The 144,179-nt window shown below is 35.1% G+C and overlaps 1 protein-coding gene across 7 annotated transcripts; it reads left to right on the top strand.

Moving 5' to 3' along the window:
- Positions 1 to 77,899: 77,899 nt before the first annotated feature.
- Positions 77,900 to 129,114, top strand: LOC113570350 (threonine aspartase 1). Of its 7 annotated transcripts, XR_004776463.2 has the most exons (16): positions 77,900 to 78,056; positions 80,989 to 81,185; positions 84,835 to 84,902; positions 87,742 to 87,810; positions 89,881 to 90,001; positions 90,985 to 91,069; positions 93,698 to 93,777; positions 100,152 to 100,258; positions 109,292 to 109,438; positions 109,572 to 109,650; positions 115,728 to 115,838; positions 116,218 to 116,325; positions 121,497 to 121,570; positions 122,656 to 122,691; positions 126,614 to 126,687; positions 127,640 to 127,683. XR_004776463.2 is itself a non-coding variant. In XM_035529646.2 (14 exons), the coding sequence occupies exons 2-14, from the start codon at positions 81,062 to 81,064 to the stop codon at positions 127,727 to 127,729; spliced, it is 1,164 nt and encodes a 387-aa protein (XP_035385539.2). In that variant the 5' UTR covers positions 77,900 to 78,056; positions 80,989 to 81,061; the 3' UTR covers positions 127,730 to 129,114. The 7 variants fall into 7 exon arrangements, 6 of the variants coding, with proteins under 6 accessions (XP_035385539.2, XP_035385537.2, XP_035385540.2 ...); XM_035529646.2 differs by lacking the exons at positions 121,497 to 121,570; positions 122,656 to 122,691 and having other exon boundaries at positions 80,989 to 81,086; positions 127,640 to 129,114; XM_035529644.2 differs by lacking the exons at positions 121,497 to 121,570; positions 122,656 to 122,691 and having other exon boundaries at positions 127,640 to 129,114.
- Positions 129,115 to 144,179: the final 15,065 nt, after the last annotated feature.

The following is a 144,179-nucleotide window of genomic DNA, read 5'->3' as shown; positions in this document are numbered from 1 at the left end:
TTCAACACTATGTAATGCATTAAAACAATGTTTAATGCGATTTGAAGACTTGGAAAAGCTGTTTCATTGTATACAGAAGTGAAAAAACAGATTTGCAGATACAATGTGCACATTGCAATCATGGTACAACAGCTTGTTTTCACTTGAAATACAACTTAGTACTTGGTTTCTTTTTTCATTTTAGATTGCTATAAAACATGGTTTAAGTTGAATAGAAAGCTTGGAAACGCTGTTTCATAGTATGTAGAAGGGAAAGAACAGAGCTGCAGTTAAAAGGAGCAGATTACAACCATGTTAGAACAGTTTTTCACTTGTACAAAATATCTGGTATTTAGTTCATCTTACTCTTCAACAATGTAATGCATTAAAACACTTTTTAATGCGATTTGAAGACTTGGAAAAGCTGTTTCATTGTATACAGAAGTGAAAAAACAGATTTGCAGATAAAATGTGCACATTGCAATCATGCTACAACAGCTTGTTTTCACTTGAAATACAACTTAGTACTTGGTTTCTTTTTTCATTTTAGATTGCTATAAAACAAGGTTTAAGCTGAATAGAAAGCTTGGAAACGTGGTTTCATAGTATGTAGAAGGGAAAGAACAGAGCTGCAGTTAAAAGGAGCAGATTGCAAACATGTTAGAACAGTTTTTCACTTGTACAAAATGTCTGGTATTTAGTTCATCTTACTCTTCAACACTATGTAATGCATTAAAACACTGTTTAATGCGATTTGAAGACTTGGAAAAGCTGTTTCACTGTATACAGAAGTGAAAAAACAGATTTGCAGACAAAATGTGCACATTGCAATCATGCTACAACAGATTGTTTTCACTTGAAATACAACTTAGTACTTGGTTTCTTTTTTCATTTTAGATTGCTATAAAACATGGTTTAAGCTGAATAGAAAGCTTGGAAACGCTGTTTCATAGTATGTAGAAAGGAAAGAACAGAGCTGCAGTTAAAAGGAGCAGATTGCAAACATGTTAGAACAGTTATTCACTTGTACAAAATATCTGGTATTTAGTTCATCTTACTCTTCAACAATGTAATGCATTAAAACACTTTTTAATGCAATTTGAAGACTTGGAAAAGCTGTTTCATTGTATACAGAAGTGAAAAAACAGATTTGCAGACAAAATGTGCACATTGCAATCATGCTACAACAGCTTGTTTTCACTTGAAATACAACTTAGTACTTGGTTTCTTTTTTCATTTTAGATTGCTATAAAACATGGTTTAAGCTGAATAGAAAGCTTGGAAACGCTGTTTCATTGTATGTAGAAGGGAAAGAACAGAGCTGCAGTTAAAAGGAGCAGATTGCAAACATGTTAGAACAGTTTTTCACTTGTACAAAATGTCTGGTATTTAGTTCATCTTACTCTACAACACTATGTAATGCATTAACACACTTTTTAATGCGATTTGAAGATTTGGAAAAGCTGTTTCATTGTATACAGAAGTGAAAAAACAGATTTGCAGACAAAATGTGCACATTGCAATCATGCTACAACAGCTTGTTTTCACTTGAAATACAACTTAGTACTTGGTTTCTTTTTTCATTTTAGATTGCTATAAAACATGGTTTAAGCTGAATAGAAAGCTTGGAAACGCTGTTTCATAGTATGTAGAAGGGAAAGAACAGAGCTGCAGTTAAATGGAGCAGATTGCAAACATGTTAGAACAGTTTTTCACTTGTACAAAATGTCTGGTATTTAGTTCATCTTACTCTTCAACACTATGTAATGCATTAAAACACTGTTTAATGCGATTAGAAGACTTGGGAAAGCTGTTTCATTGTATACAGAAGTGAAAAAACAGATTTGCAGATACTATGTGCACATTGCAATCATAGTACAACAGCTTGTTTTCACTTGAAATACAACTTAGTACTTGGTTTCTTTTTTCATTTTAGATTGCTATAAAACATGGTATAAGCTGAATAGAAAGCTTGGAAACGTGGTTTCATAGTATGTAGAAGGGAAAGAACAGAGCTGCAGTTAAAAGGAGCAGATTGCAAACATGTTAGAACAGTTTTTCACTTGTACAAAATGTCTGGTATTTAGTTCATCTTACTCTACAACACTATGTAATGCATTAACACACTTTTTAATGCGATTTGAAGATTTGGAAAAGCTGTTTCATTGTATACAGAAGTGAAAAAACAGATTTGCAGACAAAATGTGCACATTGCAATCATGCTACAACAGCTTGTTTTCACTTGAAATACAACTTAGTACTTGGTTTCTTTTTTCATTTTAGATTGCTATAAAACATGGTTTAAGCTGAATAGAAAGCTTGGAAACGCTGTTTCATAGTATGTAGAAGGGAAAGAACAGAGCTGCAGTTAAATGGAGCAGATTGCAAACATGTTAGAACAGTTTTTCACTTGTACAAAATGTCTGGTATTTAGTTCATCTTACTCTTCAACACTATGTAATGCATTAAAACACTGTTTAATGCGATTAGAAGACTTGGGAAAGCTGTTTCATTGTATACAGAAGTGAAAAAACAGATTTGCAGATACTATGTGCACATTGCAATCATAGTACAACAGCTTGTTTTCACTTGAAATACAACTTAGTACTTGGTTTCTTTTTTCATTTTAGATTGCTATAAAACATGGTATAAGCTGAATAGAAAGCTTGGAAACGTGGTTTCATAGTATGTAGAAGGGAAAGAACAGAGCTGCAGTTAAAAGGAGCAGATTGCAAACATGTTAGAACAGTTTTTCACTTGTACAAAATGTCTGGTATTTAGTTCATCTTACTCTACAACACTATGTAATGCATTAACACACTTTTTAATGCGATTTGAAGATTTGGAAAAGCTGTTTCATTGTATACAGAAGTGAAAAAACAGATTTGCAGACAAAATGTGCACATTGCAATCATGCTACAACAGCTTGTTTTCACTTGAAATACAACTTAGTACTTGGTTTCTTTTTTCATTTTAGATTGCTATAAAACATGGTTTAAGCTGAATAGAAAGCTTGGAAACGCTGCTTCATAGTATGTAGAAAGGAAAGAACAGAGCTGCAGTTAAAAGGAGCAGATTGCAAACATGTTAGAACAGTTATTCACTTGTACAAAATATCTGGTATTTAGTTCATCTTACTCTTCAACAATGTAATGCATTAAAACACTTTTTAATGCGATTTGAAGACTTGGAAAAGCTGTTTCATTGTATACAGAAGTGAAAAAACAGATTTGCAGACAAAATGTGCACATTGCAATCATGCTACAACAGCTTGTTTTCACTTGAAATACAACTTAGTACTTGGTTTCTTTTTTCATTTTAGATTGCTATAAAACATGGTTTAAGCTGAATAGAAAGCTTGGAAACACTGTTTCATTGTATGTAGAAGGGAAAGAACAGAGCTGCAGTTAAAAGGAGCAGATTGCAAACATGTTAGAACAGTTTTTCACTTGTACAAAATGTCTGGTATTTAGTTCATCTTACTCTACAACACTATGTAATGCATTAACACACTTTTTAATGCGATTTGAAGATTTGGAAAAGCTGTTTCATTGTATACAGAAGTGAAAAAACAGATTTGCAGACAAAATGTGCACATTGCAATCATGCTACAACAGCTTGTTTTCACTTGAAATACAACTTAGTACTTGGTTTCTTTTTTCATTTTAGATTGCTATAAAACATGGTTTAAGCTGAATAGAAAGCTTGGAAACGCTGTTTCATAGTATGTAGAAGGGAAAGAACAGAGCTGCAGTTAAATGGAGCAGATTGCAAACATGTTAGAACAGTTTTTCACTTGTACAAAATGTCTGGTATTTAGTTCATCTTACTCTTCAACACTATGTAATGCATTAAAACACTGTTTAATGCGATTAGAAGACTTGGGAAAGCTGTTTCATTGTATACAGAAGTGAAAAAACAGATTTGCAGATACTATGTGCACATTGCAATCATAGTACAACAGCTTGTTTTCACTTGAAATACAACTTAGTACTTGGTTTCTTTTTTCATTTTAGATTGCTATAAAACATGGTATAAGCTGAATAGAAAGCTTGGAAACGTGGTTTCATAGTATGTAGAAGGGAAAGAACAGAGCTGCAGTTAAAAGGAGCAGATTGCAAACATGTTAGAACAGTTTTTCACTTGTATAAAATGTCTGGTATTTAGTTCATCTTACTCTACAACACTATGTAATGCATTAACACACTTTTTAATGCGATTTGAAGATTTGGAAAAGCTGTTTCATTGTATACAGAAGTGAAAAAACAGATTTGCAGACAAAATGTGCACATTGCAATCATGCTACAACAGCTTGTTTTCACTTGAAATACAACTTAGTACTTGGTTTCTTTTTTCATTTTAGATTGCTATAAAACATGGTTTAAGCTGAATAGAAAGCTTGGAAACGCTGTTTCATAGTATGTAGAAGGGAAAGAACAGAGCTGCAGTTAAATGGAGCAGATTGCAAACATGTTAGAACAGTTTTTCACTTGTACAAAATGTCTGGTATTTAGTTCATCTTACTCTTCAACACTATGTAATGCATTAAAACACTGTTTAATGCGATTAGAAGACTTGGGAAAGCTGTTTCATTGTATACAGAAGTGAAAAAACAGATTTGCAGATACTATGTGCACATTGCAATCATAGTACAACAGCTTGTTTTCACTTGAAATACAACTTATTACTTGGTTTCTTTTTTCATTTTAGATTGCTATAAAACATGGTATAAGCTGAATAGAAAGCTTGGAAACGCTGTTTCATAGTATGTAGAAAGGAAAGAACAGAGCTGCAGTTAAAAGGAGCAGATTGCAAACATGTTAGAACAGTTATTCACTTGTACAAAATATCTGGTATTTAGTTCATCTTACTCTTCAACAATGTAATGCATTAAAACACTTTTTAATGCGATTTGAAGACTTGGAAAAGCTGTTTCATTGTATACAGAAGTGAAAAAACAGATTTGCAGACAAAATGTGCACATTGCAATCATGCTACAACAGCTTGTTTTCACTTGAAATACAACTTAGTACTTGGTTTCTTTTTTCATTTTAGATTGCTATAAAACATGGTTTAAGCTGAATAGAAAGCTTGGAAACGCTGTTTCATTGTATGTAGAAGGGAAAGAACAGAGCTGCAGTTAAAAGGAGCAGATTGCAAACATGTTAGAACAGTTTTTCACTTGTACAAATTGTCTGGTATTTAGTTCATCTTACTCTACAACACTATGTAATGCATTAACACACTTTTTAATGCGATTTGAAGATTTGGAAAAGCTGTTTCATTGTATACAGAAGTGAAAAAACAGATTTGCAGACAAAATGTGCACATTGCAATCATGCTACAACAGCTTGTTTTCACTTGAAATACAACTTAGTACTTGGTTTCTTTTTTCATTTTAGATTGCTATAAAACATGGTTTAAGCTGAATAGAAAGCTTGGAAACGCTGTTTCATAGTATGTAGAAGGGAAAGAACAGAGCTGCAGTTAAATGGAGCAGATTGCAAACATGTTAGAACAGTTTTTCACTTGTACAAAATGTCTGGTATTTAGTTCATCTTACTCTTCAACACTATGTAATGCATTAAAACACTGTTTAATGCGATTAGAAGACTTGGGAAAGCTGTTTCATTGTATACAGAAGTGAAAAAACAGATTTGCAGATACTATGTGCACATTGCAATCATAGTACAACAGCTTGTTTTCACTTGAAATACAACTTAGTACTTGGTTTCTTTTTTCATTTTAGATTGCTATAAAACATGGTATAAGCTGAATAGAAAGCTTGGAAACGTGGTTTCATAGTATGTAGAAGGGAAAGAACAGAGCTGCAGTTAAAAGGAGCAGATTGCAAACATGTTAGAACAGTTTTTCACTTGTACAAAATGTCTGGTATTTAGTTCATCTTACTCTACAACACTATGTAATGCATTAACACACTTTTTAATGCGATTTGAAGATTTGGAAAAGCTGTTTCATTGTATACAGAAGTGAAAAAACAGATTTGCAGACAAAATGTGCACATTGCAATCATGCTACAACAGCTTGTTTTCACTTGAAATACAACTTAGTACTTGGTTTCTTTTTTCATTTTAGATTGCTATAAAACATGGTTTAAGCTGAATAGAAAGCTTGGAAACGCTGTTTCATAGTATGTAGAAGGGAAAGAACAGAGCTGCAGTTAAATGGAGCAGATTGCAAACATGTTAGAACAGTTTTTCACTTGTACAAAATGTCTGGTATTTAGTTCATCTTACTCTTCAACACTATGTAATGCATTAAAACACTGTTTAATGCGATTAGAAGACTTGGGAAAGCTGTTTCATTGTATACAGAAGTGAAAAAACAGATTTGCAGATACTATGTGCACATTGCAATCATAGTACAACAGCTTGTTTTCACTTGAAATACAACTTATTACTTGGTTTCTTTTTTCATTTTAGATTGCTATAAAACATGGTATAAGCTGAATAGAAAGCTTGGAAACGCTGTTTCATAGTATGTAGAAAGGAAAGAACAGAGCTGCAGTTAAAAGGAGCAGATTGCAAACATGTTAGAACAGTTATTCACTTGTACAAAATATCTGGTATTTAGTTCATCTTACTCTTCAACAATGTAATGCATTAAAACACTTTTTAATGCGATTTGAAGACTTGGAAAAGCTGTTTCATTGTATACAGAAGTGAAAAAACAGATTTGCAGACAAAATGTGCACATTGCAATCATGCTACAACAGCTTGTTTTCACTTGAAATACAACTTAGTACTTGGTTTCTTTTTTCATTTTAGATTGCTATAAAACATGGTTTAAGCTGAATAGAAAGCTTGGAAACGCTGTTTCATTGTATGTAGAAGGGAAAGAACAGAGCTGCAGTTAAAAGGAGCAGATTGCAAACATGTTAGAACAGTTTTTCACTTGTACAAATTGTCTGGTATTTAGTTCATCTTACTCTACAACACTATGTAATGCATTAACACACTTTTTAATGCGATTTGAAGATTTGGAAAAGCTGTTTCATTGTATACAGAAGTGAAAAAACAGATTTGCAGACAAAATGTGCACATTGCAATCATGCTACAACAGCTTGTTTTCACTTGAAATACAACTTAGTACTTGGTTTCTTTTTTCATTTTAGATTGCTATAAAACATGGTTTAAGCTGAATAGAAAGCTTGGAAACGCTGTTTCATAGTATGTAGAAGGGAAAGAACAGAGCTGCAGTTAAATGGAGCAGATTGCAAACATGTTAGAACAGTTTTTCACTTGTACAAAATGTCTGGTATTTAGTTCATCTTACTCTTCAACACTATGTAATGCATTAAAACACTGTTTAATGCGATTAGAAGACTTGGGAAAGCTGTTTCATTGTATACAGAAGTGAAAAAACAGATTTGCAGATACTATGTGCACATTGCAATCATAGTACAACAGCTTGTTTTCACTTGAAATACAACTTAGTACTTGGTTTCTTTTTTCATTTTAGATTGCTATAAAACATGGTATAAGCTGAATAGAAAGCTTGGAAACGTGGTTTCATAGTATGTAGAAGGGAAAGAACAGAGCTGCAGTTAAAAGGAGCAGATTGCAAACATGTTAGAACAGTTTTTCACTTGTACAAAATGTCTGGTATTTAGTTCATCTTACTCTACAAAACTATGTAATGCATGAACACACTTTTTAATGCGATTTGAAGATTTGGAAAAGCTGTTTTATTGTATACAGAAGTGAAAAAACAGATTTGCAGACAAAATGTGCACATTGCAATCATGCTACAACAGCTTGTTTTCACTTGAAATACAAATTAGTACTTGGTTTCTTTTTTCATTTTAGATTGCTATAAAACATGGTTTAAGCTGAATAGAAAGCTTGGAAACGCTGTTTCATAGTATGTAGAAGGGAAAGAACAGAGCTGCAGTTAAAAGGAGCAGATTGCAAACATGTTAGAACAGTTTTTCACTTGTACAAAATATCTGGTATTTAGTTCATCTTACTCTTCAACAATGTAATGCATTAAAACACTTTTTAATGCGATTTGAAGACTTGGAAAAGCTGTTCCATTGTATACAGAAGTGAAAAAACAGATTTGCAGACAAAATGTGCACATTGCAATCATGCTACAACAGCTTGTTTTCACTTGAAATACAACTTAGTACTTGGTTTCTTTTTTCATTTTAGATTGCTATAAAACATGGTTTAAGCTGAATAGAAAGCTTGGAAACGTTGTTTCATAGTATGTAGAAGGGAAAGAACAGAGCTGCAGTTAAAAGGAGCAGATTGCAAACATGTTAGAACAGTTTTTCACTTGTACAAAATGTTTGGTATTTAGTTCATCTTACTCTTCAACACTATGTAATGCATTAAAACACTGTTTAATGCGATTAGAAGACTTGGAAAAGCTGTTTCATTGTATACAGAAGTGAAAAAACAGATTTGCAGATACAATGTGCACATTGCAATCATACTACAACAGCTTGTTTTCACTTGAAATACAACTTAGTACTTGGTTTCTTTTTTCATTTTAGATTGCTATAAAACATGGTTTAAGTTGAATAGAAAGCTTGGAAACGCTGTTTCATAGTATGTAGAAGGGAAAGAACAGAGCTGCAGTTAAAAGGAGCAGATTACAACCATGATAGAAGAGTTTTTCACTTGTACAAAATATCTGGTATTTAGTTCATCTTACTGTTCAACAATGTAATGCATTAAAACACTTTTTAATGCGATTTGAAGACTTGGAAAAGCTGTTTCATTGTATACAGAAGTGAAAAAACAGATTTGCAGATAAAATGTGCACATTGCAATCATGCTACAACAGCTTGTTTTCACTTGAAATACAACTTAGTACTTGGTTTCTTTTTTCATTTTAGATTGCTATAAAACATGGTATAAGCTGAATAGAAAGCTTGGAAACGTGGTTTCATAGTATGTAGAAGGGAAAGAACAGAGCTGCAGTTAAAAGGAGCAGATTGCAAACATGTTAGAACAGTTTTTCACTTGTACAAAATATCTGGTATTTAGTTCATCTTACTCTTCAACAATGTAATGCATTAAAACACTTTTTAATGCGATTTGAAGACTTGGAAAAGCTGTTTCATTGTATACAGAAGTGAAAAAACAGATTTGCAGATACAATGTGCACATTGCAATCATACTACAACAGCTTGTTTTCACTTGAAATACAACTTAGTACTTGGTTTCTTTTTTCATTTTAGATTGCTATAAAACATGGTTTAAGTTGAATAGAAAGCTTGGAAACGCTGTTTCATAGTATGTAGAAGGGAAAGAACAGAGCTGCAGTTAAAAGGAGCAGATTACAACCATGTTAGAAGAGTTTTTCACTTGTACAAAATATCTGGTATTTAGTTCATCTTACTCTTCAACAATGTAATGCATTAAAACACTTTTTAATGCGATTTGAAGACTTGGAAAAGCTGTTTCATTGTATACAGAAGTGAAAAAACAGATTTGCAGATAAAATGTGCACATTGCAATCATGCTACAACAGCTTGTTTTCACTTGAAATACAACTTAGTACTTGGTTTCTTTTTTCATTTTAGATTGCTATAAAACATGGTATAAGCTGAATAGAAAGCTTGGAAACGTGGTTTCATAGTATGTAGAAGGGAAAGAACAGAGCTGCAGTTAAAAGGAGCAGATTGCAAACATGTTAGAACAGTTTTTCACTTGTACAAAATGTCTGGTATTTAGTTCATCTTACTCTACAACACTATGTAATGCATTAACACACTTTTTAATGCGATTTGAAGATTTGGAAAAGCTGTTTCATTGTATACAGAAGAGAAAAAACAGATTTGCAGACAAAATGTGCACATTGCAGTCATGCTACAACAGCTTGTTTTCACTTGAAATACAACTTAGTACTTGGTTTCTTTTTTCATTTTAGATTGCTATAAAACATGGTTTAAGCTGAATAGAAAGCTTGGAAACGCTGTTTCATAGTATGTAGAAGGGAAAGAACAGAGCTGCAGTTAAATGGAGCAGATTGCAAACATGTTAGAACAGTTTTTCACTTGTACAAAATGTCTGGTATTTAGTTCATCTTACTCTTCAACACTATGTAATGCATTAAAACACTGTTTAATGCGATTAGAAGACTTGGGAAAGCTGTTTCATTGTATACAGAAGTGAAAAAACAGATTTGCAGATACTATGTGCACATTGCAATCATAGTACAACAGCTTGTTTTCACTTGAAGTACAACTTATTACTTGGTTTCTTTTTTCATTTTAGATTGCTATAAAATAAGGTTTAAGCTGAATAGAAAGCTTGGAAACGCTGTTTCATAGTATGTAGAAGGGAAAGAACAGAGCTGCAGTTAAAAGGAGCAGATTGCAAACATGTTAGAACAGTTTTTCACTTGTACAAAATGTCTGGTATTTAGTTCATCTTACTCTTCAACACTATGTAATGCATTAAAACACTGTTTAATGCGATTTGAAGACTTGGAAAAGCTGTTTCATTGTATACAGAAGTGCAAAAACAGATTTGCAGATACAATGTGCACATTGCAATCATGGTACAACAGCTTGTTTTCACTTGAAATACAACTTAGTACTTGGTTTCTTTTTTCATTTTAGATTGCTATAAAACATGGTTTAAGTTGAATAGAAAGCTTGGAAACGCTGTTTCATAGTATGTAGAAGGGAAAGAACAGAGCTGCAGTTAAAAGGAGCAGATTACAACCATGTTAGAACAGTTTTTCACTTGTACAAAATATCTGGTATTTAGTTCATCTTACTCTTCAACAATGTAATGCATTAAAACACTTTTTAATGCGATTTGAAGACTTGGAAAAGCTGTTTCATTGTATACAGAAGTGAAAAAACAGATTTGCAGATAAAATGTGCACATTGCAATCATGCTACAACAGCTTGTTTTCACTTGAAATACAACTTAGTACTTGGTTTCTTTTTTCATTTTAGATTGCTATAAAACATGGTTTAAGCTGAATAGAAAGCTTGGAAACGCTGTTTCATAGTATGTAGAAAGGAAAGAACAGAGCTGCAGTTAAAAGGAGCAGATTGCAAACATGTTAGAACAGTTATTCACTTGTACAAAATATCTGGTATTTAGTTCATCTTACTCTTCAACAATGTAATGCATTAAAACACTTTTTAATGCGATTTGAAGACTTGGAAAAGCTGTTTCATTGTATACAGAAGTGAAAAAACAGATTTGCAGACAAAATGTGCACATTGCAATCATGCTACAACAGCTTGTTTTCACTTGAAATACAACTTAGTACTTGGTTTCTTTTTTCATTTTAGATTGCTATAAAACATGGTTTAAGCTGAATAGAAAGCTTGGAAACGCTGTTTCATTGTATGTAGAAGGGAAAGAACAGAGCTGCAGTTAAAAGGAGCAGATTGCAAACATGTTAGAACAGTTTTTCACTTGTACAAAATGTCTGGTATTTAGTTCATCTTACTCTACAACACTATGTAATGCATTAACACACTTTTTAATGCGATTTGAAGACTTGGAAAAGCTGTTTCATTGTATACAGAAGTGAAAAAACAGATTTGCAGACAAAATGTGCACATTGCAATCATGCTACAACAGCTTGTTTTCACTTGAAATACAACTTAGTACTTGGTTTCTTTTTTCATTTTAGATTGCTATAAAACATGGTTTAAGCTGAATAGAAAGCTTGGAAACGCTGTTTCATAGTATGTAGAAGGGAAAGAACAGAGCTGCAGTTAAAAGGAGCAGATTGCAAACATGTTAGAACAGTTTTTCACTTGTACAAAATGTCTGGTATTTAGTTCATCTTACTCTTCAACACTATGTAATGCATTAAAACACTGTTTAATGCGATTTGAAGACTTGGAAAAGCTGTTTCACTGTATACAGAAGTGAAAAAACAGATTTGCAGACAAAATGTGCACATTGCAATCATGCTACAAAAGTTTGTTTTCACTTGAAATACAACTTAGTACTTGGTTTCTTTTTTCATTTTAGATTGCTATAAAACATGGTTTAAGCTGAATAGAAAGCTTGGAAACGCTGTTTCATAGTATGTAGAAAGGAAAGAACAGAGCTGCAGTTAAAAGGAGCAGATTGCAAACATGTTAGAACAGTTTTTCACTTGTACAAAATGTCTGGTATTTAGTTCATCTTACTCTTCAACACTATGTAATGCATTAAAACACTGTTTAATGCGATTTGAAGACTTGGAAAAGCTGTTTCATTGTATACAGAAGTGAAAAAACAGATTTGCAGATACAATGTGCACATTGCAATCATGGTACAACAGCTTGTTTTCACTTGAAATACAACTTAGTACTTGGTTTCTTTTTTCATTTTAGATTGCTATAAAACATGGTTTAAGCTGAATAGAAAGCTTGGAAACGCTGTTTCATAGTATGTAGAAGGGAAAGAACAGAGCTGCAGTTAAAAGGAGCAGATTGCAAACATGTTAGAACAGTTTTTCACTTGTACAAAATGTCTGGTATTTAGTTCATCTTACTCTTCAACACTATGTAATGCATTAAAACAGCGTTTAATGCGATTTGAAGACTTGGAAAAGGTGTTTCATTGTATACAGAAGTGAAAAAACAGATTTGCAGACAAAATGTGCACATTGCAATCATGCTACAACAGCTTGTTTTCACTTGAAATACAACTTAGTACTTGGTTTCTTTTTTCATTTTAGATTGCTATAAAACATGGTTTAAGCTGAATAGAAAGCTTGGAAACGCTGTTTCATAGTATGTAGAAGGGAAAGAACAGAGCTGCAGTTAAATGGAGCAGATTGCAAACATGTTAGAACAATTTTTCACTTGTACAAAATGTCTGGTATTTAGTTCATCTTACTCTTCAACACTATGTAATGCATTAAAACACTGTTTAATGCGATTAGAAGACTTGGGAAAGCTGTTTCATTGTATACAGAAGTGAAAAAACAGATTTGCAGATACTATGTGCACATTGCAATCATAGTACAACAGCTTGTTTTCACTTGAAATACAACTTATTACTTGGTTTCTTTTTTCATTTTAGATTGCTATAAAATAAGGTTTAAGCTGAATAGAAAGCTTGGAAACGCTGTTTCATAGTATGTAGAAGGGAAAGAACAGAGCTGCAGTTAAAAGGAGCAGATTGCAAACATGTTAGAACAGTTTTTCACTTGTACAAAATATCTGGTATTTAGTTCATCTTACTCTTCAACAATGTAATGCATTAAAACACTGTTTAATGCGATTTGAAGACTTGGAAAAGCTGTTTCATTGTATACAGAAGTGAAAAAACAGATTTGCAGATACAATGTGCACATTGCAATCATGGTACAACAGCTTGTTTTCACTTGAAATACAACTTAGTACTTGGTTTCTTTTTTCATTTTAGATTGCTATAAAACATGGTTTAAGCTGAATAGAAAGCTTGGAAACGCTGTTTCATAGTATGTAGAAGGGAAAGAACAGAGCTGCAGTTAAAAGGAGCAGATTGCAAACATGTTAGAACAGTTTTTCACTTGTACAAAATGTCTGGTATTTAGTTCATCTTACTCTTCAACACTATGTAATGCATTAAAACAGCGTTTAATGCGATTTGAAGACTTGGAAAAGGTGTTTCATTGTATACAGAAGTGAAAAAACAGATTTGCAGACAAAATGTGCACATTGCAATCATGCTACAACAGCTTGTTTTCACTTGAAATACAACTTAGTACTTGGTTTCTTTTTTCATTTTAGATTGCTATAAAACATGGTTTAAGCTGAATAGAAAGCTTGGAAACGCTGTTTCATAGTATGTAGAAGGGAAAGAACAGAGCTGCAGTTAAATGGAGCAGATTGCAAACATGTTAGAACAATTTTTCACTTGTACAAAATGTCTGGTATTTAGTTCATCTTACTCTTCAACACTATGTAATGCATTAAAACACTGTTTAATGCGATTAGAAAACTTGGGAAAGCTGTTTCATTGTATACAGAAGTGAAAAAACAGATTTGCAGATACTATGTGCACATTGCAATCATAGTACAACAGCTTGTTTTCACTTGAAATACAACTTATTACTTGGTTTCTTTTTTCATTTTAGATTGCTATAAAATAAGGTTTAAGCTGAATAGAAAGCTTGGAAACGCTGTTTCATAGTATGTAGAAGGGAAAGAACAGAGCTGCAGTTAAAAGGAGCAGATTGCAAACATGTTAGAACAGTTTTTCACTTGTACAAAATATCTGGTATTTAGTTCATCTTACTCTTCAACAATGTAATGCATTAAAACACTTTTTAATGCGATTTGAAGACTTGGAAAAGCTGTTTCATTGTATACAGAAGTGAAAAAACAGATTTGCAGACAAAATGTGCACATTGCAATCATGCTACAACAGCTTGTTTTCACTTGAAATACAACTTAGTACTTGGTTTCTTTTTTCATTTTAGATTGCTATAAAATAAGGTTTAAGCTGAATAGAAAGCTTGGAAACGCTGTTTCATAGTATGTAGAAGGGAAATAACAGAGCTGCAGTTAAAAGGAGCAGATTGCAAACATATTAGAACAGTTTTTCACTTGTACAAAATATCTGGTATTTAGTTCATCTTACTCTTCAACAATGTAATGCATTAAAACACTTTTTAATGCGATTTGAAGTCTTGGAAAAGCTGTTTCATTGTATACAGAAGTGAAAAAACAGATTTGCAGACAAAATGTGCACATTGCAATCATGCTACAACAGCTTGTTTTCACTTGAAATACAACTTAGTACTTGGTTTCTTTTTTCATTTTAGATTGCTATAAAACATGGTTTAAGCTGAATAGAAAGCTTGGAAACGCTGTTTCATAGTATGTAGAAAGGAAAGAACAGAGCTGCAGTTAAAAGGAGCAGATTGCAAACATGTTAGAACAGTTATTCACTTGTACAAAATATCTGGTATTTAGTTCATCTTACTCTTCAACAATGTAATGCATTAAAACACTTTTTAATGCGATTTGAAGACTTGGAAAAGCTGTTTCATTGTATACAGAAGTGAAAAAACAGATTTGCAGACAAAATGTGCACATTGCAATCATGCTACAACAGCTTGTTTTCACTTGAAATACAACTTAGTACTTGGTTTCTTTTTTCATTTTAGATTGCTATAAAACATGGTTTAAGCTGAATAGAAAGCTTGGAAACGCTGTTTCATAGTATGTAGAAGGGAAAGAACAGAGCTGCAGTTAAAAGGAGCAGATTGCAAACATGTTAGAACAGTTTTTCACTTGTACAAAATATCTGGTATTTAGTTCATCTTACTCTTCAACAATGTAATGCATTAAAACACTTTTTAATGCGATTTGAAGACTTGGAAAAGCTGTTTCATTGTATACAGAAGTGAAAAAACAGATTTGCAGACAAAATGTGCACATTGCAATCATGCTACAACAGCTTGTTTTCACTTGAAATACAACTTAGTACTTGGTTTCTTTTTTCATTTTAGATTGCTATAAAACATGGTTTAAGCTGAATAGAAAGCTTGGAAACGCTGTTTCATAGTATGTAGAAGGGAAAGAACAGAGCTGCAGTTAAAAGGAGCAGATTGCAAACATGTTAGAACAGTTTTTCACTTGTACAAAATGTCTGGTATTTAGTTCATCTTACTCTTCAACACTATGTAATGCATTAAAACACTGTTTAATGCGATTTGAAGACTTGGAAAAGCTGTTTCATTGTATACAGAAGTGAAAAAACAGATTTGCAGATACAATGTGCACATTGCAATCATGGTACAACAGCTTGTTTTCACTTGAAATACAACTTAGTACTTGGTTTCTTTTTTCATTTTAGATTGCTATAAAACATGGTTTAAGTTGAATAGAAAGCTTGGAAACGCTGTTTCATAGTATGTAGAAGGGAAAGAACAGAGCTGCAGTTAAAAGGAGCAGATTGCAAACATGTTAGAACAGTTTTTCACTTGTACAAAATATCTGGTATTTAGTTCATCTTACTCTTCAACAATGTAATGCATTAAAACACTTTTTAATGCGATTTGAAGACTTGGAAAAGCTGTTTCATTGTATACAGAAGTGAAAAAACAGATTTGCAGACAAAATGTGCACATTGCAATCATGCTACAACAGCTTGTTTTCACTTGAAATACAACTTAGTACTTGGTTTCTTTTTTCATTTTAGATTGCTATAAAACATGGTTTAAGCTGAATAGAAAGCTTGGAAACGCTGTTTCATTGTATGTAGAAGGGAAAGAACAGAGCTGCAGTTAAAAGGAGCAGATTGCAAACATGTTAGAACAGTTTTTCACTTGTACAAAATGTCTGGTATTTAGTTCATCTTACTCTTCAACACTATGTAATGCATTAAAACACTGTTTAATGCGATTTGAAGACTTGGAAAAGCTGTTTCACTGTATACAGAAGTGAAAAAACAGATTTGCAGACAAAATGTGCACATTGCAATCATGCTACAAAAGTTTGTTTTCACTTGAAATACAACTTAGTACTTGGTTTCTTTTTTCATTTTAGATTGCTATAAAATATGGTTTAAGCTGAATAGAAAGCTTGGAAAGGCTGTTTCATAGTATGTAGAAGGGAAAGAACAGAGCTGCAGTTAAAAGGAGCAGATTGCAAACATGTTAGAACAGTTTTTCACTTGTACAAAATGTCTGGTATTTAGTTCATCTTACTCTTCAACACTATGTAATGCATTAAAACACTGTTTAATGCGATTTGAAGACTTGGAAAAGCTGTTTCATTGTATACAGAAGTGAAAAAACAGATTTGCAGATACAATGTGCACATTGCAATCATGGTACAACAGCTTGTTTTCACTTGAAATACAACTTAGTACTTGGTTTCTTTTTTCATTTTAGATTGCTATAAAACATGGTTTAAGCTGAATAGAAAGCTTGGAAACGCTGTTTCATAGTATGTAGAAGGGAAAGAACAGAGCTGCAGTTAAAAGGAGCAGATTGCAAACATGTTAGAACAGTTTTTCACTTGTACAAAATGTCTGGTATTTAGTTCATCTTACTCTTCAACACTATGTAATGCATTAAAACAGCGTTTAATGCGATTTGAAGACTTGGAAAAGGTGTTTCATTGTATACAGAAGTGAAAAAACAGATTTGCAGACAAAATGTGCACATTGCAATCATGCTACAACAGCTTGTTTTCACTTGAAATACAACTTAGTACTTGGTTTCTTTTTTCATTTTAGATTGCTATAAAACATGGTTTAAGCTGAATAGAAAGCTTGGAAACGCTGTTTCATAGTATGTAGAAAGGAAAGAACAGAGCTGCAGTTAAAAGGAGCAGATTGCAAACATGTTAGAACAGTTATTCACTTGTACAAAATATCTGGTATTTAGTTCATCTTACTCTTCAACAATGTAATGCATTAAAACACTTTTTAATGCGATTTGAAGACTTGGAAAAGCTGTTTCATTGTATACAGAAGTGAAAAAACAGATTTGCAGACAAAATGTGCACATTGCAATCATGCTACAACAGCTTGTTTTCACTTGAAATACAACTTAGTACTTGGTTTCTTTTTTCATTTTAGATTGCTATAAAACATGGTTTAAGCTGAATAGAAAGCTTGGAAACGCTGTTTCATAGTATGTAGAAGGGAAAGAACAGAGCTGCAGTTAAAAGGAGCAGATTGCAAACATGTTAGAACAGTTTTTCACTTGTACAAAATATCTGGTATTTAGTTCATCTTACTCTTCAACAATGTAATGCATTAAAACACTTTTTAATGCGATTTGAAGACTTGGAAAAGCTGTTTCATTGTATACAGAAGTGAAAAAACAGATTTGCAGACAAAATGTGCACATTGCAATCATGCTACAACAGCTTGTTTTCACTTGAAATACAACTTAGTACTTGGTTTCTTTTTTCATTTTAGATTGCTATAAAACATGGTTTAAGCTGAATAGAAAGCTTGGAAACGCTGTTTCATAGTATGTAGAAGGGAAAGAACAGAGCTGCAGTTAAAAGGAGCAGATTGCAAACATGTTAGAACAGTTTTTCACTTGTACAAAATGTCTGGTATTTAGTTCATCTTACTCTTCAACACTATGTAATGCATTAAAACACTGTTTAATGCGATTTGAAGACTTGGAAAAGCTGTTTCATTGTATACAGAAGTGAAAAAACAGATTTGCAGATACAATGTGCACATTGCAATCATGGTACAACAGCTTGTTTTCACTTGAAATACAACTTAGTACTTGGTTTCTTTTTTCATTTTAGATTGCTATAAAACATGGTTTAAGTTGAATAGAAAGCTTGGAAACGCTGTTTCATAGTATGTAGAAGGGAAAGAACAGAGCTGCAGTTAAAAGGAGCAGATTGCAAACATGTTAGAACAGTTTTTCACTTGTACAAAATATCTGGTATTTAGTTCATCTTACTCTTCAACAATGTAATGCATTAAAACACTTTTTAATGCGATTTGAAGACTTGGAAAAGCTGTTTCATTGTATACAGAAGTGAAAAAACAGATTTGCAGACAAAATGTGCACATTGCAATCATGCTACAACAGCTTGTTTTCACTTGAAATACAACTTAGTACTTGGTTTCTTTTTTCATTTTAGATTGCTATAAAACATGGTTTAAGCTGAATAGAAAGCTTGGAAACGCTGTTTCATTGTATGTAGAAGGGAAAGAACAGAGCTGCAGTTAAAAGGAGCAGATTACAACCATGTTAGAACAGTTTTTCGCTTGTACAAAATATCTGGTATTTAGTTCAACTTACTCTTCAACAATGTAATGCATTAAAACACTTTTTAATGCGATTTGAAGACTTGGAAAAGCTGTTTCATTGTATACAGAAGTGAAAAAACAGATTTGCAGATAAAATGTGCACATTGCAATCATGCTACAACAGCTTGTTTTCACTTGAAATACAACTTAGTACTTGGTTTCTTTTTTCATTTTAGATTGCTATAAAACATGGTTTAAGCTGAATAGAAAGCTTGGAAACGCTGTTTCATAGTATGTAGAAGGGAAAGAACAGAGCTGCAGTTAAATGGAGCAGATTGCAAACATGTTAGAACAGTTTTTCACTTGTACAAAATGTCTGGTATTTAGTTCATCTTACTCTTCAACACTATGTAATGCATTAAAACACTGTTTAATGCGATTTGAAGACTTGGAAAAGCTGTTTCACTGTATACAGAAGTGAAAAAACAGATTTGCAGACAAAATGTGCACATTGCAATCATGCTACAACAGCTTGTTTTCACTTGAAATACAACTTAGTACTTGGTTTCTTTTTTCATTTTAGATTGCTATAAAACATGGTTTAAGCTGAATAGAAAGCTTGGAAACGCTGTTTCATTGTATGTAGAAGGGAAAGAACAGAGCTGCAGTTAAAAGGAGCAAATTGCAAACATGTTAGAACAGTTTTTCACTTGTACAAAATGTCTGGTATTTAGTTCATCTTACTCTTCAACACTATGTAATGCATTAAAACACTGTTTAATGCGATTTGAAGACTTGGAAAAGCTGTTTCATTGTATACAGAAGTGAAAAAACAGATTTGCAGATACAATGTGCACATTGCAATAATGGTACAACAGCTTGTTTTCACTTGAAATACAACTTAGTACTTGGTTTCTTTTTTCATTTTAGATTGCTATAAAACATGGTTTAAGTTGAATAGAAAGCTTGGAAACGCTGTTTCATAGTATGTAGAAGGGAAAGAACAGAGCTGCAGTTAAAAGGAGCAGATTACAACCATGATAGAACAGTTTTTCGCTTGTACAAAATATCTGGTATTTAGTTCAACTTACTCTTCAACAATGTAATGCATTAAAACACTTTTTAATGCGATTTGAAGACTTGGAAAAGCTGTTTCATTGTATACAGAAGTGAAAAAACAGATTTGCAGATAAAATGTGCACATTGCAATCATGCTACAACAGCTTGTTTTCACTTGAAATACAACTTAGTACTTGGTTTCTTTTTTCATTTTAGATTGCTATAAAACATGGTTTAAGCTGAATAGAAAGCTTGGAAACGCTGTTTCATAGTATGTAGAAGGGAAAGAACAGAGCTGCAGTTAAATGGAGCAGATTGCAAACATGTTAGAACAGTTTTTCACTTGTACAAAATGTCTGGTATTTAGTTCATCTTACTCTTCAACACTATGTAATGCATTAAAACACTGTTTAATGCGATTTGAAGACTTGGAAAAGCTGTTTCACTGTATACAGAAGTGAAAAAACAGATTTGCAGACAAAATGTGCACATTGCAATCATGCTACAACAGCTTGTTTTCACTTGAAATACAACTTAGTACTTGGTTTCTTTTTTCATTTTAGATTGCTATAAAACATGGTTTAAGCTGAATAGAAAGCTTGGAAACGCTGTTTCATAGTATGTAGAAAGGAAAGAACAGAGCTGCAGTTAAAAGGAGCAGATTGCAAACATGTTAGAACAGTTATTCATTTGTACAAAATATCTGGTATTTAGTTCATCTTACTCTTCAACAATGTAATGCATTAAAACACTTTTTAATGCGATTTGAAGACTTGGAAAAGCTGTTTCATTGTATACAGAAGTGAAAAAACAGATTTGCAGACAAAATGTGCACATTGCAATCATGCTACAACAGCTTGTTTTCACTTGAAATACAACTTAGTACTTGGTTTATTTTTTCATTTTAGATTGCTATAAAACATGGTTTAAGCTGAATAGAAAGCTTGGAAACGCTGTTTCATAGTATGTAGAAGGGAAAGAACAGAGCTGCAGTTAAATGGAGCAGATTGCAAACATGTTAGAACAGTTTTTCACTTGTACAAAATGTCTGGTATTTAGTTCATCTTACTCTTCAACACTATGTAATGCATTAAAACACTGTTTAATGCGATTAGAAGACTTGGGAAAGCTGTTTCATTGTATACAGAAGTGAAAAAACAGATTTGCAGATACTATGTGCACATTGCAATCATAGTACAACAGCTTGTTTTCACTTGAAATACAACTTATTACTTGGTTTCTTTTTTCATTTTAGATTGCTATAAAATAAGGTTTAAGCTGAATAGAAAGCTTGGAAACGCTGTTTCATAGTATGTAGAAGGGAAAGAACAGAGCTGCAGTTAAAAGGAGCAGATTGCAAACATGTTAGAACAGTTTTTCACTTGTACAAAATGTCTGGTATTTAGTTCATCTTACTCTTCAACACTATGTAATGCATTAAAACACTGTTTAATGCGATTTGAAGACTTGGAAAAGCTGTTTCATTGTATACAGAAGTGAAAAAACAGATTTGCAGATACAATGTGCACATTGCAATCATGGTACAACAGCTTGTTTTCACTTGAAATACAACTTAGTACTTGGTTTCTTTTTTCATTTTAGATTGCTATAAAACATGGTTTAAGTTGAATAGAAAGCTTGGAAACGCTGTTTCATAGTATGTAGAAGGGAAAGAACAGAGCTGCAGTTAAAAGGAGCAGATTACAACCATGTTAGAACAGTTTTTCGCTTGTACAAAATATCTGGTATTTAGTTCAACTTACTCTTCAACAATGTAATGCATTAAAACACTTTTTAATGCGATTTGAAGACTTGGAAAAGCTGTTTCATTGTATACAGAAGTGAAAAAACAGATTTGCAGATAAAATGTGCACATTGCAATCATGCTACAACAGCTTGTTTTCACTTGAAATACAACTTAGTACTTGGTTTCTTTTTTCATTTTAGATTGCTATAAAACATGGTTTAAGCTGAATAGAAAGCTTGGAAACGCTGTTTCATAGTATGTAGAAGGGAAAGAACAGAGCTGCAGTTAAATGGAGCAGATTGCAAACATGTTAGAACAGTTTTTCACTTGTACAAAATGTCTGGTATTTAGTTCATCTTACTCTTCAACACTATGTAATGCATTAAAACACTGTTTAATGCGATTTGAAGACTTGGAAAAGCTGTTTCACTGTATACAGAAGTGAAAAAACAGATTTGCAGACAAAATGTGCACATTGCAATCATGCTACAACAGCTTGTTTTCACTTGAAATACAACTTAGTACTTGGTTTCTTTTTTCATTTTAGATTGCTATAAAACATGGTTTAAGCTGAATAGAAAGCTTGGAAACGCTGTTTCATAGTATGTAGAAAGGAAAGAACAGAGCTGCAGTTAAAAGGAGCAGATTGCAAACATGTTAGAACAGTTATTCACTTGTACAAAATATCTGGTATTTAGTTCATCTTACTCTTCAACAATGTAATGCATTAAAACACTTTTTAATGCGATTTGAAGACTTGGAAAAGCTGTTTCATTGTATACAGAAGTGAAAAAACAGATTTGCAGACAAAATGTGCACATTGCAATCATGCTACAACAGCTTGTTTTCACTTGAAATACAACTTAGTACTTGGTTTATTTTTTCATTTTAGATTGCTATAAAACATGGTTTAAGCTGAATAGAAAGCTTGGAAACGCTGTTTCATAGTATGTAGAAGGGAAAGAACAGAGCTGCAGTTAAATGGAGCAGATTGCAAACATGTTAGAACAGTTTTTCACTTTTACAAAATGTCTGGTATTTAGTTCATCTTACTCTTCAACACTATGTAATGCATTAAAACACTGTTTAATGCGATTAGAAGACTTGGGAAAGCTGTTTCATTGTATACAGAAGTGAAAAAACAGATTTGCAGATACTATGTGCACATCGCAATCATAGTACAACAGCTTGTTTTCACTTGAAATACAACTTATTACTTGGTTTCTTTTTTCATTTTAGATTGCTATAAAATAAGGTTTAGCTGAATAGAAAGCTTGGAAACGCTGTTTCATAGTATGTAGAAGGGAAAGAACAGAGCTGCAGTTAAAAGGAGCAGATTGCAAACATGTTAGAACAGTTTTTCACTTGTACAAAATATCTGGTATTTAGTTCATCTTACTCTTCAACAATGTAATGCATTAAAACACTTTTTAATGCGATTTGAAGACTTGGAAAAGCTGTTTCATTGTATACAGAAGTGAAAAAACAGATTTGCAGACAAAATGTGCACATTGCAATCATGCTACAACAGCTTGTTTTCACTTGAAATACAACTTAGTACTTGGTTTCTTTTTTCATTTTAGATTGCTATAAAACATGGTTTAAGCTGAATAGAAAGCTTGGAAACGCTGTTTCATAGTATGTAGAAGGGAAAGAACAGAGCTGCAGTTAAAAGGAGCAGATTGCAAACATGTTAGAACAGTTTTTCACTTGTACAAAATATCTGGTATTTAGTTCATCTTACTCTTCAACAATGTAATGCATTAAAACACTTTTTAATGCGATTTGAAGACTTGGAAAAGCTGTTTCATTGTATACAGAAGTGAAAAAACAGATTTGCAGACAAAATGTGCACATTGCAATCATGCTACAACAGCTTGTTTTCACTTGAAATACAACTTAGTACTTGGTTTCTTTTTTCATTTTAGATTGCTATAAAACATGGTTTAAGCTGAATAGAAAGCTTGGAAACGCTGTTTCATAGTATGTAGAAGGGAAAGAACAGAGCTGCAGTTAAAAGGAGCAGATTGCAAACATGTTAGAACAGTTTTTCACTTGTACAAAATGTCTGGTATTTAGTTCATCTTACTCTTCAACACTATGTAATGCATTAAAACACTGTTTAATGCGATTTGAAGACTTGGAAAAGCTTTTTCATTGTATACAGAAGTGAAAAAACAGATTTGCAGATACAATGTGCACATTGCAATCATGGTACAACAGCTTGTTTTCACTTGAAATACAACTTAGTACTTGGTTTCTTTTTTCATTTTAGATTGCTATAAAACATGGTTTAAGTTGAATAGAAAGCTTGGAAACGCTGTTTCATAGTATGTAGAAGGGAAAGAACAGAGCTGCAGTTAAAAGGAGCAGATTACAACCATGTTAGAACAGTTTTTCGCTTGTACAAAATATCTGGTATTTAGTTCAACTTACTCTTCAACAATGTAATGCATTAAAACACTTTTTAATGCGATTTGAAGACTTGGAAAAGCTGTTTCATTGTATACAGAAGTGAAAAAACAGATTTGCAGATAAAATGTGCACATTGCAATCATGCTACAACAGCTTGTTTTCACTTGAAATACAACTTAGTACTTGGTTTCTTTTTTCATTTTAGATTGCTATAAAACATGGTTTAAGCTGAATAGAAAGCTTGGAAACGCTGTTTCATAGTATGTAGAAGGGAAAGAACAGAGCTGCAGTTAAATGGAGCAGATTGCAAACATGTTAGAACAGTTTTTCACTTGTACAAAATGTCTGGTATTTAGTTCATCTTACTCTTCAACACTATGTAATGCATTAAAACACTGTTTAATGCGATTTGAAGACTTGGAAAAGCTGTTTCATTGTATACAGAAGTGAAAAAACAGATTTGCAGATACAATGTGCACATTGCAATCATGGTACAACAGCTTGTTTTCACTTGAAATACAACTTAGTACTTGGTTTCTTTTTTCATTTTAGATTGCTATAAAACATGGTTTAAGTTGAATAGAAAGCTTGGAAACGCTGTTTCATAGTATGTAGAAGGGAAAGAACAGAGCTGCAGTTAAAAGGAGCAGATTGCAAACATGTTAGAACAGTTTTTCACTTGTACAAAATATCTGGTATTTAGTTCATCTTACTCTTCAACAATGTAATGCATTAAAACACTTTTTAATGCGATTTGAAGACTTGGAAAAGCTGTTTCATTGTATACAGAAGTGAAAAAACAGATTTGCAGACAAAATGTGCACATTGCAATCATGCTACAACAGCTTGTTTTCACTTGAAATACAACTTAGTACTTGGTTTCTTTTTTCATTTTAGATTGCTATAAAACATGGTTTAAGCTGAATAGAAAGCTTGGAAATGCTGTTTCATAGTATGTAGAAGGGAAAGAACAGAGCTGCAGTTAAAAGGAGCAGATTGCAAACATGTTAGAACAGTTTTTCACTTGTACAAAATGTCTGGTATTTAGTTCATCTTACTCTTCAACACTATGTAATGCATTAAAACACTGTTTAATGCGATTTGAAGACTTGGAAAAGCTGTTTCATTGTATACAGAAGTGAAAAAACAGATTTGCAGATACAATGTGCACATTGCAATCATGGTACAACAGCTTGTTTTCACTTGAAATACAACTTAGTACTTGGTTTCTTTTTTCATTTTAGATTGCTATAAAACATGGTTTAAGTTGAATAGAAAGCTTGGAAACGCTGTTTCATAGTATGTAGAAGGGAAAGAACAGAGCTGCAGTTAAAAGGAGCAGATTACAACCATGTTAGAACAGTTTTTCGCTTGTACAAAATATCTGGTATTTAGTTCAACTTACTCTTCAACAATGTAATGCATTAAAACACTTTTTAATGCGATTTGAAGACTTGGAAAAGCTGTTTCATTGTATACAGAAGTGAAAAAACAGATTTGCAGATAAAATGTGCACATTGCAATCATGCTACAACAGCTTGTTTTCACTTGAAATACAACTTAGTACTTGGTTTCTTTTTTCATTTTAGATTGCTATAAAACATGGTTTAAGATGAATAGAAAGCTTGGAAACGCTGTTTCATAGTATGTAGAAGGGAAAGAACAGAGCTGCAGTTAAATGGAGCAGATTGCAAACATGTTAGAACAGTTTTTCACTTGTACAAAATGTCTGGTATTTAGTTCATCTTACTCTTCAACACTATGTAATGCATTAAAACACTGTTTAATGCGATTTGAAGACTTGGAAAAGCTGTTTCACTGTATACAAAAGTGAAAAAACAGATTTGCAGACAAAATGTGCACATTGCAATCATGCTACAACAGCTTGTTTTCACTTGAAATACAACTTAGTACTTGGTTTCTTTTTTCATTTTAGATTGCTATAAAACATGGTTTAAGCTGAATAGAAAGCTTGGAAACGCTGTTTCATAGTATGTAGAAAGGAAAGAACAGAGCTGCAGTTAAAAGGAGCAGATTGCAAACATGTTAGAACAGTTATTCACTTGTACAAAATATCTGGTATTTAGTTCATCTTACTCTTCAACAATGTAATGCATTAAAACACTTTTTAATGCGATTTGAAGACTTGGAAAAGCTGTTTCATTGTATACAGAAGTGAAAAAACAGATTTGCAGACAAAATGTGCACATTGCAATCATGCTACAACAGCTTGTTTTCACTTGAAATACAACTTAGTACTTGGTTTATTTTTTCATTTTAGATTGCTATAAAACATGGTTTAAGCTGAATAGAAAGCTTGGAAACGCTGTTTCATAGTATGTAGAAGGGAAAGAACAGAGCTGCAGTTAAATGGAGCAGATTGCAAACATGTTAGAACAGTTTTTCACTTGTACAAAATGTCTGGTATTTAGTTCATCTTACTCTTCAACACTATGTAATGCATTAAAACACTGTTTAATGCGATTTGAAGACTTGGAAAAGCTGTTTCATTGTATACAGAAGTGAAAAAACAGATTTGCAGATACAATGTGCACATTGCAATCATGGTACAACAGCTTGTTTTCACTTGAAATACAACTTAGTACTTGGTTTCTTTTTTCATTTTAGATTGCTATAAAACATGGTTTAAGTTGAATAGAAAGCTTGGAAACGCTGTTTCATAGTATGTAGAAGGGAAAGAACAGAGCTGCAGTTAAAAGGAGCAGATTACAACCATGTTAGAACAGTTTTTCACTTGTACAAAATATCTGGTATTTAGTTCATCTTACTCTTCAACAATGTAATGCATTAAAACACTTTTTAATGCGATTTGAAGACTTGGAAAAGCTGTTTCATTGTATACAGAAGTGAAAAAACAGATTTGCAGATAAAATGTGCACATTGCAATCATGCTACAACAGCTTGTTTTCACTTGAAATACAACTTAGTACTTGGTTTCTTTTTTCATTTTAGATTGCTATAAAACATGGTTTAAGCTGAATAGAAAGCTTGGAAACGCTGTTTCATAGTATGTAGAAGGGAAAGAACAGAGCTGCAGTTAAATGGAGCAGATTGCAAACATGTTAGAACAGTTTTTCACTTGTACAAAATGTCTGGTATTTAGTTCATCTTACTCTTCAACACTATGTAATGCATTAAAACACTGTTTAATGCGATTTGAAGACTTGGAAAAGCTGTTTCACTGTATACAGAAGTGAAAAAACAGATTTGCAGACAAAATGTGCACATTGCAATCATGCTACAACAGCTTGTTTTCACTTGAAATACAACTTAGTACTTGGTTTCTTTTTTCATTTTAGATTGCTATAAAACATGGTTTAAGCTGAATAGAAAGCTTGGAAACGCTGTTTCATAGTATGTAGAAAGGAAAGAACAGAGCTGCAGTTAAAAGGAGCAGATTGCAAACATGTTAGAACAGTTATTCACTTGTACAAAATATGTGGTATTTAGTTCATCTTACTCTTCAAAAATGTAATGCATTAAAACACTTTTTAATGCGATTTGAAGACTTGGAAAAGCTGTTTCATTGTATACAGAAGTGAAAAAACAGATTTGCAGACAAAATGTGCACATTGCAATCATGCTACAACAGCTTGTTTTCACTTGAAATACAACTTAGTACTTGGTTTCTTTTTTCATTTTAGATTGCTATAAAACATGGTTTAAGCTGAATAGAAAGCTTGGAAACGCTGTTTCATTGTATGTAGAAGGGAAAGAACAGAGCTGCAGTTAAAAGGAGCAGATTGCAAACATGTTAGAACAGTTTTTCACTTGTACAAAATGTCTGGTATTTAGTTCATCTTACTCTACAACACTATGTAATGCATTAACACACTTTTTAATGCGATTTGAAGATTTGGAAAAGCTGTTTCATTGTATACAGAAGTGAAAAAACAGATTTGCAGACAAAATGTGCACATTGCAATCATGCTACAACAGCTTGTTTTCACTTGAAATACAACTTAGTACTTGGTTTCTTTTTTCATTTTAGATTGCTATAAAACATGGTTTAAGCTGAATAGAAAGCTTGGAAACGCTGTTTCATAGTATGTAGAAGGGAAAGAACAGAGCTGCAGTTAAATGGAGCAGATTGCAAACATGTTAGAACAGTTTTTCACTTGTACAAAATGTCTGGTATTTAGTTCATCTTACTCTTCAACACTATGTAATGCATTAAAACACTGTTTAATGCGATTAGAAGACTTGGGAAAGCTGTTTCATTGTATACAGAAGTGAAAAAACAGATTTGCAGATACTATGTGCACATTGCAATCATGCTACAACAGCTTGTTTTCACTTGAAATACAACTTAGTACTTGGTTTCTTTTTTCATTTTAGATTGCTATAAAACATGGTTTAAGCTGAATAGAAAGCTTGGAAACGTGGTTTCATAGTATGTAGAAGGGAAAGAACAGAGCTGCAGTTAAAAGGAGCAGATTGCAAACATGTTAGAACAGTTTTTCACTTGTACAAAATGTCTGGTATTTAGTTCATCTTACTCTTCAACACTATGTAATGCATTAAAACACTGTTTAATGCGATTTGAAGACTTGGAAAAGCTGTTTCATTGTATACAGAAGTGAAAAAACAGATTTGCAGATACAATGTGCACATTGCAATCATGCTACAACAGCTTGTTTTCACTTGAAATACAACTTAGTACTTGGTTTCTTTTTTCATTTTAGATTGCTATAAAACATGGTTTAAGCTGAATAGAAAGCTTGGAAACGTGGTTTCATAGTATGTAGAAGGGAAAGAACAGAGCTGCAGTTAAAAGGAGCAGATTGCAAACATGTTAGAACAGTTTTTCACTTGTACAAAATGTCTGGTATTTAGTTCATCTTACTCTTCAACACTATGTAATGCATTAAAACACTGTTTAATGCGATTTGAAGACTTGGAAAAGCTGTTTCACTGTATACAGAAGTGAAAAAACAGATTTGCAGATACTATGTGCACATTGCAATCATGCTACAACAGCTTGTTTTCACTTGAAATACAACTTAGTACTTGGTTTCTTTTTTCATTTTAGATTGCTATAAAACATGGTTTAAGCTGAATAGAAAGCTTGGAAACGTGGTTTCATAGTATGTAGAAGGGAAAGAACAGAGCTGCGGTTAAAAGGAGCAGATTGCAAACATGTTAGAACAGTTTTTCACTTGTACAAAATGTCTGGTATTTAGTTCATCTTACTCTTCAACACTATGTAATGCATTAAAACACTGTTTAATGCGATTTGAAGACTTGGAAAAGCTGTTTCACTGTATACAGAAGTGAAAAAACAGATTTGCAGATACTATGTGCACATTGCAATCATGCTACAACAGCTTGTTTTCACTTGAAATACAACTTAGTACTTGGTTTATTTTTTCATTTTAGATTGCTATAAAACATGGTTTAAGCTGAATAGAAAGCTTGGAAACGTGGTTTCATAGTATGTAGAAGGGAAAGAACAGAGCTGCGGTTAAAAGGAGCAGATTGCAAACATGTTAGAACAGTTTTTCACTTGTACAAAATGTCTGGTATTTAGTTCATCTTACTCTTCAACACTATGTAATGCATTAAAACACTGTTTAATGCGATTTGAAGACTTGGAAAAGCTGTTTCACTGTATACAGAAGTGAAAAAACAGATTTGCAGACAAAATGTGCACATTGCAATCATGCTACAACAGCTTGTTTTCACTTGAAATACAACTTAGTACTTGGTTTCTTTTTTCATTTTAGATTGCTATAAAACATGGTTTAAGCTGAATAGAAAGCTTGGAAACGCTGTTTCATAGTATGTAGAAAGGAAAGAACAGAGCTGCAGTTAAAAGGAGCAGATTGCAAACATGTTAGAACAGTTATTCACTTGTACAAAATATGTGGTATTTAGTTCATCTTACTCTTCAACAATGTAATGCATTAAAACACTTTTTAATGCGATTTGAAGACTTGGAAAAGCTGTTTCATTGTATACAGAAGTGAAAAAACAGATTTGCAGACAAAATGTGCACATTGCAATCATGCTACAACAGCTTGTTTTCACTTGAAATACAACTTAGTACTTGGTTTCTTTTTTCATTTTAGATTGCTATAAAACATGGTTTAAGCTGAATAGAAAGCTTGGAAACGCTGTTTCATTGTATGTAGAAGGGAAAGAACAGAGCTGCAGTTAAAAGGAGCAGATTGCAAACATGTTAGAACAGTTTTTCACTTGTACAAAATGTCTGGTATTTAGTTCATCTTACTCTTCAACACTATGTAATGCATTAAAACACTGTTTAATGCGATTTGAAGACTTGGAAAAGCTGTTTCACTGTATACAGAAGTGAAAAAACAGATTTGCAGACAAAATGTGCACATTGCAATCATGCTACAACAGTTTGTTTTCACTTGAAATACAACTTAGTACTTGGTTTCTTTTTTCATTTTAGATTGCTATAAAATATGGTTTAAGCTGAATAGAAAGCTTGGAAACGCTGTTTCATAGTATGTAGAAGGGAAAGAACAGAGCTGCAGTTAAAAGGAGCAGATTGCAAACATGTTAGAACAGTTTTTCACTTGTACAAAATGTCTGGTATTTAGTTCATCTTACTCTTCAACACTATGTAATGCATTAAAACACTGTTTAATGCGATTAGAAGACTTGGGAAAGCTGTTTCATTGTATACAGAAGTGAAAAAACAGATTTGCAGATACTATGTGCACATTGCAATCATGCTACAACAGCTTGTTTTCACTTGAAATACAACTTAGTACTTGGTTTCTTTTTTCATTTTAGATTGCTATAAAACATGGTTTAAGCTGAATAGAAAGCTTGGAAACGTGGTTTCATAGTATGTAGAAGGGAAAGAACAGAGCTGCAGTTAAAAGGAGCAGATTGCAAACATGTTAGAACAGTTTTTCACTTGTACAAAATGTCTGGTATTTAGTTCATCTTACTCTTCAACACTATGTAATGCATTAAAACACTGTTTAATGCGATTTGAAGACTTGGAAAAGCTGTTTCACTGTATACAGAAGTGAAAAAACAGATTTGCAGATACTATGTGCACATTGCAATCATGCTACAACAGCTTGTTTTCACTTGAAATACAACTTAGTACTTGGTTTCTTTTTTCATTTTAGATTGCTATAAAACATGGTTTAAGCTGAATAGAAAGCTTGGAAACGTGGTTTCATAGTATGTAGAAGGGAAAGAACAGAGCTGCGGTTAAAAGGAGCAGATTGCAAACATGTTAGAACAGTTTTTCACTTGTACAAAATGTCTGGTATTTAGTTCATCTTACTCTTCAACACTATGTAATGCATTAAAACACTGTTTAATGCGATTTGAAGACTTGGAAAAGCTGTTTCACTGTATACAGAAGTGAAAAAACAGATTTGCAGATACTATGTGCACATTGCAATCATGCTACAACAGCTTGTTTTCACTTGAAATACAACTTAGTACTTGGTTTATTTTTTCATTTTAGATTGCTATAAAACATGGTTTAAGCTGAATAGAAAGCTTGGAAACGTGGTTTCATAGTATTTAGAAGGGAAAGAACAGAGCTGCGGTTAAAAGGAGCAGATTGCAAACATGTTAGAACAGTTTTTCACTTGTACAAAATGTCTGGTATTTAGTTCATCTTACTCTTCAACACTATGTAATGCATTAAAACACTGTTTAATGCGATTTGAAGACTTGGAAAAGCTGTTTCACTGTATACAGAAGTGAAAAAACAGATTTGCAGATACTATGTGCACATTGCAATCATGCTACAACAGCTTGTTTTCACTTGAAATACAACTTAGTACTTGGTTTCTTTTTTCATTTTAGATTGCTATAAAACATGGTTTAAGCTGAATAGAAAGCTTGGAAACGTGGTTTCATAGTATGTAGAAGGGAAAGAACAGAGCTGCAGTTAAAAGGAGCAGATTGCAAACATGTTAGAACAGTTTTTCACTTGTACAAAATGTCTGGTATTTAGTTCATCTTACTCTTCAACACTATGTAATGCATTAAAACACTGTTTAATGCGATTTGAAGACTTGGAAAAGCTGTTTCACTGTATACAGAAGTGAAAAAACAGATTTGCAGATACTATGTGCACATTGCAATCATGCTACAACAGCTTGTTTTCACTTGAAATACAACTTAGTACTTGGTTTCTTTTTTCATTTTAGATTGCTATAAAACATGGTTTAAGCTGAATAGAAAGCTTGGAAACGTGGTTTCATAGTATGTAGAAGGGAAAGAACAGAGCTGCGGTTAAAAGGAGCAGATTGCAAACATGTTAGAACAGTTTTTCACTTGTACAAAATGTCTGGTATTTAGTTCATCTTACTCTTCAACACTATGTAATGCATTAAAACACTGTTTAATGCGATTTGAAGACTTGGAAAAGCTGTTTCACTGTATACAGAAGTGAAAAAACAGATTTGCAGATACTATGTGCACATTGCAATCATGCTACAACAGCTTGTTTTCACTTGAAATACAACTTAGTACTTGGTTTATTTTTTCATTTTAGATTGCTATAAAACATGGTTTAAGCTGAATAGAAAGCTTGGAAACGTGGTTTCATAGTATGTAGAAGGGAAAGAACAGAGCTGCGGTTAAAAGGAGCAGATTGCAAACATGTTAGAACAGTTTTTCACTTGTACAAAATGTCTGGTATTTAGTTCATCTTACTCTTCAACACTATGTAATGCATTAAAACACTGTTTAATGCGATTTGAAGACTTGGAAAAGCTGTTTCACTGTATACAGAAGTGAAAAAACAGATTTGCAGACAAAATGTGCACATTGCAATCATGCTACAACAGCTTGTTTTCACTTGAAATACAACTTAGTACTTGGTTTCTTTTTTCATTTTAGATTGCTATAAAACATGGTTTAAGCTGAATAGAAAGCTTGGAAACGCTGTTTCATAGTATGTAGAAAGGAAAGAACAGAGCTGCAGTTAAAAGGAGCAGATTGCAAACATGTTAGAACAGTTATTCACTTGTACAAAATATGTGGTATTTAGTTCATCTTACTCTTCAACAATGTAATGCATTAAAACACTTTTTAATGCGATTTGAAGACTTGGAAAAGCTGTTTCATTGTATACAGAAGTGAAAAAACAGATTTGCAGACAAAATGTGCACATTGCAATCATGCTACAACAGCTTGTTTTCACTTGAAATACAACTTAGTACTTGGTTTCTTTTTTCATTTTAGATTGCTATAAAATATGGTTTAAGCTGAATAGAAAGCTTGGAAACGCTGTTTCATAGTATGTAGAAGGGAAAGAACAGAGCTGCAGTTAAAAGGAGCAGATTACAACCATGTTAGAACAGTTTTTCACTTGTACAAAATATCTGGTATTTAGTTCATCTTACTCTTCAACACTATGTAATGCATTAAAACACTGTTTAATGCGATTTGAAGACTTGGAAAAGCTGTTTCATTGTATACAGAAGTGAAAAAACAGATTTGCAGATACAATGTGCACATTGCAATCATGGTACAACAGCTTGTTTTCACTTGAAATACAACTTAGTACTTGGTTTCTTTTTTCATTTTAGATTGCTATAAAACATGGTTTAAGCTGAATAGAAAGCTTGGAAACGCTGTTTCATAGTATGTAGAAAGGAAAGAACAGAGCTGCAGTTAAAAGGAGCAGATTGCAAACATGTTAGAACAGTTATTCACTTGTACAAAATATCTGGTATTTAGTTCATCTTACTCTTCAACAATGTAATGCATTAAAACACTTTTTAATGCGATTTGAAGACTTGGAAAAGCTGTTTCATTGTATACAGAAGTGAAAAAACAGATTTGCAGACAAAATGTGCACATTGCAATCATGCTACAACAGCTTGTTTTCACTTGAAATACAACTTAGTACTTGGTTTCTTTTTTCATTTTAGATTGCTATAAAACATGGTTTAAGCTGAATAGAAAGCTTGGAAACGCTGTTTCATTGTATGTAGAAGGGAAAGAACAGAGCTGCAGTTAAAAGGAGCAGATTGCAAACATGTTAGAACAGTTTTTCACTTGTACAAAATGTCTGGTATTTAGTTCATCTTACTCTACAACACTATGTAATGCATTAACACACTTTTTAATGCGATTTGAAGATTTGGAAAAGCTGTTTCATTGTATACAGAAGTGAAAAAACAGATTTGCAGACAAAATGTGCACATTGCAATCATGCTACAACAGCTTGTTTTCACTTGAAATACAACTTAGTACTTGGTTTCTTTTTTCATTTTAGATTGCTATAAAACATGGTTTAAGCTGAATAGAAAGCTTGGAAACGCTGTTTCATAGTATGTAGAAGGGAAAGAACAGAGCTGCAGTTAAAAGGAGCAGATTGCAAACATGTTAGAACAGTTATTCACTTGTACAAAATATGTGGTATTTAGTTCATCTTACTCTTCAACAATGTAATGCATTAAAACACTTTTTAATGCGATTTGAAGACTTGGAAAAGCTGTTTCATTGTATACAGAAGTGAAAAAACAGATTTGCAGACAAAATGTGCACATTGCAATCATGCTACAACAGCTTGTTTTCACTTGAAATACAACTTAGTACTTGGTTTCTTTTTTCATTTTAGATTGCTATAAAACATGGTTTAAGCTGAATAGAAAGCTTGGAAACGCTGTTTCATTGTATGTAGAAGGGAAAGAACAGAGCTGCAGTTAAAAGGAGCAGATTGCAAACATGTTAGAACAGTTTTTCACTTGTACAAAATGTCTGGTATTTAGTTCATCTTACTCTTCAACACTATGTAATGCATTAAAACACTGTTTAATGCGATTTGAAGACTTGGAAAAGCTGTTTCACTGTATACAGAAGTGAAAAAACAGATTTGCAGACAAAATGTGCACATTGCAATCATGCTACAACAGTTTGTTTTCACTTGAAATACAACTTAGTACTTGGTTTCTTTTTTCATTTTAGATTGCTATAAAATATGGTTTAAGCTGAATAGAAAGCTTGGAAACGCTGTTTCATAGTATGTAGAAGGGAAAGAACAGAGCTGCAGTTAAAAGGAGCAGATTGCAAACATGTTAGAACAGTTTTTCACTTGTACAAAATGTCTGGTATTTAGTTCATCTTACTCTTCAACACTATGTAATGCATTAAAACACTGTTTAATGCGATTTGAAGACTTGGAAAAGCTGTTTCATTGTATACAGAAGTGAAAAAACAGATTTGCAGATACAATGTGCACATTGCAATCATGGTACAACAGCTTGTTTTCACTTGAAATACAACTTAGTACTTGGTTTCTTTTTTCATTTTAGATTGCTATAAAACATGGTTTAAGCTGAATAGAAAGCTTGGAAACGCTGCTTCATAGTATGTAGAAGGGAAAGAACAGAGCTGCAGTTAAAAGGAGCAGATTGCAAACATGTTTGAACAGTTTTTCACTTGTACAAAATGTCTGGTATTTAGTTCATCTTACTCTTCAACACTATGTAATGCTTTAAAACACTGTTTAATGCGATTTGAAGACTTGGAAAAGCTGTTTCATTGTATACAGAAGTGAAAAAACAGATTTGCAGATACAATGTGCACATTGCAATCATGGTACAACAGCTTGTTTTCACTTGAAATACAACTTAGTACTTGGTTTCTTTTTTCATTTTAGATTGCTATAAAACATGGTTTAAGTTGAATAGAAAGCTTGGAAACGCTGTTTCATAGTATGTAGAAGGGAAAGAACAGAGCTGCAGTTAAAAGGAGCAGATTGCAAACATGTTAGAACAGTTTTTCACTTGTACAAAATGTCTGGTATTTAGTTCATCTTACTCTTCAACACTATGTAATGCATTAAAACACTGTTTAATGCGATTTGAAGACTTGGAAAAGCTGTTTCACTGTATACAGAAGTGAAAAAACAGATTTGCAGATATTATGTGCACATTGCAATCATGCTACAACAGCTTGTTTTCACTTGAAATACAACTTAGTACTTGGTTTCTTTTTTCATTTTAGATTGCTATAAAACATGGTTTAAGCTGAATAGAAAGCTTGGAAACGTGGTTTCATAGTATGTAGAAGGGAAAGAACAGAGCTGCGGTTAAAAGGAGCAGATTGCAAACATGTTAGAACAGTTTTTCACTTGTACAAAATGTCTGGTATTTAGTTCATCTTACTCTTCAACACTATGTAATGCATTAAAACACTGTTTAATGCGATTTGAAGACTTGGAAAAGCTGTTTCACTGTATACAGAAGTGAAAAAACAGATTTGCAGACAAAATGTGCACATTGCAATCATGCTACAACAGCTTGTTTTCACTTGAAATACAACTTAGTACTTGGTTTCTTTTTTCATTTTAGATTGCTATAAAACATGGTTTAAGCTGAATAGAAAGCTTGGAAACGCTGTTTCATAGTATGTAGAAAGGAAAGAACAGAGCTGCAGTTAAAAGGAGCAGATTGCAAACATGTTAGAACAGTTATTCACTTGTACAAAATATCTGGTATTTAGTTCATCTTACTCTTCAACAATGTAATGCATTAAAACACTTTTTAATGCGATTTGAAGACTTGGAAAAGCTGTTTCATTGTATACAGAAGTGAAAAAACAGATTTGCAGACAAAATGTGCACATTGCAATCATGCTACAACAGCTTGTTTTCACTTGAAATACAACTTAGTACTTGGTTTCTTTTTTCATTTTAGATTGCTATAAAACATGGTTTAAGCTGAATAGAAAGCTTGGAAACGCTGTTTCATTGTATGTAGAAGGGAAAGAACAGAGCTGCAGTTAAAAGGAGCAGATTGCAAACATGTTAGAACAGTTTTTCACTTGTACAAAATGTCTGGTATTTAGTTCATCTTACTCTTCAACACTATGTAATGCATTAAAACACTGTTTAATGCGATTTGAAGACTTGGAAAAGCTGTTTCACTGTATACAGAAGTGAAAAAACAGATTTGCAGACAAAATGTGCACATTGCAATCATGCTACAACAGCTTGTTTTCACTTGAAATACAACTTAGTACTTGGTTTCTTTTTTCATTTTAGATTGCTATAAAACATGGTTTAAGCTGAATAGAAAGCTTGGAAACGCTGTTTCATAGTATGTAGAAGGGAAAGAACAGAGCTGCATTTAAATGGAGCAGATTGCAAATATGTTAGAATAGTTTTTCACTTGTACAAAATGTCTGGTATTTAGTTCATCTTACTCTTCAACACTATGTAATGCATTAACACACTTTTTAATGCGATTTGAATACTTGGAAAAGCTGTTTCATTGTATACAGAAGTGAAAAAACAGATTTGCAGATACAATGTGCACATTGCAATCATGGTACAACAGCTTGTTTTCACTTGAAATACAACTTAGTACTTGGTTTCTTTTTTCATTTTAGATTGCTATAAAACATGGTTTAAGCTGAATAGAAAGCTTGGAAACGCTGTTTCATAGTATGTAGAAGGGAAAGAACAGAGCTGCAGTTAAAAGGAGCAGATTGCAAACATGTTAGAACAGTTTTTCACTTTTACAAAATGTCTGGTATTTAGTTCATCTTACTCTTCAACACTATGTAATGCATTAACACACTGTTTAATGCGATTTGAAGACTTGGAAAAGCTGTTTCATTGTATACAGAAGTGAAAAAACAGATTTGCAGATACTATGTGCACATTGCAATCATTGTACAACAGCTTGTTTTCACTTGAAATACAACTTAGTACTTGGTTTCTTTTTTCATTTTAGATTGCTATAAAACATGGTATAAGCTGAATAGAAAGCTTGGAAACGTTGTTTCATAGTATGTAGAAGGGAAAGAACAGAGCTGCAGTTAAAAGGAGCAGATTGCAAACATGTTAGAACAGTTTTTCACTTGTACAAAATGTCTGGTATTTAGTTCATCTTACTCTTCAACACTGTGTAATGCATTAAAACACTGTTTAATGCGATTTGAAGACTTGGAAAAGCTGTTTCATTGTATACAGAAGTGAAAAAACAGATTTGCAGATACAATGTGCACATTGCAATCATGGTACAACAGCTTGTTTTCACTTGAAATACAACTTAGTACTTGGTTTCTTTTTTCATTTTAGATTGCTATAAAACATGGTTTAAGCTGAATAGAAAGCTTGGAAACGCTGTTTCATAGTATGTAGAAGGGAAAGAACAGAGCTGCAGTTAAAAGGAGCAGATTACAACCATGTTAGAACAGTTTTTCACTTGTACAAAATATCTGGTATTTAGTTCATCTTACTCTTCAACAATGTAATGCATTAAAACACTTTTTAATGCGATTTGAAGACTTGGAAAAGCCGTTTCATTGTATACAGTAGTGAAAAAACAGATTTGCAGATAAAATGTGCACATTGCAATCATGCTACAACAGCTTGTTTTCACTTGAAATACAACTTAGTACTTGGTTTCTTTTTTCATTTTAGATTGCTATAAAACATGGTTTAAGCTGAATAGAAAGCTTGGAAACGCTGTTTCATAGTATGTAGAAGGGAAAGAACAGAGCTGCAGTTAAAAGGAGCAGATTGCAAACATGTTAGAACAGTTTTTCACTTGTACAAAATGTCTGGTATTTAGTTCATCTTACTCTTCAACACTATGTAATGCATTAAAACACTGTTTAATGCGATTTGAAGACTTGGAAAAGCTGTTTCATTGTATACAGAAGTGAAAAAACAGATTTGCAGATACTATGTGCACATTGCAATCATTGTACAACAGCTTGTTTTCACTTGAAATACAACTTAGTACTTGGTTTCTTTTTTCATTTTAGATTGCTATAAAACATGGTTTAAGCTGAATAGAAAGCTTGGAAACGCTGTTTCATAGGATGTAGAAGGGAAAGAACAGAGCTGCAGTTAAAAGGAGCAGATTGCAAACATGTTAGAACAGTTTTTCACTTGTACAAAATATCTGGTATTTAGTTCATCTTACTCTTCAACAATGTAATGCATTAAAACACTTTTTAATGCGATTTGAAGACTTGGAAAAGCTGTTTCATTGTATACAGAAGTGAAAAAACAGATTTGCAGACAAAATGTGCACATTGCAATCATGCTACAACAGCTTGTTTTCACTTGAAATACAACTTAGTACTTGGTTTCTTTTTTCATTTTAGATTGCTATAAAACATGGTTTAAGCTGAATAGAAAGCTTGGAAACGTTGTTTCATAGTATGTAGAAGGGAAAGAACAGAGCTGCAGTTAAAAGGAGCAGATTGCAAACATGTTAGAACAGTTTTTCACTTGTACAAAATGTCTGGTATTTAGTTCATCTTACTCTTCAACACTATGTAATGCATTAAAACACTGTTTAATGCGATTTGAAGACTTGGAAAAGCTGTTTCATTGTATACAGAAGTGAAAAAACAGATTTGCATATACTATGTGCACATTGCAATCAATGTACAACAGCTTGTTTTCACTTGAAATACAACTTAGTACTTGGTTTCTTTTTTCATTTTAGATTGCTATAAAACATGGTTTAAGCTGAATAGAAAGCTTGGAAACGCTGTTTCATAGTATGTAGAAGGGAAAGAACAGAGCTGCAGTTAAAAGGAGCAGATTGCAAACATGTTAGAACAGTTTTTCACTTGTACAAAATGTCTGGTATTTAGTTCATCTTACTCTTCAACACCATGTAATGCATTAAAACACTGTTTAATGCGATTTGAAGACTTGGAAAAGCTGTTTCATTGTATACAGAAGTGAAAAAACAGATTTGCAGATACAATGTGCACATTGCAATCATGGTACAACAGCTTGTTTTCACTTGAAATACAACTTAGTACTTGGTTTCTTTTTTCATTTTAGATTGCTATAAAACATGGTTTAAGCTGAATAGAAAGCTTGGAAACGCTGTTTCATAGTATGTAGAAGGGAAAGAACAGAGCTGCAGTTAAAAGGAGCAGATTACAACCATGTTAGAACAGTTTTTCACTTGTACAAAATATCTGGTATTTAGTTCATCTTACTCTTCAACAATGTAATGCATTAAAACACTTTTTAATGCGATTTGAAGACTTGGAAAAGCCGTTTCATTGTATACAGTAGTGAAAAAACAGATTTGCAGATAAAATGTGCACATTGCAATCATGCTACAACAGCTTGTTTTCACTTGAAATACAACTTAGTACTTGGTTTCTTTTTTCATTTTAGATTGCTATAAAACATGGTTTAAGCTGAATAGAAAGCTTGGAAACGCTGTTTCATAGTATGTAGAAGGGAAAGAACAGAGCTGCAGTTAAAAGGAGCAGATTGCAAACATGTTAGAACAGTTTTTCACTTGTACAAAATGTCTGGTATTTAGTTCATCTTACTCTTCAACACTATGTAATGCATTAAAACACTGTTTAATGCGATTTGAAGACTTGGAAAAGCTGTTTCATTGTATACAGAAGTGAAAAAACAGATTTGCAGATACTATGTGCACATTGCAATCATTGTACAACAGCTTGTTTTCACTTGAAATACAACTTAGTACTTGGTTTCTTTTTTCATTTTAGATTGCTATAAAACATGGTTTAAGCTGAATAGAAAGCTTGGAAACGCTGTTTCATAGGATGTAGAAGGGAAAGAACAGAGCTGCAGTTAAAAGGAGCAGATTGCAAACATGTTAGAACAGTTTTTCACTTGTACAAAATATCTGGTATTTAGTTCATCTTACTCTTCAACAATGTAATGCATTAAAACACTTTTTAATGCGATTTGAAGACTTGGAAAAGCTGTTTCATTGTATACAGAAGTGAAAAAACAGATTTGCAGACAAAATGTGCACATTGCAATCATGCTACAACAGCTTGTTTTCACTTGAAATACAACTTAGTACTTGGTTTCTTTTTTCATTTTAGATTGCTATAAAACATGGTTTAAGCTGAATAGAAAGCTTGGAAACGTTGTTTCATAGTATGTAGAAGGGAAAGAACAGAGCTGCAGTTAAAAGGAGCAGATTGCAAACATGTTAGAACAGCTTTTCACTTGTACAAAATGTCTGGTATTTAGTTCATCTTACTCTTCAACACCATGTAATGCATTAAAACACTGTTTAATGCGATTTGAAGACTTGGAAAAGCTGTTTCATTGTATACAGAAGTGAAAAAACAGATTTGCAGATACAATGTGCACATTGCAATCATGGTACAACAGCTTGTTTTCACTTGAAATACAACTTAGTACTTGGTTTCTTTTTTCATTTTAGATTGCTATAAAACATGGTTTAAGCTGAATAGAAAGCTTGGAAACGCTGTTTCATAGTATGTAGAAGGGAAAGAACAGAGCTGCAGTTAAAAGGAGCAGATTACAACCATGTTAGAACAGTTTTTCACTTGTACAAAATATCTGGTATTTAGTTCATCTTACTCTTCAACAATGTAATGCATTAAAACACTTTTTAATGCGATTTGAAGACTTGGAAAAGCTGTTTCATTGTATACAGAAGTGAAAAAACAGATTTGCAGACAAAATGTGCACATTGCAATCATGCTACAACAGCTTGTTTTCACTTGAAATACAACTTAGTACTTGGTTTCTTTTTTCATTTTAGATTGCTATAAAACATGGTTTAAGCTGAATAGAAAGCTTGGAAACGCTGTTTCATAGGATGTAGAAGGGAAAGAACAGAGCTGCAGTTAAAAGGAGCAGATTGCAAACATGTTAGAACAGTTTTTCACTTGTACAAAATATCTGGTATTTAGTTCATCTTACTCTTCAACAATGTAATGCATTAAAACACTTTTTAATGCGATTTGAAGACTTGGAAAAGCTGTTTCATTGTATACAGAAGTGAAAAAACAGATTTGCAGACAAAATGTGCACATTGCAATCAATGTACAACAGCTTGTTTTCACTTGAAATACAACTTAGTACTTGGTTTCTTTTTTCATTTTAGATTGCTATAAAACATGGTTTAAGCTGAATAGAAAGCTTGGAAACGCTGTTTCATAGTATGTAGAAGGGAAAGAACAGAGCTGCAGTTAAAAGGAGCAGATTGCAAACATGTTAGAACAGCTTTTCACTTGTACAAAATGTCTGGTATTTAGTTCATCTTACTCTTCAACACCATGTAATGCATTAAAACACTGTTTAATGCGATTTGAAGACTTGGAAAAGCTGTTTCATTGTATACAGAAGTGAAAAAACAGATTTGCAGATACAATGTGCACATTGCAATCATGGTACAACAGCTTGTTTTCACTTGAAATACAACTTAGTACTTGGTTTCTTTTTTCATTTTAGATTGCTATAAAACATGGTTTAAGCTGAATAGAAAGCTTGGAAACGCTGTTTCATAGTATGTAGAAGGGAAAGAACAGAGCTGCAGTTAAAAGGAGCAGATTACAACCATGTTAGAACAGTTTTTCACTTGTACAAAATATCTGGTATTTAGTTCATCTTACTCTTCAACAATGTAATGCATTAAAACACTTTTTAATGCGATTTGAAGACTTGGAAAAGCTGTTTCATTGTATACAGAAGTGAAAAAACAGATTTGCAGACAAAATGTGCACATTGCAATCATGCTACAACAGCTTGTTTTCACTTGAAATACAACTTAGTACTTGGTTTCTTTTTTCATTTTAGATTGCTATAAAACATGGTTTAAGCTGAATAGAAAGCTTGGAAACGTTGTTTCATAGTATGTAGAAGGGAAAGAACAGAGCTGCAGTTAAAAGGAGCAGATTGCAACCATGTTAGAACAGTTTTTCACTTGTACAAAATGTCTGGTATTTAGTTCATCTTACTCTTCAACACTATGTAATGCATTAAAACACTGTTTAATGCGATTTGAAGACTTGGAAAAGCTGTTTCATTGTATACAGAAGTGAAAAAACAGATTTGCATATACTATGTGCACATTGCAATCAATGTACAACAGCTTGTTTTCACTTGAAATACAACTTAGTACTTGGTTTCTTTTTTCATTTTAGATTGCTATAAAACATGGTTTAAGCTGAATAGAAAGCTTGGAAACGCTGTTTCATAGTATGTAGAAGGGAAAGAACAGAGCTGCAGTTAAAAGGAGCAGATTGCAAACATGTTAGAACAGTTTTTCACTTGTACAAAATGTCTGGTATTTAGTTCATCTTACTCTTCAACACCATGTAATGCATTAAAACACTGTTTAATGCGATTTGAAGACTTGGAAAAGCTGTTTCATTGTATACAGAAGTGAAAAAACAGATTTGCAGATACAATGTGCACATTGCAATCATGGTACAACAGCTTGTTTTCACTTGAAATACAACTTAGTACTTGGTTTCTTTTTTCATTTTAGATTGCTATAAAACATGGTTTAAGCTGAATAGAAAGCTTGGAAACGCTGTTTCATAGTATGTAGAAGGGAAAGAACAGAGCTGCAGTTAAAAGGAGCAGATTACAACCATGTTAGAACAGTTTTTCACTTGTACAAAATATCTGGTATTTAGTTCATCTTACTCTTCAACAATGTAATGCATTAAAACACTTTTTAATGCGATTTGAAGACTTGGAAAAGCCGTTTCATTGTATACAGTAGTGAAAAAACAGATTTGCAGATAAAATGTGCACATTGCAATCATGCTACAACAGCTTGTTTTCACTTGAAATACAACTTAGTACTTGGTTTCTTTTTTCATTTTAGATTGCTATAAAACATGGTTTAAGCTGAATAGAAAGCTTGGAAACGCTGTTTCATAGTATGTAGAAGGGAAAGAACAGAGCTGCAGTTAAAAGGAGCAGATTGCAAACATGTTAGAACAGTTTTTCACTTGTACAAAATGTCTGGTATTTAGTTCATCTTACTCTTCAACACTATGTAATGCATTAAAACACTGTTTAATGCGATTTGAAGACTTGGAAAAGCTGTTTCATTGTATACAGAAGTGAAAAAACAGATTTGCAGATACTATGTGCACATTGCAATCATTGTACAACAGCTTGTTTTCACTTGAAATACAACTTAGTACTTGGTTTCTTTTTTCATTTTAGATTGCTATAAAACATGGTTTAAGCTGAATAGAAAGCTTGGAAACGCTGTTTCATAGGATGTAGAAGGGAAAGAACAGAGCTGCAGTTAAAAGGAGCAGATTGCAAACATGTTAGAACAGTTTTTCACTTGTACAAAATATCTGGTATTTAGTTCATCTTACTCTTCAACAATGTAATGCATTAAAACACTTTTTAATGCGATTTGAAGACTTGGAAAAGCTGTTTCATTGTATACAGAAGTGAAAAAACAGATTTGCAGACAAAATGTGCACATTGCAATCATGCTACAACAGCTTGTTTTCACTTGAAATACAACTTAGTACTTGGTTTCTTTTTTCATTTTAGATTGCTATAAAACATGGTTTAAGCTGAATAGAAAGCTTGGAAACGTTGTTTCATAGTATGTAGAAGGGAAAGAACAGAGCTGCAGTTAAAAGGAGCAGATTGCAAACATGTTAGAACAGTTTTTCACTTGTACAAAATGTCTGGTATTTAGTTCATCTTACTCTACAACACTATGTAATGCATTAAAACAGCGTTTAATGCGATTTGAAGACTTGCAAAAGCTATTTCATTGTATACAGAAGTGAAAAAACAGATTTGCAGATACAATGTGCACATTGCAATCATGGTACAACAGCTTGTTTTGACTTGAAATACAACTTAGTACTTGGTTTGTTTTTTCATTTTAGATTGCTATAAAACATGGTTTAAGCTGAATAGAAAGCTTGGAAACGCTGTTTCATAGTATGTAGAAGGGAAAGAACAGAGCTGCAGTTAAAAGGAGCAGATTGCAAACATGTTAGAACAGTTTTTCACTTGTACAAAATGTCTGGTATTTAGTTCATCTTACTCTTCAACACTATGTAATGCATTAAAACACTGTTTAATGCGATTTGAAGACTTGGAAAAGCTGTTTCATTGTATACAGAAGTGAAAAAACAGATTTGCATATACTATGTGCACATTGCAATCAATGTACAACAGCTTGTTTTCACTTGAAATACAACTTAGTACTTGGTTTCTTTTTTCATTTTAGATTGCTATAAAACATGGTTTAAGCTGAATAGAAAGCTTGGAAACGCTGTTTCATAGTATGTAGAAGGGAAAGAACAGAGCTGCAGTTAAAAGGAGCAGATTGCAAACATGTTAGAACAGTTTTTCACTTGTACAAAATGTCTGGTATTTAGTTCATCTTACTCTTCAACACCATGTAATGCATTAAAACACTGTTTAATGCGATTTGAAGACTTGGAAAAGCTGTTTCATTGTATACAGAAGTGAAAAAACAGATTTGCAGATACAATGTGCACATTGCAATCATGGTACAACAGCTTGTTTTCACTTGAAATACAACTTAGTACTTGGTTTCTTTTTTCATTTTAGATTGCTATAAAACATGGTTTAAGCTGAATAGAAAGCTTGGAAACGCTGTTTCATAGTATGTAGAAGGGAAAGAACAGAGCTGCAGTTAAAAGGAGCAGATTACAACCATGTTAGAACAGTTTTTCACTTGTACAAAATATCTGGTATTTAGTTCATCTTACTCTTCAACAATGTAATGCATTAAAACACTTTTTAATGCGATTTGAAGACTTGGAAAAGCCGTTTCATTGTATACAGTAGTGAAAAAACAGATTTGCAGATAAAATGTGCACATTGCAATCATGCTACAACAGCTTGTTTTCACTTGAAATACAACTTAGTACTTGGTTTCTTTTTTCATTTTAGATTGCTATAAAACATGGTTTAAGCTGAATAGAAAGCTTGGAAACGCTGTTTCATAGTATGTAGAAGGGAAAGAACAGAGCTGCAGTTAAAAGGAGCAGATTGCAAACATGTTAGAACAGTTTTTCACTTGTACAAAATGTCTGGTATTTAGTTCATCTTACTCTTCAACACTATGTAATGCATTAAAACACTGTTTAATGCGATTTGAAGACTTGGAAAAGCTGTTTCATTGTATACAGAAGTGAAAAAACAGATTTGCAGATACTATGTGCACATTGCAATCATTGTACAACAGCTTGTTTTCACTTGAAATACAACTTAGTACTTGGTTTCTTTTTTCATTTTAGATTGCTATAAAACATGGTTTAAGCTGAATAGAAAGCTTGGAAACGATGTTTCATAGGATGTAGAAGGGAAAGAACAGAGCTGCAGTTAAAAGGAGCAGATTGCAAACATGTTAGAACAGTTTTTCACTTGTACAAAATATCTGGTATTTAGTTCATCTTACTCTTCAACAATGTAATGCATTAAAACACTTTTTAATGCGATTTGAAGACTTGGAAAAGCTGTTTCATTGTATACAGAAGTGAAAAAACAGATTTGCAGACAAAATGTGCACATTGCAATCATGCTACAACAGCTTGTTTTCACTTGAAATACAACTTAGTACTTGGTTTCTTTTTTCATTTTAGATTGCTATAAAACATGGTTTAAGCTGAATAGAAAGCTTGGAAACGTTGTTTCATAGTATGTAGAAGGGAAAGAACAGAGCTGCAGTTAAAAGGAGCAGATTGCAAACATGTTAGAACAGTTTTTCACTTGTACAAAATGTCTGGTATTTAGTTCATCTTACTCTACAACACTATGTAATGCATTAAAACAGCGTTTAATGCGATTTGAAGACTTGCAAAAGCTATTTCATTGTATACAGAAGTGAAAAAACAGATTTGCAGATACAATGTGCACATTGCAATCATGGTACAACAGCTTGTTTTGACTTGAAATACAACTTAGTACTTGGTTTGTTTTTTCATTTTAGATTGCTATAAAACATGGTTTAAGCTGAATAGAAAGCTTGGAAACGCTGTTTCATAGTATGTAGAAGGGAAAGAACAGAGCTGCAGTTAAAAGGAGCAGATTACAACCATGTTAGAACAGTTTTTCACTTGTACAAAATATCTGGTATTTAGTTCATCTTACTCTTCAACAATGTAATGCATTAAAACACTTTTTAATGCGATTTGAAGACTTGGAAAAGCTGTTTCATTGTATACAGAAGTGAAAAAACAGATTTGCAGACAAAATGTGCACATTGCAATCATGCTACAACAGCTTGTTTTCACTTGAAATACAACTTAGTACTTGGTTTCTTTTTTCATTTTAGATTGCTATAAAACATGGTTTAAGCTGAATAGAAAGCTTGGAAACGCTGTTTCATAGGATGTAGAAGGGAAAGAACAGAGCTGCAGTTAAAAGGAGCAGATTGCAAACATGTTAGAACAGTTTTTCACTTGTACAAAATATCTGGTATTTAGTTCATCTTACTCTTCAACAATGTAATGCATTAAAACACTTTTTAATGCGATTTGAAGACTTGGAAAAGCTGTTTCATTGTATACAGAAGTGAAAAAACAGATTTGCAGACAAAATGTGCACATTGCAATCAATGTACAACAGCTTGTTTTCACTTGAAATACAACTTAGTACTTGGTTTCTTTTTTCATTTTAGATTGCTATAAAACATGGTTTAAGCTGAATAGAAAGCTTGGAAACGCTGTTTCATAGTATGTAGAAGGGAAAGAACAGAGCTGCAGTTAAAAGGAGCAGATTGCAAACATGTTAGAACAGCTTTTCACTTGTACAAAATGTCTGGTATTTAGTTCATCTTACTCTTCAACACCATGTAATGCATTAAAACACTGTTTAATGCGATTTGAAGACTTGGAAAAGCTGTTTCATTGTATACAGAAGTGAAAAAACAGATTTGCAGATACAATGTGCACATTGCAATCATGGTACAACAGCTTGTTTTCACTTGAAATACAACTTAGTACTTGGTTTCTTTTTTCATTTTAGATTGCTATAAAACATGGTTTAAGCTGAATAGAAAGCTTGGAAACGCTGTTTCATAGTATGTAGAAGGGAAAGAACAGAGCTGCAGTTAAAAGGAGCAGATTACAACCATGTTAGAACAGTTTTTCACTTGTACAAAATATCTGGTATTTAGTTCATCTTACTCTTCAACAATGTAATGCATTAAAACACTTTTTAATGCGATTTGAAGACTTGGAAAAGCTGTTTCATTGTATACAGAAGTGAAAAAACAGATTTGCAGACAAAATGTGCACATTGCAATCATGCTACAACAGCTTGTTTTCACTTGAAATACAACTTAGTACTTGGTTTCTTTTTTCATTTTAGATTGCTATAAAACATGGTTTAAGCTGAATAGAAAGCTTGGAAACGTTGTTTCATAGTATGTAGAAGGGAAAGAACAGAGCTGCAGTTAAAAGGAGCAGATTGCAACCATGTTAGAACAGTTTTTCACTTGTACAAAATGTCTGGTATTTAGTTCATCTTACTCTTCAACACTATGTAATGCATTAAAACACTGTTTAATGCGATTTGAAGACTTGGAAAAGCTGTTTCATTGTATACAGAAGTGAAAAAACAGATTTGCATATACTATGTGCACATTGCAATCAATGTACAACAGCTTGTTTTCACTTGAAATACAACTTAGTACTTGGTTTCTTTTTTCATTTTAGATTGCTATAAAACATGGTTTAAGCTGAATAGAAAGCTTGGAAACGCTGTTTCATAGTATGTAGAAGGGAAAGAACAGAGCTGCAGTTAAAAGGAGCAGATTGCAAACATGTTAGAACAGTTTTTCACTTGTACAAAATGTCTGGTATTTAGTTCATCTTACTCTTCAACACCATGTAATGCATTAAAACACTGTTTAATGCGATTTGAAGACTTGGAAAAGCTGTTTCATTGTATACAGAAGTGAAAAAACAGATTTGCAGATACAATGTGCACATTGCAATCATGGTACAACAGCTTGTTTTCACTTGAAATACAACTTAGTACTTGGTTTCTTTTTTCATTTTAGATTGCTATAAAACATGGTTTAAGCTGAATAGAAAGCTTGGAAACGCTGTTTCATAGTATGTAGAAGGGAAAGAACAGAGCTGCAGTTAAAAGGAGCAGATTACAACCATGTTAGAACAGTTTTTCACTTGTACAAAATATCTGGTATTTAGTTCATCTTACTCTTCAACAATGTAATGCATTAAAACACTTTTTAATGCGATTTGAAGACTTGGAAAAGCCGTTTCATTGTATACAGTAGTGAAAAAACAGATTTGCAGATAAAATGTGCACATTGCAATCATGCTACAACAGCTTGTTTTCACTTGAAATACAACTTAGTACTTGGTTTCTTTTTTCATTTTAGATTGCTATAAAACATGGTTTAAGCTGAATAGAAAGCTTGGAAACGCTGTTTCATAGTATGTAGAAGGGAAAGAACAGAGCTGCAGTTAAAAGGAGCAGATTGCAAACATGTTAGAACAGTTTTTCACTTGTACAAAATGTCTGGTATTTAGTTCATCTTACTCTTCAACACTATGTAATGCATTAAAACACTGTTTAATGCGATTTGAAGACTTGGAAAAGCTGTTTCATTGTATACAGAAGTGAAAAAACAGATTTGCAGATACTATGTGCACATTGCAATCATTGTACAACAGCTTGTTTTCACTTGAAATACAACTTAGTACTTGGTTTCTTTTTTCATTTTAGATTGCTATAAAACATGGTTTAAGCTGAATAGAAAGCTTGGAAACGCTGTTTCATAGGATGTAGAAGGGAAAGAACAGAGCTGCAGTTAAAAGGAGCAGATTGCAAACATGTTAGAACAGTTTTTCACTTGTACAAAATATCTGGTATTTAGTTCATCTTACTCTTCAACAATGTAATGCATTAAAACACTTTTTAATGCGATTTGAAGACTTGGAAAAGCTGTTTCATTGTATACAGAAGTGAAAAAACAGATTTGCAGACAAAATGTGCACATTGCAATCATGCTACAACAGCTTGTTTTCACTTGAAATACAACTTAGTACTTGGTTTCTTTTTTCATTTTAGATTGCTATAAAACATGGTTTAAGCTGAATAGAAAGCTTGGAAACGTTGTTTCATAGTATGTAGAAGGGAAAGAACAGAGCTGCAGTTAAAAGGAGCAGATTGCAAACATGTTAGAACAGTTTTTCACTTGTACAAAATGTCTGGTATTTAGTTCATCTTACTCTACAACACTATGTAATGCATTAAAACAGCGTTTAATGCGATTTGAAGACTTGCAAAAGCTATTTCATTGTATACAGAAGTGAAAAAACAGATTTGCAGATACAATGTGCACATTGCAATCATGGTACAACAGCTTGTTTTGACTTGAAATACAACTTAGTACTTGGTTTGTTTTTTCATTTTAGATTGCTATAAAACATGGTTTAAGCTGAATAGAAAGCTTGGAAACGCTGTTTCATAGTATGTAGAAGGGAAAGAACAGAGCTGCAGTTAAAAGGAGCAGATTGCAAACATGTTAGAACAGTTTTTCACTTGTACAAAATGTCTGGTATTTAGTTCATCTTACTCTTCAACACTATGTAATGCATTAAAACACTGTTTAATGCGATTTGAAGACTTGGAAAAGCTGTTTCATTGTATACAGAAGTGAAAAAACAGATTTGCATATACTATGTGCACATTGCAATCAATGTACAACAGCTTGTTTTCACTTGAAATACAACTTAGTACTTGGTTTCTTTTTTCATTTTAGATTGCTATAAAACATGGTTTAAGCTGAATAGAAAGCTTGGAAACGCTGTTTCATAGTATGTAGAAGGGAAAGAACAGAGCTGCAGTTAAAAGGAGCAGATTGCAAACATGTTAGAACAGTTTTTCACTTGTACAAAATGTCTGGTATTTAGTTCATCTTACTCTTCAACACCATGTAATGCATTAAAACACTGTTTAATGCGATTTGAAGACTTGGAAAAGCTGTTTCATTGTATACAGAAGTGAAAAAACAGATTTGCAGATACAATGTGCACATTGCAATCATGGTACAACAGCTTGTTTTCACTTGAAATACAACTTAGTACTTGGTTTCTTTTTTCATTTTAGATTGCTATAAAACATGGTTTAAGCTGAATAGAAAGCTTGGAAACGCTGTTTCATAGTATGTAGAAGGGAAAGAACAGAGCTGCAGTTAAAAGGAGCAGATTACAACCATGTTAGAACAGTTTTTCACTTGTACAAAATATCTGGTATTTAGTTCATCTTACTCTTCAACAATGTAATGCATTAAAACACTTTTTAATGCGATTTGAAGACTTGGAAAAGCCGTTTCATTGTATACAGTAGTGAAAAAACAGATTTGCAGATAAAATGTGCACATTGCAATCATGCTACAACAGCTTGTTTTCACTTGAAATACAACTTAGTACTTGGTTTCTTTTTTCATTTTAGATTGCTATAAAACATGGTTTAAGCTGAATAGAAAGCTTGGAAACGCTGTTTCATAGTATGTAGAAGGGAAAGAACAGAGCTGCAGTTAAAAGGAGCAGATTGCAAACATGTTAGAACAGTTTTTCACTTGTACAAAATGTCTGGTATTTAGTTCATCTTACTCTTCAACACTATGTAATGCATTAAAACACTGTTTAATGCGATTTGAAGACTTGGAAAAGCTGTTTCATTGTATACAGAAGTGAAAAAACAGATTTGCAGATACTATGTGCACATTGCAATCATTGTACAACAGCTTGTTTTCACTTGAAATACAACTTAGTACTTGGTTTCTTTTTTCATTTTAGATTGCTATAAAACATGGTTTAAGCTGAATAGAAAGCTTGGAAACGCTGTTTCATAGGATGTAGAAGGGAAAGAACAGAGCTGCAGTTAAAAGGAGCAGATTGCAAACATGTTAGAACAGTTTTTCACTTGTACAAAATATCTGGTATTTAGTTCATCTTACTCTTCAACAATGTAATGCATTAAAACACTTTTTAATGCGATTTGAAGACTTGGAAAAGCTGTTTCATTGTATACAGAAGTGAAAAAACAGATTTGCAGACAAAATGTGCACATTGCAATCATGCTACAACAGCTTGTTTTCACTTGAAATACAACTTAGTACTTGGTTTCTTTTTTCATTTTAGATTGCTATAAAACATGGTTTAAGCTGAATAGAAAGCTTGGAAACGTTGTTTCATAGTATGTAGAAGGGAAAGAACAGAGCTGCAGTTAAAAGGAGCAGATTGCAAACATGTTAGAACAGTTTTTCACTTGTACAAAATGTCTGGTATTTAGTTCATCTTACTCTACAACACTATGTAATGCATTAAAACAGCGTTTAATGCGATTTGAAGACTTGCAAAAGCTATTTCATTGTATACAGAAGTGAAAAAACAGATTTGCAGATACAATGTGCACATTGCAATCATGGTACAACAGCTTGTTTTGACTTGAAATACAACTTAGTACTTGGTTTGTTTTTTCATTTTAGATTGCTATAAAACATGGTTTAAGCTGAATAGAAAGCTTGGAAACGCTGTTTCATAGTATGTAGAAGGGAAAGAACAGAGCTGCAGTTAAAAGGAGCAGATTGCAAACATGTTAGAACAGTTTTTCACTTGTACAAAATATCTGGTATTTAGTTCATCTTACTCTTCAACAATGTAATGCATTAAAACACTTTTTAATGCGATTTGAAGACTTGGAAAAGCTGTTTCATTGTATACAGAAGTGAAAAAACAGATTTGCAGACAAAATGTGCACATTGCAATCATGCTACAACAGCTTGTTTTCACTTGAAATACAACTTAGTACTTGGTTTCTTTTTTCATTTTAGATTGCTATAAAACATGGTTTAAGCTGAATAGAAAGCTTGGAAACGCTGTTTCATAGTATGTAGAAGGGAAAGAACAGAGCTGCAGTTAAAAGGAGCAGATTGCAAACATGTTAGAACAGTTTTTCACTTGTACAAAATGTCTGGTATTTAGTTCATCTTACTCTTCAACACCATGTAATGCATTAAAACACTGTTTAATGCGATTTGAAGACTTGGAAAAGCTGTTTCATTGTATACAGAAGTGAAAAAACAGATTTGCAGATACAATGTGCACATTGCAATCATGGTACAACAGCTTGTTTTCACTTGAAATACAACTTAGTACTTGGTTTCTTTTTTCATTTTAGATTGCTATAAAACATGGTTTAAGCTGAATAGAAAGCTTGGAAACGCTGTTTCATAGTATGTAGAAGGGAAAGAACAGAGCTGCAGTTAAAAGGAGCAGATTACAACCATGTTAGAACAGTTTTTCACTTGTACAAAATATCTGGTATTTAGTTCATCTTACTCTTCAACAATGTAATGCATTAAAACACTTTTTAATGCGATTTGAAGACTTGGAAAAGCCGTTTCATTGTATACAGTAGTGAAAAAACAGATTTGCAGATAAAATGTGCACATTGCAATCATGCTACAACAGCTTGTTTTCACTTGAAATACAACTTAGTACTTGGTTTCTTTTTTCATTTTAGATTGCTATAAAACATGGTTTAAGCTGAATAGAAAGCTTGGAAACGCTGTTTCATAGGATGTAGAAGGGAAAGAACAGAGCTGCAGTTAAAAGGAGCAGATTGCAAACATGTTAGAACAGTTTTTCACTTGTACAAAATATCTGGTATTTAGTTCATCTTACTCTTCAACAATGTAATGCATTAAAACACTTTTTAATGCGATTTGAAGACTTGGAAAAGCTGTTTCATTGTATACAGAAGTGAAAAAACAGATTTGCAGACAAAATGTGCACATTGCAATCATGCTACAACAGCTTGTTTTCACTTGAAATACAACTTAGTACTTGGTTTCTTTTTTCATTTTAGATTGCTATAAAACATGGTTTAAGCTGAATAGAAAGCTTGGAAACGTTGTTTCATAGTATGTAGAAGGGAAAGAACAGAGCTGCAGTTAAAAGGAGCAGATTGCAAACATGTTAGAACAGTTTTTCACTTGTACAAAATGTCTGGTATTTAGTTCATCTTACTCTACAACACTATGTAATGCATTAAAACAGCGTTTAATGCGATTTGAAGACTTGCAAAAGCTATTTCATTGTATACAGAAGTGAAAAAACAGATTTGCAGATACAATGTGCACATTGCAATCATGGTACAACAGCTTGTTTTGACTTGAAATACAACTTAGTACTTGGTTTGTTTTTTCATTTTAGATTGCTATAAAACATGGTTTAAGCTGAATAGAAAGCTTGGAAACGCTGTTTCATAGTATGTAGAAGGGAAAGAACAGAGCTGCAGTTAAAAGGAGCAGATTGCAAACATGTTAGAACAGTTTTTCACTTGTACAAAATGTCTGGTATTTAGTTCATCTTACTCTTCAACACTATGTAATGCATTAAAACACTGTTTAATGCGATTTGAAGACTTGGAAAAGCTGTTTCATTGTATACAGAAGTGAAAAAACAGATTTGCAGATACTATGTGCACATTGCAATCATTGTACAACAGCTTGTTTTCACTTGAAATACAACTTAGTACTTGGTTTCTTTTTTCATTTTAGATTGCTATAAAACATGGTTTAAGCTGAATAGAAAGCTTGGAAACGCTGTTTCATAGGATGTAGAAGGGAAAGAACAGAGCTGCAGTTAAAAGGAGCAGATTGCAAACATGTTAGAACAGTTTTTCACTTGTACAAAATATCTGGTATTTAGTTCATCTTACTCTTCAACAATGTAATGCATTAAAACACTTTTTAATGCGATTTGAAGACTTGGAAAAGCTGTTTCATTGTATACAGAAGTGAAAAAACAGATTTGCAGACAAAATGTGCACATTGCAATCATGCTACAACAGCTTGTTTTCACTTGAAATACAACTTAGTACTTGGTTTCTTTTTTCATTTTAGATTGCTATAAAACATGGTTTAAGCTGAATAGAAAGCTTGGAAACGTTGTTTCATAGTATGTAGAAGGGAAAGAACAGAGCTGCAGTTAAAAGGAGCAGATTGCAAACATGTTAGAACAGTTTTTCACTTGTACAAAATGTCTGGTATTTAGTTCATCTTACTCTACAACACTATGTAATGCATTAAAACAGTGTTTAATGCGATTTGAAGACTTGGAAAAGCTATTTCATTGTATAGAGAAGTGAAAAAACAGATTTGCAGATACAATGTGCACATTGCAATCATGGTACAACAGCTTGTTTTGACTTGAAATACAACTTAGTACTTGGTTTGTTTTTTCATTTTAGATTGCTATAAAACATGGTTTAAGCTGAATAGAAAGCTTGGAAACGCTGTTTCATAGTATGTAGAAGGGAAAGAACAGAGCTGCAGTTAAAAGGAGCAGATTGCAAACATGTTAGAACAGTTTTTCACTTGTACAAAATGTCTGGTATTTAGTTCATCTTACTCTTCAACACTATGTAATGCATTAAAACACTGTTTAATGCGATTTGAAGACTTGGAAAAGCTGTTTCATTGTATACAGAAGTGAAAAAACAGATTTGCAGATACTATGTGCACATTGCAATCATTGTACAACAGCTTGTTTTCACTTGAAATACAACTTAGTACTTGGTTTCTTTTTTCATTTTAGATTGCTATAAAACATGGTTTAAGCTGAATAGAAAGCTTGGAAACGCTGTTTCATAGGATGTAGAAGGGAAAGAACAGAGCTGCAGTTAAAAGGAGCAGATTGCAAACATGTTAGAACAGTTTTTCACTTGTACAAAATATCTGGTATTTAGTTCATCTTACTCTTCAACAATGTAATGCATTAAAACACTTTTTAATGCGATTTGAAGACTTGGAAAAGCTGTTTCATTGTATACAGAAGTGAAAAAACAGATTTGCAGACAAAATGTGCACATTGCAATCATGCTACAACAGCTTGTTTTCACTTGAAATACAACTTAGTACTTGGTTTCTTTTTTCATTTTAGATTGCTATAAAACATGGTTTAAGCTGAATAGAAAGCTTGGAAACGCTGTTTCATAGTATGTAGAAGGGAAAGAACAGAGCTGCAGTTAAAAGGAGCAGATTGCAAACATGTTAGAACAGTTTTTCACTTGTACAAAATGTCTGGTATTTAGTTCATCTTACTCTTCAACACCATGTAATGCATTAAAACACTGTTTAATGCGATTTGAAGACTTGGAAAAGCTGTTTCATTGTATACAGAAGTGAAAAAACAGATTTGCAGATACAATGTGCACATTGCAATCATGGTACAACAGCTTGTTTTCACTTGAAATACAACTTAGTACTTGGTTTCTTTTTTCATTTTAGATTGCTATAAAACATGGTTTAAGCTGAATAGAAAGCTTGGAAACGCTGTTTCATAGTATGTAGAAGGGAAAGAACAGAGCTGCAGTTAAAAGGAGCAGATTACAACCATGTTAGAACAGTTTTTCACTTGTACAAAATATCTGGTATTTAGTTCATCTTACTCTTCAACAATGTAATGCATTAAAACACTTTTTAATGCGATTTGAAGACTTGGAAAAGCCGTTTCATTGTATACAGTAGTGAAAAAACAGATTTGCAGATAAAATGTGCACATTGCAATCATGCTACAACAGCTTGTTTTCACTTGAAATACAACTTAGTACTTGGTTTCTTTTTTCATTTTAGATTGCTATAAAACATGGTTTAAGCTGAATAGAAAGCTTGGAAACGCTGTTTCATAGGATGTAGAAGGGAAAGAACAGAGCTGCAGTTAAAAGGAGCAGATTGCAAACATGTTAGAACAGTTTTTCACTTGTACAAAATATCTGGTATTTAGTTCATCTTACTCTTCAACAATGTAATGCATTAAAACACTTTTTAATGCGATTTGAAGACTTGGAAAAGCTGTTTCATTGTATACAGAAGTGAAAAAACAGATTTGCAGACAAAATGTGCACATTGCAATCATGCTACAACAGCTTGTTTTCACTTGAAATACAACTTAGTACTTGGTTTCTTTTTTCATTTTAGATTGCTATAAAACATGGTTTAAGCTGAATAGAAAGCTTGGAAACGTTGTTTCATAGTATGTAGAAGGGAAAGAACAGAGCTGCAGTTAAAAGGAGCAGATTGCAAACATGTTAGAACAGTTTTTCACTTGTACAAAATGTCTGGTATTTAGTTCATCTTACTCTACAACACTATGTAATGCATTAAAACAGCGTTTAATGCGATTTGAAGACTTGCAAAAGCTATTTCATTGTATACAGAAGTGAAAAAACAGATTTGCAGATACAATGTGCACATTGCAATCATGGTACAACAGCTTGTTTTGACTTGAAATACAACTTAGTACTTGGTTTGTTTTTTCATTTTAGATTGCTATAAAACATGGTTTAAGCTGAATAGAAAGCTTGGAAACGCTGTTTCATAGTATGTAGAAGGGAAAGAACAGAGCTGCAGTTAAAAGGAGCAGATTGCAAACATGTTAGAACAGTTTTTCACTTGTACAAAATGTCTGGTATTTAGTTCATCTTACTCTTCAACACTATGTAATGCATTAAAACACTGTTTAATGCGATTTGAAGACTTGGAAAAGCTGTTTCATTGTATACAGAAGTGAAAAAACAGATTTGCAGATACTATGTGCACATTGCAATCATTGTACAACAGCTTGTTTTCACTTGAAATACAACTTAGTACTTGGTTTCTTTTTTCATTTTAGATTGCTATAAAACATGGTTTAAGCTGAATAGAAAGCTTGGAAACGCTGTTTCATAGGATGTAGAAGGGAAAGAACAGAGCTGCAGTTAAAAGGAGCAGATTGCAAACATGTTAGAACAGTTTTTCACTTGTACAAAATATCTGGTATTTAGTTCATCTTACTCTTCAACAATGTAATGCATTAAAACACTTTTTAATGCGATTTGAAGACTTGGAAAAGCTGTTTCATTGTATACAGAAGTGAAAAAACAGATTTGCAGACAAAATGTGCACATTGCAATCATGCTACAACAGCTTGTTTTCACTTGAAATACAACTTAGTACTTGGTTTCTTTTTTCATTTTAGATTGCTATAAAACATGGTTTAAGCTGAATAGAAAGCTTGGAAACGTTGTTTCATAGTATGTAGAAGGGAAAGAACAGAGCTGCAGTTAAAAGGAGCAGATTGCAAACATGTTAGAACAGTTTTTCACTTGTACAAAATGTCTGGTATTTAGTTCATCTTACTCTACAACACTATGTAATGCATTAAAACAGCGTTTAATGCGATTTGAAGACTTGCAAAAGCTATTTCATTGTATACAGAAGTGAAAAAACAGATTTGCAGATACAATGTGCACATTGCAATCATGGTACAACAGCTTGTTTTGACTTGAAATACAACTTAGTACTTGGTTTGTTTTTTCATTTTAGATTGCTATAAAACATGGTTTAAGCTGAATAGAAAGCTTTGAAACGCTGTTTCATAGTATGTAGAAGGGAAAGAACAGAGCTGCAGTTAAAAGGAGCAGATTGCAAACATGTTAGAACAGTTTTTCACTTGTACAAAATGTCTGGTATTTAGTTCATCTTACTCTTCAACACTATGTAATGCATTAAAACACTGTTTAATGCGATTTGAAGACTTGGAAAAGCTGTTTCATTGTATACAGAAGTGAAAAAACAGATTTGCATATACTATGTGCACATTGCAATCAATGTACAACAGCTTGTTTTCACTTGAAATACAACTTAGTACTTGGTTTCTTTTTTCATTTTAGATTGCTATAAAACATGGTTTAAGCTGAATAGAAAGCTTGGAAACGCTGTTTCATAGTATGTAGAAGGGAAAGAACAGAGCTGCAGTTAAAAGGAGCAGATTGCAAACATGTTAGAACAGTTTTTCACTTGTACAAAATGTCTGGTATTTAGTTCATCTTACTCTTCAACACCATGTAATGCATTAAAACACTGTTTAATGCGATTTGAAGACTTGGAAAAGCTGTTTCATTGTATACAGAAGTGAAAAAACAGATTTGCAGATAAAATGTGCACATTGCAATCATGCTACAACAGCTTGTTTTCACTTGAAATACAACTTAGTACTTGGTTTCTTTTTTCATTTTAGATTGCTATAAAACATGGTTTAAGCTGAATAGAAAGCTTGGAAACGCTGTTTCATAGTATGTAGAAGGGAAAGAACAGAGCTGCAGTTAAAAGGAGCAGATTGCAAACATGTTAGAACAGTTTTTCACTTGTACAAAATATCTGGTATTTAGTTCATCTTACTCTTCAACAATGTAATGCATTAAAACACTTTTTAATGCGATTTGAAGACTTGGAAAAGCTGTTTCATTGTATACAGAAGTGAAAAAACAGATTTGCAGACAAAATGTGCACATTGCAATCATGCTACAACAGCTTGTTTTCACTTGAAATACAACTTAGTACTTGGTTTCTTTTTTCATTTTAGATTGCTATAAAACATGGTTTAAGCTGAATAGAAAGCTTGGAAACGTTGTTTCATAGTATGTAGAAGGGAAAGAACAGAGCTGCAGTTAAAAGGAGCAGATTGCAAACATGTTAGAACAGTTTTTCACTTGTACAAAATGTCTGGTATTTAGTTCATCTTACTCTACAACACTATGTAATGCATTAAAACAGTGTTTAATGCGATTTGAAGACTTGGAAAAGCTATTTCATTGTATAGAGAAGTGAAAAAACAGATTTGCAGATACAATGTGCACATTGCAATCATGGTACAACAGCTTGTTTTGACTTGAAATACAACTTAGTACTTGGTTTGTTTTTTCATTTTAGATTGCTATAAAACATGGTTTAAGCTGAATAGAAAGCTTGGAAACGCTGTTTCATAGTATGTAGAAGGGAAAGAACAGAGCTGCAGTTAAAAGGAGCAGATTGCAAACATGTTAGAACAGTTTTTCACTTGTACAAAATGTCTGGTATTTAGTTCATCTTACTCTTCAACACTATGTAATGCATTAAAACACTGTTTAATGCGATTTGAAGACTTGGAAAAGCTGTTTCATTGTATACAGAAGTGAAAAAACAGATTTGCGGATACTATGTGCACATTGCAATCATTGTACAACAGCTTGTTTTCACTTGAAATACAACTTAGTACTTGGTTTCTTTTTTCATTTTAGATTGCTATAAAACATGGTTTAAGCTGAATAGAAAGCTTGGAAACGCTGTTTCATAGTATGTAGAAGGGAAAGAACAGAGCTGCAGTTAAAAGGAGCAGATTGCAAACATGTTAGAACAGTTTTTCACTTGTACAAAATATCTGGTATTTAGTTCATCTTACTCTTCAACAATGTAATGCATTAAAACACTTTTTAATGCGATTTGAAGACTTGGAAAAGCTGTTTCATTGTATACAGAAGTGAAAAAACAGATTTGCAGACAAAATGTGCACATTGCAATCATGCTACAACAGCTTGTTTTCACTTGAAATACAACTTAGTACTTGGTTTCTTTTTTCATTTTAGATTGCTATAAAACATGGTTTAAGCTGAATAGAAAGCTTGGAAACGTTGTTTCATAGTATGTAGAAGGGAAAGAACAGAGCTGCAGTTAAAAGGAGCAGATTGCAAACATGTTAGAACAGTTTTTCACTTGTACAAAATGTCTGGTATTTAGTTCATCTTACTCTACAACACTATGTAATGCATTAAAACAGTGTTTAATGCGATTTGAAGACTTGGAAAAGCTATTTCATTGTATAGAGAAGTGAAAAAACAGATTTGCAGATACAATGTGCACATTGCAATCATGGTACAACAGCTTGTTTTGACTTGAAATACAACTTAGTACTTGGTTTGTTTTTTCATTTTAGATTGCTATAAAACATGGTTTAAGCTGAATAGAAAGCTTGGAAACGCTGTTTCATAGTATGTAGAAGGGAAAGAACAGAGCTGCAGTTAAAAGGAGCAGATTGCAAACATGTTAGAACAGTTTTTCACTTGTACAAAATGTCTGGTATTTAGTTCATCTTACTCTTCAACACTATGTAATGCATTAAAACACTGTTTAATGCGATTTGAAGACTTGGAAAAGCTGTTTCATTGTATACAGAAGTGAAAAAACAGATTTGCGGATACTATGTGCACATTGCAATCATTGTACAACAGCTTGTTTTCACTTGAAATACAACTTAGTACTTGGTTTCTTTTTTCATTTTAGATTGCTATAAAACATGGTTTAAGCTCAATAGAAAGCTTGGAAACATTGTTTCATAGTATGTAGAAGGGAAAGAACAGAGCTGCAGTTAAAAGGAGCAGATTGCAAACATGTTAGAACAGTTTTTCACTTGTACAAAATGTCTGGTATTTAGTTCATCTTACTCTACAACACTATGTAATGCATTAAAACAGTGTTTAATGCGATTTGAAGACTTGGAAAAGCTGTTTCATTGTATACAGAAGTGAAAAAACAGATTTGCAGACAAAATGTGCACATTGCAATCATGCTACAACAGCTTGTTTTGACTTGAAATACAACTTAGTACTTGGTTTCTTTTTTCATTTTAGATTGCTTTAAAACATGGTTTAAGCTGAATAGAAAGCTTGGAAACGCTGTTTCATAGTATGTAGAAGGGAAAGAACAGAGCTGCAGCTAAAAGGAGCAGATTGCGAAAAGTTTTTCACTTGTACAAAATGTCTAGTATTTAGTTCATCTTACTCTACAACACTGTGCAACACTATAGGAGTTTGCTAAGGTACTGTGGGAAAGACCATTTAGTGCTTTGTATTTTAGAAGTTTTACAAGTATTTTATAATCAATACAAAACATTTTACTGGGACCATGTAATGTAGCTAAGATAAGAGTAATGTGATCAAACTTTCTAGTTCTAGTAAGAACTCTAGCTGCTGCATTTTGAACACACTGAGTGGTACAGCTAGATAGTAAGGCATTACAGTAGTCCAATCTTGAAGTGATGAATGCATGGACTAGCTTTTCTGCATCATGTGAAGAAAGTATGTTCCTAGAAATATTATTTACATGAACTTCGAACGAGAGACTGGGATCCATGATCACTCCAAGATCTTTAACTGTTAGAGAAGATGTGATTGGGAGACCATTGAGCTTCATTAAGTAATTAGAAAGTTAGGACCTAGCTGTCTCTGGGCCTAATAGAAGCACCCCTTTTTTGTCTGGATTATGTGAGAGATAATTTCTCAACATCCAGAGTATGGCGTCCTTTATGTATTCCTCAATAATACTAAGCCAATATATGTCCTCTGGTTTGGCTGAGCGTCATCAGCGTAGCAGTGAAAACTATCACACTGTTTATTTATAATGTCACCTAGAGGTAGCATATATACTGGTAGCAAACAGCTAGATAAGATTTAAACCAGGAAAGGGCTATTCCCCTAACCCCAACATTTTCAAGTCTATCTAGTAAAATGAGATCTATAGGGTCAAATGCTGCACTCAGATCAAGCAATATAAGCAAAGAAACATAACCCTGGACAGAAGCCAACAAGTCATGAACTACTTTAATCAGTGTTGTTTCTGTACTATGAGTCACAAACCCTGACTGAAAGACTTCATATATCTGGTTCTGATTCAGGCATGAACTTAGCTGCTGAGCTACAGCTTTTTCTAGGATCTTGAAAATAAATGGAAGGTTTGAGATCAGCCTGTAGTTTAACAACTGACATGGGGCGAGGTTAGATTTATTTTTTTTTAAGTGGTCTGATTACTGCTTATTTGAATGATTTAGGTATGTAGCCAATGTTTAATGGGGCTTTATTAAATTTAGTAAAGGTTCAATTACTTCAGGTAGGATTTCCTTAAGAAAGTGTGTGGGCAGTGAATCTAGTAAGTAAGTGCAGGATTTTGAGCACGAGATCAGAGATGTAAGTTCTGGCTCTTGGATAGGTGTATCCAGGTGTACCCAGCTTATATACCTGTTCATAAATGACACATGTGAGTTCAATATTTGGGTGATGATGATCTGATGTGAAGTTCATGATTGGTTGAGGTTGGGTGACGAACAGCCTGCTGGGTATTGTAGTGTGTTGAGGAAGCGGGCGATATGACGGATGAAACTGTGTTGACAGGAGGATCATGGAAGTTGCGTAATGTCAGTTGCAGCAGTCAGAGCAGACATAACAAGTTCATAGAGAATCAAAAGGAGACATTGACTCAAATTTTTCTTCAGCTTGCCTGAATAGAACACCTTGGCAATGTGTGGTACTTTGTTTGTTTATTCCTTCCTCGTTTAAAAATTGGTTATTCCTTTTTTCAAATACATTTACAGCTCCTCAAACATTTTTGTATTTGTCTTACCTGTAGCTAAAACATTTTTCTAACTAAAGATAATGGTCAGATAATTTTTGTAGATTTGTGTGCCTGTTTGTTTAATCAGCTTCTTCAGATTTTTATGCTATTGTGAGGTGAGGAGGCTAAGAAGGATGCGGGGACGAGTCGTGGGAAACAGAACGATACTTTTATTTACAAAAAACATTGAACGCAGCACTCAGGCACACATAAGGTCAAACACCGACACTACTCACACTTAAACAAGAGATTTATATACACACACAATAACGATACACAACGAGGAGCAGGTGTGAAACATGGGGAGGGCATGGCCATATGAACGAACACACACACACACGCACACACACAGGAAGACATCTGAGAGGAGGGACCATACCATAACAGAGCCCCTCCCCAACGGCGCAATTCCCAGCATGTCAGCCTATCAGGCTACAGCCCCGCTGATGCGATGTCCACAACTGAGGGAGAATCCTTATGGAGGACCTCCTCCATCTCCATTGACGGATTCTCCTTGCGATCAACTTCCGAGTCCGATTGGAGGCTGATGTCAGTACACACCGATTGGAAGCTGACGTCGGTATACACCTCACTCCGTTTGTACTCCCCGTAGCTCTCCCGGTAGTCCCAATTTGGATAATAGGTTGTCATCATACCTGTTCTGGTAGTCCATCGTGGGGCTGTAGGACTCCGCAGAGTCCAACCCTGTACTACCCTTAGAGCCCCCCCAAAATTTTCCAGGGGCACTCTCCCTTCTTGTTCCAGTACTGAGAGTGCCCAAGAGTATGGGGGGTTTCCTCGCAAAGGCTAGGGAGGAACGCTTAAGTGCTTTCTTCACCTTCTTCTTACATTTGCTCCTTTTGGGGCGGTGCCTGGGAGAAGGGGCTGTACCGTGAGAGCTATATGTTATTATTATATTTTCTGTTTGACTTTCGACCCTATGTCTTTCAGAATTTTATACTTTTGTACTAAATTTTGATCTACGTATCTACGTATGTCAAGTGGATGACTCTCTTGCTTTTACACACACACAGAGAATGGGAGAAAATGCCTCATGTCTTATGATTCTTTCTGATTTCATTTCCCATGTATATAGAAAAGGACCTTTTCACTCTTCCACCAGAGTGGAGACAATTGAAAAAGTCCCCGATATATACTTTAAAAGCCGGAATGCATGTAGGCCATGCATAATAAAGGCTTATACTGCCATCTTTCTGTCAAGTAAAGGACTGAATCTAGATTAATGTTAAGGTTCTAAGTTTTAGTTCTACAAAAAAATAGATAATTAGTTAAAAACATCTGCAATATTTTAGTTTTTTCATATCATCAAGAAAATCCCAAATCATTCATAAATTCAGTGACCAAATAAGAACATACACACGTTTGTGTGCATCAGCCAGGCTTCAGCCTTATCAGTGTTGCCATCAAAGTATTTCAAAGAGAACTGCCATATTCATCTGGATGCAAGCAAACTTCACAAACAGTAAACCTGAAGCTGTTACATCTTATTTCATCAATGCTGGGGGGGATTACCAGTATGGACAGCTAAATTAAATTTTAATTTGATAATAATAAGACAAAAAATAAATAAAAAACTAAAAAATGAGACCAAAAATTTCAAGCTTTTAGAATATGAAAATAAAAAACATATTTCAATATGAAATATTTTTTTTCAGTAAGCCTAGTATGATTTATTCATTCCAACAGAGCATCCCATTACACAAAAAAACCTGTTTAGTAGCAAAGATGGAAAAATACAAAAGAAATATAGTAACAGTTCAGATGCACATTCAACATGGGGAAAATCTAACAAATAATTCTGACAACAAACACCTGCTTGTGAACATTTCTTTGCTTCAGATTTTTACCTAGTAAATAACGTGTATTGTGTGGCTTTAAAGTACCATAATACATTACATAAAGAAGGTAACAAAAAGTATCAAATTTACAGTTTTATCAAATTTTGTATTATCCTTAACTCTGTACTACTGGTCCCACCATCTGCCTCGCCTGTGTCTGGTTGTTCCTCCTCAGAGCCCTGGGATATGTTTCTCAGAATGAGTGTTTCCCTGGCATCTAGCCAGGATTTTTTGCAATATTCCCCAAAGTAGGGTAATAATTACAACTACAACAATGCACATCTCTTAAATAAATTCTCATGAAATTTTACATCATATCTGTCTAGGCTTTCTAGGATTGAAGTGTTAGCAAAATAAAGTCAATTTTAAAAAAGAAAAAAAAATGCAGATAGTTATTATATACAGATAAACAAGACCAAGTCCATAGAGAACAATTTCCTCCTGCTGCACGTAACAAGTTCTTAATTCATTTTCTTAGCCAGTAGATTTACTTAGCCAGTAAATCTTAAAGTGCCACTGATATCTTGGGTACCATCCAAGTGGTAGAATCAGATGGTTTGTAGATGGTATGAGAAGAGTCTCAATAAGGGACAATGGAGAGCAGTTATTTTCTATCACCCATTGTAAACAACCCCGAGAAGGTCACCTCATCTGTTGGTTACCTTATCGAGCAATCAACACCATCTATCATTAGGAAATGACCAACACCCTGTGCATACAACAGCAGTTGGTTCATTAAAGCCTATATAAGGGAAAGACTGAGAGATGCAGAGAAAGAAGTACCAAAAAGAACAAGCACATTTCTCAACCTAGTCTTATTGGGGCCCCCTTAATATTTCTAGCATGTTTTACCTGACTAGCATGCATCCATTAAGGCATTTCATCTGTTAACACAGCTGTCCTCGTGACAGCAATCACAACACATGGAGGTCCATACAGCATCTCTCCCAGTTTCCTAGGGAACAAACATTTGATTACTACCTTGTCTTCAGGTTTTAAAGGGTGAGTGGGTTGACCTGTGAGAAGAGGAAGAGAAGTGGCAACATACTTGTTAATTTGTCAATCTGTGCAGCTGTGTACTCTGTCACTATTGATTAATGTTGGAATACCTAAACGAAGGATGACTTCTTTAGTCAAAATTTGTACGACAGCTTTTGTATTTTCGCTCATGCACGGGAAGGCTTCACACCACTTTGAAAACTGATCTACAATTACAAGCAAATATTTGAGAGTTGTTTTTGTTGTTTAATTTCTAACACCCTCTTTGCCTGTTTCCTTTTCATAGAAGATATTGCTTGCAGTTCATTGGTTGCTGTTGTTGATAGTTGAACCTGATATGGTTCACAGTTTAACAAACCCACTTGATCCTTGTGTTCCGCCCACAACCTCTTGGGCATGTCTTTTAGGTAGCTAAGGATCTGTAGTTGAGGGTCACTATATTTGTTGAATCAACAAAAAATGAATAGCCACATTTTAGTAGGAACTGACAATTTTCCTCTCTCAATAAAGATTGACAAATGTAATTTTGACATATCACGACATAGTAAATTAAGCAGGTTCTAGCCAATAGAGTGGTGAAAGCCAGAATTACCAATTGAACTTTAGTTAATGAAGATGAACCAAAGGAGACACCAAATATAGCAATAGAGGAACATATACTGATGTTGATGCCTAAGACCCTTGACATTATCCCAAAATAATGAAATCAGAATTTACTTATAGTGGGACAGAGATGAAACATATGACTTAAAGTACATGGTGAGGCAAAGCATTTATCACAGCATTTATTGATTAAATTAGGGTAGAATATAGATAGCTGAGACTTAGACCAGTGAACTCTATGTGAACTCTTTACATAATACCAAAGCTTTGGCCAGAATTTTCATGTCAACATTTAAAAGAGACAGGGATCTATATGAAGTGCAAGAAGTAGGATATTTGCCCTTCTTCAAAAGAAGGGATCTAGGTGCTCGAGTTAGGGTTGGGGCAAGGCCCCAGCTGACAAGGATTCATCATAAACTCCTAATAGAAGCCAACTTATCTATAAATCTCTTTAAAAACTCAATAGTGAATCCATCGGGACCAGGAGACTTATTGTTTTGCATAGCCTTAATAGCTACATTAATCTCTTCCAAGTTCAAAGGGGAATCAAGATTATCTGCGACCATCAGGTCTACAATAGGAAAGGCCAAATCCTCAAAAAAACGAAGATATCCCAACATCATCTGGCATCTGACAGATATGGCATTCTCAAACAAATTACTTGATAGCATAGAATATTCTTAAAATACAGTAATCTACTAACAGAACATTTCTTAGGACTAATGCTTACTGATTTTCAGCCATCTATGTTTAACCGTTCACCAGAAGTCCCACGTTGAATACACCGTGTTTTATATTGTAAATTTCCACAACAATTGTGCCTGTCCTTTTAAATGGCTTTTTAAAACATGGCTCTGGTACTTCAGATTTTGTCAAAGAAAATTTGGTTACCATCGAACCAACTGCATGACATGTTTAAAAAGTACATAGAATGTTAGTAAAGTTCTTCATTTGCTTTCTCATGTCTTTGTACAAAAACACGCATTCATGTCCTTCATAATCTGATAAAAAATACGCAAGCCATTAATTGCCACAAAATTACTCATATTGAAGTGTTCATAGATAGACCCCAAACACCGTCCTCTTTTAGATTCCATCATTGCTGTTGGGCCATAAGCAGCTATTTTCTTTTATTGATGGCCGTTCACACCTACCAAGGACCAAGGAGTCAGGGGGTAAGCGGCCCCGGGGGGGGAGGGGGGCAATCAAATTACTTCACAAGTGTTTTCCAGGCAAAGCGGCATGATTGGAAGCTGTTTCAATAGAGAACGCTTAGACCCAATCATACTCATTTGCCTTATTTGTTTACCCACTAACTGAGCTAGAGACATGCCAACAGCAAAAACATCGCTTGTACATTGTAATCAGATAAAGCGGAAATGATGCAGTCTTAGATGTTTTTTTTTTTGGCGGGGGGTGGGGGGGGGTTTAGAATAAATTGATCAGCAATTGATTGGCTAACTATGATGTTTGCATGTCAAATCACTGGATGTTTCCATTCAATGCTGGAAAAATTCATAATCCTGTAACAAAATATAAGTATAAATGAGAAAGCATACTATTTCTGTACAGTATTACAGTATTTTCCTCAGCATAACCTTTTAGCCTAATAGCAATGAGACTAATATTGTTTAGCCTTTAACAATGAAGTTATAATGAAGCTACCATTTGTCTTTTAGTACATTGTTGTGATGTTTTAGCAAAAAACATCTTGCACACTCGATGTACAGTCACTGATGACTTTGTGTGCATTTGGAAAGGGTTTTGGGCACTTTGAAGATGTCTAGTGGAAAATACTGTACAGCGACAAGACCCTGGTGAATCAGGAAGTGAAGAGCATGAGTGAAAATGAATCTCCAGCATCCAAATACACATTACAAATCTCAAAAATAAAAGGCATTTTTTTTGTTTTTTGACATTTTCTTCTGTCTTAGATAAGCTCAAATAGAACCCAAATAACAAATAATAATAAATAATAATAATAAATAATAAAAACAAGCCTGGATGTAAATGGAGTAGATAATAATGTGCAACCACATTATGCTCTTGATATTACATGTCATTGTTGAGATCAATACTCATACTTTGTGAATCATCATAATTCACGCTACCTGTCTGATCACTGGTCCGTAATTTGTTGTTAAGTGAAACCGTTTGTTTGGTTTTCTTTACATCTAACACATGGCAATTATGCACCAGTGGGGGAGCCAAAAGGGCGGATCCAACAGGCATACTTTTATGAACTTTCTTTTTTAAGTCTTTTTTTAACATATTTGTCCCATTCAGCTTTCATTTTGCTTCATATAGGCAGGCATTTATTCATATAATTATAATCCCAATTTGGGTCTCCCTGGCCATCCCTTATTCAGTCCTGCCTCATGTGAGTTTCTTCAAAACACCCCTCTCACAAATAGGTTCAGCCAAAATAAGATTTGGAGCCGTCAGTCCTCCCGGGCCAAATTATCTATCCACGTAACTGTATATTCATCCAGTTCATTTCATTTCCATCCATGCCCATGAACTCTCTCCTAGCATAGGTTTTACAGTTTTACCCCCCATTGTATTTGAAGAACAACCAGGATGAGGTTGGGACTGGTCTTTGTTGCCTGACTGGACCAGGTGACTACGACCTCTGGTGGCTTGTTTTGTTTGTCTGTTATATGTACTTTGCTTCAGGTTTTTTTCGTTGTCCACATCTCTATCGCCGTGCCAGGTGTTGACGAGCTTCGGTGATTGCAACGTGCCTTGGCCTGATTGGTTGTCCTACCTTACACCACCTCACATATAGCCCATTCGAGGAGAAGAGGCCTGAACATACCTTTGTATATGTTGCATTGTATCTGTCTTGTACCTTTTGTTGCTGAACTTTTTTTTTTGTGGTTGAGTATGTGAGGGTTTTGTGTTTAGTTCGGTTATGTCTGTATAGAGTATGTTGGTCGTAGAGGTGTAGGGAGATGATGCCATTTATTTTGGGTAACTTCTTTTTTTTTTTCTTCCGTTTTGGTTCAGGGAGTTAGGGCACATTTTTGTTGCTCATTTATGTTTGTTCTTTTTCTCGTTAGGCAAGTTATCTCCTCTGTTTTCATTCCAGGACTGTTTGTTTGTTATTTTGGCATCTCCCAAAGCACAACCCTCTACAAATAAATACCACTTTTTACTTCATTATATCCTTTTCCTCATCTCTCCTTTTTCTGTCATTGTCCGGAGCCTAGACCAGGCCGTAACAATGCAGTTCAGAACTTCTTTCTTGCACTTTAGAAAGAGGGTACAAAGTGTTCCTTGATGGTTGCTGTTCTAAACCAAGCGGTGGTGTTTTTCTTTGCAGTTACTTTGTTTGTCAACTTCTCAACATTATTCTAGAAGCCCACTCCCATATAAATTGGCACAAACAGCTGAACTTGCTGCCTTAATTAGGGCATGTTCCTTATTCAAAGATTGGCCAGTAACAATCTATACTGTCAGTTGCCACACATTTGGTGTGGCACATGAATTTGGCCACATAAGGACATGGAGAGGCTTTCGTGCAGATAATGGTAAGCCTATTTTCCATTCTGCACTTATTTAGCTGACACTGTGGCCAAACACGCAGCCAAAGAGGGGACAACTTGCCCCTATATTGGTCCATCTGATTGTACTTTTACTTATAGTTTTCTCTCACATACTTAGTTAATGACCCTGGCTTGACTGATGTTGCCCATATCTTTCTTACTCTTTCTTGTGGGTCATTTACACAGTGGGTGACAAGGGGGGTGATTGATAATATATTAATAGCAGATATTGTATCACAGAAGTTGCAAAAACTATTAAGTTAATATCAGAAGCATGTTTTATTTGTACTCAAAAACTGTCATATGATGTCAAATACATTTGATTCCACTACTGGGAGTGGTCTCATTACATAGATATTAATCATGGTCTTTATATAAGTCAAAAGAGTGCTTTTATGTTGTGTTCATATAGAGAGTCTAAACATTTCCCCTGCCCTTTTACTGGTGTTTCCGCTACTGATTCTATGGTATGGTTTTCTGGAAATAAGTCATGTTCATTGGACTGGTAGCTGTTCCTGAAAAGTTCATTGGTTATACTTTGAGACCCATGGACTACTCCATTATCGGCTATAGGCCAGTCGTTGTTTTTGGGAAGTGGCACAACTGTTGCTTTGATTAATGGGCTAGGTTGGCAGGTTTTGAAATTGGCTAATACTTTACATGCTTCGTTATCAGTCAGTTGGCTGCTTTGCAAACAGTATCGTTTGGCTCATTTGGCTTTTGAACTCCTGCTGGCAAAAGCGGGAGGGGTGTGTAGGGTTTTACATGCTTCTTGCTGTTTTTATATTGTTGATTATTCACACAGAATTACTCGTATTATTAATGATATGATGCATGCAGTTTCGACTTCAGCTCACACTGATACATGATACATTCATCTCACTTGGGTAGAGACAATGTGGGGTGGTTGGCTTCATCTCATTCTGATGGTTGTTTTACCCATCGTGATTGTTTTTATTATTCCTTGCTACATCCCTATAGTGATAAAATGTATCCAAGAACTAATTTCAAGTACTTTGACTGCATTATTCCTGAATAACAAATAAATTGCCTGCAGCCTACATAATTACAAACAAAAACGTAAAGACTATGTCCTTTATTCTAATGATTGTGTTATATATTAGAAATAGTATGTGTCTGACAATGTCAGTTACTGACATTTGGAAAATAAATAAATACATTTGATTTCACCTGGGGTATTAACCCTGCTGCACAAAAGTGGGTAGGCTGGGGCTTTTTCTCTCTAATAGACACCCAGTCTGTGTGGAAGAATCTTGCATTGCAGATGTTATTCTGAAGGAATAAAAAATGGGAATTGTTAAATTTTCTATATAATGTAACTCTCACTTCTGTAAATAGTTGTTTTTCTCTCTCTGTTTCTTTGTCTGTCTGTCAGTTTCTCTCTCATGTCATGCTGTCCTATACTGTTTACTAGGTGCAAGGCTGTCACATGGTTGGGAGTTACTGTCTCATACTAGACACTGCATGTCATATCATGTCCAGACCATTTGACATAGCCTTGCACCTATGATTTCCTGACTCTCCAATACTCCCACTGATGGGCTTGTGTTGGTACAAGCAGGTGTTCAGACTCAGGGCAGTGTCTGCTGTGCCCACTGAACTAGAGCTCCTTTTAGAGAAAGCAAAGTACCTCCTTCAGTGCTTTTGAGAAGCTCATCACTGCCCTTCACTGACCAGAACATATATGGGAAATATTAGTAAAATGTAAGTTGGTAGGTAAAGCACAAGAAGCTTGTTCCACTTTGTCACTAAATAGCTCACAGTATGAAGTAGTGAAGGCAACTATACTAAGAGGATGTGTATGCAAGAGGCTTACAGACAAAGCTTCAAAACTCATAAGAAGCTATCTACACAATCTTATACAGAGTTCGAAAAGGAGAAGTCTATCGTGTTTGATAAGTGGTGTAGTGTCAGTAAATCCATTGATTTTGAATCAATTAGAGAGCTTATCATTCTTTCGGAACGTGTGGTAGTATATTTGAATGAGCGAGAGGTTGTTACTGCATTGCAAGCGGCTATTTGCGCAGATACGTTCGTACTCACTCATAAACAAAATTGTAGTGCAACTGATGTACAATGCCCGACTGAAGGCCGATTTAAACCGAAGCAAACTGGCTGATCATCTCCATGGTCCCAGGGGACCAGAGAGTGCTATTATTGCAGTGAATTGTCTGGTGCTTAAGGGAAAACAAAAAAGGCAAAGTAGTCATGGTGCTGGTTCAGATAGCCTAGCTTCAAATGGATTATCATTTGTGGGCCCAGTATAGTCAAGTATTTGATCTAGAGCAGTGGTGTGAAAAAGTGTTTGCCCCCTTCTTGATATCTTTTTTTTTTTGCATGTTTGTCACACTTAAATGTTTCAGATCATCAAACAAATGTAAATACTAGACAAGGATAACACATGTAAACACAAAATGCAGTTTGTAAATGACAAACAAATTACAATAAACAAAAATTAAATGTGGTTTATCATATCTTTGGAAAGCTGAGTTCAATTTCTCTAGTCACACCTAGGCCTGATTATTGCCACACCTGTTCTCAATCAAGAAATCACTTAAATAGGACCTGCCTGACAAAGTGAAGTAGACCAAAATATCTTCAAAAGCTAGACAACATGCTGTGAGTCAAAGAAATTCAGGAACAAATGAGATACAAAGTAATTGAGATCTATCAGTCTGGAAAAAGGTTATAAAGCCATTTTTAAAGCTTTGGGACTCCAGCGAACCACTGTGAGAGCCATTATCCACAAATGGTGAAACAGTGGAACAGTGGTGAACCTGTCCAGGACTAGTTGGCTGACCAAAATTACCCCAAGTGCGCAGTGATGACTCATCCAAGAGATCACAAAAGACCCCACAACAACATCCAAAGAACTACAGGCCTCACTAGCCTCAGTTAAGGTCAGTGCTCATGACTCCACCATAAGAAAGAGACTGGCCAAAAATGGCCTGCATGGCAGAGTTCCAAGACGAAAACCACTGCTGAGCAAAAAGAACATAAGGTCTCATCTCAGTTTTGCTAAAAAACATCTTGATGATCCCCAAGACTTTTGGGAAAATACTCTGTGGACTGATGAGACAAAAGTTGAAGTTTTTGGAAGGTGTATGTCCCATTACATCTGGTGTAAAAGTAACACAGCATTTCAGAAAAGGAACATCATATCAACAGTAAAATATGGTGGTATTAGTATGATGGTCTTGGGCTGTTTTGCTGCTTCAGGACCTGGAAGACTTGCTGTGGTAAATGGAACCATGAATTCTGCTGTCTCCCAAGAAATCCTGAAGGAGAATGTCCAGCCATCTGTTCATGACCTCAAGCTGAAGCGTGTTCTGCAGCAGGACAATGATCCAAAACACACCAGCAAGTTCACCTCTGAATGGCTTAAGAAAAACAAAATGAAGACTTTGGAGTGGCCTAGTCAAAGTTCTGACCTGAATTCAATTGAGATGCTGTGGCATGACCTTAAAAAGGCAGTTCATGTTCGAAAACACTCCAATGTGGCCAAATTACAACAATTCTGCAAAGATGAGTGGGCCAAAATTCCTCCACAGTGCTGTAAAAGACTCATTGCCAGTTATCGCAAATGATTGATTGCAATTGTTGCTGCTAAGGGTGGCCCAACCAGTTATTAGGTTTAATCACTTTTTCACACAGGGCCATATAGGTTTGGATTTTTTCCCCCTTAACAATAAAAACCTTAATTTAAAAACTGCATTTTGTGTTTACTTGTGTTCTTTGTCTAATATTTAAATTTGTTAGATCTGAAACATTTTAGAGTGACAAACATGCAAAAAAAAAAGGATATCAGGAAGTGGGCAAACACTTTCACACCACTGTAGACCCATTATACAAGCCTTTTGTTTTAGATGGTTGTGTTTGTAAAAAGTAGGTGATTTTACACCTGTTAAAATTAAGAGATACTGGGGCATCCCAATCTTTTGTTTTAGTAGGAGTTTTACCATTTTCAGATGTGTCATTGCAGTTCACATGTTGTATGTTAGGGTTTTGAAATGGGATATGTTAAAGCACCTTTGCACTTTATTCAGTTAACTAGTGAGTTGCTGTCAGGTCTGTTTAAAATTGCCTGTTAGTGGAATTCAGTTGTTTTTGGGGAATAACATTGCAGGTTTTGCCTCATTTAGATGTTTTAGATTCCCCTGTTGATAGGACTGGGGAACAGCTGGATGTTTTTCTTGTGTGTGTACTTAGACAGGCTCAGCCATGCACAGTGGGTGATTGCAAATTTGTCTGATAAATTTCTGTGTATGAACACAGAAGTGGATAAACTGCTGAGCCCTGTTACACTGACTGAATGTGAACAGAAGAAGAGTAAGCCAGATGAAGTAAAAAGTCAGCAGTTTGTGTGGTTGGACATGATCATCTTATAGCAGTACAAAAAACAGATAATAGTTTAATCAAGTATTTTACTATTCTGAGTAGTAAAGATGAAATGGGTAGTAAGCAAGTGACATTATCTCAGTGATGAAATTTTAATGCATAGGTAGAAACCGGTTGTTAAACCTGAACTTAACACTGCGTACACAATTGTGGTGTCCATAAAGTATTGGCAGTATGTTTTAAATCTTGCTCATGATGGTCCATGGTCCGGTCACTTGCGTGTCACTAAAGCCTACCATTAGGTTTTAAAACACTTCTTTTGGCCTGCAGTAAAAAAAGACATTGTTACCTATTATCATACGTGCCATGCTTCCCAGAGTACTGGTAAGCCTAATCAACCTGTTCCGCCAGCTCCAGCACGGCCCATCCCAGTTATAGGTGAACCTTTTGAGTGGGTATTAGTAGATTGCATTGGGCCATTATCTAAATCAAAGTCGGGAAATCAATTCCTGCTTATTATCATGTATGCCACTATGCTTTTTCCAGAGGCCATACCACGATGTAGGATTACTTCAAGTATTGTTCAAGCCTTAGTGAAGTTCTTTTCTATGTTTGGCATGCCTAAAGTGATCCAGGCTGATCAGTGTATGCATTTTTTATCGAAACTGTTACAGAGAGTCTGAAAATCAAGCATGCTATCTCTAGTCCTTATCACCCAAAATCACAGGGTGCCCTGGAATGTTTCCATCAGTCCTTAAAGTCAATGCTTCGTAAGTATTGTTTTGAGACAAATAAAGTGTGGGATGATAGAGTTCCTCTTGTTTTGTTTGCAGCCCAAGAAGCCGTTCAAGAATGTCTTTCTTTTAGTCCTCCTGAATTGGTGTTTGGTCATGCAGTACATGGACCCTTGAAGCTTTTGAAACAGTGTTTTATGGCTACTGATACAATGCAAAAGCTGCATCATGTTTTAGAATGTCAGCGCACTTTGTAAGAGGTTACATAATGCACGGGATGTTGCTCAGGAAGCTCTGAAGTCGGCGCAGACTAAAATGAAGGAAACTTTCAATAAAAAGGCAGCATCTCGTAGTTTTAACCCAGGAGACTGAGTGTTGGCTTTGCTGCGTGTTTCTGGTTTGTCTCTTGCAGCTCATTTTTCTGGACCATATGTTGTGGAGAAAAAGCTGAGAGAAACAGATTACATTATTAAAACTCCTGAACATCCAAAAAGTTCTCATGTCTGTCAAATCAATATGTTGAAATCATATCATCATAGAGACGTTCAAAAACCTGATGCTGTGCCCAGTTTGGTAAATCCATTCCCAGTGCCAAGCTTTTTAATTCTGAGGTTTTGATACAGTTGTCTTCTAAAATTATTAATTTATCAGAAGAACATCAGAAAGATATCACTGATTTAAGTTTTTCCCGATATTTGGTGATCCAACTCAAACACGTGTTGCAACATGATATTAAAGTTACTGTTGCAAATCAGATGAAACAGCACCCATGTCATGTTAATGCTACCAAAAAGGCTCTTATAAAACAAGAAATGAAGTACCTGGTGGATCATAGCTTTGCTAAGCCCAGCAATAGTCCATGGAGTTCGCCTTGTTTGTTGGTTTCTAAACTAGATGGAAAATGTAGGCTCCTTACGGATTATAGGAAGGCAAAAGCAGTCACTGTTTCTGATTCATACGCTTTACCACATATGGATGATTTGTATTGATAATGTTGGTGCTGCTTGTTTTGTAAGTAAATTCAATATGCTGAAAGGTTAGTCCATTTAACTGCTGAGGCTTCGGAGCTTTCTTTTGTCAATCCTTATGATTTTATGCAGTACACTGTTATGGCTTTTGGACTTAAGAATGCACCTGCCACCTTCCACAGACTGATCAACACCATTTTAGGTGATATGCCAGATTGGTCTGCTTATCTCAATGATTTGGTTGTGTATTCACCTGATTGGACAAGTCATGTGCAGTCCTTGCATGTTCTTTTTCAACATTTGAAAAATGTCTCGGACTTTAAATTTGGCACAATGTGAATTTGCCAAAGCTACAGTCACCTACCTGGGAAAGCAAATGGGTGGTGCTTATGTTCACTCCTTGGATGCAAAAATGGACAGAATTATCCTGTCTCAACCACATGTCGTGAGTTACATAAATGTTTAGGTATGGCTGGATATTACAGGTCATTCTATAGAAACCTTTCTACCAGAGTTGAGCCCTTTAGAAGGTTGATAAGTCCTTATGTTTCTTTCCTTTGGTAATTTCAATGTGATCATGCTTTTAATAAAATTATCACAAGAAAACAGTGTTTGACACACTGTGATAATGAAATAAATAATTTGAGCTCTCAATAAAACAAATATAATTAAATAGTTATGATGGTAAAACTGAGTAAAAAAGATGTAAATCAAAGGACATTTAAGGCTTCCATACATAGGAATCACATACAAGAAATATTTTAGTCACGATTTAGACATCATTACTACCGTACAGCTCTGTATTATGGTAATGATGTTTAAATCCTTAATATTGGAAAGGACATGGAAGGGAAAAAAATCAATGGGTAAAAAAAATTACTTTTGTAAAAACTTTGCATGAGCTCGCAAAACATTTCCAAAATCTTGCAGTTTTCCATTTAGGTCAGTGTACTTCTAGGTTTGGCAACATGGAAACCACAATCATGGGAGAGGCTCATAGATTTTTGTTTTAAGATTAAACAGAGCAGCTGTGGTATACACTTTTTTTCTAAAACAGATAGTTCGGACCTCACACTCTGACTTTTTGAGAAATGTTTTTAATGTTTAACTGTTTTTTCAGGACAAAAGTGTATTACTCTGACGCACCCAACCCTTAGTTATTTTATGTATATACAAAATGGGAAATGAATACAGGATACTGAATACTTTTAGGTTGACTACTGTGATGGAAGAACAATCCAACACACTGAGGCCAACAGCAAAGTGGCTCCAACAGATCCTGAAGTAAAAAAATATATAAGATTTTTACATACATATATATATATATATATATATATATATATATATATATATATATATATATATATATATATATATATATAGTTTAAAATTTTAATTCTGAAAGTAATGGAGAGCTGTTTTTGAGACATAAAAAGATGACCAAAGTCATACACTACTGATTTTCACCAATTATGTCTTTTGAACTGGCTGCTGGATCTGGATGAAAACTCAAACCAGAGCTGGGTCACTTCCACCAAAATTGGGCTTGTGTTTTCCATTTGCAAAGAAAAAAATTAATTAGAATTCATCACCACACACACACACACACACAAAACTACCCCTGTAGAACAGTTTTACATAAAACCCAAATGAAATGAACCCACATGAAAATAACTTTATTAAGGAGTTTTTACTTGCCACCGGCTTGCTCACTTGGGGCTTGGACTCTGACATACGTAAATCTGCTTTGTCGCAGCAGTTGTTGTTAGAAGCTCTATATAAATAAGTGGAACGCCCCATGGCTCTGAAACGGGACATAACTTATTTCAAACAGCACAAGAAGTGAATGGGCTTAAGATAAAGCTTTTCTGAAAATTTGGTAGTTATTGCTTTATAGGCCTGCGAATGTAAAATGCAAAAATCTATTCTCTTTTCGAGCAACTTCACGCTCCAACACAGAAGGTGGCGACGGTCCTGTGGTGGAAAACCACTGTAAACTAAAGAAGAAGAAGCAGCGGCGGCAGACGCCAACGAAGAAGAAATTAGCAACGCCGCTATTAAATATAAAATGTATTCTCAAAAAAGATGCAGCGGATCTAATGTTGATGTATGTATTTATCACTAATTTCACTACACCGAAAACTATCATCGAACTTAGAACTTGTTAAGTTTTCTTTAACAAGCTAATTCTGAAAATGTGGGAATGCTGGCGACACAACTATTTAAAACACCAGGTTAGGTATGAAACGTATAAAACACGTATGGCTGGGGAATTAGCTCACCCTAGCTATGGCTTATAACGTCAGAGGGCTTTACGTTGTTCATGTACAGTCATAGCTACCTGCATACTTCGATGCAGCAGTTTTCAGTGGTGTTTGACGATGTGTCTTTAACTTCTAGGTAACGCTAGGTTAGCTAGCGAGTTAGCAACACAATTAGCCAGCCAGCTAGACAGTCGTATCATAAACTTTTAATTGCTCGAGTATTATTTAGCTTAGCTAAATCATAAACCCCAGGGTTAGCATAATTCAATTTGACGTATTAGTAGACAAAGAACATTGACTTTTATTAAACAATACTAGTTTTCGGTAGTTTATAAACGGTTTGCTTAACTGACTAATATAATTTAAAATTCTAGCTAGTAATACCGCGAAGAGCAAAGCAACATCAATTTAGGATAAATACACTTTGAGTAGTTTAGCTACTTCTCGCTTCTGGTTTTAGGGATCCCACACTCAAAACACTTTATAGCTAGACCAGTAAAGTGTAACCATAACAACCCTAACCAATTTAACCCATAAGACAAACCCGCACCTGCAGCAGACTCAGGTGTATTAGGGGAATGCTTGGAAACTGCAGAAACTTAGATGCGGTGGTGAGTTTTGTTAGCTACCTTAGGTGGTAGTGGTGGTGAAACGTACTGAGCAAGGGTTTCCTTAAAGATTTTCAACATAGTGCACGTCAATGGCACCTGGTGGTCAAAAGAACGAAGTGCAGCTGTTGCTGTGGGGCTTCGTTATGTAATACATTGGTTGTTTTCATTGCTTTATAATTATACTTTGTGAAAACTACACTGAAACGGTAAACGTTTCGTTTGGGATATATTTATTGCTTACATATTAACACAGTCTTATTCATACCGGTCCTGGTGTTTTAAAGTGCAATCACAACAGTTAGATTACTGGCAGTGAAGTGGGTGGGTTATGAACAACAAAACGTTTATTTCTAATGTGCTTCATTCTAATTGAATAAAGTATAGATACAGTTCATTGAAGTAAGTGCATGGTGTTTTTTGAGACATGGTTCAGAGTTTGTCAAGGTCTACAGTCGTGGCCAAAAGTTGAGTAACAAATTTTGGCCTCTTTTTTTTTGAAAGATACTTTTGCCAGATGTTTATATGGTATAGTGAAGTACAATTATAAACATTTCATAAGTTTTTAACTTTGTATTGACAAATACATCAAGTTTAAGCAAAGATTAAATATTTACAGTGTTGACCCTTCTTTTTTAAGACTTCTGCAATTCACCTTGGCTTGCTGGATATCAGCTTCTGGGCAAAATTCTTGCCTAATCACTGCTTGGAGTTGATCAGTTTCTGTGTTTGCCCACCTGCTTTTTGAGGATTGACCACAGGTTCTCAATGGGATTCAGATCTGGGGAGGTGCAAAATTGGATGCCACATTTCAATGTCTTGCTCACCGAGCCACTTGGTCATCACTTTTGCTTTGTGACATGATGCTCAGTCATGCTCGAAAAAGCATTATTCATCACCAAATTGCTCCTGGATCGTTGGGAGAAATTGCTCTTGGAGGATGTTATGATACCATTCCTTATTCATGGCAGTGTTCTTAGGCACAATTTTGAGCAAACCCACTCCCTTGGATGAGAAAAAACCCCACACATGAATGGTCTCAGGAAGCCTCATTGTTGCCATGACACATGACTTACTTTTTCTTCTCTGGACAATCATCATTTGTCCAGATGTCCCAAACAGTCTGAAGGGGGCTTCATCAGAGAAAATAACTTTACCCCAGTCCTCTGCAGTCCAATCCCTATACTTCCTGCAGAATGTCAGTCTGTCCTTGATGTTTTTCTTGGAGAGAAGTGGCTTCTTTGATGCCCTTCTTGACACCAAGCCATCCTCCAAAAGCCTTTGCTTCACTGTGTGTGCAGATGCCCTCACACCTGCCTTTAGCTATTCCTGAGTAAGCTCTGCACTGGTGGTGACCCGATCCTGTAGCTGCATCCTCTTTAGGAGATGGTTCTGGTGCTTGCTTGACTTTCTTGGGTGCCTTGAAGCCTTATTCACTGCAATTGAACCGCTCTCCTTGAAGTTCTTGATGATTTGATAAATGGTCAATTTAGGTACTATCTTACAAGCAGCAATGTCCTTGCCTGTGAAGCCATTTTGATGCGATGCAAGCATGACTGCACATGTTTCCTTAGAGGTAACCATGGTTACCATGGCATGACAATGTGATGTCAGATGCCTTATCCTTATCACTTTCTCCTGAGCTAATGAGATCATCACTGAAATGATATTAGCAGGGCATTTTGTGTCGGTGTTGAAATACAGTGGCTGGAATGCAATGATTTTTGTGATTAAGTTCATTTTCATGGCAAGAAATGACTTTGCAATTAATTGCAATTCATCTGATCACTCTTCACAATCTAGAGTTAATGCAAACTGCCACCATAAAAAACTGATGTGTACTAGTCTCAACTTTTGGCCACAACTGTATATTACTATGTTTAGTCATTTACTGTGTGCTGCTCATAATGGCAGAAACAAATAAACCTAGGTTTATCACTGTAAGTAACATACAAATAACACTACTCTCTGTTAATGACTTAATGAAAGTGGGAAAAAATTGACCTCTGACTTTTGGTGTTCTATTATTGTTTCATAATGTCATTTCCATGCATTGTGGCATATCAGTTTGCTTGAATCAAACTGAAACATTATCTTCAGTAAATTTTTCTTATTGGGTCTTGAAACATTAAGCTTCTCTTTTTCCTCTTATGTTTTATTTCTTCAGGACTCAGAGGGCCAGAATGCAAATATTTTGAGTGATTGATGGGACAAGATGCAATTGCTGCTGCATATGGGTCATGGAGGAAGTAATAAACTTAACAGGTTGCACAGGGACTGTGTCCCAACTAAATTATTCAGGTTCTACGCAGAACATTTCCAGCAGGGTGTACAAAGCTATGGGCTTTGTTCTGGTGCATGCAGGTTTGTGTTTGAATTCAGGTGTAATATTTTTTCCTTTTTAACATATGCTACTTGAAGGTGTTTCATTTAGGAGTCATCTACCATAGTAGCAGTAGTAGTACTGGTAGCTGGTTATTGGTAGCTCAGTGGTAAAGGTGCTTGACTAGTAATCAGAAGGTTGTCAGTTCAAGCCCCACTGCTGCTACAGTGCCACTGTTGGGCCCCTGAGCAAGGCCCTTACCCTCAATTGCTCAAATTGTACTCAACCATAATTGTAAGTTGCTTTGGATATATGCAGGGCATATACAAGTATAGCTAATATAGCAACTCAGATATCAGTTGTTCATTCAATCAATTTTACATAGATATACAGCCTATACTGTATAATTTTGTCTTCCATTCGAAAGCTTACCACATAACAGACCATTTCAGAATGCAAATATGACTACAATGATCAGCCATAACATTAAAACTAGCTGCTTAATATTGTGTAGGTCCCCCTTGTGCCACCAAAACAGCCCGGACCCACCAAGATACAAGCCCCACAAGACCTTTGTGCTGGGGTATCTACTACTAAGACATTAGCAGCACATCCACTAAGTCCTGTAAGTTGTCTGGTGATGCTCACTTAGTAGAGCATACCAAGAACACCACAAGACCTACCATTTTTTGCGATGCACTGACCCAGTCATCTAGTCATACAATTTGAATGTTGTTAAATTCATTCAGATCTATACGCTCGACCATTTTTCCTGCTTCCAACACATCAGCTTCAAGAATAGACATAACATATCTCACCACTTCACAGGTGCTGTTGTAGTGAGATAATCAATGTTATTCAGTTCACCTGTCAGTGATTTAATGTTGTGGCTGATCTGTGTATCTGTTGAATACACATTATACAGGATAAGACATTTGTAAATCTGATATGAGTTATACCACTTTTTTTTTCAACCATTGAACAGAGGTGTGTCTTTGCTATAGACTAAAAGGATATAAAATGTCTTTGCAGATAGGTTTCGTCTGATGCATTTTACTGGGAGAGTCTTTAAACTTAGATGCATGCACGTGTTGTCCAAAATGCTACATACTTTGACAGCTACCGCCGAAATGGACACTTACTATTGCAATACTATTCCCCTAAATTTCTTTATACCTTTTGAGTATATGCTATGTGAAGGTGTTTCATTTAGGAGCCATCTACTATCTCATTTCAGATGAAAAGGACACATACAAGCATAGCTAATCATTCTCACATATCAGTTTCATTCAATCAATTTTAATTTATTTGTTTTATTTATTTTACATTTCTAAATTGCTTATAGAAAGTGCAAAGGCTAAAATCAACAAAGCACATTCACAGTTATATATTCTCACTAAGTTAGGTAAAAGTGTAGTTTGTGTAGTTTTCTTAATTGTGGTTTTGCCAACAGAAATTCATTCTAAGTGCTGGAGGATTTATGCTTTGTGCATTTTTAGTTTAGATTTTTTGCACTTTTGAATGCTCAATTATGTTGGAATTTAGGGGACCTTATATAACTGAAATTTCTGTTTGGTGCCCATTTTATTTGTCCACTTTCTCAGTAGCTGGCCTGGGAACAGTATGAAAGGGAAGGGTTCAGATGTTCAAAAATTATAACATTGCTGTCCAAGTTTAAACTTCTACCTTGCTTATGTTGATGACCTAGCTATAAATATATTTACGTACAACACATGAGCATAGACTGAATCATTTGTCACTGTCATTTTATGAATTTTGGTCATTTAATAAAATTAAGTCTTGTGGACATTTATTGGATTTTACTGACTTTTAGGTAACCTCTAAAGGGGGTATGAAACATCTATATTTGGGCCTTGAGGAGAATAAGCGAAATGCAGGTTATGTTTGCACAATATGTAATTTGTTAATTGTTATTGTAGTATTGACATTTTGCAGGTCTGAAATCTCAGAATGCTGCAATATTCAAACTGGTGCTCTTAACAGTACAATTTTGTGCTGTAAGCAACTTGACCAATGCTAGCACTACACTCACATAATTCAAAATGTAAATAATTCCATATTTATTTATTCATTCTATATTTATTTTTTCATAAATAATGCAATAATAATTCAATCATGTTGCATGAGGGTACCCCCAGGTCTATAGCTTTTTCTCAGATCTTATATCTTACAGTGCTTGGGATAATGGAGTCTAGCCTAAATCACTGCTGAAAGCAAGTTATGCATTTAGTGAAAATGAAAACCTTCATGCTGACCTGGTATTTTTCCTTTTGAGGGGGAAAAAGTACAGATGGTTTCATAAAATGGAATTTGCTTTGAAAATGTCAATCCCTTCATCAGTGTTAATTTCAGCTATTCTAGATAAGCTTTCTGGTGTTTGGTTCTTTACAGTATTCATATGATTCAACATACATAAATAATACCACAAAATACAGGACAATAATCAACCATGTCAGCAGTATGTACATATATAATTATGATGCAAGAATAGCTCTTGTTTTAGGGCTTCAGTTGTTGTCAGTGATAACTCAGTGGTTAAGGTACTTGACTTGTAATCAGATGGTTGCTGGTTTGGGCCCCTGAGCAAGGCCCTTACCCCTCAATTGCTCAAGTTGTACTCAGTCATAATTGTAAGTTGCTTTGGATAAAAGCGTCAGCTAAATGCTGTAAATGTTGTCACTGTGATAAGAATAATTGCAATTTTAGATAGACCTTTTAAACCCACTTGTTGTTTCTGTAATGCTAGTGTAGTTACACTATTCAGGCAACTATACTTGTAACTAGTTTGTATGTTGCAAATGTAATACAGCTTAGTTCAATAGCTGTATTAGTTCACACTTGTATCAAATTTAATAGAAATAGCACAGGAACAGTCCACTGAAAGTGTAAATTATTTGTTATTATATTTGTGATGTAACCAAATAGAAACCAGAATTGATACCCTAGGCTGCAGTTAAAAGTACTGTCAAAAAAGTACAGTCTGGTTTAAAATCTCACTTTGGTTTAGTTAAACTGTTACAGTTTAAATTTTCTTCTAAATGGTATTTACTGGGGCAAAATACCATAATGTAGGTAGTTACATCCTTTTGCAAACAAAAACATCTGCACTTCAGCATATATACACTTATACTTGCATAAACCAAAACCAAAGTTGATATATATGTACATAAACTGTAATACTGTAATCTGTAGCTCTACATCCTTAGTAGTTATAGTTGTTGATATTCATGTGTAAGGACATATGTATTAGACTTGTGATATAAAGTGGGTCTGCTCTTTCCTCATCACGAGAATATAGTTACAACTTATGGAATGTGTGTTTTTTTTTTTGTTTTTTTTCCCTGTTATTTTGCAGTGAGCCTTTTTTCATCCACTAAAGAAATATGGCACCATAAAGTTTAAACATCTTAACCCACCAATGTTTTTCTCAAATGAGCTAACATTGTTTGCAATTTTGGAAATTCTTAATGAGCTAAATTAAAAGAAAATCTATACTTAACATAATTGACAACAGCAGAGTGTTCTCAGTAACTAAAGGAGTAAACTAAATTCTGTCAGACCTCAGGGGTATATTTGCCCTTTGAGTTTGAAAATGTAACATCTGAATTAACAAATTGTTAAAGCAAATAAGGAAAATTATAATGTCCCCTAATTTTTTTGCTACCACAGGGGCAGGGTATCATTCAGAATCCAAAGCCAAGGAGTATAAACATGTGTGCAAGAGGGCTTGCCAGAAAGTGAGTACATATGGGTTTTTTAACATTATTTTCCTTTTGGTATTCTAGTATTTTTATTCTTCTCTTCAAACATTAGTGTGATTCTTTGTTTTTCACAGGTAACATCAATAATTAAGCCCAGTAACATATACAAGCGCTAACATAATTTCCTATGATATGCATTTTTTAAATCTGCAAGAATGCAAAATTTTGATATTGCTGTTTTAAACTGTGAAAATAAGCTTCTGTGCGTGTATGAAATAAGTTTCCACCATTTCAGAATGTATCCTTATCAGGACTAAGAAAAAGTCAGCATAATCTGTAACCTTTAGTAAATCGTGGTAAAACATTTCTTTCTGTGGTTTCACACTGATTCCACATCTGATATTGCACAAGGTAAAGGCTGGATTATACTTTTTTGCACAGATGATTGCATGAGCATCCAGCATCATACAACCATGAATTTGGAGTGTTTATTGTAGTTATCTCTTTGTTGCAAGCGGTGCATATCTACTAATGTGGGTTAATATAACTTATTCAGTAAATACACAGAAAAATTAAAACAAAGCACTCAACCTGCTAAATACTATAATATGTGAAACACTGATTATTTATGTGATTTTTGTCTTGTGTACACTTTTATGTTTAGGATTAGGCAGAATAATTTGAAAAAGTAATAATGACCAAATATTGAATGCCCAAAACGTTCTCAGTAATGTATTTGTTGTGCTTTGCTCTGCATTGGTAAGGATGCCAGGTAAATGTGAGATTTATTGTAAAGAATTCCCAGAGCAACACAGAGACTTTGTTTAAAATGAAGAGGGGAAAAAAGTAAAAATAAATAAATAAATAAACACACACCCTCTCCCAAATAAACTAACTACCTCAGTCATTTTATATAATCCAAGAAAAACCAAACATTTTATCAGAAACCTGGGTTGGAAATGTACAAGAGGAACTAGGATGGCAGCTTCCTCTCAGGCATTCCCTGTCATCTTGTGTCCCCTTTACACAAGTTGGAATTTTAATGAAATTATTCAGAGAGTCACAAAATTACATTTGGTCACAATACCAAAACGATCGAATACCACTGTACCTTTCTCACCCTGTTCAGAATGTCCAATTTGAGTGCCTGTTCCTTTAAATGATAAGATAACTACTCACTGCCCCTTTCGTGTGAACCCTGGGATAAACATTGCTGCCAGAGACAACATAGCAGTGAAGTCATATGTGATTGAACCAAAGTTGGACCCTGAGTTTGCTGTGATGTCAGGACTAATTTTGCAGTCTCACACACACACACACACACACACACACACACACACACACACACACACACACACACACACATACACACACACAATAAAAATAAAAAAATACATAGCCACACACTGCAATGTGTGCTTGCTTGCCAAATTAAGGATGGAGATAATGCACATTGTAATGTCATTAACCCCTGATTACCTGACTGCAACACAACTGTAACTTTTGCTTTTACTGTCGTGAATAACGTTGATAAAGTGAAGTTCATCTTACAGACATTTAACTAGCTAACATACTAATAGCATTAATGTTATTGTGGATCCTGGGTCCTGCAGTAAGTAACGCCAGTCATTTTCTATAAAATTGCATTAGCTAATACATCAACCTTTAACATTAGCTAGTGTTAAACAGCCAAAGAAACACTTGAGCTAGCATATTTCTTTGTAATACTTATCTTCATTTCCCTTCATTTCCCTCTTCATTTCCAATTTAGCCTCACACAGTTGGTATTGATCCCTCTTTTAGGAAAGGTTTTGTTGCAAGGCATGCATTGTACTGACTAATGTTGTAAAGGATGTCAGATACATAGTGGTTAGTGCATACAGGTTTTTGTCGACTGTAGCTGGGCCATTGCCATGAAAACCTTTATCCATTGAGGTCTTCTGTACTGTATGGATGTAGCAATTTATGCTGGCCTGTGCAGCCAACAACAAAGCAGTTCTCACACTTAGATTTAACATAATGCTAGTGGATCCAGTGTGCATGAGGAAAAAAATACCTTTGCAAGGGTAGTTCTTAAACTGTATTTGGAGATGCTCAGATTGATCTGAATAATTCTTATGAATTCTAACAAGTAGGGGTGCCAAATCTTATGGTATTTTTCAAATGGCATTATGCAGTGTTCTGTGTATTGTGAGAGTTTGGCTTTTGTCATAAAAATTTGTACAATTGTGAAAGTTTGTGAATTATGTTGATTTTAAATGAAGAACTCATAAAATATGATTATATGATATATAGACAATCTGACCTTTAATGAGACAATAATGAGGACTTAGTTAATAACATTGTATGCAAAATTTTACTCTTACTTTATGTGCAGTGGGAAGCTAAAGGGTCCTCAAAAAGCAGCAAAGAACCGTTCTTCTGGTTTTTTTGTTTTGTTTGTTTGTTTGTTTTTTTGTTTTTTTGTAGTTCAGTTAGGCACCTTTTTAGCATAAGGTGCTGTTTTACAGTCTTTTGTGTTTAGCTTAGTTAATTAATAAAATACACAAAATGCAGAAAATTGAATAAAATGTTGACCTGAAGAAAATTTGTTTTATCCAAAAATGGGCATTGTATAAATAAGAATCTACAAGCATCGTATTCAGTTGATGTGTGTGGTCTTTGTGTGAAGTTATGACGGAGGCCAAAAAAAAAGTCTTAAAACGAAACATTAAAAGGGTCTATTGTTAACATGATGGACAGTGTGGAAATGTTTTTATGCAGTATAGTAATAATTAACACACCCAAACTTGCCTCACTTCTTTTGTGCCAGTGTTTTTTTGTTTTTGCCATGAAAGAAATTTTACATGCTTTCATGTTCCCTAATCTTTTGCAGGCTGTGGACAGGCTGAGAGCTGGAGCCATGGCCCTGGAGGCAGTGACTGCTGCTCTTATAGAGCTAGAGGTGCTTCTTTTTTACTTTTCCTAAACTAGTTTGGATTATAGCATGAATACTATAAAAATGTTTTAATCAAATGGAACATGTATTGTTGTTATTTTACAGTTGTATTTTAAAGTGGAGAGAGAAAAAATAAGCAATAGCCAGTTGAGCCATGGAAACCATTGATCTGATTGATTTCACCTCCTTTGAGGTCAACCATTTATGTCAATGATCCTTATCACTAGCTGAGTAAGGAAGCACACATTATACGGTTGAGAATATACATACTATTATTATAATATTACATACTGCTTCATTTGGATCTTCTAGCTTACCTTGTCCAGTCTGAATACGAAAAAAGGCAAGAACCAAAATGACACGCCAACACTTAAGGCGATCATCATTTACAGAGACACCTTTATAGACATAATTATGATTTTTTTGGTAACCAATAATCTATATCAAATACAGTCATATCTGCTGTAATGTTTTACCAGTACTGATACTGCTGCACATAATTTAAAAAAGATTTATCTGATGTGCTTTGTTCATATGCTGTAAGCTTTCTATTAATATAAGGATGAGCAACGCTCCTGAAATTTTTAGCAGTTTGGATCTCACAGTAATTGACATGAAGTAGCTGTAAGTAATCTATCTAAGAAGATGTGAGTTTGTGATGAGTAGTTCTCATGTAACTACGGCAAGGTAAGAGCCCCTTTTCTCCAAGCTTGTGTAAACAGCTGCATAGAAGGGTGAATGCTGAATTACTGAGTTTTACTGAGAACAAAAACTCACAATTGGCCAATATGCTCCCATTTTTGATCACAGTATTTTGATACACAGTATAAGAAATACCTTGAAAAATAATGTGTATTTGATGTAGAAACACCAATGTGTCCTTGAACTACATAAGTGCTAAATAAATATTAGGAAACAAGGTATCCCACATAACGGCACAAACAATATGGATGGCCATTTAATTCAATGTTAGCTGAACGTTTAGGTTTATGAAACATGTTGAGATGTTGAAAATTAAATTTTAGCTACTTTTTAATCTTGGGCTGTGTTGCTTCTCTGTGAATAAATGAGCTGTGATTTAAAAGCTGATTTTTGTGAATATAAAGCAATAAGTTTTTGAATCTCTTGGAAGTTGACATAAGGTTCAAAATCAGTTGTTTATATGTAAAACTGTCAACAACAAAAGTCAATGCTGCACAAAGTTGACAGCATGCAAAAGTTAATCACATACTAACCTACCTTATTTATTAATATAGTACAGTAGCAACTACATTTTCCAGTAGCCAGGAGGTAGTGTTGTAACTTTTAAATCAAGTAACTTGGAACTAGCTGGGTAAACTATTACCCAAGCTGCATAATATTTTTACGTATCCATTAAGGTTTTTAGCTGCTTCATACTGTTTGATCAGGACCACGATAAGATTAGTATTTTCTAATGAAACCCATATGTTTATGAGAACAAACAGTTTGTTGGGTTCTTTTTTAATTTACAGATGAGGTAGCCAGTGTTGAGTTACTCTTGCTTTTCAATTTATTGTATCGTTAAAAAAAAAAATCTGTAGCTACTACAGATAAGCTGGCCAATATGACAGCCTTTTTGGACACCCATACACAAGCTGCATTGCATGATTAGTTTTCAATATATTGTGCTTGCACAAACATCTGTGTTTGTGAAATTAATTTTTCAGATATTGCCCAGCCCCACTGTGAGGCAGCAGTGCACTAATAAAACTCTTAAGGGTGCTTTTAGAAAATAACACTTAAAGGACTTTGAGAATAACCATGTTGTTGCAGCTGGATTTTTCTTTTTTTTCTTTTTTTTCAGTTGAAGGATAGGTGCCAGTTAGCTTTTTAATCAGAAAATCTGAAATGCATCTCTTATTGGATATTTCAGTTGGGCAAAAGTTTGTAATGTATATAACAGACCCTGTTAAACACAAAATGTCTTGTCCCTTAAATGTCTTTGATTGATGTGCAAGACCTATACAAATTCAAAATAATTCACACACAAGAAATATGAAATGACACTTGTTTTGGGCAAGCATACAGTGATCCTTATTGTTTGTTTGTTTGCAGGACTCACCATTCACCAATGCTGGTACAGGTTCCAACCTGAACTTGTGTGGGGATATTGAATGTGATGCCAGCATCATGGATGGAAAATCATTAAACTATGGAGCAGTTGGTGCTTTAACTGGTGGGTTTTCTTAATTTCTATTAATGTTCATGAGAAACAGAAATGTTAATATTTTATTTACCTTGATTTTTTCCCCTTTTTATTATATTGTTCCATACAAATTTCCTCACAAATATTTCTCCTCCCACAGTTTTTGATCTAGAACAACCTCACAATTTTTTCTCCTCCTAGTTTTTGATCTAGAGTAACAGTTGTTACATTTTGTTGTATTGTATTATCTTTAATGTATGCATTTGTGTGTATAAGTATAAAGCTGATGGTAGCAATGCAATATTTTTTTACTAGGATTTTAAGTCATGGTGCAGTTTAGGGAGCACCTTTTGATTTGTTGTGTAATATAATTATCTTTGGCTATTTATTGTCAACCTCAGGATATCAGGATGCTTTAACCTCGAGTCAAACTAAAAGCTATTTATCTGGGAAGTATTTATTTTGCTTGAGTTGCAACTTCTTTATAATATAAAGACAATGAAAGAAATGAAAAAAGATAATAGGTGATAGTTTCATCAACATGAAACACAACTTAAAAAAGAAGGGGGTTGTAGAATCAATCGGTTTCAATGGGAAGATGGTGCAATAAATGAAGATAGAAGAGGTCGATAAATGTTTTTACCAAGTTTTCTAGCTATAGCTTCAAATGGTTTCCATGGAAGAATGGAGGGACAAAAGAGGATAAAAAGGATTAAACAGATAAATGCTGTCAATATACAAAGCAGTTTGTTGAGTATTTGAGAACTGAAATTGAAGGCTATAGATTAACAGTTCAGGGAGCTATAAATACAAATTAAAGAAAGGGTGACTAAATGAGTGCCAACTGTTTTGACTGCGTGTAATTGTTGAATCTGTTTCTATTGTACTATGGTGTAACACACTTATTCAGATCTGAGGGCTGAGACAGTTAGATTACTTTATCGAATGCAGGTGTTTCTACTATACAAGTTCCTGGGAACATGTATATAAAGTAATGGTTTTTCTCTTCTTAGGAATTAAGAATCCGATCTTGGTGGCTAGAAGACTACTGAATGAAGCACAAAAGGGGAAGCTTTCAGCTGGGAGGATACCTCCCTGGTAAGCACACTTCTGTCTCATAAGTAACTGATCAATTTGCTGTTTGTGTATGTGCTTTGTTGTTAACGCCCTATTTGTCCCTTCTTACAAGCACTTTATTTCACAAGACACTAGGGGCTCTAATTTTATGCTACACTGGAGCCCCCTATTACCATATTTTACTAATTTTGTAGGATGCACACACATTATTGCTGGCAAGACAATACATGAGAAATATACTTATATTTTATTTATTTATAATGACTATTGGAAGACCCATAATTTAATAATAAACTACTTGCACAAGGAAATCAAATCCTCATATACTATTGCCATTTGTTAAGTCCACCTGAGACAAAAATAAATGAGCACCTGAGTGGGTGGAATGGCGCAACAGAGGGTGTGACAATATTTTTGAACTCATTATGACTTAAAACTGTACTTGTGCCACCGCCTCCTTTGGGATCTGCTCTTAACACAAACACAATTGCAGCACAATATTTTGCTCACTTCAGGTATGGACATAAAAATGAGTAAAATATAAAAATAAAAAAATAAAGTGTGTGTGTGTGTGTGTATAAACAATTGTCATTATGCAAGGAAAATTAAATAGTTCAAGTAATTAATCACACTCACAGTTATTTATTTTACTCTCATCAGAGTGATCAACTATAATTTTTCAAGTGCCATAAATCTTATTGTGACAGCTCTGTACTTCCATGACAAGTATCTCTTTGGTCATCCGTAAACTTTCTGGTGAAATTGTCATTGTCATGTGGCTGGCTCATGCTAAGCTTTTAAAGGGAATCAGGGGAGTTGATATGATTTGGATATTGTAGCAGCACATCTAACCAGACCAGCTGATCATGTGTTCTTGATTCATGACGATATTTATGATTTAACTCTTCAAGGCTACAGCATAGTAATAAATAATATTAGTACACAATTGTCTTTTTCAAACAGCCTTTTAAAATAACTTTATAAAATATAGACTTTACTGTTTGTAGTAAACATAATAGTTATACAAGGCTACTAATGTATTATTGCTGTTTAGATCTATGTAGATGGTTATTTCTTTAATTTCCCTGGGGATTAATATAGTGTTATCTTATAAAACCCAATCATGTCTACAGCCCTTTGTTAATTACTCCAGTCATTTGTTTCTTATTATGTAATACTGCAGTGGTAGGATTGGTTTTGTTTGCTTGTCATCGCGGCCCCCAAGGGGAATGCCTATTGGGGCATAGTGTTATCATGATACCAAAAGTTTTGTTTCGATACTGATTTTGATATCATTACTGAAATGATACCACTGCAGTGAAGTGAACTAGTGACCTATCACTTTTAAATCTTTAAATTCTGTGAAAAGGTTGAGATGTTTGTCCAACAGAGGTTTGTTCAGGTTTCAGAATTCTGTTTCTAAATAGTTTGTCTCTTAATGGTAAATCAAACCTTAAATCTGTGGTTCACATGATGCTTTTTGTTTTCTTCAACTAATACATAGGGCACTACACCTAAAACCAATGTTGTTGTGTAGAGTCATTTCTTGTACAGACAGACAATAAACTGATTACACATACAAGGTGATTTGCTATATAATAGCTTGTTTGCCTAATGTAATCAGAGCATCATGGTCCTGCCTCAATCTCTTGATCAAATTATTAATGCCTCCATATCTTATATTAATTCTTAAAAAGGTCCAGTTCGCAGATGATGTCACTGGAGTGGTAGGTCATGATAAATTAACTGCCAGTTAACTCAAGCCAGTTGTTTTTGATGCCTGTTTACATCCCACCCCCAAAAAGTTTTAATTAAAACAAAAACAAAAACAAAAAAAACAAACAAACAAACTGTTTTGTTTGAAAAAATATATTGAGCTGCAACATGTCAGGCGTACAGTGTCATTGTGGCTCAGTTGGCTAAACTCTAATCTATTTTCTATTAATTTGAAAGATTTACATTTTATAAAGGTAGAGCTGAATCAGCTTTCCAGGTGTGTTGCAGTGCTCAGTCTTGTTACTTTTGTACAATCAGAATATATTTGGTACTGTTGAAAATGTTTCACTTGTTCAATGCCTTATGATGAAGCCAAAAAAATTAGACATAGATCAGTATTGGGGTTCTGTTGTCTTTATTTAACAAATTATATTTTGTTTATGCTCTTTAATTTTTTATTGTTGGTATAATTATTGCAATCTTATTGTATTCGTTATTATACATGCTTACCTTTACCTTTGCTTACTACTGTTTCACTTGTGTGCATGTGATTTCATGCATCTTGATTTTTGTAGGGATGTACAAACTTGAAAATATATTCATGATATTAAGTTTAAATAAAACAATCTGTCTGATTGAGGCTCCATTATAGACTTAATGGCATTTGCTTTTGGTAAATGAGAAAAATGTGCAATTAATTGGCAGTGTATTTGCTTCAAATGAAGAATGAGTGAGGAATCATTGAAACATTCAAAAAGGAGTAGAATACATGAAAAAACATCTTTTTTCATGTATTCTACTCCTTTTTGAATGTTTCAATGATTCCTCACTCATTCTTCATTTGAGATGTTGCAGGCTACAGTTATATGCTAATGTCATGCAATAGCTGAAAATGTTTTTTAAGTACATAGGTTCATTTTTTCTGTTTGTCAGCTTTTTAGTTGGAATAGGAGCGCAGCAGTGGGCTCTTGGTCATGGCATCCCTGCATGTCCTTCAGAGAAGATGGCCACGAGTGAGTATTTTATGTATACAATTTGCTTCATTGTACTCTACACCTGCTTGCTTTTTATAGTGCTGCGGAACAGGATTGAACAGAATTATTTGATTTGAAGGCCAATTTAAGAGTGAAGTCTTATGTTCTTCAGAATTCTAAAACACCTCATATTAGAACCTGGAAGGAAAAGTACCTCATTTTGTGTTAGGACATGCAAAATATTCAGTCACTTTAACCATTGTCAAACCATACTCAAAGCTTTTAGATAAGCAATAATATTGAACTTACAGACTTGTTTTTTTTTAAGCTTACCAGCAGCCATGCACGACAAGATGAGCAGAAATGATCAGACCACCTCCCAAAAGTCAATTTCAAAATAACATACAGTATAGTACAAACTGGAGTCAGTTGCCAAGTAAGGGATATCCCAAACTCATAGTATCTCTGTCAATAAGCGTGATCATATAATCTGTTTAAGTGAACCTGTCTGTGTTTTATCATTGGTACTGCAAAAATAGCTGTTGGCTTTCATGATGAAATTAAAGGTTTTCCTAACGTTTTTTTCAGGTAATCAACAAATACACTCAGCGTGCTAGGATTGGGCATCACAGCCCACTCTAATTTATCATTTGAATGACTATAACTTGCAAATGAATTCTGTTAGTGTATTGTACAACATACTTGGAAAATTGGCTGTAATATATGACAGTGAACTATGGTTATAGCACAGTAAAAGGGGACCTCTGGTCTCAGAGGATATGGTAGCCCATTCTATTATTTGCCCATCTTTCATGGACACATTAGAAAGCAAGGATTTAATACATCGGAATTACACCAGATTTTACATTTGAAGATAGACCTGACATACACAAACTGCATAGCAACACACCAGTAGTCCTGTAGTCTCTAGGACTAAAAAAAACTGCTGTAATTTATTAATAACTGCCGTGTGCAGTTAATATAGTGCCCTGTAGTGCCAAAAAAAACCACAAAAAAACACACAAAACAGAAGGCCTGTCACATTAAATATTAATTATACTGCAAAATGGTAGTGATTCACTTTTTAAATTCCTGTCATAATACAGAGTTCACATTGGTTTTGCACTTCCACTGCTCTAAGACTGATTACCAATAGACAACCAGTATTTTGCCAATATGGAGGACCCTACTGCCATGAATAAGTAGTTTCATTACTCTTAAGCTTGCATAAAATAATGGCAGAAAAAAAAAAGAACAAAGACAACAAATATTGCAAAACATGAAGGTACCTCACTTAAGATGGGATGTATGTCTAATGTATGTATGTCTAATAAATGTGTTTGTGGTCCTGGCCACATAAAATGCAAGATTGAAATGAACATCCAGTAGTTAGTTGCTGACTGTTGTCTTCAATCTTTTTACTGAACAGTATTGAAAAACCAATCAGCCTCTGTAGTATTAATTGAATAACAGTGAGAGGAGCTCTCCTGTATACCTGCTCTAAAAAAATAAAAAAAAAACTAGATAATACTTGTACTGAACCTTGCCATTTATTTGTTAGCAGTGTGTGATTTTCGTCATTATGACTGCAGGTTCAGTTTTTTTTTTTTTTTCTTTTTGAAGGAAAAATCTACAGATGTTGAGGCATGTGGCAGGTGTTTGCTTTCCATATGGGCTAATGGCTGCAAAACATGACATGATTTATTGCTTTTTAGTAGAGCCCCACTAGCACTGCTTAAGCATGAATTAACATGGGCCGCATTTTCACACTGTGGGTGTGGTCACTGTGATGGGGCACCTTTTTAGGTAATGGAAAAGATTTATCTTGCCTGTTTTGGTTTGTACTGACCAACGACATATTTTGCAGACTTAATTTGTGCTTCATCACCTTTCAGATATCCAAAGCACACCCATATAACTGAAACTGTGGTAACGTTTTCAGCATTGGTAGCTCAAACAATGCTTTGTGGTTGTACTTTTTGCAAGATGTTAAGTATTAAATATAACTAAGCAGATGAATAACATTTCAGAATTGAAAAGTGCATTCCAGTTGCCATAGTAGTTCCTGCAAAGTGGGCTACATAAGGAATTCAGCTATTTTAAGGGAGATTCCAAACCATAAGGAGTGAAAAAGTTCTAAGGAAACTTCACACTGTGCAGACAATAGTGAATTTTATCAGATTGTTTTTTTACAGTTTATTACTATGCCAGAAGTTGACATGAAAGTTTTCCCATCAATCATTGTCTACATTTGCATCAAGATCTTCTGCCAAGTGGAGCCTGCTGGCTGGCTGATTATCGAGAGCAACAAATAAACGGCAATCATTGTGAGTGTTATTAAGCTTAGCAGTAGTCAGTCATGATTACCTACAGGAAGATAAGATGCCTTGGCAAGTTAAGACATTTTGGAACTTTCAGCAGCACTGATTTAATAATGTAAGTGGGAGTATACATATTTGTGACCCTGCATGTATAATTTTGACCCTGTGTTGATTCAGACAACCCCCCCACCTCCAAAATTAAAATTTATGCACTAAAGCCTGATATTTTTTTATTCTATTAACAATATGTATTGTACATTCATTCTACCCCAGAAAAAGAAAAAGAACTGTTCAAGGATCTTTGCAAGCCAAATCTTTGCAAGCCCAATATTGCCATGACATTCATGTCCATGTTCAGTGTATGTAAATTTCAAACCAGATTAGTTGGCCAGCCATTTTTCATTTGCCATCTGCTTTATGATCTTTGCCCTCTTCTTTCTGATCTAAGGTCTTTTTTAAACCAATGTTGTGTTTATTCCTAGTAAATATTCTACATTCTTTGGGCATTCCAGAAGAATAAAAGATCAGGGCTAGGTGCAAACAATTATTCCATTACACTACTGCCTTAATCAGCCTATCCACTATTACTGCAGTGCTGATTTGGTTATTCAGCTAATACAGCATGAGCACAAGATCCTGATGATTCATTTCTAGCTCTATAGACCAGACCAGACAGGACTTGCATGACAACCATTTTCATGTGCTATTTATTCTTTTTCTGTGGTGATTACCAGCCTCATACTAACCTGATGTTTAGCCACCTTCAATCTCTACCCCAAACAGTACCCTGTCTCGCTTCACTTTTGACCAATCAGTATAATGCAGAAATAATTCTGTTACCTCTTATTCTTATGTTCCAAGACTTGTATACAAAGTGGCTCAATATTACAACCTTTTGTAGTAACACATCTCAATGGAACAATAGCAGCACAATGGGAAATGGTATCTTAAAAAAGGACATGGCTAGCATATTTATTCTGTATAAAACAAAAAGTCATCTCTGTAAATTTACATGTATATAGTTATCACTGTACATGGCTCCCTCACATCTTTACATTTAAGCATTTGAGAATGACAAACAAAACACGACTTCTCTAGCATAACCACTAAATGCAATTTCTTAGCCATTAGATTCTGCTTTAGCACAAGAATAAGTATGTACCTATCTGAATAAACATGAACAGTAGCCCGATTTATCATCTATGAAACACAATAAATGTCTGAGTAAAAGCTTTAAATGCCATTCTGTGACTTTGTGTGTCCTTCACTATGAAATAATTCTCTTGGTGTATCTCTGAACAACTCGGCCACAAGACAAAAAATGCTGGTATTCCTTTTTTGTTTATTGGCTTTCAGAAAGATGGGGATGGTTCCCTTTTTGAGTTTTGGCTGTGCTAAAGGTTTAATCCTAGTTCTTTTCCTCAGTCTCAATCCATGGTTTATTAGTTATGCTTCTCACCTGTTCCTAGTTATATTCTCTATGTTTAGTTCCCACATGTACCTAAGGCCAGTGCCTAACAGGACCATCAATGGGTGTGTCCAAAAGCACACAGAACTCAAGTGTAAATACCTTGGTCAACAGAACTTCTGTCTCTGGTTTTCTTTACAAGGTTAGACCTCAGAGAGGCTCTCTCTCTCTCTCTCTCTGGTTCTTTCTTCCTCCAGCACCATATGAACATTGACACACCACTGATAGTTACTAAAATCAGCACCATTGTCCTTTGTTCTGTGATTAGACTAGTATAAATTGGCTGAGCTCATTAACATACAGCCACATTGCTCGGCTGTTCAAACTCTGTGCCATTTTATTTGATTTGTTCTCCATAGAGCCAAGATGGCAAATCTTGCCTCCTTCTTACAGCACACACTCATGCACATGTAAACGTGCGCTCATCTGCACTCACGCATTCAGTCTCCTCCCTTTTTACACACACAGACACACACAGCTGTGCTTGTTTCTGGTTTTCTCTGGTTGTGCTGGCTTTAATGGGCTTCATCTCCTTGATGAGAGGTTTGAGATGGGGGAGTGATAAAAGTGAGATGACAATGTGATTTTCATGTATTGACATCTGTTTTGAGGGGTTAGAAGCATAAGGATGGATATTGTCCTTTGCTTTATCAGGTTTGCAATAGAATTCATTCAGGCTGGTGGTGGTGGTATTGTTGTTGCATCAGTAGCAGCAAGTTGTTCTTCAGCTTTTCTGAATATTCTTTCTTTGCTGCTTTAGTTCTTTTCCAACCTGTATTTGACCTATTTTGTAAAATACTGCCCCAATTTCTAAATGCCATCTTTTCTTTTCAGATGAGTTTACCTGAAACCCATTTTGCATCCTTTGTGTTCTAGTCAGAATACAGCTTTCTTTTCAGAAATTAATGATTAATTATTTATTAATTTTTCAGATTAATGTATATTATAGTGTTAGTATAATTGTCCAAATATTGAAAACATTACGTGAAACCATATGTTGTGCATTGAATGTGTCACCAAATTTGATTAACTTTTATTCTGCAAAGAGACTAAAAAGAAATGACAATTTCAGGATTATGTTTTTGCCCTGCCCAAAACAAAGCTTTCTTATTTATATATTTATTTATTTGTTTGTTTATATTATTACAATTAAAAGTAGATAATATATGGCATTACAAAACAGTAAAATTCAGTTAAACAATTAAATCACATCATTGTCATTGATGATTTTTGCATATAATATTTCTAAAATAAACTTATTGAAAGGGAAGTAAAAACTTGCTTTTACTTGCCTAAACTAAAATTTTATTTTGCAAATAATTTTTTTTTTTCTTCAGTATTTGTGTTATGTACAGAATAGTAATTATGTGAAGTGTAGACACATAGGTTAAGCATTTCACCAACAAGGAGACTGGAATTAATAAACATGTTTTACAGTTGCAGATATTATAGCATTAATAGATATTAATGCTATAATATTGGTGAAAATTGGAATTGTTTGATATTCATTATGTATGATTGAGTTATTTTTAACACTGCTACACTATTAAAAATATCCCTCCCAAAAAAATAGTTTCTGGTTGGGGGAAAAAAAAAGCAAAACGCTTAGTATCACTTGCTAGCTGTGACTCTAGTAAGAAAATTTTAGCTGTTGTCAGTAAGGAAGGAATGCCTAATTAATCTTGACAAATGGAATAACTCTTACATACTTTGAGCATTTTATAGACATGAATACATAACTGATTGAAAAGCTTAGTAGTCATTTGATGCTTGTAATTTCATCGAAATTGGCTTGCAACCAGAAACTTGTTTGATTTAAGAGGGATTGTGAAGTGATTGAATGCAGTAAAATGTTTAACTCCTGCAGATCTGACCTACACCGCAACTTTTTTAAACAAAGAAATACAGATATAATTCTGTTATTTACTTATTTACTTTTTTCATCTGCTTCTTCTTTACTTCTTAAGTGTCTGTAATCTGTGATGATCTCTCAACATATGGGAGTAATCTAGTTCTGCCAGAGATCACCAACTCCTAAATAACTTCATCCCTCCACCAACCTAAAGCTTTTCTCTGATCCTGAATGCTGAGTGAACTGGAATGGTGATGGTGTGATGCTCACCTCTTACACCTTTACTGACTAATAATGCCATCTTGCTAAATTGTTCAATAGAGTTTGATCATGACACTGTGTTGTTTACTGAATATTTGTACTTTATCTAGCAGGGAGCTAGTGGAGTGACCTTGGGAGAAGAATAAAAAAAGAGAATGTAGTATGAACCAGGAAAGTAGAATAATTCTGAATGTATTGTGGAGGTGTGGTGGTATAGGAGAGTCGATCAAGGAACAAGTTGCAGAAGTGCAGTTTCAAAATATGAGAACTTGTTGACTCAGTGATCAAGGAAGGCTTGTATTCTGCTGAAGTATTACAAGTGGAGTCTGCTCAACCTAATACTAGTATAACTATTAAAATGTAGTACACTACAGTGGTCTGGAAGGGTATAAAGTATAAGGAAAATGGAGCAAATTTGCTGGCCTCTCATCGATTAAGCAAGATTATTGTTCAGGATGAAACTTTTGCCTATTACTAAGAAATACAGAGAGTTCTTTTTGATGCTTTTCAGAATTTAGTTTGTCAGCATACAGAAGGAACAAGCGGAAGATGGAACAGGCAGAGAAGCTGGAGACCGTGTATAATCCTTCAAAGAGACGACGACAATCAAGTGGAACTGTGAGTAATGTAATGGCTTGTATTATTTTCTCGTCAGTTGCACGTACAGATCTCTTGCAAGTGTCATTTTATTGTAATAAAGTTGTTTTGTTTTTTTTTAAACCACTGACCTTTGCCAGAAAATAATACTTTTCATTAGGTGTTTCCCAAATATAAAAACATTTTTCCCACCTGCATGTTTATCTTTAGTAAATCCGTTATGTTAATGATAATGCCACAAAAGCTGGTCAATGTAGTTGTATTTTCATTGAGAGTTGATTTACAGAAGTGGTTTATTGACCACTGGTAAGGTGCCAAAGTACAGCAGTGCTTATTTGTGACTGATATTTGTAGTTTGCAAAATAGAAGATTTGTGGTTATTTTTATACGGGTTTTTTATAAGGTTTATATTGACTGTAATTGGTATTTTTACATACAAAACATTGTCATTATTAAAATTTTAATTTAAAATTTCATTTTAAATATGTTCTACTCTATACATAGTTATCATAAATGTTTTTGGATTATGCACTTTACATAGCTATTACCAGCCTCTAATTCCTGAGGAATCAGCAGAGAGGAGGAAACAGAAAATACTACAAAGCTGTGTACAATAAGTAGCAAATAATGATTACTTTGAAAAGGCCACCAAAAAATAATTCTAAACACTATTTGAAGATATACAGTTTTATTAATGCATATTTAATTTGTCATTGCAGTGTTTTACAGCAAAAGTTAAAACTTTAAGTCAAAGTTAAGTTAAATTTATTTATATAACACTTTTTACAAAATATGTTGTCACAAAGCAGCTTTTCAAATGTCTGAGTCCAAGCGCCCAGTGAGCAAGCCAAGGGCGACAGTGGCAAGGCAAAAGGCATCTAGAGCATCAGGAAGCAACCTTGAGATGAACCAAGACTCAAATGGGGGGGCCCCATCGTCCTCTGGCCGACAATGGACATCACAATATTAACAATATGGACAATGATGAGCAGAATAGGTCGTGAAAGAGAAATAATAATAAAATAAAAAAAAATAAGAAATTAATGTCTAGTCTGGTTTTCTAGACGTCTTAGTCTGGTCCCGATGGTGTGCACATGTCCGAAACCCATCCTGCACAAGAATGTCCATGAAGGGCAATGGAGAAGTTCTTGGCTGGGGTGGAAGTGTGGTGGGCTACAGCAGGGGAGATCAGGGTGAAGTGGGAGTAGCCATGGCAGCTGAGATGGGTTGAGACATCAGGGGTAAGTGTACCTCAGCAGAAAGAGAGAATAGATTATTAGGAATGTCCAGGTACAATGGTGTGTCAGTTAGGGAACTATAATGTGCAAAGATGGACATCGGCAGATCCAACTATGGAAGCGTAGCTAAAAGGATGGAGCCAGAAGGACCCACAGGCATGAGGGCATTCTGGAACATCAGCAATCCAACCCTCTCAGTCAACAAACCTTAGTGACAAGAGAGAGGTGAAGTGAGAGCATCATAACATCCCAGTTTACCATAACTCTCAATGCTCATGGACCCCCAGACCTACACCTTTACCTAAGATGGGAAGTAGTTTATAAAATTCCTGATTGTACAGATAGGTTTTTCAGCCTAGTCTTAAATATTGAGACTGTGTCTGAGTCTCAAACATGTACAGGAAGGCTATTCTATATTGTGGGAGCTTTATAGGAAAAGGCTCTGCCCTGTGCAGTAGATTTTCATATTCTTGGTAAGAGCCTGTACCTTTTGATCTAAGCAGATGCGGTGGGTCATAATGTACCTGGAGATCTCTAAGGTACTGTGGGGCAAGACCATTCAGTGCTTTGTAGGCCATTAGAAGTATTTTATAATCAATACAAAATTTTATTGGGACCAATCTAATGTAGCTAAGATAGGAGTAACATGATCAAACTTTCTAGTTCTAGTAAGAACTCTGGCTGCTGCATTTTGTACAGACTGGACCTTGTTTAGGCACAGAGGTAGGTACAGAGATATAGCACTACAGTAGTCCAATTTTGAAGTGATAAATGCTTGGACTAGCTTTTCTGCATCATGTGAAGAAAGTATGTTCCTAATTTTAGCAATTTTCTTGAAGTGGAGAAAGGCAGTCCTAGAAATATTTACATGAGCTTCGAACGAGAGACTGGGATCCATGATCACTCCAAGATCTTTAACTGTTAGAGAAGATGTGATTGGGAAACCATTGAGCTTCATTAAGTAATTAGACAGTGAGGACCTAGCTGTCTCTGGGCCTAATAGAAGCACCCTTGTTTTGTCAGGATTGTGAGAGAGAGTTTCTCAACATCCAGAGTATGACGTGCTTTACGCATTCCTCAATAATAATAAGCCGATATGTCCTCTGGTTTGGCTGAGCATCATCAGCGTAGCAGTGAAAACTAGCACACTGTTTATTTATAATGTCACCTAGAGGTAGCATATATAAAGAAAAATGCAATTGCCCTAGAACAGATACTTGTGGGACTCCATAGTTAACCTTGTTGTATGCTGAGAAGTCTCCATTTATGTTAACAAACTGGTAGCAAACAGCTAGATAAGATTTAAACCAGGAAAGGGCTATTCTCCTAACCCCAACACCATTTTCAAGTCTATCTAGTAAAATGTTGTGATCTATAGGGTCAAATGCTGCACTCAGATCACACAATATAAACAAAAAGACATAACCCTGGTCAGAAACCAACAACAGGTCATGAACTACTTTAATCAGTGCTGTCTTTGTACTATGCTGAGGACTAAACCCTGACTGAAAGACTTAATGTATCTTGTTCAGATTCAGGTATGAGCTTAGCTGCTGAGCTACAGCTTTTTCTAGGATATTGGATCTAGGATGCTGGAAATAAATGGAAGGTTTGAGATTGGCCTGCGGACAAGGGTCAAGGTTAGATTTTTTGATGTCGTCTGATTATAGCAAATTTGAAAGGTTTAGATTCGTAGCCAATGCTCAAGGAGGAATTTATTAAATGTAGTAAAGTTTTAATTACTTCAGGTAGGATTTCCTCTAGAAAGTGTGTGGGCAGTGAATAGTAAGCAAGTGGAGGACTTTGAGGTGTAAATTCTGGCTCTTGGATAGATGTAAAGGGTTCTATAGTCTTTTTTGGCTTGGTTGTTCTGATCTCCAAGTAGCTGCTCGATGTCACGTTAATACTCTGATTGTTATCTCTAATGTGCTTAATTTTCTCATTGAAGAAATTTGTGAACTCATTACTATGTGATGTAATCTGAGCATTGGTATCAGTTTTATTCTTTATGTGCAATTGTACTAAGTGGAAATCTAGGATTATTTTTGTTATAAATTATGGCACGGGACACCTTCAGTTATCAATGGAATTGTCATCAAGAGTTATGTTATGTTCAAGCATAGAAGAAAGCAGCAAGAAAAAAAATTGTACAAGAAAGCTGAAATCCACTGGCATTTTCCTTTTTTGACATCACTATGTACCTTATGTACCCACTTCTTATGCTGTTTCCTGAACTATCCCAGGCTTATTTCATCCATCACTTTTTGCATACAAACTTTCCAACCTGTTGGAGAATTAGTTTTTCAAGATCACCCCAGCACCAAGGTGGATTTCAAGTAAAGTCACATTTATTCGTCATTTGCATAAACATACAGCACATTCATTCATTGAAATGCTTGTGGTGATGCACGGGTAACTCCTCTACAGCAACATTGGCATTGATATACGGTGCAAATCTTTGAGAACATGCTGTTTAAATGCATCCTCTGTTGACGGAAGATAAGAAGCACACTGCTATAGAAGGCAGAATGAAAATAAATAAAAAATCTATATATATATAAAATGACTAGTTGACATACAGAGCCAGATTCATAAAACTTAACGGTAACTGCTCTAAACCATGCAAAATGTGTGACATGGTATTTAATTCCTTTTCGTAAAGTCTCAATAATTAGCACACTGGTGTCAATGCTGCCTTTAGTTCTTCTTGTCCAAGGTGAAGGCCAATCAAAATCAACACACAATGAGGCCATGCATATTAAAAACCCACCCCAAATGATAGATGAGTGATTAACCCCATGGTCATGAGACCCGTGACACACTGAAATTTTCCCATAAAACTGGAATTTGTAACTTTCACCAAGATGGGAATTGCATGGTTGTACAGAGTTCGCCTTCTAAGTCATGGCAGAGCACAAAACTGTATCTCTTCTCATTCTGAGATCCTGCTAAAACAAGTAACTTTCTTTTGTCTACTCCTACTATTGCAGTTGCAAAGTTTGCGAACATGCTCATTCCAACCCAAAAACATGCCTTTTAAATAAATCTGTCAATTAGATAAATGTGCAGTATTTTATTGTTGACTTGCATGTGACTAAACATTAGAGAAAAGATCATCCAATCCACATTGGTTTACTGTTGCTTACCATTGGAGTCAAGGTGGTTCTATTATGAATTGTCAGTGTCATATGTAAATGAAGACAAATTGTGGATCAATTTATGACACAGATGGTAAAATACACTGGCAGTCCACATTTATTAATGAGGAAATGTGCTAATCAAATCAAAATGTGTTTATATAGCACTTTTTTAAACAGATGTCACAGGCAGCTTTGCACACAGTGAGCAGGCCAAGGGAGACGGTGGCAAGGAAAAAGTCCCTAGAGCATGAGGAGAAACCTTGAGAGGAATCAAAACTCAAAGGGGTCACAACAGTAATAACAATTTAAAAAGAAACGTAAATGAAAAAATAAGCAATTCATGTCTGCTGCAACTTTCTGGAGGTCCTAGTCTTGTCCAAAGGTGTGCATGTGTCCAAGACCCATCCTGCAAGAGAACGTCCATTAAGGCAAACGGAGAAATAGTTGGCTAGGGTGGAGGTGTAGTGGGCTACAGGAAGGGACATCAGCGGGAGGTGGGAGTATCCATGGCAGCTGAGACGGGTAGATGCAATGCTATTTGTAGTGATCATCACCTTTAAATCTGGCAGTAGATTTTATGAATTTTGCCAACCATTTTCTTCTTTTAATTTTGCTTTGGCCATACAGAAGAAGAACATCATGTCTTGCCGTAGACAGTTAATTACTGAGGTATTCAGTCGAACCAGGATGGCGAAAGCATTTTACTTTGTCACAGCACTTCCAAACATTTGCAAAGAATTTCCGATTTTAAAGTAAATACTGATTGTGTCTCCCACAAGCATTTTCTCAACAGTTGTAATGCTGACTGGCACAAATGTCTTTGTGCCAGCTTGCCCTGTGTCTAGGAAAGCACTAATATTAGGCTGTAGACTTAGACAGTATTTAATGCACTTTTTAGAGGCAGTTCTACAAGTTTCAAGCCAAAGGTATATGTCCACGGAGGTGCTTCAGTATACTCTGTAAAAGCAACAGAGCATTTTCTTCTTTCTAGATCTTTCCGTAAACCTTTTGCACTTATGCAAGTATTAATCTATGTACATCTTATTTTATGTTTGTGAATCATCAAGGAAGCAAGATGAACCTTTCTGAGGCAACCTGACTGGTGTCAATGTTTCTAATTCTATCGTTGCACCACTAAGTCATCATTTCATATTTTCTTGATTAGATACACAAGACTACCTGCCAGACTCTCCAGCAGTTCAGGAGCCATCACATCTGAGCTCAAACTGTGACATCACCATATCAGCTGAGAAGAAAGACTCTCTGGACTCCTTTGGTACTTTTCATAAACAGTTTTAAGCCAAATGGATTGGTTGTCCAAAGCATCTGCATACCGTACAGATTGCAAGGACAAAGTGGAGAGCTTACTAAATTTGAACAATAATCAAGAAGACGCTGATACTAGACTGTTGCGACATGCCATACCCCTTGCCAAGACATTTTACAAATTGTTGCCAGATGTAAAGATATTTAAGTCCTTGTGTTGCTGTTGTATGCAGCTGCAATGGTTCTAAAACTGTAATATGCACAACATCAGTAGTATGTGAAGCACCCTCATATCGTACACAGATGGCACTGCAAATTTGTTACATGCACTGAATGTTAAACGTTAGTGTTTTCTGTAAGTATATTAAACAAATGAATTAATAAATAAAAAACAAAAACAAATGAAAATGATAGCAGCAGAGTCACTTAAAATTACTTATTTTAAGAATTTATGTTCATATTCATATTGTGTGCCCTACACTTTAAGCATTTCAACTAACTGGCCTCTGTGGTACTTTTCTGTGTCAGGACACAGAATTAGGAGCTGGTAAATGCATAATCCAAATACCTGTTTTCATGGAAAGAGAGCAATGGCTGAATATAATGATCACATTTTAGTGACTGTTGTTATTATTTTAATAATAGCCCATTTATGCAGACAAAAGAAAGAGAGATGTGTGGACAAACATCAGAAATTGCATATTGCGAGGGAGTTTTAGTTCAGTATTGACTGGAATGTCTTGTACAGTTATGCAAACTATTGAGTTTGAAAATATTTTATCAGTAAGACATCTGATGAATACATTCTACAGCTATTCAGTTTTTGTGATTCAACAAAGCACTATTAGGCATCACTAGAGCAAACACTGCCAACAAGCAATATGTCTTCTAGTGAGCAGTATATAGTGCTTTTGGTGATGTTAGTTGTTTTGCTGCCTTGTGCACAAATTGAATAACCAAATAATGGGTTTCCCTCCACACTGTGTCTAAAAAATCACAAAAAAGGGTCCCAGTACTACTGGCATCAGAAATGTAGCCCTAGTTTATTAAAGACCTCCCATATATTTTATGGTAGATATGCCCTTTTAAATATATGAAAGTGTGTGTGTGTGTGTGTGTGTGTGTACACGTATGTATAGAATTATGGAATTATTATTGTAGTTGTTGTTATTGATTAACATGATAAATAGTATAAAAAGCAATACATTCAGATATTGTATGTAGCTGGTGATCAGTCCTGTACAGTAGTTAGGCAGTAACTTAATTGTTATTTTGCTTTATGATTGATGATTGAATCATTGTCCTAATTGCATGAGACAATTTTGGCAAAACTTTAGCTGTTGGAGAGATTGTCCCACATTTGTTTCTGGAATACTTTTGTGAAAAGAGGAGTTCACTTTGGGATTTTTGTCTTGATTCGTGACACAAATTTAGCCTAGCTTCCTACAGCTATAGAATACTTTGGTATTGAGGAGTTTATGGTTGCCTTAACTACAAGATGGTCGGGTCCTTCAGATACAAAAAAAAGGAAGAAAGGAAAACCAGTATTATCACTCCTGTACCACAATGCTCAATGAATGGTAATAGGTATTTGTAGTGATGCACTATGTTTGGTCATTCTGCATAATGGCCAAATGTCTCCATGGCTGCAGTACAGACAACATACAGCTACTGTCACCAAAGGACAACACATTCCTGCTATAGTATTGCCCATACTGAGCAGAACATGAGTCCCCTTACATCAGGGATGTAGCCAGGATTTATGTTCAAGGTGGGATGAGGAAAGAAAATCAAAAATTTAATTCACAAGTTCAGTGCAGTACTAGACACTATGAGAATCAGTTGTTGCATTCACACTTGATCATTTGATTTGATTATTTAATTCCTAGAGGAGGCCTTGGTCCTCTGAAGGCGGTTTGCCAACAGCTGCAGTTTCTAAAAACTTCTATCTAGTGTAGTGGAAGCTGCCGCCCCTGCTACTGCGACAGCAATTTACCCTGAGGAAACCTTAAACACCCCACTTGGAACATCTCCTTATCAAGATGAATTGGGAGACCAGCCTTTGTTCTCCTGTCTGACTGGACCTTCACCCATAGGACAAATCATAGCATCAATATCTGCGAGGCCTCTGATATAAACACCAGAACCCTTTTGGCTCTACAAGGATGTCACCTCAACCTTCTTATCAGGTCTTCAAAGCCACTCTGTAAGAGAGGTTTATTACTCCGCAAGGACACATGTCCCAAAACGACCCCCTGGTCTGGCCTGGGGAACTAAAAGACCATAAAATACCTCGGTTGGAATTTAACAATGACCCAGAATACCTAGATTCACGACCCAGAATACCTAGATTGGAAAAACTTGTTAAAAGGACTAGTAGATTTGAACCTTTCCCATACGCGAGCATTGCAACAAGACAAAGTTCAGATAAAGAATATGTCTGTTGAATTTGAGGAATGCAACAAGATTTCTTTGACTGTGTGGACACAATCCACCGCACCCCACAGTGACTATGCTAGGTCCCCCAGCTTGACTTATTAACCATGTACAGCCCAGCAATGAATTTTGATATACATAACAGTCTAGGTATGCTTAATACTGAGTGAACTCTAACTAGCCATCACCACTGAACTGTTATGAGACTTACTCCCTCTAATTTTGTGTTAACCTTTTCCCTATGTCTCGGCTATTATCTCGGCTATTCAGTATTAAGTATTTATTTTTATGTTTTGACCCTATTATAGCATTTGAATATTAACCTTTATGCTTGTTACTTAGGTGATTACCTCCTCATCTGAAGTATTATTTGAATTATTAATTTTAGGACAGTTACAGTACTTGTGTAATAACCATGCTGTCTATTTTTCTCTATCTCTCATTTCTGTGCTCTTCTGTCCAAGTCATGTATTGTGCATCTGTATTTCTCTTCTTTTTGTTAATTTTTTTTTATCATTCATGAGCATGTTATGAAGTGTTTATGTAAGATGTTTGTTTATATATATATATATATATATATATATATATATATATATATATATATATATATATAAAATGCGTGTGTGTGTGTGTTGTACATTATATACACACCTTTTAAATGAAGTGTTACCGAAAAACCAAAGCATTGGCAGGAAATGTGGTTGAACCCTAGGTTTTCTTGGCAACTTTTGGCATTTTCACTCTGGCCAGAAGCTTTCCCCAAGACAGTATTTGACTCAATACTCAAAATAAGACTGACCATAAGGAATTTATTTAAATAAATTAAGTAAATTGTTGTACGAGTGCACCACATGCTGATTTACTTGCTCTACCTAACCTTCCAGCCTTCCTGAGTTTTGGTAAATTAATCATTGGGATTTATAACTGCCTATGATTTTAAAGTGCCAAACAATAATTTAAATTGCTTTAAGCAGGTGAGTGAAATCATGGTGGGTCATGAGGAGCCTATGTCTGCCTCCTTGGATACAGTGGGAGCCATTGTTGTGGATCAGGAAGGGAATGTCGCAGCTGCTGTGTCTAGTGGAGGTTTAGCCATGAAACACCCTGGACGAGTGGGCCAAGTAAGTCAATGTTCCTTCACTGCACTGCAGCAATCAGTCTTACACAGGTCTAGGCTACTAGAATTATATATTCCTATTTGAAGAAGAAGAAAAAAAATCACTAAACATTGCACAAATGTTTACACTTTCTAAGGCTGCTCATTATGGATGTGGCTGCTGGGCTGAAAATGCACGTGATGCTAGACCATACTCTACAGCTGTGAGCACCTCAGGTATGAAAACCTGCTTTTTCCAGAGTGTCTATAATTGTGTCTGTATACACATTTTATTTGACATTTAGATTTTAAGGGGATTTGTTGTTGTTATAAATTACTCTAGATTAATGCCATTCTGGGGTTGATGGTAATAGTCTGAGAGAAGATATAATTTTTTTGGAACACCTTAAATATTTTTTGGAACACCTTTAATATTTTTGTTCTGCAAGATAATCCCTAAGTGCACATTTAGTTTTAAGATTTATACTTATACACTTTAACACTAGTTATCTGAAATTGCAGGATTTGAATTGAAGAAGACACTTTAGCCAAGACATTCATTCATATCCAGGCTTATTTTCCCCATCATTTAGGTTCCATTTGAGCCCATCTAATACAGAAGAAAATGTCAAAAAAACCAAAAAGCACCTTTTATTTTTGGTATGTATGTGGATGCTGGAGATTCATTTTCAGTCATGCTCTATATTTCCTGATTCAACAGGGTCCTGTCATATAAAATGAACAATTTTGATCTTGTACATGAAATTGCTCAGGAGCTACACAGTATTTTCTACTAAGTGTGCTAGAAATCTCCAAAGTGCCCAAAACCTCCCCAAATGCACACAGTCATTAGTTACTATACATCCATTGTGCAAGAGTGTGATTTTTGCTACAACCTACTAAAAGACAATATTAATTCCATTATAGCTTCATTGTTAAAGGCTAAACAATATTAGCTTCATTGCTATCAGCCTAAAAGGCTGTGCTGGGAAAAATACTTTAATACTGTAAATGCTGTAATACTGTAAAGAAATAGTATTCATATTTTATACTTACAATTCATTTATACTTACAATTTTAGCAGGATCACAATTTTTCCAGCATTAATTGGAAACATCCAGTGAGTTGCAATACAAACATCATAGTCTATGCTAGCTTCCTCTCACCTTCCAGCTCATAACTGCACCCAAACAACTCCACATAAACTTCAGATAAAGTAAGCCTTTTCCGTTCCATGAGGTCAAAAAGTATTGGCGATGAAATGATTCACTAAAAACAATCTCAATGACTGCATTAGTTTCGCCAAACAGTGTCACATGCATGCACTACACTTTATCTGGTTTAGAACGCAAAGCAATGTTTTGCTGTGCGCATTGTTGTAGCTCAGTAAGCGGGTTACCAAATAAGGCAAGTAAGGCATCTAGGCTTTCGTCTAAGTGTCCTCGCTTTGTTGAAACAGCTGCCGATCATTCAGATTGTGCCTGGAAAACATTTGTGAAGTAATTTGATAGGGCCCCTCCTCCCCCTGCCCCCAACACCTTGGTGCTCTGTAGGTGTGAACGAGTCTGACTCGAAGAAAATAGCTCTTTATGGCCCAACAGCAACAATTAAATCTAAAAGAGGAGGGTGTTAGGGGTCTATTCAGGAACACTTCTACATAAGTAAAGTGCATTTTGTGGTAACTAAAGGCTTGTGTATTTTGTGTTAGGTTATGAAGGAAAGGAACGCATGTTTTTTGTAAAAAGATGTGAGCCAGCAAATAAAGAACTTTACTAACATTCTATGTACTTTTAAAGATGTCACACAGTTGCTTTGATCGTAATTGAATTTTATATGACAAAATCGGAAGTTATCATGGTGGGTCATGAGAAGCCTAAGCCTCCTTGGATACACGTTTTAAAAGGCCATTTAAAAGGACAGGCACAATTGTTGTGGATATTTACCAATAAAACAGCATAGGATTTCTGGCAAACAGTTGCATGTAGATAGCTGAAAATTGGTAAGCAGGTACTTATATTAGTCCTAAGAAATTCTATGTTGATGTAGTGTATTTCAGGAGGTTTGATGTGATCAAGTGATTTATTTGAGTATGCCAGACTGGGCCCACTTGCTAAAGGGCGCAGGTGCAGTCAGAGGTTGACACCTAACGTGTAAAGTGTACAAGAAGTCATTTAGATAGTTAACTCCTCCTTAATTACTAATGTTTTAAGCAAAAGATATAGCCTGCCTACAGCTGGACTTTGAAAAGGCCACAGTCGGTCTAAATGAGTACATGGATACCATGATGATGTACATAAATTTCTGCAAGGACAGCTGCATTTCACAACATGGGTGAAATAACAGCAACAATAAACCATGGTTTTCAGTGGAAATTAGATGTCATTGGAGGGACAAGGAAGCAGTAGTGGGAACAGATTTCTCTACAAAGAGGCCAAGTACAGACTGGGGTAAGGGATTAAAGAAGCAAAGATAAAAATGATCAGAAAAGCTGAAAAGCCACATTACCAACTTCAGTTTGGTGAGGAGAGATTAAAAAAAGGTGAGAAAAACTACGCATCTCCTGAGCAACTGCTGGCTCACCTTCATGCTACATCTCAACAGTCCTGGACAATATGCTAGAGTCCTGTTTGTGGACTTTAGCTCAGTTTTCAACACTGTAGTGCCATAGCTACTGTAGTTCAAACCATCCCAGCTGTCATGCCAGATTTATATTTACATTTACCGCATTTAAGAGACGCTCTTATCCAGAGCACAAAAGTGTTTTGCCAATGGACTGTGGATTTCCTGACAAATAAGAGATAGCAGTTGTGGCTAGAAAAACACGTCAGACCCCCAAACCCTCAGTGCCTGAGGGCCACAAGTTTGTATGCTCTCACCCCTAGTCTTCAATATTGATACCAATGACTGTATTTATTGAATAAGCAGAGATTCATAACATTAATTGCGTATTAATGGCCAGGGGTGTCTATTTCACTAGAATCATTATAACAACAAGCCTAACAATGTAAACAAGCTAAATTTAACACAATTTGTGGAAAATACAAGTGTAACATTTTAGCAGGGATGAGGCAAGAGACAGAATGCAAATGCAAGACCTTCTTTAATGAGCAAGGGAACAAATACACGGGAGGCTATCATAGAGACTAAACAGACGTGAGATCAAGGGGAAACACTTAGGCAAACCAAATACGAAATGAGCAAGGAGCAAGTTAAGATATAGGTGGAGAACTAATAAAAGGTAGAAAAACAAAACCACGGCACAGAAGATGGGAGACTACAGAAAACTGAATAGTAGAAAACAGAGGCGACGCCAGCAATGGCGACAACAAATCTAACAAACATGGAAAACAAAACACAGGACTTATATAACTGAGACAATTAAAGACTAACCAGACACAGGTGAACATATGAACAGCAAAAACTAGAACAAGGACTGGAAGTGAGGACCAGGTGAAAGTAATGACAGGTGTGGAAAAACAGACGTGGGGAGAAGAAAACGAAACTAAGGAATGGAAGCAAAACAATAACACGGGACAGGGAGAGCATAGATGCCAGAGGGCTGGCCAATTGTGACAAGTGGTTAGCTAAGTTCATAATAAAAATTTTTAAAAAAGAGAAACAAAAAAAACTAGATTGGTTTATGCAACCTATGGGAGTAATCAGTGGTAGCTCAGTGGTTGACGTTCTTCACTTGTAATAGTAAGGTTGCTGGTTCAAGCCCCACCACTGCCCAGTTACCACTGTTGGGCCCCTGAGCAAGGCCCTTAACCCTCAGTTGCTAATAATAATTGTAAGTTGCTTTGGATAAAAGCATCAGCTAAACACTGTAAATGTAATCAAATGGGTAATCTACTTATCAATCAAGACCAACAAAGGAAACTGCGAGGGAGTGTCTATTTAACTTGCTAGGAGTTAAGATCAGTCTTGTGTCCTACTGCCTGAATGGCAGTGAGAGTACTGTCCCTTTTGTAAAATTGCCTAATGTCTCAGTCCACTGTTCCTGGGTGCCACTGATGGTGAGGAGACCAGGGTTCTTAGACCAAGAAAGTGGACCTTCAGATTTGGCTATAGTGAGAGTCACAGACCTTTTCTGAGACGTGGGTTCTTTACCGGTGTATTGGAATTCCAGTGTATTGGAATTTCAGTCTCAACAAAAAGTGTGTTCATTATGAGCCATGATGGGTAAATTCCAATGAATACACACTAATGAAAAGAAATTAGTAAGATAACATAAAAAACAAAGACAATTAAAATGTGGTAAACAAAGATAACCTTGAATTTCTGTCTGCTTAGTGAGAAGTTGGTGACTTGTTTAAGAAACAAAAGCAAGCTCTTTGCCACCTTCGAAGTTCAGTGGGGGGGTTGCCCCCCGTTTCAGTCACAGTTCGCACATAGGACCAGACCAGACTAGACTGCTTGACTTGACTCTACTCATCCCACCTGAGGGGGTAGAATTTGTCAGTTATATCTTGGAAGGAATAAGACCTGCCTAGGTCATGCATGTTCAGTAACCTCTGTTCATGACTGGGGAAGCGATATAGGGAAACAGGAATACATAGAATTCACCACTAAATAAATAAAGCACTAACAGAATTAAAAAATAATAATAAAGAAAATCAGATATTCCTGTCCTTTCCTACCTCCTGGTCTTAGAACGAGAGTAGAGCAATTGGATAATGAGTTTAATAGCTTTTCTGGTTTCTCGACGTTACAAACTACTAACTTTAATATATTGTCTAATTGGTTCATATAGAATTTCTGGTAAACACAACTAGTGGTGATTGATGATTTGTTTACAATATGCATGAAGTAAACAACATACAGATGAGATAATATGACTAAATAATAAAATTAATGAAGGACAAGTAATGAACACAATAAAGCAACAACAGGAGATTACATTAAAATCACCATACATTATTGGTTGATTATTTGACATCATAGTAGATTAAATGGTAAATTGTTACTTTGTGAATATGTGGGCTGAGTAAAGTTACTTGCCCTGGTCAGAATTTGAGTCTAATGGAATTTATGGTCTTCCTTACTATACCAAGGTTGGTAAGAGCTTTTCACCTTACCATCCATCAGTTTATGACCCTTCAGGGAAGGGAGTTGAGGGTCAGGAGCCAGGCCATCATGATAGCTAGGCCATTTATGGCTTTGTTGCTAAGCCTCTAGGCACCAATGGTCTGGTCTGTGGCCTGGGGGTGGAAGAGAGCCCCCTTTTGACCAGGTCAGAATTTCATCAGGGGAACAACTATTTTCACTACAAGATCCTGAAATTTGCAGATGACACCACTGTGCCTCATTGCCAATGGTCTGCCTACAGAAAGGAAGTTGAGCTGCTAGTCCCCTGGTGCAGTATCAGCTTCGCGCTGCTGAACATGCAAAAGACAATAGAGATTGTGGTGGATGTCAGAGGCTACATCTCATTCCTACCTCCCATCAACATCAATGGCTGTGTGGTTTCTACTGTGGAGTCACTCAAGTTCCTGGGCACCATCAAATCCAGGGACCTGAAGTGGGAGTTATTTTCTTTCTAAGTGGCACAGCATTATCTTAACATTAAGTTACTTTGAAAATTAATTAATTCTTTTTTTAGAACTAATGTAAAATTAAAGTAGAATATTGATATAAATTTAATCTAGGAATCTCAATTAATAGAATGTACATGTACAGTAATGCTTATTTGGTCTACAAAACTACCTGTATTCACTTTATTGGATATTCTCAACAATTGGTACTGGGACCAGGACATTAGAGGGATAGTGGCACTGCTTTTGTAAAAAAGGAGTAAAAAAATAATAATAAAAAAAAAAAAAAAAAAAAAAGGTTTCCACCTTGTATTTCTAATGGGAAATGTCACAATCCATGTACTGATATGGTTACTATTTTTATACTTACCAGCCCTATGATATTTTTGTTTGTTTATTTTTTTCATTCTTTATTCCTTTATGTGGTTTTCATGCGTCCAAGTCATTCATCATCTTGGAGGGTGACAGTTCATCTTTGTTTTGTTTGGGGTGGATTGCATCAGTTTTTGCATAGCAATAAAATCCACACAATTCTTTACAAAATAATTAATGTAAAATTTCTGAAAATTGCAACTCTTTGAACAGAAATAAGCCTATGAGTCTTTTTTTAAGAAAGTGAGGTTTTCCATGAATGTTTATTTGAATGAGATTTGTGATTAATAGGTCTAAAATATACATTTCTTGATGTGTTGATTATGGAGGAGGGAAAATGTGTATGTTAAATACTTGGTGAAAACATTACTTAATGGTACAAAATCTTGTTCTGTTTGTATGTTGCAGGATGTGGAGAGCATCTTATGCGCACCATGCTAGCTAGAGAATGTTCCACAGCTATGCAGACTGAGGATGCACATCAAGCCCTCCTGGAAGCTATGCAAAATAAATTCATTGGTGAGTACTTATTCATTTAACACCTTGAAAACAAATGCGGGTATTTCAAAAAGCAGGATTTCTCTCTTACTCAAATTACTTTTTAAACCAAATGTCAAGAACGTGTAATAGAAAGGTAATAATTGGACAATCCTAACTTGGGACTTTATTTGGTTTAATCATGAATTCTGCTTTATGAAGTACAAAAGGATGAGTTTTAGCACATTATCTAATTTTCTGCTGCTTTGTAGATTTGCTCACAATATTTTTAACCGCTTACAACAGTGGTTTTGTTGTGGATGTCAATAACCCATTGTTTGGCCTGTGGTATTTTAGGAAAAATTGACACAAAAATTCAAATGTGGACTGGTTATAGGCTTAGATTGTTTGTGTGCTATAGGTTCACCATTTCTGGCCAGTGAGGATGGTGTTCTGGGTGGAGTAATTGTTCTGAGATGCTGTAGATGTGGAGAGGACCAGAGCTCTGACAATTTCCAGGCTCTGCTAGGTATGATCTCCACTTTCTAACACTGCACAACACTCACTCTAAAGTAATACTTTGCTTGTGAAACTGACATTCTATCAACACAGCCTTGTGATAAATTCACTTTGCATCACAAAGCATATTTTTATTTTTATTTTTTCAATCCAAAGGTGTGGTCTATTGCCATGTTTATCTTATCTTATCAAGTTGCCTGTTTTATTTTATTGGTTTTGTTTAGGAAGTAAATCGTGCCTTTTTTGTTCTAAGAAAGATGATTAAGATAGAATTAGGGGAAGCAGGAAATATCAACCTTAGAAAAAAAAAAAAGAAAAATGTAAATTCTGGACCAACTAAACATAGACACAAAAAAATTGTCAAGAAAATAATAATGATACAGTATGTTTATTTCATAATGTGGAAGCTTTATAGGAAAAAGCTCTGTCTGCTGTGTTAGATTTTCTTATTCTTGCTACCTTTTGATCTAAGCAGACGTAGTGTGTCGTAATGCACATGCACTAGGAGTTCGCTAAGGTACTGTGGGGCAAGACCATTTAGTGCTTTGTATTTTAGAAGTTTTACAAGTATTTTATAATCAATACAAAACATTTTACTGGGACCATGTAATGTAGCTAAGATAAGAGTAATGTGATCAAACTTTCTAGTTCTAGTAAGAACTCTAGCTGCTGCATTTTGAACACACTTAGTGGTACAGCTAGATAGTAAGGCATTACAGTAGTCCAATCTTGAAGTGATGAATGCATGGACTAGCTTTTCTGCATCATGTGAAGAAAGTATGTTCCTAGAAATATTATTTACATGAACTTCGAACGAGAGACTGGGATCCATGATCACGCCAAGATCTTTAACTGTTAGAGAAGATGTGATTTGGAGACCATTGAGCTTCATTAAGTAATTAGACAGTTAGGACCTAGCTGTCTCTGGGCCTAATAGAAGCACCCCTGTTTTGTCAGGATTATGTGAGAGAGAGTTTCTCAACATCCAGAGTATGGCGTCCTTTATGTATTCCTCAATAATACTAAGCCAATATATGTCCTCTGGTTTGGCTGAGCGTCATCAGCGTAGCAGTGAAAACTATCACCTATCACACTGTTTATTTATAATGTCACCTAGAGGTAGCATATATACTGGTAGCAAACAGCTAGATAAGATTTAAACCAGGAAAGGGCTATTCCCCTAACCCCAACATTTTCAAGTCTATCTAGTAAAATGAGATCTATAGGGTCAAATGCTGCACTCAGATCAAGCAATATAAGCAAAGAAACATAACCCTGGACAGAAGCCAACAAGTCATGAACTACTTTAATCAGTGCTGTTTCTGTACTATGAGTCACAAACCCTGACTGAAAGACTTCATATATCTGGTTCTGATTCAGGCATGAGCTTAGCTGCTGAGCTACAGCTTTTTCTAGGATCTTGAAAATAAATGGAAGGGGTGAGATCAGCCTGTAGTTTAACAACTGACATGGGGCGAGGTTAGATTTTTTTTTAAAAGTGGTCTGATTACTGCTTATTTGAATGATTTAGGTATGTAGCCAATGTTTAATGGGGGTTTATTAAATTTAGTAAAGGTTCAATTACTTCAGGTAGGATTTCCTTAAGAAAGTGTGTGGGCAGTGAATCTAGTAAGTAAGTGGAGGATTTTGAGCACGAGATCAGAGATGTAAGTTCTGGCTCTTGGATAGGTGTAAAGGATTCTATAGTCTTTTTTGGCTTGGTTGTTCTGATCTCTAGGTAGCTGCCCATTGTCACATTAATACTCTGAATGTTATCTCTAATGTACTTAATTTTCTCATTGAAGAAATTCATGTAATCTTTACTACTGTGTGACGGTGTAATCTGAGCATCGGTGTCTGTTTTATTCCTAGTTTGATGTGCAATTAAATAGAACTAAATAGTAATTGCGGATTATTTTTGTTATTTTCTATTAGGGTCGAGAGTAGTACATCGATAGTATGACTATGTTCTCTATATCCACACCGGTATTAAAAGTGTATGTCCACCAGAGTGTGTGGGTTCTCTTATACATTGGGTGAAACCAATTGATTCTAATATAGAACTAAAAGCCAAATTCAGAGGGTCTTGGGCACTGTCAGAGTGAATATAGAAATTGCCAACAAGACTGGTTCTTTCTACTAGAGTGACTAGATTAGAGAGGAATTTTGCAAACTCATTAATAAAATCTGAATAGGGTCCTGTTTGCCTGTAGATGCCAGTTAGTGGAAGAGTCTAAACGGGCTCTTTTTGAGAACAATGAATTGTCAACCTTGTCTTGCTATTCCCCTGTCAAGTCGTTCCAAATCTCAGAATCATCAGGGTCATCAGGGAAATCATAGTGGACTTTTTTTCTTTATATTTGTGCCATATGTCACAGGTAACATGTTCAACCTTTGTTACTCTTCATATACTTGCTCAAACTCTTGAGAAATTCTTTGCCCATATCAGAAACTGAAGTGGCTGCATGCAAGCAACTGGGATTTCAACTGAAGTCATCTTCATTGTTGATCCAGTGTGCTGTGGCTCCAAGAAAGCCTCTCATCCTAGAGTCTGACTATATGTTTACAGTCAGTGACACATCTCCATTGGCAAGTTAATTTTTCATTTTAGTTTGCCTATCTGCCACCAGACTGTCAAGCTTTGTTCTTTGACTCAATAGGTAGTACTTGTTCATTATTGACAAAAAGTAATGAAAACTTTGATGTTCCATTATGGATCTTGGATTGTTGAAGGTCCAAGTTTTAATGGCTTTCTGCTGAGGGTCATTGCAGTAGTATACTGGCATTTGTCTTTGATTCAATGAAATTCGAGATTAAAGGCTGGTTAAAGACTTGAAACTTGCTTGACTGACTTGGTATTCATGACTTGACACTTGACTTAGACTTGAGAGAGATGGCTCAATATGACTTTTATTTTTACTGAAATTTGTTTTTATAGAGATTAAGTTATTTTTTTGATTTTGAAGCATGCCTGGGTATTAATATTACAATGTGCACAAACCTGGCAACCTTCCAGGATGCAGCAGACTAGAAGAAGCCAACGTGCGAGGAAGGGGATATTCCAAAAATAATAACGTTTGGATTTAAGGATGTCCATGATAGCAGTAATGCAGAGAACAGAAATATGCCATGTCTGCACTTCAATGACACCATCACAATGTCCAATTTCATCTACAAAATGCAGAAGGAAAGGTATGTGACATTTTTTAGCTAACTTATTGGCTGGTTGAATGCTAGCTAGCTGGAAAGGTAAGATTATCTAGCTAATGCTAACTAATTTATGCAGTTAAAACAATCAATGACTGTCTTTTAGCGGATGGTTGAAGGTTAACTAGTAAGGTAACATTAGCTAGATCGGTAAGTTTAAGATATGTTAGACTTGGCTTCAAATTGACTGGGCATTTTACTTAATAGACAAAACGGCCAATTCATAGAAATTGGACTGGAATATGTAGAATGGAAAATTCTATATGCTTTTCTTACCTGGGCTTCTGACATGCTGTTAATATTTTTTAAGACTTCCTGATTGAGTCCTAGTTATAGTTGCTACAGTTTCCAGGGTTAATATTAACTGCCCGTCTGCCTGTCATTTTCTCTGTTTTTGGATATTTTCATAAATACACTTTAAATGTTCTTACTTATAGCGTGATATCCATGTTTCATATCGAAATGTTCAGACCAGTGTCAGCTCTCTTCCTAATAAGGTACAATTTGACCTAGAGCACTGCATAAATGAATGCTCAGTTTGGTCAAACAAAAGTCATGAATTTTGCACAGAAGCACCATTTGGCATGCTAGCTAGCTAGTAGCAGACATCGTTCCTAAATGCGACTGTAGTTATCTAAGTCCACTATTATAGTGATATTGTAAAAGGACTTTCATTTAGCCATTAATCCTTTATTTTCAGATTTTTCTTCATCAAAGGATTCAAACCCCTCAGGCCCCAAAGCTCCATTACCTGCATCACTGCTTTCCAAATTGGCTGTAACTTCAGTAGCTGTAAACCTTTTGCACAAAATTTTAACTAGCTAGCTAACTGTCAGCTGACTGAGGAAGGAAATGTTTCCGATGTGAAGAGTAAATCCCTCGTGATTTCATGATTGTTTATTGGTTAGTTTCACACAAATTGACAAACACATCAGTCACACATGGTGATTAGGCAGATAAGACCCAATTGGCACACAAACACAAACACAGGGACCAAACAATGAGATGACGTGTATCTTAATCTGTGTCTAATCTCTTATAGGCTTTTTACTCTTACTATCAACAAAATTGAAAGGGCAGAGTCTACAGATTCAGGAAACGTTTGAACTATATTTCTATGCTGACTTATTGCAAAGATATTAATAAGAACACTGCAAAACATTAAAGCCAGTGCACCAGCGCATACTGGTTGACCACAACAGGTTATAATTGACCCCTGAAACAATAGGAAATCTCAGATAGAAACATGGAATTTGAGTGGTTATTTGTGTTATTCTGCTGAGAAAAAAACCTTGGTTCCGGGAGGCCTGATATTTTGCAAGCTAGCCTGCTGCAGAGTGCAGAGTCCCTTGGCATTTTATGATTGTTAGTCACAGCTAACAATAAATGTTTAACATGGGATCCTTTGCATCTCTTGTTTATACACATTTCAACAATGGAAGGTAGTGACTAATACAAGACCCTAGTAATAATTATAAGGTATGAAATACCTGTTTGCAGTTTCTGAGTAGTTGTTAAAATATGCCTGATCTTTCATGTTACACACCTATTAAATTGCTGGCTTGCTAATAGTGGCTCTTGTTTGCAAGTTGTGAGCAAGTTCTTATTCACTGTGCAAAATGGAATACACATGTTTTCACCACAAATGTGAACCCACTGTCCTAAAGAATGGCCTAAAATATGGCCTAAAATCTGTTGTATTGGACCATCTGCTATTATATTCAGGACCAAGGTCCAGGTTGTTCATCCTGTAGTATGAGCATCTCCATTTGGTCTTGAACTGCCAGCAAGATCATTCATGGACACATCGGTTTCCTTTCCTCCTTGAACAAGTCTGACCTGGTCAACGTTGCTACCAGATTCTCCTCTTTGCTGTGTCCTCGATTTGGAATGCTTACTTTTCTCTCATTACACCTGTAAGTCTCTTGTCCCTTAAGGTCGGCGTCTTCCTTATAGGTTCTCTTTCTCTCACAGGTTCACTGTGGACTAATGTCTCCTGATGCTCATCAAGGGCTCAGCACAATGAGGATTCACTTGATGGATCACAGGTAGGTAGAGCATCTGTTCGTTCCTTTTAACTCTGCTTTATCAGGTAACCAAATCTTAGTAAGAAGTCATTGAAAACCTTTTCTGCTGCAGTCTTGCTTGAAATGTTGCATACCTTTTGAAGTGGTTGACCACAACCAGAGTATACTTGTATCCACTCCTACTAGGCACTAAGTGCAAGTAATCAACAGAAATTAGATCATATGGATTACTGTTGGTTGTGCTGGCCTTGGGGGTGTGCACATCTCATGGGTTCCTTTGTTTTGGAGCCTTCTTGTCCTGTATGTAGGTGTCCCATATGGCTTATAACCAGCTGGCAGAACTAACTGCTATTATCCACCCACTCTAAATCCTTTTTATCAACATGTATCATATCTGACTCTTTTAGCTTCAGGATCTCTCCAGTCACAGGATCTTCTTGCTGAGCTTTCTGCAGTTTTGATGGGTCTGTGTTTGGTAACTAATGTTTGGCTCAAGTTTTGATTAAATAGCAGTGACTCAATACACATCAAGCATTTTTCTCTGTTTGGCTGCCTTCCCTTGTAGCACTCTGTTTCTTTGGTGTGCGCCTCTGTGCACTTGAATCAATGTCAAGGGGGCATTGTGAGACAGTGTCTGCATCTGCTTTATATTTACTAGACCAATAACAAAGGAAAATCCAAAAATTGGTCAACTCAGCAACATGTCCTGTGGCATTCAACATATGTTATTGGATTCTTTTGTGAATAGCTGTTAAAGTGAGGGGTACAAAACAAGTAGTCTCTGAAGTTCTCTCAGACAGCCCACTTGAGGTTGAGAAACTCACAAAGGTTCGCAGAATGGAGTCTCTAATTTCTTTGTGCAACTCTGTAGCCATTGATTTGGAGATTCTGTCACTGGTACAGAACAACTCCCAATCCTTTGTCAGATGATGACACATGTATACTGGAGGCAAGTGTTTGCACTTTGCATTTTTCTGTTCTCTGTTGTTCATGTGAGTGCCCTGCTGAGGCACTCAATGGAAGCAGCTCACAGATGTTCTTGGTGAAGTAGGAGGAAATCTTGGATATATACACACAGTAACTCTTTCTTCTTGCATTCTCTGCAGATGCAGATGTCTTATCCTGTAAAACACAACCTCAAGGTTTGTATGTTCAATTCCAAAACCAGATATAAATCACTTCATGCTTTACTAGCTCACGCTTGGTGAGTCTAAGCTTACCCTATAAAGATGAAGGCTCTGGGCTTTTCTAAGCCTCTCAACATTTTCCTCAAAGGTCCACGCATTATTTAGAATACTATCCAAGCGTTCTTCTTGGAGTGTTGAGAGCATTTATTTTATGGATCATGGCTGACACATTCGTCAGTCTGAAGAGGATACACACCCAAATCCTAAAGATTCTAGGACATGTCGAAGACAGTGAGAATCTTTCTGTAGCTTATCCGTAGTGGTAGGTCTTCCATTGAGGTGTATATTATGTATGGCTTGTTCATTCAGAAACTAGTAATTCATACACTGTTGGAGGGTGCTATCTTTTTTCACATACAGACAAGCAGTTATGAGTACGGAGAATCAGACTATGTTTAAGAAGATCTTCAGTGTACTTCTTAGGTTTCCTTGTAGGGAGTGGGGAAGGGGGGATTCAAAATAAATATTTCTTTAGTCTTGTGAATAAGTAAATTATCTTTCAAAGTGATGCACATTTAAACTAAGTATGTACCCCCGGTCATGGCATGACTTTTCGTACAAAGGCTTTGCCAATCCACATTTTGCTTCATCCTGCTTAAGTTGAAGGATCCTATGGTTGGTTTACACTATTATGAGATCCACCACCTGGATTTTTAGAGACTGACCCTCACCTAAACTTGGTGGTTAAATCTCCCTACCCCAACTAATAGCACAATCCTGGTTATGTGCTGGAGTCTCCTTAGTGTTGTTCTGGGAGGCAGGAAAAGTTTGGTGTGGTTATATTTGGTATTTATTTGGTGTGGTTATCCTTGGAAGTCTTCAAATAATGAACATTTACCAATTACCATTACCAATATCCATCTGGTTCAAGGAGTACAATTATCTGCCTTTTGTTTTTAATGTGCTCACTGAAATAGTAAATTAACAATTTTAAGTTACTTTGTGTTGCTGTCAAGATTGAAAGAAGGTAGTTAGAATAGGTCATGTTAGCTACCAGCAATCTCTAAGTAACTAGGTAGCATAGCTAACTAAATAGTATAATAACCTAGCTAGCTTGTTTACTTTATTTTATTTACAGTAGTTGGTAGACACTCTTGTTCAGAGCTACTTACAGAAGTGCTTTGAAATCTATATAAAATAAATATCCTTATGTTACAATAGGTATGTGTTAAGAATACTTATGAAGCTAAAGCCCTGGCCCAAGTTGAAAGAAGATAGTAAATAAGTTAAAGGGTTTTTAAAAATACATAATTGCATATTTAAGTGCTTAGTGACTCTGTGAAGATGAGTCTTCAATCTTATAAGACGTATTTTCAGCTTGCATGCCATTCAAATACATAGGCTGTGTTTATTGTCGTATAAAATTACTATAAGATGTATCAATCCCTTTATCAGCTATATTTTTAACTTATGTCTAGTTAATCAGCAAGACATAAATCAGCTAGTTCTTATTAAGTATTGTAGGTCTATTCTGCCAGGTATTGTGTGTTCCTGTGGCAGGTTTCATATTTGGGTGCTTCTAACATGGTTCATGCCCTGGTAGACTTGACCTACAATACTTAAATAATAACTGGCTGAATGTGATGGAACATGAAAAAGTGACCTCTGGGAGGAACTGAACAATAAATGTTATATTCATTGCTACAGGTTTTGTTGGTCATTCCAACTTATTTCAAACAATAACGCTTGGTCAAAATACTACCTAACTTGCACTGACAGAAATCTGTGGAGGTTAGTGAGAATTAGAGTTGGGGTCAGATGAGAGTTCTGAAAAAGAATTCTCCTTCCTGAGGGTGAATATTCATACCTTTAGAGAGAGATGGATTTTGCACTTTCTTTCAAATATCATTGGTAGAATCTTTGGGTATTGCCTGGCCACTCACTCTATTATCTAAGAACATCAGCCAGAAGAGTTTTTAAGAACTTCAGAGGTCCACATGTATCATTTAGAATGCATTAAACAAAATGCATGTAATGTAGCAATCTGCAGAACATGTTTGTCCTTTTGTTTAAAACAGAATAAACAAACCAATAGTGACTTTGGAAAAGACAGGCTAATGCTAACCACAGTAAAATAGTAAAATAAAACTGATGTGAGAAACAGTAAATCTGAGAAAATGTCTCAAATGGTCTACAAAGTTTTATAAGTGCCGTCTGTATCTCACATATATAAAATTCATGACTAGGTGTAGCCGAGTAATGGGCAATCAACAGTCATGACATGCACGCTGCTAATTGGGTGTAATTGACTCATTTAATGAAAGAGGCGTGTTCAAATTAATAGCAGTGTTGAGTTCAATTAGTGAGGTCATTCATTCTATGAAGAAACAGGTGTCAAATATGGCCCTTATTTAAAGAAGGAGGGCAGCAAATGTAACTGCTGGTTTTAGCGGTTGCTCAGTGAGTAAAATGGGTCGTTCCAGACATTGTACCGAAGGAGAAAGAACTTTGATCAAGAAGTTGATTGGACAGGGGAATACATAAAGAAGTGCAGAAAATAATTGACTGCTCAGCTAAAATGATCTCAAATGCTTTAAAATGGAAAACAAAACCCGAAACACGTGGTAGGAAAAGAAATACTACCATCCGCGTACATCATAGAATAACAAGAATGGCAAAGAAGCATCCAATGATCAGCTCAAGGGAAATCAAAGAAGACATTCAGTTACCTGTGAGTACTGCAACAATCAGAAGATGCCTACGTGAATCCAAACTATTTGCAAGAAACCCTCGTAAAGTACCATTACTGAAAAAAAGACGTGTCTGTGGCCTTTAGACCCAATAAGGATTACAGTTTGCCAAAGAACACATTGACTGGCCTAAAGAGAAGTGGTGCAAGATTGTCCTTATTGGGTCTAAAGGCCACAGACAGTTTGTGAGATGACCCATAAACACTGAATTCAAGCCACAGTATACTGTGAAGACTGTAAAACATGGAGGTGCAAGCATAATGGTTTGGGGATGTTTCTTATACTTTGGAGTCGGACCCATTTATTGCATACCAGGCACGATGGAACAGTTTGAATATATCAAAATACTGGAAGAGGTCATGTTGTCTTATGCTGAAGAAATGCCCTTGAAATGGGTGTTTCAGCAGGACAATGAACCCAAACACATCAGCAAGCGGGCAACATCCTAGTTCCAGACCAACAAGATTGATGTTATGAAGTGGCCAGCCCAATCCCCAGACCTGAGACGTCTTGAGAATTTGTGGAGTGACATCAAAAATGCTGTTTTTGATGCAAAAACCCAAGAATGCAGAAGAACTGTGTAATTTAGTCCAGTCATCTTGGGCTGGAATATCTGTTCGCAGGTGTCAGATGTTAGCTGACTCCATGCCACACAGGTGTAAAGCAGTTATCAGAAATAAAGGTTATACAACTAAATATTAGTTCAGTGATCAACAGAAAAGCTAAATCTGTAAACAATTTTGTTTATACTATAAATATTTGAGTTTGTAAATGAAAAAGAAGACACTGCTATTTTTTTGAACAGCCCATTATTCTTTTTTTCTTCATTTTCAGTTTAAAAACTTATATTTTGTTCATGTTTTCATTTGGAATTGAATGTGTAGTGCCCTCAGTGCCTTGGTGTATATGGAAATAAATGCTATTATGAGGATTGAGCTTTTTCTCAGTTGTTTGAAACACACTGCTATTATTTTGCACATAACTGTATATATAAATCGGTCAGTCAATAATTTAAAAACATCAGCATATGTTTTGTTATATTTCATGTCAGATAACTTTAGCAAAGACCTTTATTGCAGAGAATCCCAGCTACTATAATAAATGCACGCATATATTCTTGTATTTGTTCTTATTCCTATACTTGATTCTAATCTCTAATGCATCTTCTTTATGTCATTACTATACAGTGGAGTTCCTGTGGAGCCATACTACAGAGAGTATGTGTGTGGGGTACATGTCTACACATGACAGTAAGGCCAGAGTAAGGAAATCTCAGCATACAACTAATTATAAAAATATTTCTAGTCACATTTTCATTTAGTTTTCATTTTAATTTTCAGTTTTCTTGTTTTCTTTCAGGTTTTTTGCTTCATTTTTCCAGTTTCTTTTATTTCTGCATTACCCTTTGCTTTTCCTTTAAATGTTCTATTTACAATACCTATTAAAAAGGGTCATTAATGACAGCTACACTCTGTCAGGTTATTGCACCAAAGGGAGAGTGCATTGTAGTTTGTCTTATAAAGAACACTACTTTCTACTTAAAAGCACACTGCACTTCAAGCTTCAAGTTTTTCTTACCATATGCTCCAAAAACAATATTCTACCAAGTGTTGGGGCCAAAAGGTGGATGTTCTATGGCTGCAGTGACATGTTTAGCATAATATTAGCTACATGTCTCCAAATGTAGTGTGCATAATTTGAATCTGATATACTTTGCAAATGTCTCTGTTGTCTTTTAAAAATAGTTAAAAGATTATAAACAGGATACACAATTCTGAAAATGTCTTACAATTTCTTATATCTTGCTATGCCTGGGTGATTTTTTTTTTTCCTTCTGGGCACTTTTTTATCTTTAGTGTTCTACATGTATTCATTTTGCATTACATAGCAAAGTTTTAATTTTCAGGTTTTCCAGTCAACTATGGTTACTTCTCTAAGACAAAACTCGAGTAGATGGTATTCATCTTCCCATGCTTGCCTTGAACCCAGTCATTTATTTATACAATGGAATGTTCTAGGAACCTTACAAGTATTTTTCTAAGAGCCTTTAAAAAGCAGTAGTGCAGCCCAGATACTCAACCAGCAAAATTTTAGTTGATATAGTTAATGAAACCGAAATCTCTTAAGTGAGCAACTACTCTGCTGTCTTTTGTCTCTTAGTCACTCATTATTTTCTGCCTTTCTTTCTTTGTTTCCTTTCTCTCACATTGCAGACTCATATATCCAGACTGCCTCCTGGAGCTGTTGCTGGACAGTCACTGGCAATTGAAGGTGGAGTGTGTAGGCTGGGAGTGACTGACTGACAACACCGATTTAATGTCCATTTGTTTTTTCAGCAGCAATTGCTCAAAGTAAAATCTTCATGGACAAAGTCTAGGAAATGTGGTGTTAGTACTGAATTATTTTTTTCCTGTAATAAGAAGCTTTTTTCTCAAGTAGGCTAAATGGTTAAAATGTTTAAACCTAAAGCCAATTTTTTGTTAACATTTTTAATCATTAAAAGAAAAGTTCTATCAACCAAGACAGCTTTTGAGTTAATTTCTTCCTCTTTTAGTACTGCAGAGGTTCTATGAGGCTAACAAGTCATGGGCCAGATTTACTAAGCATTTTGCATGTGATAATGTGTTTTGCCTATGCAAAAGTTGTCATAGCTGATTTATCAAAGGTGCACAGAACCCTTTGTCAGGGTCACCACTGAGATGCAAGTTTTAGCACTTCTTACTTCATTTGCATTTTAAGCAGTGGCAATGATGAAGTGCAGAATTTCATTTGCACTGGCGACATTGTTTAGTGCAACAATATGCTTAGTGAGACATATACAGTTTCCACTAGTGCATGATGGAACTATCGCATCAGTAGCAAGTTTGTCAAAATATTATGTTTAAAAAACACTTAGTATTGTGGTTAACATGCATCCTTTAACATTACATACAACATTACTTAGAAAATACATTTCTTTGGGTTAAATATTCTGCACTGCACTGATCACTGTCATTATGTGAAAGGCAGTGACCAAAAAGAGGCAGTGGAAGACAAATCAAAATCCTTAAATCATTTTAAGTATCCGCATAATTTCTTTTGAATTTATTGCTTTCCTTTTATTTGCACGAGGCTAACATGGGCCAGATTTAAAAGGTATTGTAAAATGTTGGAATGTTGTAAAATGTTTACTATTTTTTGATTACATTTTTGTAAACAGTACCACTTATATTAATGAGTGAGAGTGAGTCAATTGGATAGTTATCTTTAGATGGTGGTTTACACTTTGCTGAACAGGAACTGAGAGCCATAGTCTTAGAGCCTTATAATATGTTTTCATGACCCCAGTGATTTGTTTTTTGTATTCTTCCATCAATAAATAAAACACTGCATGAATCCAATGTCATGTCAGTTACTCACAGTAGATGGTAGTGATACTATTTATATTTCATTTATAATTTTACTCATGTATTACACTTTATTTGTGTTTATAATTAATCTATGTTAAGTTCTATGAAAAGTTTGTGTTCTGGCTGTATGTGTGAGAAGGTCTCTGTTCCAGTCTTTGCAAGGGAGCACATTTTGGTATGCTAGGCTTGACCTTCACCACATTGGAACAGAAGTAATGCTTATCTCTGAAAGAGGCAGTAACCCACCTGTTTGTGGCTAGGCAGAAATGTAAATGAAGTATTGCATGTTGCAAACTTTACTAAGACTTTGTGTGTTTCTTGATCAAGGCTAAAGAACACTAATATTCACCACACACTCCATTAGGTCCCGCTGCTATTGTGGATTTACCTGCTTCACAGTCCTACGAACCTGTGTGCTCACATCACCTGGAGTACATTCACCTCAGGATTACAGGGTACTTTTGAGGAGGTGTGTCTGTTCACTCTGTCAGATCTGTCATAAGATGATCTCTCGGGTCTCGAAATTATTCATGTAGTTAGATTGGATTCCCTGCCACATACTATGTGTGTTGGTATCTAGGTAGCAACTCTCAAGTCTTTGCAGCTCTGGTGGTATTTTGTATCTTATATTTTGCCTTCTTGTACTCCATGTTATCCCTTTACTTGAAAGCTGCACACTGTTTCCTGATCTTCATACTTATGTACATCTGCATTGAAACAGTGCTTTTGGTTGGGGAAAAACATGAATAGTTCAGCGAGGGTCAGATGGAAATGCGCCGGTTAACATGATTACTAACAGTCTATGTGTTTTTGTGTTATTTTTGGCTTCCTTAAAAATGTTTCTGTCTGTAGCCTACAGGCAACCCTGTACTGCCAGTCCATATTTTAATGGTTCAGACTGTGACTGGATTCAGCCTTGTGTCTATAAGCTGTAACAGATTGCCAGGTGGTCAGATTTAACAAAAGCGGGTTTGGAAACAGCAGTATGTACATTACTTATGTTGCTGTATGAATGGTCAAAAATATTGTTTCCTCTTTTGGGAAAAATTAACAAACTGGTAGCGTTCAGCCATGTTTTACAGTGCTTAAATCTCCCAAACCAAAAAGGGCAGCATCTGGTTAGGTATTCTTGTCCACGGATCATCTCGTGCAGTTTTCTGAGTGTGGTGTTCTCACTGGCAGTGAGGGAGTTGCACACAACTTTCAGTATAATGCACTGCAGTTCTCTCTGTAAATAAAATGGCCTGCAATTTAACATTCAACATTCTAGGACCGGGAGATATTACTTTCTGCTTGATTTAAATTGTAGATGTTTCTCTTTCAGTACTTCACTATGAACAGTGGTATTTTAATGATGGCTCTTTCTTGATAGTCTGCTACAAGTTTGATAGTGTAGAGCCTAAAAGTGTAATGTGCTTTACAATAAAGTTCTGTTTTAGGTTCCCTAATGTTTAGTTAAGAGTAGTTCCTTGCTCATTTAGACCCCAAACAATGTTTTTTATGTTTGTTTTGCCTGATACATCACAATTATTCTCAAAGGCCATGTTAAATATATGATCTTGGTGTTGAGAAACGTCTTTCTTCTAAATTCTTATAACAAAGAAATGATGTTGCTGAATATTTACATTTACCTGACGCTTTTATCCAAAGCAACTTGAACTGGCAAGCTTCTAATTACTAGTCAAGTACCGTAACCACTCAGCTGCCACTGCCAACAACAGAATTGACTCTGATGTTCTGTCTTTCTATTAGTTTATTCATATACCCTATTAGCAAAAATGAGAGGAAAGGGGAAAGATTGTAATGGGTTGTAATGGGATTATAATGAGTATTTATAGATTGAGAAAGGAACGGAGGATTTACAGTTGAAATCCAGTTTCCACTTGTTTTCTTGGTTTCTAGGACTGGGTCTTCTATCCTCAGTTACCCTTCAGCAACATAGATGTGCAGAAGTTGCTTCCAGTGAATAATCACAAATTTAACCATCATCAGTCCCTCACCCAGTGAAGTGTAGACGTCTTAAACCGAAGAAGAAAAATGTCCATGGTATTGGATAGGTGCATGGTATCAGCTAATATACTGATTTCAGGTATTGGAATCTGTATCAAGAAAGAAAATGGGATCTACACATCCTTAATGATAGCTTTATTTCATGATTTTCTCCATGTAGTTTTCTAGCCTTTTGTGCAATTGTAATTGAAATGTATACAGAATAGGGGAATTATATAGAAACAAATATCGTCTTAAAAAGAAAAAATATATGAATTTCATTGTTTCATGATATGGTTCTTATGTAGTTTATACTGTAGCATGAAGGATTTAGTCAGCACAGCCAATATTAATGTCCAGCAGTGAGACTAGACTATACAAACATCAGGGGCTAAGCCCATTTTACATTTATACAGCCTAGACTCCACAGCACCTTCACAATTCAGCATACAGGTACTTAATTTGCATTTTAATTGGTTTTATTTAACTCAAATATTTTGATTGAAATGATGCAAAGAAAAATATATTCAGAATAAAACCAGTCTTTTATATCAAATCAAATGTCAGACATTTCAAATGAACATCTATTCTATTGTATTGCATGTTTAAAGTGTAATTCTTTCTATACAACTACTGATTTAGATACAGTAACAAATTCATGGAGTTCCTTGCTATGACCCATATGCAATTCAAACCTTTGGAAAAGTTTGGTATTTTTAGTAATTTGCTTTAACAAATTGAGACACACCAATCTACTTAAATACACAGCTTGCTTATGAAAATAATTTTGAAATCTAATGATCTATGCCCACTTTAGAGGTGCAAGCCAGGCCTAAGGCAACAAGCTGTAACATGCAGCCTGCATGCAGGTTGGTATGCAAGAAGATCCATTAGCAATTCTTCATCAGTGTTGTCAAGCGCTTTCTATTCAATGGAAAAGACACCTACATTCTGTAGCTCATAGCACTTCACATCCATGAAACAGTGCTCAAAAGTATAGCCAGTCACTGGTATGGTAAGAACAACCTTAAATATATGTTTTGCAAATGGAAACATGCTTTCATTTAATAGTTGGTAGTACACTGTTTATGTCATGAGCTCATGCTCTGACTTCTGGAAAAAAATGTACTGCACAGTAGTAACTTCTGGTTGAAGATGAACTTTGTAAACACAAAGTCTTATAATCACATTTCAGAGTAAATTTTTGAGCAGGTCGTAGTACAGTGATCCACTTGCAGACTCTTCAGCAAAATCATCCAAATCCAAAATCATCCAAATTTTTTGCTAATTTTTCTTTCCATGCTGACCTCTAAATGCTTTTCTTAATAGAGCTCATCTGTCATCTCAGCTAACTGCACATTTGCAAGAGTACAATGTACAGCATTTATAAGCTGTTGCCCTTGCAATATAAGCTATTTCTCCCTTCAGAAGCTTGCAAAACCCTTCTGTTTAAACAATAATGGTCTGAAACATCATAAGTCAGAATGCAGTCAATGTTTCAAACAGACCTACAGCTGTAGAAGTAATGCTAGAGTGGCACTGGGTTATAACAGTGCTAATCGTTCTAAATCTGATTTTATCAAACATAATTTGCATTTCCAGTGAGTCTGAGAAAAATTGCACTAAACATGGTGATAATCCTAGAGATGTTTGCACAGAAACATAGTTGTCCAAACTCATTTGCTTCTTTTACAGCCTTGCAAATGTGGCACAGAACTAAGTTGTGCATGAGTGTGCTCTGGATGGTTAATCTGAAAACAGGCCTGTACATCACCAGCAGTTTCCTTTATGACAGACACTCCATCATATGTTTGAGTAACGCACAGCAAATTGCCAATTCCATGTTGATGGAGGTTAGCTCTAATGACTGCAATGTCTTCAGCAGTCAAACCTTATAATTTAATAAGATCTAACACTTTGTCATTCAACACCTTGCTAAATGTTACATACTATCCTGTTTTATGATCCCTAGCCTCTTTAGCAATGATGTCATACATGCCTGTTGTTTAATATGTTCAATTACTTGTTCAGCAAACACTATATAATCTCACTTTGTAATACTTTGTAATACTTTGTAATGCAGTATTTGATGGCATGTGGTACTTTGGTCAGTAACTTCATATGTTGTATGTTCATATGTTTCACTCATAATTTTTTCCATGACCATGAAATGCAAGCCTTTGTTTGCATAAAAACTTGCTTTGTCAGAGGCATTGTTGTGCACATCAGATTTTTCCTGGTCATTGAAATTATCCAGAGATATCTTCCAGTTTATAAAACCATTAAAACCACTGCCCACCCAACGATCCTTACTTGCTCTATTTATACAGTTATGTGCAAAATAATAGCAGTGTGTTTCAAACAAATGAGGATTGAGCTTTTTCTCAGAATAGCATTTATTTCCATATACACCAAGGCACTGAGGGCACTACACATTCAATTCCAAATGAAAACATGAACAAAATATAAGTTTTTAAACTGAAAATGAAGAAAAAAAGAATAATGGGCTGTTCAAAAAAATAGCAGTGTCTTCTTTTTCATTTACAAACTCAAATATTTATAGTATAAACAAAATTGTTTACATATTTAGCTTTTCTGTTGATCACTGAACTAATATTTAGTTGTATAACCTTTATTTCTGATAACTGCTTTACACCTGTGTGGCATGGAGTCAGCTAACATCTGACACCTGCGAACAGATATTCCAGCCCAAGATGACTGGACTAAATTACACAGTTCTTCTGCATTCTTGGGTTTTTGCATCAAAAACAGCATTTTTGATGTCACTCCACAAATTCTCAAGACGTCTCAGGTCTGGGGATTGGGCTGGCCACTTCATAACATCAATCTTGTTGGTCTGGAACTAGGATGTTGCCCGCTTGCTGATGTGTTTGGGTTCATTGTCCTGCTGAAACACCCATTTCAAGGGCATTTCTTCAGCATAAGACAACATGACCTCTTCCAGTATTTTGATATATTCAAACTGTTCCATCGTGCCTGGTATGCAATAAATGGGTCCGACTCCAAAGTATAAGAAACATCCCCAAACCATTATGCTTGCACCTCCATGTTTTACAGTCTTCACAGTATACTGTGGCTTGAATTCAGTGTTTATGGGTCATCTCACAAACTGTCTGTGGCCTTTAGACCCAATAAGGACAATCTTGCACCACTTCTCTTTAGGCCAGTCAATGTGTTCTTTGGCAAACTGTAATCCTTATTGGGTCTAAAGGCCACAGACACGTCTTTTTTTCAGTAATGGTACTTTACGAGGGTTTCTTGCAAATAGTTTGGATTCACGTAGGCATCTTCTGATTGTTGCAGTACTCACAGGTAACTGAATGTCTTCTTTGATTTCCCTTGAGCTGATCATTGGATGCTTCTTTGCCATTCTTGTTATTCTATGATGTACGCGGATGGTAGTATTTCTTTTCCTACCACGTGTTTCGGGTTTTGTTTTCCATTTTAAAGCATTTGAGATCATTTTAGCTGAGCAGTCAATTATTTTCTGCACTTCTTTATGTATTCCCCTGTCCAATCAACTTCTTGATCAAAGTTCTTTCTCCTTCGGTACAATGTCTGGAACGACCCATTTTACTCACTGAGCAACCGCTAAAACCAGCAGTTACATTTGCTGCCCTCCTTCTTTAAATAAGGGCCATATTTGACACCTGTTTCTTCATAGAATGAATGACCTCACTAATTGAACTCAACACTGCTATTAATTTGAACACGCCTCTTTCATTAAATGAGTCAATTACACCCAATTAGCAGCGTGCATGTCATGACTGTTGATTGCCCATTACTCGGCTACACCTAGTCATGAATTTTATATATGTGAGATACAGACGGCACTTATAAAACTTTGTAGACCATTTGAGACATTTTCTCAGATTTACTGTTTCTCACATCAGTTTTATTTTACTATTTTACTGTGGTTAGCATTAGCCTGTCTTTTCCAAAGTCACTATTGGTTTGTTTATTCTGTTTTAAACAAAAGGACAAACATGTTCTGCAGATTGCTACATTACATGCATTTTGTTTAATGCATTCTAAATGATACATGTGGACCTCTGAAGTTCTTAAAAACTCTTCTGGCTGATGTTCTTAGATAATAGAGTGAGTGGCCAGGCAATACCCAAAGATTCTACCAATGATATTTGAAAGAAAGTGCAAAATCCATCTCTCTCTAAAGGTATGAATATTCACCCTCAGGAAGGAGAATTCTTTTTCAGAACTCTCATCTGACCCCAACTCTAATTCTCACTAACCTCCACAGATTTCTGTCAGTGCAAGTTAGGTAATATTTTGACCAAGCGTTATTGTTTGAAATAAGTTGGAATGACCAACAAAACCTGTAGCAATGAATATAACATTTATTGTTCAGTTCCTCCCAGAGGTCACTTTTTCACGTTCCATCACATTCAGCCAGTTATTATTTAAGTATTGTAGGTCAAGTCTACCAGGGCATGAACCATGTTAGAAGCACCCAAATATGAAACCTGCCACAGGAACACACAATACCTGGCAGAATAGACCTACAATACTTAATAAGACCTAGCTGATTTATGTATTGCTGATTAACTAGACATAAGTTTTTAAATATGGCTGATAAGGGGATTGATACATCTTATAGTAATTTTATATGACAATAAACACAGCCTATGTATTTTAATGGCATGCAAGCTGGAAAATATGTTTTATAAGACTGAAGACTCATCTTCACAGAGTCACTAAGCACTTAAATATGCAATTATGTATTTTTAAAAACCCTTTAACTTATTTACTATCTTCTTTCAACTTGGGCCAAGGCTTTAGGTTTATTTACACCCAATAAGGACAATCTTGCGCTCATCTGTCCATAGAATCTTGCACCACTTCTCTTTAGGCCAGTTAATGTGTTCTTTGGCAAACTGTAACTTTTTCAACACATCTTCTTTTCAGCAATGGTACTTTACGAGGGTTTCTTGCAAATAGTTTGGATTTACGTAGGCATCTTCTGATTGTTGCAGTACTCACAGGTTGTCTTCTTTGATTTCCCTGGAGCTGATCATTGGCTGCTTCTTTGCCATTCTTGTTATTATATAATGTACGCGGATGGTAGTATTTCTTTTCCTACCACGTGTTTCGGGTTTTGTTTTCCATTTTAAAGCATTTTAGATCATTTTAGCTGAGCAGCCAATTATTTTCTGCACTTCTTTATGTATTCCCCTGTCCAATCAACTTCTTGATCAAAGTTCTTTCTCCTTCGGTACAATGTCTGGAACGACCCATTTTACTCACTGAGTAACCGCTAAAACCAGGCTGAAAAAGAGGTTGCCTTAATGAGGATGAGTATGGGCTTGGAAAAGCCTGTGTCTCTTCCTCAGGAAGTGGTCTCCAGCACCAGTTTCTGCCATGTGTGCTGGAGCTCCAGTTCCTAAGCCTCGCTCCTCCAGTGCAATGGCTCGTCCAGCTATTCCTGTTAGAAAAAATGCAATGGTTGATGCAAGTCAGCATATCGGGTTGGTGCCACTATTTAGGGACCATGAATTTGATGCGTATTTCCCAATTTTTGAACGTATTGCTACCACACTCCACGTAGCGAGACTATAGGTCGTTCGATGACTAGTAAACCAATTGGTAAAGCCACAGAACCACCACCACTGGATGAGACCACTGGTTTGGATGCCTGTGAGAGTTTTTATTGTCATGATCAGGGGCAACTTTATTGCCATGTGTCCTGTTTTGAAATGCAAAATACTCGTAAGAGCACATCTGTAAAAAAAAAAAGTATGCGTATTGCAAGACTATAGACCCTGGGAATTGCCTTTAAGCCTTTTGTGTTCTCAGGTACTGTTGCGTTGACAGAAGGTGAGCAGAGCAGGTCCATAACTATCCTGCGGGATACTAGGGGAGCTCATTCGTTTGTTTTGGACAGTATATTACTGTTTTCGGAGTCGTCATATTGCCGAAGTGATGTATTAGTACAAGGAATCGAACTAGGGGTATGTAGAGTTCCTCTTCATCATATATATTTGTGTACAAATGAGATCTCTGGTTTATTTAAAGTTCCAGTTAGTTCTGAGTTACCTATAAAGGGAGTTTCATTTATACTTGGAAATAATATGGTGGTACACTATTTCAACTTCCTGAGCTTGTGGATAAACCACTGGAAAATGTGTCCTTTTCTGATCAGACTTTAGAGCATGTATTCCCTGCATGCACCATGACTCATGCCCAGGCACGTAAATTTGGGGAGGTAAACTTATCAGAAACGTTTTTAGCTAATGAGTCGGTCTTGAGTTTAGAGTCACAGAATCCAGAGCAGCCTTTACCCCAGGATGATAAATGTGGTTGTACAGATCCTATTAATAGGACTGAAAGATGATGCTAGTCTTGCCACTTGTTTTGAGGCCAGTACAGACAACTCTGGTACTCCAATGTGCTACTTCATATTAAATGGGGTTTTAATGAGAAAATGGTCCACTTCAAATGCGAGTGGTGAATGGAAGTAGGTGCAGCAGATTGTGGTTCCTAAGCCCTATAGAACACATGTCCCATCTTTGGCTCATGATCACCCTTTGTCAGGATGCCTAGGTATGCAAAAAACATATGGGTATTTGTTGAAACATTTATTTTGGCCTGCTATGAAGTCACATGTCATTAGTTATTGTTGATCTTGTCATACATGTCAGCTTGTTGGAAAACCAAATCAAGTCATCCCTCCTGCTCCCTTGTGTCCCATTCCGGTAATAGGTGAACATTTTGAGACACTCTTGATTCATTGTGTAGGATTGCTACCAAAGACTAGTTCAGGAAATTATTTGCTAACGCTTATGTGTACAGCTACTAGATTCCCAGAAGCAATCCCATTGCATTCATTAAAGTCAAAAACCGTCATAAAGGCACTTGTGAAATTTTGTACTACATTCAGTTTACCTAAGGCCATTCAGTCTGGTCAGGGTTCCAACTTCATATCAAAACTCTCTGCCCAGGTCATGTCAGAGTTAAAAATACAACACCAGGTATCAAGTGCATATCATGGTGTTGCTTTTTAAAAAGGCCTAAGGCAGTACCTGTTACATAGACTAATGAGGGGAGGAAATATTAACCTGAATGGAATTATTTCAATACAACTTGCATAGACTCCCCCTTAGATAGCATATGAATGGAGCAGAGGTACAAGTAACTAGTAAATGTTTTGCTCTGATACAGTGTTTTAGGCACATAGAGTGGTAGGAAATTCTGTTTAAGTAGAAGCAATAGAGTAGAGTTGTAAGTAAATGCTTTGTACACATTGCAAACGAGTTTTCACTTGTTCACACTGGGTTTACTTGAAATACGTCTTAAGAAGTGTTCTCTCATCATTATGTGCATTTTGCTTGAAAACATCTTTGCACTGCTTTGAAAGCACAGAAAAGCTTTTTCATTGCATGTAGAAGCAAGTGATTAACAGCAAATTTATAATGTGGATTGTCATATTTTGAATAAAATTGTGAGGCATTAAATGCCTGACAAGGTTAAGGCTTGTTTGGTACCCATTATCCTCAGGTATAGTGTGTCATTCTTAGTGTTGAAACATTTGAAAGACATGCATTTGATTAAACCTGTGGGCTCAAATGGATGTACAGATGCCATACTCAATGATAAACCCCATGTGTATAAGATGACGACAGCAAGCATCATATGAGCAGCACCGTTTGTGAGGCAAAGTGATAAACAGCAAGTTTAAAATTTGGACTGATATAAAATGCAGCTTGACAGGTTAAATCTTGCATTGTGCCCATTATTCTCAGGTAAAGTCTGTTTTCCTCAGTCTAGGGTTAGGATTAGGCTTTGGTTTTCAGATTCAACTGAAACAATCAGAAAAACCTTTGTCAGAATGTCACATATATAACATTGGAAAAACATCCTTTTGATTTTACCTGTGGGTTCAAATATACGTACAGAGCCTATACTTATTTCTAGACACCATGTTTATAAGATGAAGACAACAACCTTCATATGAGAAAGACAACAAGCTTCATTGTGAGGCAAGTGATTTAAAGGTTTTAGAATGCTTGAAAGGTTTTAGGTGCTTTGAAACCTCATAAATGCTTTTCAGCATGTTTAGACACAAAAGAACAGAGTTGCAAGTAACGGTATTGTACACATTGCAAAAACATTATATAACAGTTTATTTTTATGTCTTAGAAAGTGTTCCGTGTCACTCTCTATCATTCAGTACCTGTTGGAAACATTGTTTTGCACTGAAAACATTTTATGCATTCAGAATGCTTGAATTTTCTGTTTAAGCATGTCTAGAAGCAATTGCACAGAGTCACAGTTAGCTGTTTTCCAAATGTTGCAAACATAATATAGCTTAATTTCACCTATAAACACCGTTTTCACAGGAATCACAAAAACAATGTTTATGTATGTCTAGATGCAAAAGAACAGACTTGTACATAACTATGTACCTCGGTAAACTCTGCAAATATCTTTAAATAGATTTTTCGCTTGAAACCATGTTTTCACATGAATTATGAGCCAGAAAATGCTCCCTTTTTATTCTGTTTGAGAAACCTTCTGTTTTGAACTGAAAGCATGTTTAAAGCATTCAGAATGCTTAAAAGTGCTGTTTAAGCATGTCCAGATGCAATAGAACAGTGTTTCACTTAAACGTGTTGTGAACTGCAAATGTCTTTAACTTATCTTATTTTCACTTAAAAACGTTTTTCACAAGAGTTACATCTTAGACCCTTATGATTTTTACGTTGGTTGGAAAAACTGTTTTGAACTGAAAGCAATCTGAGTTAGATACAATTCAATGACAGCAAGAAACAGGACACTAGGGGGAACCAACTATGTCATGATGGGTCTCTGTGGAGCAAAAACAGAACTTACATTTTAAATATATGGGTGCAAACAAGAAACCCTAGATACAGACTACAATAAATTCCATAGAGCCTACACTAACCAAATACACAGATCTCTAATTATAGCCCCAGTAAAAAAAATTAAAAAAATACAGTAAATATATGCAGTAAAATATTCAGTAAAATTATCTCTTCTTTTTTTAAAACTAACAATAATGATGGTATATGAACATTTAAAGTTTTGACTAAATATGTGGTTAATGTGAAAGCAAGCAGTACTAGTTGGATGTATTTAGTACATCAGATGTATTCTGACTGGCTTTTAAAAATGCACTCCATGATTCCATGAAAATGGCCTGTTTGGCTTAAGCAGAGTAGTGGAATCTTTGGAAGCAATTTGTGCAGAGTAGTGGAATCTTTGGAAGCAGTGTTTTGGAGTATGTACATTCCTTCCTTCAATCATACCCTTGTGACCCTCCAGCAGCTCACCCATAGATAACCAAGTTTTACCATGAACAAATCACTCCTAGCACCAGTTGGGCTACAATTAACATTAATTTCTGTCAGGCCACTTAACCCAACATTTATGACTGCCTCTCCTACTCTTGTGACCCTAGAAGTCCTAAAGTTGCAGGTGTAACATGTGCTTTGTTACCAGGGAGTATATGCAGCAACACAGCTGCATGTGTGGTGTGGGTATTCTCAAGGACTCGTTTATTCCTACACTGACCATACTAAGCCAGGTCACATGGCTACTAAGCTTCCTTTTATATATAAAGGAAACATAGCAATAAGCATCATCACATCATAACTGAACATATTGGGAAGGAGAGTAAAACAGAAGGATGATAGTTCTTTCACAACTTCCCATTCTCTTCTCAACTGAACTCACTCTCTCTCTCATGAGAGATGTCCCACAATATACGTAACCATAAAGATGAACTAGCTATCCCTAAAAGGCACAGCATATCTGCATCTGTTGGACAGGGATTGTGTGAATAACTCTGTTATGTTAGAACTCTGTTGTAATGCCTGTTAAAAACCATATGTTCCCAAATGATTACTAGATTTTAACCTGCCTTGGAGAGTTCTCCATGTACATTAAAATAGTCCCGAGATCATATTTTTACAGTCTAAATTTTCCAAAATAATTATACAAGTAATGTTATACAAGTAACATTGCAGCATCTGTGCATTCCAGCTTTTTATAGATCTTTACAGCTGTTTGCAACTTGCAACAATTACCAATCATTAACAAGTTACAATTTCAGAAAGGGGTTACCAATTGATGACTCCAAATAGTTATCTGGAGCAACATAGAAACAGGCAAATTAACTTAAAATAAAATCTAGAAATCATCCAACGAAACCTTATTTTGACTCAACTGCTTTGTAGCTGTGAGAGTTTAATTGTGCTCATATTCACATTACTGACCAAAAATCTTATCTCAGGGCATAGGCTACAACCAGACTCACTATTGCAAGCACACATACTTTGAGCTACAAAGCTTATATGTAGTAATTATAGAGCTACAAAATTTAACATGGACCACTAGGTGTGAAGATTGTGATTTGCACCTTTTGCTGGAATTCCCTACTTTACCCCAATTCCTGCTTGCTCAGTACCCCAGTGTTGTGTACGGCTCAGGAGTAATTATTGCCAAAATAACAAACATACTAATAAATAAACAGGAACTACAATGAACTGACCAAAACATAACAACATAAATGCAATCGATCCTTATTACCAGTAACACAAGAGAAAGAGACAAAAGACAAAGCATTTATGTGTGGTTTACAAATTCAGACTAACAACCTAAATGATTCTCTATTCTAATACTCTCAGGACACAATAAATTGCAACGCAAATGGCAAACAGAGTACAAAAACAGAACAGACATCCAACAAAGCATCTAATTACCCTAACAAGGAAATTCCAAACTCCCAGGCCCTCTTTCCTCTTCCTGTTCTGGATCCGGCCTTTTACTGGACATAGGCTGATCAGGCGACTGCTGATTAGCATCAAACACTGGCATGGACTGGAGTGGAATGACTATAATCCAGAGGTAACCTGTGTTGTATGGACTTGGGATGCAAAAACACTGACAGAGACACAACACTGGGTCCTCATTTGTAAAAACTGTGTGGATTCCAGAGGTCAAACGTACATGTGCACAAACTGCAAATGGTGTGTGGCAACATGTAGCTGTACTGTAGAACTTTATATCATTAGTTCCACACTGTTGCAGCTACACTGTTGCAGAAGTAAACATAAGTGGTCAATCTAAAAGTTGTTGCAAAGATGGTGCAAAAAAAAACATAGTTGAGAAAATGAAACAGACAGTTTTGGGTTCATGGTCAAGTGACTGTTGGACAGGGATGAGGAGGGGGAGACCATAATATATAATTGAAAACTTTTGATAGTAAAGACACAACCCCCAGGCTGTAGTATATAATAATTAAATAGTCTAAATAGTATAAACTGTTTAACAGCCAATGTTTATATTTTTATAGCGCAAAGTGGATGTGGACCACAGTCATGGAGTAGCTGAAGAGTGTGGACCTGGCAGTGCCACTGCCTCCAGTGGCAACTCTGGTGCCCCATGTGCCTTCAGTACAGGCTGTGTGCTCACAGATGCTGTGTTACAAATGCAAATTAACAAAATTACAACAATTGCTTATTAGTAAGAAACAGTATAAAGCATTGTGACAAAGCAACTTTATGGAAGTGCAGGGGTAAAGTCCTAAAAGTGAGAGTGACATTGGCAAAGAAATCTCTCTCTAAATCTACCTCCTGCTGAGCCTGGCTCCTCTCCAGTTTAATTGTCATGTTTGAGGCTATGCTTATACACCAAACCTTACAAGACATAAGACAGTCAGATTTGTATTCAGTTGTTACATATCACACATTGACATATTCAACTGATATGTAACCTTAATATTTGACAAAATTTAACTGAATTTGGTCTGGAAAAGAAAATGTTAGTATAAAAATGCAAAATAGTCTTGCAGCTCTTCACTAAACCTGGGCTAGAGTTGCACAGTAGGTCAGTTTCTGTCCATATAACAACTGATGACTGAAGATTAATTGGGGCGAACCACTGATCACAAGATTAGCAATAACAATAACAATAACAACAATAATAACAATAACAATAATAATATTTAATTTGTATATAACAATTCTCAATTTGAGTCCTAAATCTCAAAGTGAATATACACTAAAAAAGAATAGCCCAAGCTATGTGATAAAACATTGACAGTATAAAAACAGTATCTAAAACAATCACATTTCCAGTATATATGTAAGATCAACAGATCTTTCAATCTCAGATCAGCAGCTCTAGTATTGAGCTAGAATTTGGTCTGACCTGTCATCCTGGCTGTCCCTTACCATAGCATATGTGTTGTATCTTGTCAATCTCAAGTTGTAATAGCAGTTGCCTCATGCAGATGTTAGAACACTGAGCTACTAGTTGTTTCTGAGTTAGTCTAGATGTTAGGTTTCTAAGCATACATAGTTCCCACATCCTCTGCATATACCCCCTTCACACTGGGGTTGCTTGCGAAGTAAAAAGCAACAGTCCTCTATTCTTCATTCTCATCCATAATTGTCTTGTTCAAGTAGCACTTTTCATCAGATTGACCTGGTCCCCAACATCTGACATGGACCTTACTGACCTGGATGATGTCCAAGGTGTTGTTTGACTCTCTTATTCCAAACTCTCATTGTTAATAAGGTATGCAGACAATATTAAGGACCTTGCCTAAGGGACCACATTGGAGATGTCCTGGTCAGGATCCCCGAACCTCCTGTACCAAAGTCAGCGGTGTAACCCACAGAACGCTTTATATATATATCACAATGGCATGTAGTGTGCAAACAACAACGACTGATAAGATTACAAAATAGTGAGTTGTATAGAATGAACAGTACTTTGAAAGTCATGTTGTGTGTTCGTAGCTTAAGTTGCAAAATGATATAACACTCAATGATTGAAAATTTGTGCTATAGTATCTTATTGATATAGCAAGAGTTCTGTTGAGACATAAAAGATCTCCAAAATACCTGTATGCTCTTCTTCCAATCCAGTAGATCTTCAGCTGTTTGTGTTTCTGTGTATGTGTTCTTTAGTTCTCTCACACTCTGAATCTCTGGCTATACTCATTCATTACACTTCTAGGCTAGTACAATCTTGTTTACCTGGATTTTAAGTTGCTCTCTCAGTCACACCCTCTCATTGTGTCTATTTTTGGAACAGATGACTGACAAAATGTCAGATTCAAAGAAATCCAAATGTGTATATATATATATATATATATATATATATATATATATATATATATATATATATATATATATATCCAGGGGGCTGTGGTTTCTGATAGAGGGTACGCTGTGTGCAAATTCGCTTCCACTTCTCATCAACTGTGTGAAAAAAAGTGATATTTCTAAAGAGAGTTTGAGAAAGATGATATATAAATGTAACTAATACTAATAATACTATGTACTGCTTGCTCATCAGAATGATTTTT

Source organism: Electrophorus electricus, chromosome 5 (genome assembly GCF_041902795.1).
Source record: "Electrophorus electricus isolate QZ-2024a chromosome 5, ASM4190279v1, whole genome shotgun sequence".
NCBI lineage: Eukaryota > Metazoa > Chordata > Actinopteri > Gymnotiformes > Gymnotidae > Electrophorus > Electrophorus electricus.
Note: the sequence above shows the minus strand (reverse complement) of the source record. Positions and strands in the feature narration are given on the sequence as shown.

Coding starts and splice junctions, on each gene's coding strand:
- LOC113570350 (XM_035529644.2), top strand. CDS start 81,062: ATGGAGGAAGTAATAAACTTAACAGGTTGCACAGGGACTGTGTCCCAA. Junction 81,186..84,834: donor CTTTGTTCTGGTGCATGCAG/GTTTGTGTTTGA, acceptor TTGCTACCACAG/GGGCAGGGTATCATTCAGAA. Junction 126,688..127,639: donor CACATGACAGTAAGGCCAGA/GTAAGGAAATCT, acceptor CTCACATTGCAG/ACTCATATATCCAGACTGCC.